Source organism: Corylus avellana, chromosome 2, assembly GCF_965113065.1.
Source record: "Corylus avellana chromosome 2, dhCorAvel1.hap1.2, whole genome shotgun sequence".
In the NCBI taxonomy this organism is placed as follows: Eukaryota; Viridiplantae; Streptophyta; class Magnoliopsida; order Fagales; family Betulaceae; genus Corylus; species Corylus avellana.
Window position 1 is genome coordinate 18,165,207 of NC_142491.1, and position 141,885 is coordinate 18,307,091.

The following is a 141,885-nucleotide window of genomic DNA, read 5'->3' on the forward strand; positions in this document are numbered from 1 at the left end:
TCGTCAGGTTATTCTTCCAAAATAGGTTGATGAAGATTCTTCCCATAAAGAATATCTTTAATTTGTACCTTCCAATACCCAAAATCTTTGCCGTCGAATTTCTCGATTCCCATATTTTCTTCTTTACCTGCCATTGCTCTCACTCGAACCAAAAGCTTTGATACCAGTTGTTAGGAAATTAATCATATTTCCCAAAACCCGTGAGATGCGAAAAATAAGAAGAATGCAGAATAACAAAGATAAGCAATCACACACGACACAAAAATTTAAGTGGTTCGGCTTAACAAGTCTACATCCACTGGCGAAGATGACCCGAAGAAAATCCACTATAAAAAAATGGAGTACAAAAATAGTAGAAAGAAAATCACTCAGATTCCAAAGCCCCAATACACCCAAATCTCACTATCACACAAGAGAGATTATTCTTAAAATAGAATACAAAAGACAGATGTACAAACTTTTCTTTTGCTGGAACAGATGGCGGCTTATCTCTATTTTCTTCTCTCACTTTGCAGCACATTTTCTTCTAATCACTCGTTTTTGGCTCCCCCAAAAACCACTAAGAAGAAAAACACCCTTGCTACCCTTGCACACACTTTGATCCCTCTCAAATTCTCTCCTATGTTGTGTCTATTGCACTTACGTTTTTCTCCCCTCTTTTGGTGCTTCACGTTTTTGGCACACTTCAAAAAACTCAAGGGCTGCTCCTTTATATAAGAGCACTAAGTCGGTTAAAGAATCCTACTACAAGTAGATCTTCTCCTCTTCAAAGTATATCACGGAAACCAAGTCCACATGGGACTTCAATAACTAAGTCGGTCAACACAAGAGTCCAACTTCCAAAAAGATTTCCGAATACCACTCATAAAAGGAGTCTCCAACACCTGAGAGGAATAAAAGACAATGGGGCCCACTACAAACTTGATTTCAAGTCACATGTCTAACAATAACTCCTGCCAATGAAGAAGATAGTTTGGAGAGGAAAAAGAAAAGGTACTGGAATCAAGCAGAAATTAAGGAGCAGTTGCGCAAAAGAAAGATACTACCATATATATGTAATATATGCATCAAGTTAGCTACAATAGATTGGTAGACTACATTCCAACCACCTATGCATGAGTACATGGCATCACTTTGCTAGTTTTGTACCAATTGAAGAACAGATCAATCACACACATCCTGGCGACTCTCCCTGCTCCAAGAAACAAGGCTATTGACATGAGGTAGAAGTGAACTTGACAATGGCACAAAACCCTTTTCTATCTCAATTTTTCTCATCACTTGGAGCTGGAAGTCATAAGCATAAAACCATTCGTCTTCGTCCCTCTTGAAAATCATATCTTTTTTAATTCTTAAGCTCAAAAGTGGAACCATATCCAATACGCAACCCATTGTGATACTATGTTGCTTTGTCCAAGATTCACCCAACCCCTCCAAGATCCAAATGTTGATTTGGTTCACTTCCCCATGAGCGACAAAACATAAAAAACCGCTCGTCTCGACAATCCGATCATGAGTTCTACTACTTTTTGGCATGGGTACTATATATATGAAACTTTTCCTTGTCCACATCCATAGACACTATGTAATCACTATGATCGATCAATATGAGGAACCCAGTGCAAAGCTCCAATTGCTGAAACAGGCATGTAACCAAACCAAATAAAGATTTCAAAAGAAGGTCCATTCACCTCTCTCCATTATCTTGTACCAAGAATTAAGACCTCACAACTGAGAAACCCCAACTCATCTCAAAACAGGTGCGCCACTTTATGTTCACCAGTAACATTGCTTAATGCAAAGCCATAAGATTCTTTATGAGGATGATATAAAGTACCCAAAGGAATTAAGTGCAATCAACTTCCTAGTCACAGGATTCATTACTATTAGTCCTCCTTTCTTCAGTTTGTTATCAAGCAAGATTAGACCATTGCAAGTAGCCCTAATATTTCCCAAGCAACTTGCATTATATTCTACAATTTTGCTTCTTCCACCTTTAATTTCCAAGTATTGGATATAAGACTTCAAAGTGGGGTCCATTTTTGGCAGCCCAAAAACATGGACACATTCTGTCTAAAGAAAGCTTCAACTGAAATGGTATTTGGTTTCTCTGGTACGATTGACGCCGAAGGAAAAGCATACAATCTTTCTCTTTCAATTAATGATAGAAAGATCAAAACACTTCCAGATCGACATAGATGGGCATCAACAAATACGGGGCTATTAATTATGGTATGCCATGGCTTACAAACAAACCTTGACCTTTGAACAGAGTCAAGAGGAAGTCGAATGAGAATGTTTGAGATGCAATCTTTAGGAAGGTAGGGGACTAGAGCCTCTTTTTGCTTCTTTTTCTCTTCCATGGATGATGCTCTCTCCTCCACTAATCTTAATAAGCTTGCAATCTTGTTGCCCATTGGTTTGGCCAACGGGCCTTCAATGGATGGGCAAAACATGAGAAAAAAATAGGGATGGGGGTTAGGGGGTCATACACTATCAGCACCTTAACCTGCAAAAAAAAAAAAAATAAATAAATAAAGGAAGAAAAAAAAATTACAATATTTACCCAATGAAGGGTGTATTAACAAGACATCTATGCATGATAATGCCATTTTAAATGAAATTATGATAAATTTTAAGGGTACCAAATTTTTTATCAAGAAAGCATTACTAAACTGATGTGTAATTTGTTCATTGGTATTAGTTACATTTATCTTAATTGGTAAAAAATTTGGTACCCCTAATATTTCTTTTAAAGTATAAGGTACCCTAGCAGCACTCAAACCAAATATTTGTGATGATATTTAAAAAAGAAAAGTAGGTGATGCATGTATTATAATTTTCAAATCTTTTATTTCGAAAATAGTAGTAACATTTTTTCATTTTTCACGTGGCAATTGCATAATAATACCCCAATAGCACTCAAGTCTCAAACCAAATAATTGTGATGACTGAAGATATCATTAAAAAACAAAACAAAACAAAACAAAACAAAAAACAAAAAACAAAAAAAAAGAGTATAAGTGGTGATACATGTATTAATATTATAAATACAGCACAATCTAGAGGGAGAGGGGAGTGGCAATAGTATTAATAGAAAAAGATCTAATTAAAGAAGAGAAGAGGGGAGAAGAATGGAGAATGAGAAGAGGAAGATTATGATATTTGGGGGACCTGGCTACGTTGGGAGCCACTTGGCCAAGGCCAGCTTGCTGTTGGGCCATCCAACTTTTGTGTATGCTCTTCCCATCACCCCACGAACCACTCCTTCCAAAGTTGAGCTCCACAAGGAGTTGCAGTCCATGGGAGCTACCTTTGTTCGGGTTCCTTTTCTTTCTCCCTATCTCTCTCTCTCTCTCTCTCTCTCTCTCTATATGTGTGTGTGTATATATATATATAGGCCTGATGAGGAGATTTTTTTGGGCTCTGCTGACGTGGCAAAGCTCCTAGCGAAATTTCAGAGGAAGTTAGGTTCTGCGTTTTCTCTGCGCCTGGTCTGTTACGCGCTTCCTTGCTCCAGCGCGTGTGGGCGCGTCACATTGTCGACGACTCCGATTCCAGTGCTGGTGCTCCGGCGTCTCTTGCTCGTTGAAGGATGTTTCAGCTAATTTGGAGGTTGCTTCGCAATCTATGGATTGTGAGGTGAATCTGAGTGATGAGGAAGAGATTTGGGATAATTTGACAGAGCTTTGTGAGGGTGGGGAGGCTTCGAAGCTTGATGCCCAGAAGCTTGATGTCTCTGTTTTGCGAGAGACGGCTGTGGCGTTTCCTTCTGGGTTACCTGAAGTTAAATCAGTGAGTGATGTTGGTGTTGAGTCTTCTGATATGGTTGCTCAGAAAAGTGCATTTTAGGATTGGAGGCAGTTGTTTCATAAGGAGAAATCTATAGGTACATTGCAGTATTTTGCTCCTTCTCTTGAAGATGGTAGAGTTGTAGTAAAGCCACCTAAGGAAGCTATTGAGGAAGGTATTTTAAAATGGTCTTCTTCTCTGGTTGGCCAGTTTCTTGATAAGCCCCTCCCCTATTATATTGTTAAACATACTGTTGAAAGTATTTGGGCTCAATATGGGAAGGTTGAAGTATATTTGTTGGAGAATGTCTTATATTTGTTTAAATTTGCTGATGAGAAGACACGAGATGAGGTGATGGAGGCAAAAGTTTGACATATGGCTAATAAACCTTTGATCTTGCGGAAATGGATTCCTGGTATGGAACTTCTTAAAATTTCTTTATCTTCTGTTCCTGTTTGGATTAAATTACATAATTTTCCTATTGAGTTTTGGAATGCTACATGTTTGAGTTATGTGGCTATTGGTGTTGGTAAACCTATTTGTGTTGATTCTGTCACTGAGGAGCAGTTGAAGTGGATATGGATTCTAGTTTTCCTAAGGAGATTGAAATTGTTGGTGTTGATGGGGGAAGGGTTGTAGTTGGCATTGAATATCCTTGGCTTCCTGTTAAATGCAAGAGGTGTAAGTCATTTGGTCATCTCTCTCATACTTGTTCTAAGGTTGAGAAGCAGGTGTGGCTTCCAAAAAAAGCTGAGCCTGTTCAGAATTTGCATGATGATTCTGTGATGGAGAAGGTTGTTGAGGTGAAGAATGTTGTTCCTAAAGAAGTGGTTAAGCCTAAATGGAATGTGGTTAGAGCTAAAAAAACCCCATTGTTTCAAAGGCTACTATAAAGGATAGCAATAGTCATTGGACTAATTCTTTCCATCTTTTGGCTAGAGCTGATGGCAATTTTAAATCAGGTGAGGTGGGGGGTGTAGATGCTTTTTCTTCTCTTCAAAATGTTATTGAATATGCTATGGTGGAGAAGAGTGCAAGAGTTTAAGGGAAAGGTAAAATGGGTGAAGAGGATGAGGTATTGATGAGAGGTTTTTCTCCTACTTTATGAATTTTCTAATTTGGAATATAAGGGGTTTGAATCACCCCTCTAAGCAGAAGGAGGTTGTGAATATGATTAAAAAACATAAGATTAGTCTTATTTGTTTGATTGAGACTAGAGTGAAGGAAAATAAGGCTGAAAATGTTAGGGCTTGTATTGTGCTAGATTGGGATTATGTTTCTAACTATGATAAACATTTTTTGGGAAGAATCTGGATTTGTTGGAAAAATTCTGATTATGACGTATCTGTTTTGGATAAAAGTGAGCAAAGTATTAATTGTTCTATTAAATCCCTTACTAGTAATTTCTGTTGGTTTCATTCTTTTGTATATGGGGTTAACTAGGGGGTGGATAAAAAGCATCTTTGGACTAATTTGTGTTCTATGAAGGCAAAAGTAAGTACTAATCCTTGGATGATTTGTGGGGATTTTAATGTGGTTCTTTCCTTGGCTGAAAAGTGGGGATCTGATAAGATCTCTTCTTATGAAGTTGAATTTGGTCAGTGTTTGAATGATATTGAAGTTTTGGATCTAAATTTTAGTGGGTGTTTTTACACTTAGACTAATAAAAGTGAGGAGCCTCGGTTTGTAGCAAGAAAACTGGATAGAGTTTTGGCTAATGTGAATTGGATGAGTCTTTTTGGGAATACAGCTGTGGAATTCCTTTCCGGGGGCATTTCTGATCATTCTCCTGTCATTATTTCAGTAGGTACTTTAAAAAATTTTGGCCCTAAACCTTTTAAGTTCTATAACTATTGGTTAGAGCATAAAGGGTTCTTGGATTGGGTTAAGGAGGGTTGGAGTATTCAGGTTAAGGGATTCCCAATGTTTCAATTGTATGTTAAGCTTAGGTCTGTGAAAGCTGTGTTAAAAGAGAAAAATCTGGTTTGTTTTGGGAATTTGAAGCAAAAAGTTATTTAGGCTCGAGAGAATCTGGATTTAGCTCAAAATGATGTTCTTGCTTCTTTTGGTAATGCTGATAGTCTACTTAAGGAGAGGAAATGCCTTCATGCTTATGTTTCTATTTCTAGAGCCGAGTAATCTTTCTTAAAGCAGATGGCAAGGAATCAATGGTTGAATTTGGGAGATCAGAATAATAAGTTTTTCTATAAATCTCTTAAGGTTCAAAATGCCAAGAAAACTATTAACTATCTGTGGGATGAAAATGGCACAAAAGTGGATGATGTTGATCAGATCAAAAGGGTGGCTGAGGACTTTTATAAGAATCTGTTAGGTACATATCAACTACAATTCACAGATGCAAAAGCAGCTAGAGTTAGGCAGCTTATTTCTGTTGCTATTTCCTCTGAACATGCAGCTACCTTGGAGAATGAGATTTCTGAAGATGAAATAAGAGATACTTTGTTTCATATGAAAGCCAATAAGGCCCCTGGTCCTGATGGGTTTTTCTGCAGATTTGTTTAAGTCTACTTGGTCTATTGTGGGTAAGGAGGTAGTGGCTGCTATTAAAGGTTTTTTACTTCTGGTTTATTGCTTAAGGAAGTGAATGCTACTATTCTTTCCATGGTTCCTAAAAAGGTTAATCCTTCGGCCATGGGAGATTTTAGACCTATTGCTTGTTGTAATGTTATATATAAATGCATTACTAAAATTTTGTCTAACAGGATGTTGCCTTTTTTGGGTGATTTGGTGAGCATGAACCAATTTGCTTTCATTCCTTCTAGGAATATTTCTGAGAATGTTCTATTGGCTCAGGAACTTGTGAGGGGTTATCATAAGGAAAAAGGGAAACCTAGGTGTACTTTGAAAATAGACCTTATGAAGGCCTATGATTCGGTGAATTGGGAATTTATGCTTCATTGCCTTCATTGTTTTGGTTTCCCTAATAGATTTTTGAGCTGGATCAGGGTGTGTATTACTTCTCCCAAATTTTTTGTTTGTATCAATGGTACTTTGGTTGGCTATTTTGAAGGTAAAATGGGGTTGAGGCAGGGTGACCCTATTTCTCCTTACTTGTTTGTCCTTGCTATGGAGGTTTTCTCTCGGATTATGGCTGCACATACTGGTGGTAATGCTGGTTTTAAATTCTATCCTAAATGTGAGAGAATGAAGCTTACTCATTTGTGTTTTGCAGATGATCTTTTGATTTTTTCAGAAGCTAGTTTGAGTTCTATTAAAGTTATCAAGGCTGCTCTTATTGAGTTTGAGAATCTGTCTGGATTAAAAGCTAATCCTTCTAGGAGTTCTCTTTATTGTTCTGGAATTTCAGATAGAATGAGGCATATTCTATTGGATGATTTGATTATGAAGGAAGGTCATTTCCTTGTGAGGTATCTTGGGGTTCCTTTTATTTCGTCCAGACTTTCTGCAGCTGACTGTGGGGCTTTACTTAGCAGAATTTCTGGCCATATAGATTCTTAGCTTTCTAAGAATCTTTCCTATGCAGATAGGCTCTAGTTGTTATCTTCTGTTCTTTACAATTTACAAGTGTATTGGATGGGCATTTTCATTCTTCCTAAAAAGATTATTAGAGCTATTGAACAAAAGTTCAATAAGTTTTTATGGAATGGGAAAGAAGAAGGTGTAGCTAAAGTAAAGGTTTCTTGGTCTGATCTCTGTTTTCCTAAGAAGGAGGGAAGTTTGGGCTTAAAGAAGCTTGAAATTTGGAATCAAACTTCTATGCTTAGGCATATCTGGAGTATTTTTTCTAGGTCTGGTTCTATTTGGGTTGCCGGGGTTAGAGAAAATCTATTAAAAAGAAGGAGTTTTTGGAGTGTAGGTATTTCTTAGAATTGTTCATGGAGTTGGAGAAAAATTTTGAAGCTGAGATCTACTGCTAAAAGGTTCTTGAAGTTTGAAGTTGGGAATGGGGATGGCATTCATATGTGGCTGGATTTGTGGCATCCTGCAGGAGTTTTGATTGAACAATATGGCTTTAGGGTTGTTTATGATGCTCAAAGTAATATTGAAGCTAAGCTGTCTTCTGTCATTTGCAATGGAGATTGGTTTTGGAGACCTGCAAGATCAGAAGCTCTAGTTGATATTCAAGCTAGGCTTTCTGAAGTTTGTTTAGGCCAATGTGATAAGCCAGTTTGGACTGTTTCTAAAAAGGGTGTCTATGTTAGTGCAAAGACTTGGGAAGCCCTTAGAAAGAAGAATGCAGAGGTTATTTGGTGGAAGTTAGTTTGGTTTTCTCATGCTATTCCTAAGCAGGCTTTTATTTTGTGGCTTGCTATGAAGGATAGGCTACTTACAGGTGAGAGGTTACTCAAATGGGGTTATAAGGGTGAGGTTCAGTGTTGTTTCTGCCATTCTCAACTAGAAACTCGTGATCATATTTTCTTTGAATGCAGCTTTAGTTTGAGAGTTTGGAAATATTGCATGATTCGTTGTAAAATTGATATGCCTCCTGTGATTTGGGATGAACTTGTGCAGCTTGGCTGCAATAAGTGGGGGAAAGAACTCTCTTAAGTGCTTGATTTGTCAATTGGTTCTTGGTTCTGTTGTTTATAATCTTTGGCGTACTAGAAATGAACTTAGACATGATGGTGTTCCAAAAACTGAAGAGCAGCTACTGAAGCAGATTTTCTGGGAAATCAGGGCTAGAATTGCTGTAAAAAGAGGTTTTCCTAGAACTAGGGAGGACCTTTTGTTGTGTTCATTGTGGAACTTGCCTTCTGACATCCTCTGTAATGTTGGCTTGTAGTTTTTTTTTTTTAATTCCCTATAAAAAAAACATTTCACAATAGATTTCCTTATTTTTCTTTATATGAATTAAATGCTGTTTTTTTTTTATCATTACAACCAATGAGAGAGGAGAGATGTGAGAGAATTGTTGGGACATGTGAAGGAGAGAGGAGAGAGAATACGTTGTTTTATAATTTAATAATGCATACGGAGTCTACAATGTTTCTCAATGCATTAGGAAACACTGTAGATGTCATTTGATGTTGGTTAGATTTGGAGCTTCTGATGTGGGTTTTTTTTGAGATTTTTCCTAAACAGTGGGAGGAGAAGGGGTTATAGGGAGTATGCTGCTAGTGCTCTTATAGTTTCTATTCCATATTGGTGTTGGACTCCTAATACAAGTGGGATTCGGTGTACATTGTCGTACTCCTAGCCAAGTTTGGCTTCTCTACAACCGACTTAATAAGCTTATAAAAGGAGCAGTCCTCTTTGAGGGACAGTACAGTGCCACTTACGACAAAGAAAAAGAGAGGAGAAATATTTGCAAGCCTTGTCTACTGCACAACTAGGTTAATTGTGCAATCTCATTAGTGCTTTCTCATTTTGGTGTGCCATAAGGCACTTGGAGAATAAGAGAGGTTTTTTCTTTTTTGTTCTCTTTTGTGTAAAAGTGAGATTTGAGTGTATTGGGGCTTTGGTCTTTGAGTGGTTTTCTCCTTACTCTTTTGTACTTCATCTTTTGTTAGTGAATTTTCTCTGGATTGTCTTCGCCAGTAAATATAGACTTGTTAAGCCAAATCACTTCAATCGTAGTGTCATGTATAATTGATCTATTTTTTATTATGCTCTTTTCTGCTTCTTTGAGATCTTGCATTTAATTCCGTGAACAACAAGCATTTTGAAAGGACTTATTTGACAACACATAGGGCTTAATTGGGCAGTGATCAGCCTACGTGGGGCAGAGGTGAAGAATGAAAGGGCCTTTTTTAACATCCTTCACATATTTGTTTTTTGTCTTATAAGACCAACGTTTATAACGTGGACCGTGGTCCCTCATTTTGGAGGTCATCCTCAGCCAATTGGAGGGGAGTGTAAAGAATTGAATAGTTCAAACTTACTCCCATTTTCGACCACTAACGAAGATAAATGTTCAACATCAACATGACATATATTATTTGTATAGCGAACAACATTCATATGTTTGGTGAAGCGAACAAAGAGAATTGTGGAGGAAAATAGTCCGGACCCAAGAAATATGTGAGAAAAATCCCTACCGGACAATAATTCAAAGGGTCCGTACAATAATGAAAGTAAAAATGAGGCCATGTTGAAAGTAATTATTAAGGGAATTTAGATATAAACTCTTTAGGTCAACGCGCTTCCATTAAAAATTTTCTAGGTATTTTTTTTCGGAAATTTAGTCTCTGAGTCAATCGAAACTACAAGAAACTCCCTACCATTAAAATTTTTTAACACCTATTAGGGCTACTCAAAACTCTCTGTTTTACCTGATTAAAATAATAATTTTTTATTAAATTAATTTTAAAAATTAATTAATTTTTTTTAAAAAAAAAAAAATTGAAGGGTGCCACCCCTCCAACCCCTATGGGTGGCCGTAAGCCACCCCAGGGGCGGTTTGCCCACCCTTGGAGTGGCTTGCGGCCACCCCCAGGTGGTTTGGGTGGTTCACCGAGTTTTGACGTAGGGAATGCTTATAATTGCGACACGTGTCCTCTTAACTCCATCTCCCACGTCTCTCTCTCTCTCTCTCTCTCTCTCTCTCTCTCCCTTTATCTCAACTTAAATGTCTTAAACTAATTCTTTGGTTTAAGACATTTAATTAATTGTGCAAACTCTCACTCTCCCATAATTTGTATTTCAACCGTTTTTTGTCTCTCTCTCTCTCTCTCCCTTTATCTCCACTTAAATGTCTTAAACTAATTCTATGATTTAAGACAATTAATTGTGCTAACTCTCACTCTCCCAGAATTTGTGTTTCAATCGTTTTTTTTTTTTTTTAATTAATTGTGCTAACTCTCTCCCATAATTTGTGTTTCAACCGTTTTTTCTCTCTCTCTCTCTCTCTCTCTCTCTCCACTTAATTGTCTTAAATCTCTCTCCCATAATTTTATATCTGAATTCCTTTTTCTTTTCTTTTTTTAAATTAATTGTGCTAACTCTCACTCTCCCATAATCTCTCTCTCTCCCATAATTTATGTTTCAACCGTTTTTTTTTTTTAATATAATTTTATGTTTGAACCTTTTCTTTTCTCTTTCTAAACTAATTATATGGTTTAAGTGTCTTAACTATTTCTCTCTCCCATAATTTTGTCTCTCTCTCTCTCCCTCTATCTCCACTTAAATGTCTTAAAATCTTTCTCCCATAATTTTGGCCCCGTTTGCCAACAGTGCGGAACGGCACTGTAGTTGGAACGGTACTGTTCCAGCTACAGTGCCATTCTTTAAAAAATGGTTTTTTTTTTCTTAAAAAAAAAAAACGAAAATGAAAAATATTAAAAAACATAAAAACATAAAAACACCCCTAGCCCAAAACGGTGTCGTTTTGAGCATTAAAATTATTATTTTTATTTTTTCTTAAAAAAAAAAAAAAAAAACGGAGACAGAGATCGGGGGTGGCTCCCACCGTTTTGGGCTGGGTGTTTTTTTTTTTTTTTTTTAATATTTTTCATTTTCTTTTTTTTTAAAGAAAAAAAAAACCATTTTTTAAAGAATGACACTGTAGCTGGAATAGTACCGTTCCTGCTACAGTGCCGTTCCGCACTGTTGGCAAACGGGACCAAAATTATGGGAGAAAGATTTAAGACATTTAAGTGGAGATAGAGGGAAAGAGAAAGAGAGACAAAATTATGGGAGAGAGAAATAGTTAAGACATTTAAACCATATAATTAGTTTAAAGAGAGAAAAAAAAAGGTTCAAACATAAAATTATATTAAAAAAAAATGGTTGAAACATAAATTATGAGAGAGAGAGAGAGAGAGATTATGGGAGAGTGAGAGTTAGCACAATTAATTAAAAAAAAAAAATTAAAATATAAAATTATGGGAGAAAGATTTAAGACAATTAAGTGGAGAGAGAGACAGAGAGAGAGGGACAAAAAACGGTTGAAACACAAATTATGGGAGAGAGTTAGCACAATTAATTAAAAAAAAAAAACGATTGAAACACAAATTATGGGAGAGTAAGAGTTAGCGCAATTAATTGTCTTAAACCATAGAATTAGTTTAAGACATTTAAGTGGAGATAGAGGGAGAGAGAGAGAGCGACAAAAAACGGTTGAAACACAAATTATGTGAGAGTGAGAGTTAGCACAATTAATTAAATGTCTTAAACCATAGAATAAGTTTTAGACATTTAAGTTGAGATAAAGGGAGAGAGAGAGAGAGAGACGTGGGAGATGGAGTTAGGAGGACACGTGTCGCAATTATAAGCATTTCCTACGTCAAAACTCGGCTTATATATATATATATATATATATATATATATATATATATATTCAATTTGAATAAATAATATATAAATTAGTAGAAAATTTAAGGGATAACAATGGAAGAACAAAAATACATTAAATAAAGATAAAATAAAAAACTAAAAAGAAAATTTTAATATAATTGAAAGAATTGCCTTTTTCTACTGTATACGTTTCCCGATTCCAATGAAACCTTAAAAACCAATGTCATCCATTAATTAAGCATGTAAACAGATAAAAAAAATTAAATTACTCAATGAACAACAACATGTACAAACTAAAAAATTATCAACAAAAAATAACAATAAGAAACTCTCTCATTATTATTTCTTGAGTTCAATGTAAAATTTACCAAAGAAAAGTAATCATTTGAATAAAAATAATATATAAATTAGAAGAAAAAAAATGGAAGAACATAAGCATCGGAAATAAAGATAAAAAAAAAGGAAAAAAAAATGAAAATACTAATTGAAAATAACTATTCTAGATGAAATAAAATAATAATTAAAAAAAAAAAAACTGTAGTATAACTTTTCATTGAGAAACAACGATTGGAAAATTGAAAAGAACTGTTCTAGAAATATATATATATATATATATATATATATATATATATATATATATATAAAAAAAACTGTAGTATAATTTTTTATTGAGAAACAGCAATGCAAATCTCTCTCTCTCTCTTGTCTTTTTCTGAATTGATTGTGAAATTTACAAATGAACATTGAGATATAAATAGAAAGTAAGAGAAGAAAAAAAAAATTAGAAAAAGATACAAGGGACAAAAACAAAAATGGAAGAACATAAGCACCGAAAATAAAGATAAAAAAAAAAAACAAATAAAATGAAAATACTAATATAATTGAAAATAACTATTCTACTCTTCATTGAGAATAGTATAATTTTTCATTGAGAAACAACAATTGGAAAATTGAAAAGAATTGTTCTTGCAAAAAAATAAAATAAAGAAAACAAATCATTGAGAAACAACGATTTGAAACTCTCTCTACCTCTCTCTTGTTGTCTTGTCTTTTTCTTGATTTGAGTGTGAAATTGACAGAGGAACATTGAGATATAAATAGAAAGCAAGAGAAGAGAAAAAGAAAATAAACAGAGAGAAAGAGAGAATTTGAGAACCTTTTGTTTTCTTCATTAAGACAATTAAATATATTACAAATAAAACTCATACATTTTAATTTCCTCATATTGAGATATAAATATAAAGCAAGAGAAGATAAAAAGAAAATTAAATAAAGAGAGAGAAATAGAGAATTTGAAAACCTTTTATTTTCTTCATTAAGACAATTCAATGCATTACAAATAAAAAATCAAAAAATCGGTTCAAACATAAATTATGGGAGAGAGAAAGATTTAAGACATTTAAGTGGAGATAGGGGGAGAGAGAGAAACCTACGGATTTATGGGAGAGAGAGTTAAGACAAAAAAAAATATAAAAAAAAGGTTCAGGACACGTGTCGCAATTCTACGCTCTTTCTGAGCCAAAACTCGGCTTTTATATATGATGATGAATATATATGATAATATATCTCACATTGAGATATAAACATAAAACACGAGAAAATAAAAAGAAAATTAAATAAAGAGGGAGAAATAGAGAATTTGAAAACTTTTTGTTTTCTTCATTAAGATAATTCAATGCATTACAAATAATAATAAAAAAAAATCAGTTCAAACATAAATTATGCGAGAGGGAGAGACCTACGGATTTATGGGAGAGAGAGTTAAGACCAAAAAAAAAAAATGGAGTTAGGAGGACACGTGTCACAATTCTAAGCACTCCCTACATCAAAACTCGACTTTTATGGGAGAGTGAGAGTTAGCACAATTAATTAAAAAAAAATGAATTCAGATATAAAATTATGGGAGAGAGAATTAAGACATTTAAGTGGAGATAGAAGGAGAAAGAGAGAGAGAGACAAAATTATGGGAGAGAGAAATAGTTAAGACACTTAAACCATATAATTAGTTTAGAGAGAGAAAAGAAAAGGTTCAAACATAAAATTATATTAAAAAAAAACGGTTGAAACATAAATTATGGGAGAGAAAGAGATTATGGGAGAGTGAGAATTAGCACAATTAATTAAAAAAAAAAATGAATTCAGATATAAAATTATGGGAGAGAGATCTAAGACAATTAAGTGGAGATAGAGGGAGAGAGAGAGAGAGAGAGAGAGAAAAGGGTTAAAACACAAATTATGGGAGAGATTTAGCACAATTAATTAAAAAAAAATGATTGAAACACAAATTATGAGAGAAAAAAACGAATTCAGATATAAAATTATGGGAGAGAGATTTAAGACATTTAAGTGGAGATAGAGGGAGAGAGAGAGAGACAAAATTATGGGAGAGAGAAATAATTAAGACACTTAAACCAAATAATTAGTTTAGAGAGAGAAAAGAAAAGGTTCAAACATAAAATTATATTAAAAAAAAAAACGGTTCACTGTGAAGATGTTTATATGGAGAGCATGCCACAATATGTTGCCAACTAAATCCAATCTGTGCAAGAAGAAAGTGCTTGATTCTCCTTCATGTCCAATATGCCATCTAGAGGAAGAGAGCACAGAGCATATTCTTTGGTCCTGCCCCTTAGCGTCGGATGTGTGGAGTTGTGGGCCCATTAAGGTACAGAAGAGTATTTGTGGTAATGGCCATTTCATACATTTGTTTGAAGACCTGATTGATAGATATGAGCAACAAGAGTTGGAGCTTTTTAAGACATTTAAGTGGAGATAGAAGGAGAGAGAGAGAGAGAGACAAAATTATGGGAGAGAGAAATAGTTAAGACACTTAAACCAAATAATTAGTTTAGAGAGAGAAAAGAAAAGGTTCAAACATAAAATTATATTAAAAAAAAAACGGTTGAAACATAAATTATGGGAGAGAGAGAGATTATGGGAGAGTGAGAATTAGCACAATTAATTAAAAAAAAAAAAATGAATTCAGATATAAAATTATGGGAGAGAGATCTAAGACAATTAAGTGGAGATAGAGGGAGAGAGAGAGAGAGAGAGAGAGAAAAAACGGTTAAAACACAAATTATGGGAGAGATTTAGCACAATTAATTAAAAAAAATGATTGAAACACAAATTATGAGAGAAAAAAACGAATTCAGATATAAAATTATGGGAGAGAGATTTAAGACATTTAAGTGGAGATAGAGGGAGAGAGAGAGAGACAAAATTATGGGAGAGAGAAATAGTTAAGACACTTAAACCAAATAATTAGTTTAGAGAGAGAAAAGAAAAGGTTCAAACATAAAATTATATTAAAAAAAAAAAACGGTTCACTGTGAAGATGTTTATATGGAGAGCATGCCACAATATGTTGCCAACTAAATCCAATCTGTGCAAGAAGAAAGTGCTTGATTCTCCTTCATGTCCAATATGCCATCTAGAGGAAGAGAGCACGGAGCATATTCTTTGGTCCTGCCCCTTAGCGTCGGATGTGTGGAGTTGTGGGCCCATTAAGGTACAGAAGAGTGTTTGTGGTAATGGCCATTTCATACATTTGTTTGAAGACCTGATTGATAGATATGAGCAACAAGAGTTGGAGCTTTTTAAGACATTTAAGTGGAGATAGAAGGAGAGAGAGAGAGAGAGAGACAAAATTATGGGAGAGAGAAATAGTTAAGACACTTAAACCAAATAATTAGTTTAGAGAGAGAAAAGAAAAGGTTCAAACATAAAATTATATTAAAAAAAAAACGGTTGAAACATAAATTATGGGAGAGAGAGAGATTATGGGAGAGTGAGAATTAGCACAATTAATTAAAAAAAAAAAATGAATTCAGATATAAAATTATGGGAGAGAGATCTAAGACAATTAAGTGGAGATAGAGGGAGAGAGAGAGAGAGAGAGAGAAAAAACGGTTAAAACACAAATTATGGGAGAGATTTAGCACAATTAATTAAAAAAAAATGATTGAAACACAAATTATGAGAGAAAAAAACGAATTCAGATATAAAATTATGGGAGAGAGATTTAAGACATTTAAGTGGAGATAGAGGGAGAGAGAGAGAGACAAAATTATGGGAGAGAGAAATAGTTAAGACACTTAAACCAAATAATTAGTTTAGAGAGAGAAAAGAAAAGGTTCAAACATAAAATTATATTAAAAAAAAAACGGTTCACTGTGAAGATGTTTATATGGAGAGCATGCCACAATATGTTGCCAACTAAATCCAATCTGTGCAAGAAGAAAGTGCTTGATTCTCCTTCATGTCCAATCTGCCATCTAGAGGAAGAGAGCACGGAGCATATTCTTTGGTCTTGCCCCTCAGCGTCGGATGTCTGGAGTTGTGGGCCCATTACGGTACAGAAGAGTATTTGTGGTAATGGCCATTTCATACATTTGTTTGAAGACCTGATTGATAGATATGAGCAACAAGAGTTGGAGCTTTTTGCAGTGGTAGCCAGATGCATCTGGATGAGACGCAATAAAGTAGTTCATGAGGGTACTTTTCTTTCTCCTCGGCAATTATTTGAGAAAGCTACTGCTGAATTAGAACACTTTTAGAGAGCTACGGCTCAACCAGAGGGGTCGGAAATTTCTATACACCACCCACAAGTGATTCGGTGGCAGCCTCCCCCGGTAAGCTCGATTAAAGTGAACTGGGATGCTGCATTAGACCAACGAAGATGCTGTGTGGGGCTGGGTGTCCTAGCCAGGGATGCAGAAGGCAGATTCTTAATGGCTTGTGGGATCAAGAAGATTATCGAAGTGGAGCCTACTACTGCAGAAGCTCTAGCTGCACTACATGCTGTGATTTTTGCAACAGAGATGGGCTATTCGAATGTTATATTTGAGGGAGATGCTTTAATGATTGTGAATGCAATAAACTCCAGGGGAATATGCGAGAGTAACTATGGGCATTTTGTGGAGGATGTGAAGCGGTTGCTGGGAGAGTTCAATTTATCAAGCTTTGTTCATGTTTCTAGGGGAGCAAACTGTGCGGCCCATAATCTAGCAAAAGAAGCTTGTACCCATGTCGCTGATAAGCATTGGTGGCATTGTATTCCATCGTGTATTGATGGTATTATTAGGAAGGAGGAGACCCCACTTCCCCTTTCTTGATTTGCTCTTTATGAGTTTCAATAAAAAGTCTATTCTTCTTCTTCAAAAAAAAAAAAAAGAACGGTTGAAACATAAATTATGGGAGAGAAAAAGATTATGGGAGAGTGAGAGTTAGCACAATTAATTAAAAAAAAATAATTCAAGTATAAAATTGTGGGAGAGAGATTTAAGACAATTAAGTGAAGATAGAGAGAGAGAGAGAGAGAGAGAGAGAGAGACAAAAAACGGTTGAAACACAAATTATGGGAAAGAGTTAGCACAATTAATTAAAAAAAAATGATTGAAACACAAATTATGGGAGAGTAAGAGTTAGCACAATTAATTGTCTTAAACCACAGAATTAGTTTAAGACATTTAGGAAGAGATAGAGGGAGATAGAGAGACAAAAAACGGTTGAAATACAAATTATGGGAGAGTGAGAGTTAGCACAACTAATTAAATGTCTTAAACCATAGAATTAGTTTAAGACATTTAAGTAGAGATAGAGGGAGAGAGAGAGAGAGAGAGAGACGTACGTGCGAGATGGAGTTAGGAGGACACGTGTCGCAATTCTAAGCATTCCCGAAGGAGAGAGAGAGAAAGACAAAAAACGGTTGAAACACAAATGGTCAAGGGGGTGGTCCGGCCACCCCCAAAAGGCCAAAAAAAAAAAAAAAAAAGGGGGGGGGGAGGGGGGGGCACCCTCAAATGCACCCGGTCCCCATTTTTTTTTTTTTTTTTGGCCAAGGGGGTCCGGCCACCCCCTTGGCCATGGGGGTGGCCGGACCACCCCCTTGGCCATGGGGGTGGTTCGAACCACCCCCATACCAGCCATGGGGGTGGCTCCAGCCACCCCCGATCTCTTTCTCCGTTTTTTTTTTTTTTTAAGAAAAAAAAAAACCATTTTTTAAAGAATGGCACTGTAGCTGGAATAGTACCGTTCCAGCTACAGTGCCATTCCGCACTGTTGGCAAATGGGGCCTTTATATCTGAATTCATTTTTTTTTAATTAATTGTGCTAACTCTCACTCTCCCATAAAAGCCGAGTTTCGACGTAGGGAGTGCTTAGAATTGCGGCACGTGTCCTCATAACTCCAATTTTTTTTTTTGTCTTAACTCTCTCTCCCATAAATCCGTAGGTCTCTCTCTCTCTCTCCCTCTATCTCCACTTAAATGTATTAAATCTCTCTTTCTCTCTCTCTCCCATAATTTATGTTTGAATCAATTTTTTTATTTTTTATTTGTAATGCATTGAATTGTCTTAATGAAGAAAACAAAATGTTTTCAAATTCTCTATTTCTCTCTCTTTATTTAATTTTCTTTTTATCTTCTCTTGCTTTATATTTATATCTCAATGTGAGATATATTATTTTATATATTCATCATCATCATATATAAAAGCCGAGTTTTGGCTCAGAGAGAGCGTAGAATTGCGACACGTGTCCTGAACTTTTTTTTTTGGTATCTTAACTCTCTCTCCCATAAATCCGTAGGTCTCTCTCTCTCTCTTCCTCTATCTCTACTTAAATGTCTTAGATCTTTCTCTCTCCCATAATTTATGTTTGAATCGATTTTTTGATTTTTTATTTGTAATCCATTGAATTGTCTTAATGAAGAAAACAAAAGGTTTTTAAATTCTCTATTTCTCTCTCTTTATTTAATTTTCTTTTTATCTTCTCTTGCTTTATGTTTATATCTCAATATGAGACAATTAAAATGTATGAGTTTTAATTTTTTAATTAATTGTGCTAACTCTCACTCTCCCATAAAAGCCGGATTTTGGCGTAGGGAGTGCTTAGAATTGCGACACGTGTCCTCCTAACTCCATTTTTTTTTTTGTCTTAACTCTCTCTCCCATAAATCCGTAGGTCTCTCTCTTTCCCTCTATCTCCACTTAAATGTCTTAAATCTCTCTCTCTCTCTCTCCCATAATTTATGTTTGAATCGATTTTTTGATTTTTTATTTGTAATGCATTGAATTGTCTTAATGAAGAAAACAAAAGGTTTTCAAATTCTCTATTTCTCTCTTTATTTAATTTTCTTTTTATCTTCTCTTGCTTTATATTTATATCTCAATGTGAGATATATTATTTTATATATTCATCATCATCATATATAAAAGCCGAGTTTTGGCTCAGAGAGAGCGTAGAATTGCAACACGTGTCCTGAACTTTTTTTTTTTTGTCTTAACTCTCTCTCCCATAAATCCGTAGGTCTCTCTCTCTCCCTCTATCTCTACTTAAATATCTTAAATCTTTCTCTCTCCCATAATTTATGTTTGAACCGATTTTTTGATTTTTTATTTGTAATGCAGTGAATTGTCTTAATTAATGAAGAAAACAAAAGGTTTTCAAATTCTCTATTTCTCTCTCTTTATTTAATTTTCTTTTTATCTTCTCTTACTTTATGTTTATATCTCAATATGAGACAATTAAAATGTATGAGTTTTATTTGTAATATATTTAATTGTCTTAATGAAGAAAACAAAAGGTTCCCAAATTCTCTCTTTCTCTCTCTGTTTATTTTTCTTTTTCTCTTCTCTTGCTTTCAATTTATATCTCAATGTTCCTTTGTCAATTTCACACTCAAATCAGGAAAAAGACCAGACTACAAGAGAGAGGTAGAGAGAGTTTCTAATCGTTGTTTCTCAATGATTTCTTTTCTTTATTTTAATTTTTTGCAGGAACAATTCTTTTCCATTTTCTAATCGTTGTTTCTCAATGAAAAATTATACTATTCTCAATGAAGAGAATAGTTATTTTCAATTATATTAGTATTTTCATTTTATTCGTTTTTTTTTTATCTTTATTTTCGGTGCTTATGTTCTTCCATTTTTGTTTTTGTCCCTTATATTTTTTCTAATTTTTTTTTTTCTTCTCTTACTTTCTATTTATATCTCAATGATCCTTTGTAAATTTCACAATCAATTCAGAAAAAGACAAGAGAGAGAGAGAGAGAGAGATTTGCATTGCAGTTTCTCAATGAAAAATTATACTGCAGTTCTTTTATATATATATATATATATATATATATATATATATATATATATTTTCTAGAACAGTTCTTTTCAATTTTCCAATCGTTGTTTCTTAATGAAAAATTATACTACAATTTTTTTAATTTTTAATTATCTAGAATAGTTATTTTCAATTAGTATTTTCATTTTTTTTTGTCCCTTATTTTTTTTTTCTAATTTATATATTATTTTTTATTCAAATGATTATTTTCTTCGGTAAATTTTACATTGAACTCAAGAAATAATAATGAGAGAGAGTTTCTTATCGTTATTTTTTGTTGATAATTTTTTAGTTTGTACATGTTGTTGTTCATTGAGTGATTTATTTATTTATTTTTATCTGTTTACATGCTTAATTAATGGGTGACATTGGTTTTTAAGGTTTCATTGGAATTGAGAAACGTATACAGTAGAAAAAGACAATTCTTTCAATTATTTTAAAATTTTATTTTTAGTTTTTTATTTTATCTTTATTTAATGTATTTATGTTCTTCCATTGTTATCCCTTAAATTTTCTACTAATTTATATATTATTTATTCAAATTGAATATTTTTCTTTTGTAAATTTCACATTGAATTAGGAAATGATAGTGAAAGAATTTCCTATCATTATTTTTGGTACGGTGTATGATGTTTTTTAAGATTATGTCAGTGTTCATTGTGTAGATTTTTTCGTCTTTGTTTTCCTGTATGTCTTAAAATTAGTTTCATTTACTTTATATATGTGAAGGATGGTTGTTAAAAAAAAAAAAAAATGGTTATGTTCTTCCATTTTTTTCCCTTAAATTTTATACTAATTTATATATTATTTATTCAAATTGATTAGTTTTCTTTTGTAAATTTCACGTTGAATTAAGGGAAATGATAGTGAAAAAGTTTCTTATCATTATTTTTGGTACGATGTATAATTAGATTATGTCAATATTCCTGCCAGTGTTTTTTATCTCTTTCATTTTTAAAAAGAAAAATTAAACTATCAACATTCTTTTGTTTACAAAATTAGTAAACATAACTGTAATCAAATATCAATATACTCATATATTTTAGAACACTTCTTTATTTTTGTCAGTGTAATAGAAATTTTTTTAAAAAAAATTGTTTATGAGGAGAAAGTTCAACTCCTGAAAGACAAAAGTTTACCATAATGGATTGTGTAGTGGAGGAAAAGTGGTGTCATTGTTGGAATATAATGATTAATCAATCATTTTATATAATTGATTAATCTATTTTTTTTATTTTGATTTTTTTTCCTTTATATTTCGTTTTAAGCTACATATATGGGAACAAATATTTAATATGTTTCAGTTTATAAAAACTAAAATTTATGAATTTTTAAATTTATTAGATATGTATTGAGTAAAACTATGATCTAAAAGGATCTTATGAACATTTGTCATTTTTGGTAGCTAATTAGTTAATTAAGAGAAAAAAATAAAAATTGTTGTTGATAATCTTTTAAAGACTTTTTGAGTAAATTACAAAATAAAAAAAAACCCGGCGCGCAGCGCGGGCTCTAAGCTAGTAATACATAAACAAGCAGTGACAATTTTGTAAATCCATGTATATTCTTCATTTTTTTTTTTATCAGAAGAAGAGATGGGGATTGAATACCTACTCTTAAGTTTTTCTAAACGGATGATTGCCGTCTCTCTTACACTCTCTCACATTCTCAGCTTAAATTGATCTTTAGATTCTGTGATATTTCAAGCCCCTTTGATTTTGTTTGATTTGGCATGTTTTTCTATGGATGATAGTCAATCTATTGTAGGCATTGGTTTTCGAGAGTCTACTTTAGTCCACAGTAACATAGTTCTTGTGAATAATTTCCTCACAAGAATATATAGCTGGGGTCCACCCTAATCTCAGAAATTGAGGTGCAATCTGTTTTGAAACACAAGTTCGATCTCCTTGAGTTATCAATGAGCTCTATAGCATTTAACAGTTACTAATCATAGTTGAGTAATCCATAAGCCTATAGTTTAGCCTTTGGATAAGCCAATAAATAGAATTTGGAAACAACTTCCTAGCACAAAAATTGATAGACACTAATTTCAAATTTGTTATGATTTGGTGTGGTGCAAACCAAAACCTGGCTCAGTTTTGATGATTTCGTCATTTCGTTATAAGAAAGCTGCATAACTTATCCTCCATGAAAAACATGCAAAATTAATCTTCGCTGCTACAACGGTGAAATCTGCTCAAGCAATCAAGGTTGTTTTGGCTTAATTTGCTGATATTTCGGGTTTGAAGGCTAACCCGAGTAAGAGTTGTGTTCTATTCTGGTCTGTTTGCTACCGAGAAGGAACTTATGCTTGATTGTCTTCAAATGAAGGAGGCAAATCTTCCTGTGCACTACCTCGGGGTCCCTCTAATATCGAAAAAATTGTCAGTAGTGGACTATGGTGTTTTCCTTGAGAAAGTTTCAGCAAACATCAACTCTTGGTTGTCCAAGAAATTAACTTTTGATGGCAGGTTATTTATTTTTATCCTCCCTAAACAGATTATCAGACTTTTGGAGCAAAAGTTCAACAGATTCCTTTGGTCAGGGATGCCAACTCTACAGAAAGGAAGTTGGAGCTTGATATGTGTACCTAAGAAGGAGGGAGGTTTGGGAATTAAAAGATTGGAGGATTGGAACAAGGCTTCCATGTTGAGGCACATTTGGAATCTTTTTGCAAGGGCTATCTCTTTGTGGGTTGCATGGGTGAAAGAGTACTCGCTAAAAGGCAAGAGCTTTTGGCAATTGAAAATCCCTCAAGTGTGCTATTGGAGTTGGAGGAAACTCTTGAAGTTGCCTGACATTGCTAGACAATTCATTTTGTTTAAGGTTGGGAATGATAGGAGTTTTACTGAGATTTGGAATTTGTTTCCTTTCCTGTGTGGTGTAATGCAGTATAGAAAAGCTGAGAAACTTTGGTTGTCTTGCATACTTATGGAGGTAAGGAATTTTCTCAATTCCTCAAGATCATTCAATTCCATAAAGGCTACTGTAACATAACCAAGATAGGTTCAATAGAAAATATTAAGGGTTCGAGATGACTGCTTTTTATAGAAAATGTCACCAATACAGAGGCTCGAAGGTATAAGAGACAGCAATAACAATGGTGGAGAGGATAATCCATGTGCTGATGAACATACTCTGAACCACCGGGAATGCTTGGATACCGATCGGATGTAGGCAATAGCTTTGCTCAATGTTATAGGGGAAATCAAAATGAAAAGAGAATGTGCTCATTCCGAGACGAGAATGCCTCATGAAAGAGCTCACGAGTGCCCATTTTTCACGAGTAATGCTAGAAATCACTTCTTTATCCTACTATGCTGACATGACAGTACCAATGCATCTTCCGATGAGTCATTGTTAACAAAAAAAAAAGGCAAACTAATACTGTCACGTCAACATAATAAAATAATGGTGAAATAGAAGTATGGTTTCTAATATTTCCTTTTTCCACATTGTGAGCGCAAAGTGAGGTGGTCCGCTTTCTCACATTATGGACGAAAAATTAAAAATAAACATCATCTCTTAGTAGGTAACAATCCCCATTGTTTTAAAGATAGAAACATATTGTGAAACTGCAATAAATCTGGTTGTAACATTTATAATGGGTAACAATCCCCATCTCTTCTGCCAAAAAGAAAGTTAGAATATATATGGATTTACAAAAATTGGCACTACTTGTTTAAGTACTACAACAACTCTTGTAATCGAGAAGTGAGATCAGTGAAGATGTCTTCACTGCAGGGGATTGTGAGGCCCCCCATTGGATGATCAAATCCAAATTCTTCCTCAGCCTTGTTTAGCAAATCTTGAAATGAAGGCTGGTTCAAGAATGATACCTGAACAACGAACCGCTTCTTTTGGCCCTCTCCAACATATATAGCAAGGTGGCCTTTTGGAACATCCATAAATTGTGAAGCTGCTTTCTTTGCAAATGAGTTTGATCGCCGCAGAATGTTCTTAGCATTTGTAACACCAGGCAAGCGAATGGCCATTGCTATCTGCCCACAAAGATGGTGAAGATCACAGATGAAATGGGTGAAGAAAGTAAAGGATTTGAAAGCAGAGGATGTGAGGACTTGGTTTGGCTATGCAATGATATGCATATGTATATATAAGCATTTGAGGTCTCTGAAATGAGGAGTGAGTGGTGCAGAGGCATTCCGGTGGGGATCATTTGTTCGAAACATAAGCATTTGAAGGATCACATGGACTTGTCTTCAAACTCATCGTCAAGGACATTAAAAGTTGGAAGACATTTTAGGCATGCTTTTCTGGGTGAACAACCTACAAGGGCCCCAATTGAAATCAAAGATATATAAGTGGATTGGAGCAACTTCTCAACGTCTGGCATGCAGAGATAAACATTTGAAGTATGTGAAATGTGAAGTGAGTGGTGTTCTGGCATACAGGTGGCAGGATATTTGAAGGATCACATGGAGCTGTCCTCCAACTCATTGCCAAGAACTTGGCAGTGGTTGAGACATATCTGTTGGAGCACATTTTGCGCAATCTTTTCTGGGAGAACAACCCACAAGGGCCCCAGTTGAAATCAAAGACATATTGGGATTGTAAAACACTTTCAACATATATGTCCAGTATCCTCTTCTAGTGAATTGTCAGCCAGTCGTACAGAGATTTATCCAATCCATATGTCTTTGATTTCAACTGGGTCCCTTGTAGGTTGTTCTCCAAGAAATATAAAGCCTCAATCACTACCATGTTGTTGAGATGGAAGACAAGTCCATGTGATCCTTCAAATGCTTATGCCCTACTCGACATTTGAGAGACTTTCACAAGCTATATATATATATATATATATATATATATGCACATAACACATCATTCCATACCCAAACACAAGTCTTCAAATCCTCTGCCATCAAATCCTTACTTTCTCTCCTCCCTTTTAGTTTCTGAGCTTCACTATCTTTCCCAGAAACAACATACATAGATAGCAATGGCCATTCGTTTGCCTGGTATTACAAATGCTAAGAACATTCTCCGCCGATCAAACTCATTTGCAAAGAAAGCAGCTCCAGCATTTATGGATGTTCCAAAAGGCCACCTTGCTATATATGTTGGAGAGAGCCAAAAGAAGCGGTTTGTTGTTCCAGTATCATTTCTTAACCACTCTTCATTCCAACAATTGCTAGGCAAGGCTGAGGAAGAATTTGGATTTGATCATCCAATGGGTGGCCTCACAATCCCCTGCAGTGAAGACATCTTCATTCATCTCACTTCTCGCTTACATGAGTTGATGTAATACATAAACAAGTAGTGCCAATTTTGTAAATCCATGTATATTCTTCATTTTTTTTAACAGAAGAAGAGATGGGGTTTGACTACCTACCCTGAGTTTTTCTAATCGAATGATTGCATTTTCTCTTACAATCTTCTCACATTCTCCTCAGTTTAAATTGATCTTTTTATTCCGTGTTATTCAAGCCCCTTTGATTTTGTTTGATTTGGCATGTTTTTCTATGGATATTTGTGAATACCAGTCAGTTTAATTGGTAAAATATTTTCATTTAATTGATAAAAAAAAAAAAATTTTGGTCTTGTTGATTGAGAAAAAAATTTCTTCACAAAAGAAAAACATTATCAAACACCAAAATATGTTTGTGAGTATACCATGACAGTTTGATAAGTGGTATACTCATTTTCATTTTTCTTGGTTTTTCTAGGATTCAGATATCATGCAGATTTAGAGTCATTTCATCAAGATTTGTCTAGTGACTTGAATCTTTCAAATTAGCAGTCATCCAAAAATTTAACTAGGTCAAAAGATTATCTGCATATCTTCTCCGTGGCTCTCGTTTATTTTTTTCTTTGATACCACACCCAATTATAACATTTGTTCAGAATCAATTGTATGAACAAGGAACATGTGCAAGAGATTTGCATAGGAGGAGTGCAAATAATATTATGTTATGAAGAAATGACCAAAGTTAAACTTTGAATGATCCTACAACATGTAGGTAAATTTCTTTGGGTTTCAAAAATGAGGTAGCATTCCCTTGCCTTCAATTCCTTATTCCTCATGTGAACAGAAACAAATCATAAATCTCTAGTATAACATAAAAAGATTTTACCAATCACGGTAACTACAGAAATCTTTAGTCTAATTTGGTCCCGGCAACATATTTCTTGTGAATAATTTCTTCAAGAATATATAACTGGTTTACAGACTAATCTCAGAAATTGAAGTGCAGTCTGTTCTGAAACACAAGTTTTCCTTGAGTTATCTTTATAGCATTTAGCAGTAACTAATCGAAGTTCAGTACTCCACGAGCCTATACAGCTTCCTAACACAAAATTGGACACTAATTTCAAATTTGTTTATGATTGATTCCGGTGCAAAGCAAAACCTTGCTCAGTTTGATGATTTCATCATTTGGTTTTAATTGAACTGTGTACAATAGAGAAACTTTCTCAGTACTTCAAAAAATGTTCTGATAAACCACTGAAGTTTGAAGATGACCCTGACATAAGAAAGCTTCATAGACTATCATCCAAAGAAAAACATGCAAAATTAAATTAAATAGAAGGGCCTAGAAATGTCTCAGAATCTTAAGAGGATCAATTCAATCTGAAAGGTAATATCAGTATTACATTTGTTAGGAGAATGCAACAGAAACTGCAAGAATTGTATTTGTAACATTTTTCGGTAATCAACCCCCCATCACTTCATCTGCCTATAATAAATAAAGAATATGCATGGATTTACAAAACTGTCTCTGCTATTTTATTTTAGTGTCGCGTATCAGAATTCATGTAAGTGAGAAGTGAGATCAATGAAGATGTCTTCACTGCAGGGAATTGTGAGACCACCCATTGGATGATGGAATCCAAATTCATCCTCAGCCTTGTTTAGCAAATCTTGAAATGAAGGCTGGTTCAAGAATGATATGGGAACTACAAATCGCTTCTTTTCACTCTCTCCAACATATACTGCTATGTACCCTTTTGGAACATCTGCAAATGTTGAAGCTGCTTGCTTTGTAAATGAGTTTGATCGGCGGAGAATGTGTTTAGCATGCATAATACCAGGTAAACGAATTGCCATTGCTATCTATCTGTATTATTGCTCAGAAAGATGGTGAAGATCACAAATGAAAACTGAAAAGGGAGAAGAAAGTAAGGACTTGATACAAGAGGATCTGAAGACTGGATCTTGCTGTGAAAGGATTTCTTCAGACTTCATATATATAATTATAGATGAGTGGTGCAGAGGGATCCAGGTGGGATTGGTGGGAGACATTAGCATTTGAAGGATCACATGGACCTGCCTTTCTACTCATCATGAAGTACTTGGTAGTGATTGAGACTTTGGAAAACTCTGAGCACAAGCATTTGCTGGGACAACAACCTACAAGGGACCCAGTTGAAAGGAAAGACATGTGGATTGGAGAAAATTTGAACTAACTGGCTGACCTCTTGCTATGGAGCCATGGAGGACAGGATTAGACATATATGTCGATCATGCAAACTTAACTCGTATCTTTACAACAAGTTTAACCTCAATGAAATCTGGATGCTAGAAACAGGAAAGTTATCTGTATCAGCAAAATACTCGAGTCTATGATATTCTCTTAATTTGCCTTAGTACAATGACTTTGAGGACAAACCCCCGTGGAGAGCACATGAAGTATGTCCTACAAGTAGTCATAGCTGGAGCAACCCTACATTTCTCAAACAAGTACTGCATTGTAAGTGATGAAATTATTGCAAGCAACTGTAACAATCATCAGAAGACATGTCAAATTTTAGGTGCCGAGTCTTGGCACAAGAAGTTTCTTCTCTTTTCTCCCCATTTTTGTTCACTTTTGTTATGATCTCATAATCTGTTAGGATTGTCGAGACTATGCGATTTAGTGAAAAATTACAGAGAAAATGAAGTGAAAACGCATGGGAATTCATGTGGTTCAGCAGTATGCCTACATCTACATAAACTAGTGGCTAATTTCACCTCTCGACTCCGCCCATGTGGCCTTTATACTAAAGATCTGTGTTACTTCAGAATATTAGCCATCATTTCTACTATAATCAATGTAAGAGATAGTAACAACCTCTGGTCATTTACAAATAAAAATAAGCCTTCCAAGGGTCTCTTCTTTAGCAAGAAAGCACATCTAAAATTAAATTATTTGTTACAACTGCATATGTTGATATTATGCTGACAGACTCCATACTAGCCAAAATCTTTTAACTAGATTAAAAATTAGAAAGTGAAAACACATAACAATGGATCAAAGACTTGGGAAAAATGCTGGTTCCTCTTAGTTAACAAACAAAGCCATTATATTCAATGGTATAAAACCATGTGGTTTTTGAAAAAAGTAAGCCTTGATTGAATTGTTTGTTTCATAATGGCAATTACACTCACAATCCCAATGGTTATTGTTAAATCACAAGTTAACCCAAAAGTCTAAGCTAATAAAAAATTTTTCGATTTAATTATTTTTCTTACCGTTATCATAGGTGGTGGTTACAGTGTGAAACAAAGGAGCTAAGGCATTAACCAATACATAAAGAAGGACTTATATGAAAAAGATTTGCATGGAATGTTTTGATCCCAAATTTTCATATAAAAGAACAAGAATTTTACAATGATTTGTGAAATAACCCAATGCTCTTATTTCAAAATTGAAAAGATTGGATTTTTGGGTCAATGGTGTTCTCAACACTACTCATTATCATGTCTTTCATTTCTCTTTTGAGCCACCCAGATTACGAGTAGATCACTGAAGGCTTCTCTGCGTCGGATTTTGTGAGATATTTCGGGTATAAAGTTGGAACCATGAAGCACCTCCTCTGAGTTTCTCCACACTGCCTTCAAATCCGTGGCCTCTTGAGCTCCCTACATCTTCTGGAAAATCTGCTTGCCCTGAGCAGTCCAAGGCGAAGGGATATGTTCTTCAGATACTGCAGTACCTTCTGCTTAGCAACATTCACAACCTTATCCTTCTCCAGAAAGAGATAAAGTGCATGAGTTTACAAATCTGTTTTGCTGATTAATCTTGCTTCCATGTATCACAATCTGTTTAAGCGAGAAGTGAGATCAATAAGGACATCTTCTCTGCAAGGAATTGTTAGACCACCCATTGGATGATCGAACCCAAATTCTTCTGCAGCCTCATTTAACAAGTTCTGAAATGAAGGCTCATTTAGGTATGATATAGGTAGAATGAACCGCTTCTTCTGGCCCTCACCAACATAGACTGCAAAGTAACCTTTCGGAACAATTTTAGTTGTGAAAGCTGCTTCTTTGCCGCTTAGAAAAGACCCGCGGAGAAGCTGCTTAACATGCATAATTGCAGGAACTCGAATAGCCATTTCTGTAAAAGCTTGACCTTCAGAAACGATTTTGGAGAAAAAGGTGGATAAATGTTTACTTGTGGAGATAAGTGGATTTGGTTTGGCTGTTGGAATAGCATGTATGTGTATATATAGATGAAAGGAGGGATAGGAAAATCTCTGAAATGTGAGTATGAGTATTGTGGGGTATTGGTGAAAGACATAGGCATTTGAAGGATCACATGCTTTTGTCTTCCAACTCATCATCAAGAACTTGGTGCTGGTTGGAATAGTACTTCAAGGACGACCTTATGTCCAAGAATTTCTGGGAGGGTAACCAACATCGGACCCCACTTGAAGTCAAGAGATGTGGCTAGGAGAAACCTCCTGTGGAGTTCTAATGTTATGTGGCCAGCATTCTCAATTGGAGTAAATCTTAAAGAGAGAACTATCTAACATTGGGGACCGTGACAAGGACATTTTCCAATAGCGATCATATGGTTTGGTCTCTATTTTCGTTAATTTTCATGCTCTAATCTATATGTTGTTATTCATTAATCATAGCCTGTCACAAACAAGTTATCACTTCATGTGAAGATGATGCTTAATACAAAATGCAGAAGAATTGGAGAGGAAATGAGCGGACCCTGAATCTGAAAGGTTGATCAAATAGGAAAACCAAACCACTCTAGAATCTCAAAGGATGAAGAAAGTTTTTAATTCTATTTGGTCAATGCAGGAGTTTCTATTGGTGGACCACAACCAGATAATCCACAATGGTCAACTATAGCAGCCTTCACCTTCAAGATATATATTGCATGCCTAAGATGTATGATTTTAATGATTGGATTGAATGCTAAGTGATGACCAATGGCTAGTGTATATGAAAAATTTCCTAGACCATCACGTGAAGGACAATATCAGGTGTGAGTCATTCATGTTTTTTCCTTCAAAACACAATGCTAATTATAAACCGCTTGGTCCAACTAAGGGGGAAAATTCAAAATGCCACAGGAAATTGGAAAGAAACTTAGAAAAGAATAATTAATGTATGTTGTCTAACTAGAAAAGAAAAATTCAAAAGTCAGATGAAGGGTATTCTGAATGCTCTAGCTTCATTCTTGTTCCAGTTATGTACTTCATGAACATGAACATTTCTAAGCTTAATCTTCTAACACCATGCTACCAAATGAGTTGTAAGAGTCAAATGTCAGTGAATAGGGACTATTTATCCTTTCCCTTCCTTATCAACTAATAACAACAGGCAATAGCATCACTTGTGACTCAAAATTTGAAATTAAGGCCATCAGGGTTATCTTTAAATTGCCTACAGAGTCTTCTCTCTTAACAGTTTCCTTTTCACTGTTAATTTTCATCCAATTTAACTTCTGGTTTCCATCCAACTACATAAAAAATATTTCTCTCACCCTCCTTTCTACAACTCGCTCAGCTGTCCAATCACATCCCACAAGCTAAGCCTAGCTTCTGAATTTGATAACATAATACATATACCAACATTCTTAGGATCCAGCTCAAGTGCTCCAAGCAGCCAATTTCTGCAACCCAAAATTCCCATAATCTGCCCATCTCCCTACATAGCATCTCATTCATTAGCTTTCATGCCTTACCAATGTCCATTTTCTTCACTTGCTGCTATATATAATAGAAAGACATCATTTTCGACTGATTGACAGATGATATAATGTAAAAAACATATGATGTTATGACTAGGCAAGCTTAGAGCTTTGTTTAATTGAAATCAAATTGTTTGGACCTCTGCTTTATGCTATGTTTAATTACCACTTATCCCAAAGCTTAAGCTAATAGGAAATTGTGTTTTAATTATTTATGTAATACTTTAACAAAAAATAAAAAATAGACACTGATTATGTAAAAGAAAAAAAGCAATGATTCTATTTAACAGTTTCTTCAAATGGAGAGATCTTTTTTTTTTTTTTTTTTTTCTGCCAAATAGCAGAAAACCAGAAAGAAAAAGAAAAAGAAAAAATTGATTTACAATGTATTGGCAAGATTCTAATTATGAACTACTCAAGCGAGAAGTGACATCAATGAAAGTATCTACTCTGCATGGAATTGTCAAACCACCAGTGGGATGATTAAACCCGAATTCTTCTTCAGCCTTTCTTAGCAAATCTTGAAATGAAGGCTGGTTTAAGTAGGACACGGGAACCACAAATCTTTGCTTCTGCTTCTCTCCAACATAAACTGCAAAGAAGCCTCTTGGTACATTTGATGATGTTGAAGCTGCTCTAGATGCAGTCGAAGCAGACCTGCGTACAATTTGCTTAGCAAGAGCAACAACCGGCAAACGAACTCCCATGCTTTTGTTTTTATATGTATTTTCAGAAAAGAATGAAGAAAGAGATCCTAGAGGATTTGTTCTTTCAAGAAAGCTATCAATAGAGAATGCGAAGGCTTGAGTTTGTTGAGACCATAGATATGTATGTTTTTATAGATGGAAGTGGTATGTGAAAAATCCTGCAAGTGGTCAAGAGGAATTTGCTGGGATATATCTCATGAGGGTATCACATGGGTTGGCCTTCCAACTAATCAGCAAAGGTTGGCATGCAAAATTTTTTGTGTTTATATGTTGATAAACACTATGCCCTACAACTTTCAAGATAAGCTAATGAAGGACCAGCCAGAGATTGGAAGAGAAGCAGGATACTCATGTTGATATCAATATGAGAGAAAAACTAAGTGACCGTTGGACAAAGGACAAGCTTAAGACATGTGGTCATTTTTTAAGGGACAATAAATAAGTAGATGGAGATGACATACTAAAGCCCAGTTACAATAGGAAGGTAAAATATTTAAAAAGGAGAAGTAAAGCTTTGAAGAGGAGTCAATGGGGGGAAGTTCAAGAAAGCCATGGGTGTTGTTGAACCACCTATACCCAATTGTAAGCTTTCCCTTACAAGATTCAGTTCACCCAATTTCAGATGATGATCTCTGTCCAAATGATCTGACTTCAACATCTCTTCCTCCTGCTTCTCATCCCTCAAACCAAATGCAGGATCTAAACTATGAAATAAGAATGCATTCTACTCAATGCCTATTTCGATCATTTAAGCAAGCTTTTTGATGTGTTGAACTCTTCCATTTTGATCATCTAAACTTTTAAATCATGTCAATAAGGGATTATTGCGAGGATTTCACTTCCCTTGTCGGATTGTAGACATCAAATTGGCACTCCAGTCGCAGATAGCCAGCCTATACACACAAGGTTGCGGATAATGTAATGCAATGGCAATCCAATTAAGTCCAATGACCCAAATATTAATGCATTAGCTCCTCTGCATTATACAATTGAAGCCATTGTGAAAGCTTGTATGACATTTTTGGTCGAAGAGAACAAATTATATATAAGAAAGATAATTATTTTATATATTTGCATGGAAAGTTTACTACTGAATTTCATTGCTGACAAATGCAAAATTTTACAACGCATAATGAAATAACTCAAATCTCTTCATTCAAAACTGAATAGACAGCTTTGGGTCAATTGTGTCAAACAGTTCATGTTTAACAGACCAGCCATTTTCATGTCCATCTCGCTTTTGAGCCCCTACCAGTGAGGTCAATCAATGCCTGAAAATAAAAGATGCTTATAAAATTGGAACTCCTCCTGGTCGGCTTCTCCAATGTGAACAGCATTGGCCTTCTGAAAGATCATGACCTTGTGTCATCTGCACTCATTGGAGATAGGCTTAACTTGAATGATCCTCGGCGAATGGATTCCCAGACCGCCATTTTCTTGAGAAACTTCAGTGATTTCTGTCATGTGAGTAGACATTTCCTGCTCTGCTCCTTCTGCCACAGAGAAGAAATGTGTCTAGTTTGATCCAGCTTAGTGCGCCCTGCACTAAAATGCATTTAAGCAAGAAGTGAGATTGATGAAGATGCTTCTCTGCAAGGAATTGTGAGACCACCCATTGGATGATCAAACCCAAATTCTTCCTCTGCCTTACTTAGCAGTTCTTGAAAGGAAGGCTCATTCAGGTATGATATGGGTACCACAAATCGCTTCTTCTGTTCCTCTCCAACATATACTGCAAAATAGCCTTTTGGAACACTTTTAGCAAGACCAGAAACAGACCTGCTTACAATCTTCTTAGCGTGCATTATACGAGGCAGAAAAGCCATTTGAGTTTATATTATGACTTTGGAAGAGGCTATAGTTCACAAATGACTTGGGAGAAGGAAGAAAATATTTGCTACAAAAGATACTGAGGATATGATTTGGCTATGGATAATGTCTAAATCGTGTTTGTATTTATAGATGGAAGGTTGTCTACGAAAATCTCTGAAATGTGTGAGTGCTGTGGAGGCAATTGTTATGCGTGCCTTGAATCTAGGGGTGGGACCCAACCAATTTTGTTGTATTATACAAGGATTGGAATTCCCTTTCATGGTTGGAGTTGGAGTTTTTTGTCCTACACAAAAGTGGGTCTCCTTGTTGGACTTTTAGTAGGAAAAAAGCACCGACTATGTGCTCCTATATAAAGACAAGTGCTGTGCAGCAATGAGGTGTGCAAAAATCAAAGTAATATTTGCTTTGGTGTGTCAAAAGCAATTGAGAGAAAGAAAAGGTGAGAGCAAGAAAAAGAGAGAGTTTGTTTTTTTCCCTTTTTGTTATTATTCTCCTTTGGGCAAAGTGAGAATTGGGTGTATTTGGGGCTTTGGGTTTGAGTGGTTTTCTCACCCTGTTACTCTCTTGTACTCATCTTTTGATAGTGAATTTTCTCTGGGTTGTCTCCGCCAGTGGATGTAGGCTTGTTAAGCCGAACCACTTAAATCTTTGTGTCGTGTGTGATTGCTTATCTTTATTATTCCGCATTCTTTTATTTTTCGCATCTCACGGGTCTTGGGAAATAGGATTAATTTCCTAACAACTGGTATCAGAGCTGTTGGTTCGAGTGGGAGCGATGGCAGGTGAAGAAGGAAAGATGGGAATCGAGAAATTCGACGGCAAAGATTTTGGCTATTGGAAGGTACTGATTGAAGACATTCTTTATGGGAAGGATCTTCATCAACCTCTTTTGGAAGAACAACCCGACGACATGTATGATAGCGAGTGGGCTTCGCTTGATCGTAAAGCCCTAGCAGTTATCAGGTTATCTCTGTCAAAATCAGTTGCACACAACTTTGTAAAGGAGAAGACCACAGCAGGTCTAATGAAGGCTTTGTCAAGCATGTATGAGAAGCCTTCGGCTAACAACAAGGTGCATCTGATGAACAAATTGTTCAACCTAAAGATGGCGGAAGGAGCTTCGGTGGCACATCATCTCAATGAGTTCAACACCATCACAAATCAATTGTCCTCAGTGAAAATTAATTTTGATGATGAGGTTCGCGCGTTGATCGTCTTGGCATCTTTGCCAAATAGCTGGGAAGCAGTGAGGATGGCTGTGAGTAACTCTATAGGAAAGAGTAAACTGAGCTATGAAGACGTCAGGGATTTGATTCTCAGTGAAGAGGTTCGCAGAAGAGATGCGGGTGAAGCCTCTTGTTCTGGTGCTGCTTTAAACCTCGAGACTCGGGGTAGAAGACAAGACAGAAACTCTGTGAGATGCAGATCTAAGTCCAGGAAGGGTAGGAGCAAATCCAGGTTTGGACGACAACCTGAGTGTTGGAACTGTGGCAAGACAGGCCACTTCAAGAAGAACTGCAGAGAGCTAAAGAAGAAGACCGAAAATGACGCCGCAAATGTCGTGGCAACAGAAGAAGTGCACGATGCCCTACTTCTATCTGTTGACAGTTCTCTTGATTCTTGGGTCTTGGACTCAGGAGCTTCTTTCAACACTACACCGATCCGTGAAGTTTTCGAAAATTATGTTGTTGGAGATTTCGGGAAGGTGTACTTGGCTAACGGAATGGCATTGGATGTTGTGGGTATAGGCAATGTTCACATTAGAGTCCACAGTGACTCGATATGGAAGCTGCAAAATGTCAGGCATATCCCAGAGCTGAAAAAGAACCTGATTTCAGTAGGACAGCTTGATGATGAAGGGCATTCAATTCATTTCCACGGTGGAAAGTGGAAGGTCAGCAAGGGAGTCAGGATTTTGGCTTGTGGTCATAAAACGGGTACTCTCTATATGACGACGAATAGCAGGGATACAATTGCTGTTGCAGATACGGGTGCTGACTCAAAATTTTGGCACCTAAGGCTTGGGCACATGAGCGAGAAAGGGATGAAGGTACTTCTGTCAAAGGGAAAATTACCGAAGCTGAAGTCAGTTAAGTCTGATTTGTGTGAAGGCTGCATCTTAGGAAAGCAAAAGAAGGTGAGTTTCGCGAAGGTTGGCAGAACACCAAAGCCGGGAAAGCTGGAGTTGGTACACACGGATTTGTGGGGTCCCGCACCAGTGGCATGTCTTGGAGGCTCGCGGTATTACATCACATTTATTGATGACTCAAGCAGGAAGGTATGGGTTTACTTTTTAAAGCTTAAATCTGATGTATTTGAAGTTTTTAAGAAGTGGAAGGTCATGGTAGAGACAAAAACTGGTCTGAAATTGAAGTGTCTAAGATCAGACAATGGGGGAGAATACGAAGACGGGGGTTTCAAATAGTTTTGTGCAGTGAATGGGATTAGAATGGAAAAGACTATCCCAGGGACACCACAATAGAATGGCGTGGCTGAGCGCATGAACAGGACCCTTAATGAGCGTGCAAGAAGTATGAGGTTGCATGCTGTACTACCGAAAACTTTCTGGGTGGATGCAGTAAGCACTGCTGCTTACTTGATAAACAGAGGACCATCAGTTCCTTTGGGCCATAGACTACCTGAAGAAGTCTGGAGTGGAAAGGAGGTAAATCTTTCTCACTTGAAAGTTTTTGGTTGTGTTTCGTATGTCTATATTGAATCTGATGCTCGTAGCAAGCTACATGCTAAGTCTAGAAAATGTTATTTCATTGGCTATGGGGATGGGGCATTCGGGTATAGGTTTTGGGATGATCAAAACCGGAAGATCATTAGAAGTAGAAATGTTACTTTTAATGAAATGGCTGTGTATAAGAATAATTTAAGTGCAGAACCAGTAAGTACAGAGTCAGAGGCTGAGAAGCCTGAATTTATCAACCTAGATGGAATTTCTACAGGTGCAGCTCAGAAAAGGAATTCAGAAGTTGATAAGGATTCAGAAACTGAAGATGGTCTAGAAGTTGAAGAAACAGTAGATCAAGAGACTGAACAGGGTACACCGACAGTGGCTGTCCGTAGATGTAACAATCTCATATCATATAGCGGAAAACTGTAATTATCAATACAAAAAAAATACTTTTCTTTATACAAAAATACCCAAAGCTATGTCGTACAAGGCATTTATACAAATCTATCCGACAGTCTAAACTCTAGACAAAACTTAACCAACTTGGAATCTCTGTACATCTCAATATGAATCTCTAATCACAACTGCATAATTACCTTGATTTTCCATTCCTGCAAGCACTACAAAAAAACTGTGAAGTAGTGAGTCAATTGATTTCCGATAATATAAATCATTGTTGAATCATATATAGCAAAATGCTAGACAAGTTATAAAACCACAAAAATCCGTATTATTGGATATCAATATCATACTCAGTAAGTAAGAATACTTACAGTGGATTACATGAATGGATCATCAAAGGTAATTACTTGAAACCCGTTCTGCTGCAGTTGGTCCATACCCATAACAATCCCTTCACTGACTTTCTCTCTCTCTCTCTCTCTCTCTCTCTCTCTCGCCTAAACTCTCTTTCTTCCTCTTCAGCTCTCTGTCTTAAATTTCCATCTCACTCTCGGTTTCTCTCCTCTCTTACTCACGTATTCTATGATTAAGCAATATGTTGAGCAGGGGAGAGGAATTAAATATACGAAATAAAGTAAGGTGGAATGAAGAAAGAAGAAGAAAGGAAAGAAAAAGGTGGAGTAGGTGAGAGTTTGTCGGCAAGGAGAAAAGAAAGAAGAAAGAAAAAATATATATAATAAGAATAAAATAATGTAAATAAGAAAGAAAGAGTGAGAGTTGTCGGGGGAGAAAAGGAGAAAAGAAAAAAATAATATAAAATAAGAATATAAAAAGGATTAAGAAAGAAGTTTAGGTGTGAACTCAAAGTTTAGGTTTGGATAAAATATGAATAAGAAAGAAAAAGTGGGATCATTGTTCGGCAAGTGGGTTGGTGAAAATGAATAAAGAAAAAACAAGCATCAGTTAATAATTCAAAGTATGAGAATAAGTGGGTGTGAGGCTGCTGTGAAGAAAAAAAATGGGGAAAAGTAGGCGTGAAAGTTAGGTTTCACTCCAATATATTAAAAACAGATCTAATAAAATATTGGATATTATTCTCACCTAATTTCCCTTAATAATCTGAATCCCACAAATTCCTTACTCATAAAATCAATCACCAATTATTACAATCATACTCCAAATTATACCAATCAATCATCAATTATCATATCTCTTAAATTTCCCAATAAAATCATCATCATGATATAATAACCTCAAATCAATATTTATTCCAATGATATTCATAAGATCTAATAAATTCCTCAAGAATAAATATTATTACCTAATATCATCAATAAATATCTCAACCTCAAAGTAAATGCCATTACCTAATATGAATATTAATATAATCATAGCATCAATTTAATATCTCTAAAATAAGACTTTAAAAATCTGGGTTGCTACAGTAGATCTACTAGAACCATTAGATCTCTACAGCGTTTTTCACCCTCCCTATTTCATATTTTGTTAACGGATGGCGGTGAGCCAGAGACGTTTGTTGAAGCCTTGAAGGTTGAAGATTCAATCAAGTGGGAGTTAGCCATGAAGGATAAGATGGACTCATTATTGACTAACCAGACCTGGGAGTTGACTGAGTTGCCAGCAGGTAAAAAGGCTTTGCACAACAAATGGGTGTTCAGAATAAAGGGTGAACATGATGGTAGCAAATGCTACAAGGCAAGATTGGTAGTAAAGGGATTCCAACAGAAAGAAGGAATTGACTACACAGACATATTCTCTCCGGTGGTGAAGATGACAACCATCAGAATTGTGCTGAGTATTGTGGCGGCGGAGGACTTACATCTAGAGCAGTTAGATGTGAAGACGGCGTTCCTTCATGGTGAGTTGGAGGAAGAAATTTATATGCAGCAACCACAGGGATTCGTAGTGCAGGAGAATGAGAGTTTAGTGTGCAAACTAAGGAAAAGCTTGTATGGGTTGAAACAAGCTCCAAGACAATGGTACAAGAAGTTTGATAGTTTCATGTGTAATACTGGGTTCACGAGATGCAATGCAGATCATTGCTGCTATGTCAAGAGTCTTAAGAACTCTTACATTATTCTACTTCTGTACGTAGATGATATGCTCATTGCAGGGGCCAGTATGGAAGACATCAACAAGTTGAAGAACCAGCTGTCAAAACAGTTTGCAATGAAGGATTTGGGTGCTGCTAAACAAATCCTTGGGATGAGAATCATTAGGGATAGGGCCAATAGTACATTGAAGATTTCACAGACAGAATATGTGAAGAAGATTCTTAGCAGATTTAGCATGAATAAAGCTAAGTCAGTGAGCACACCCTTGGGGAGTCACTTTAGACTAACCAAGGATCAGTCACCGAAGACGGATCAAGAGAAAGCATACATGAGCAAGGTACCTTATGCCTCAGCTATCGGAAGTCTGATGTATGCAATGGTCTGTACTAGACCGGATATTGCACATGCAGTGGGAGTTGTGAGCAGGTACATGAGTAATCCAGGGAAGCAGCATTGGGAGGCAGTCAAGTGGATTTTGCGATATCTGAGAGGAACTTCAGATATGTCCCTTTGCTTCACAGGTGCAGAATTGAAGCTGCAGGGCTACGTGGATGCTGATCTAGCGGGTGATGTTGATAGCAGGAAAAGTACTACAGGGTTTGTTTATATTCTAGGAGGTATTGCTGTGTGTTGGACCTCAAGGTTACAGAAAATTGTAGCCCTTTCCACTACAGAGGCGGAGTATGTGGCCGTGACAGAAGCTGGAAAGGAGATGGTTTGGCTACAAGGTTTTTTGGATGAGTTGGGAAAGAAGAATGAGAAGGGCGTTCTACACAGTGATAGTCAGAGTGCCATTTTTCTTGCGAAGAACCCAGCGTATCATTCAAGAACAAAGCATATACAGTTGAGGTATCACTTCATTCGATCTCTTCTTGAAAGTGAACAATTGCTACTTGAGAAGATTCGTGGAACTGAGAATCCGGCAGACATGCTGACAAAAGGAGTGACTATTGAGAAACTGAAGCTGTGCGCAGCTTCAGTTTGTCTTCGAGCTTGAAGATAGGCGGAGGAGACATCCGAAGGAGATTCACTATGTTGCGACTTGGTAGGATTCAAGTCAAGTGGGAGATTGTTATGCGTGCCTTGAATCTAGGGGTGGGACCCAACCAATTTTGTTGTATTATACAAGGATTGGAATTCCCTTTCATGGTTGGAGTTGGAGTTTTTTGTCCTACACAAAAGTGGGTTTCCTTGTTGGACTTTTAGTAGGAAAAAAGCACCGACTATGTGCTCCTATATAAAGACAAGTGCTGTGCAGCAATGAGGTGTGCAAAAATCAAAGTAATATTTGCTTTGGTGTGTCAAAAGCAATTGAGAGAAAGAAAAGGTGAGAGCAAGAAAAAGAGAGAGTTTGTTTTTTTCCCTTTTTGTTATTATTCTCCTTTGGGCAAAGTGAGAATTGGGTGTATTTGGGGCTTTGGGTTTGAGTGGTTTTCTCACCCTGTTACTTTCTTGTACTCATCTTTTGATAGTGAATTTTCTCTGGGTCGTCTCCGCCAGTGGATGTAGGCTTGTTAAGCCGAACCACTTAAATTTTTGTGTCGTATGTGATTGCTTATCTTTATTATTCCGCATTCTTTTATTTTTCGCATCTCATGGGTCTTGGGAAATAGGATTAATTTCCTAACAGCAATCTGGTGGAAATTTGACAGAGAAACAAGCACTCCAAGGATCACATGGTGATGTCCTCAAAATCATCATAGAGAAATTGGTAGTGAATGAGACTGTATAGTTGGTGGAGGACATTATAACCAACTATCAATTTCTTGGAGAACAAATCACATCCGACCCACTAGAAATCAAAGAGATATCAGATATGAACCAGGGAAAATTCTTGTGGACACAATTGGATATGGAAGCCTTGGAAGGACATGGTGGAGACATGTAGGTCTTTTATTTCTTGACAGAAATATACTTCATACTTTTTTGGTCTTTTATTCCTGCAAACTCAACATTACACTTCAAACTGTGAAAAAAAAAAACATAAAAAAAATCATTGGATATCTACAATTACAAACAAAACTTTGGAGGCAGAAGACAACTGCATGTAATAACATGTTGTGGGCCAAAATCCCCGGCATTGGTTGCTTTAGTACATTGGCCGCACGGAATACCCTTGTGAAGAGCATTTCATGTGTTGCTTCAGAACTACGACACACCCCTGTGAAGAGCACAAGGAGTGTGTCCTACAGGTAGTCCTCATAGAAAGCCAGACCATTCAAAATACAACCAAATTTCCATTGAAGTGGGGAAATTATTGCAAACATGATTGGCAGACATCTCAAACTTTGAAGGTGGGAAATGCCATCAGCAAAGCCAAGGCCATTGACCCCTTTCCTTTGCTTCTGATTTGAATTTATTTTAAGAAGCTGTCAATCAATCACTTATGGCTCAAACATTTGACATTTAGACCAATTTGGATAGCTTTAAGTTTGTCTTAGAATATATATTGTCCCACAAGCTAAGCCTAGCTTTTGATTTCGATGACATAATATATATATACCAACATTCTGAGGATCCAGCTCGAGTGCTCCAAGCAGTCAATTTCTCCAACCCAATATTCCCATAATCCATGCAAGCATTATCCAAATTAGCCTCCACATGGAGAGACTGCATCTGCCCATCTCCCTTACAGAGCCTCTCAATTCATTAGTTTCCATGCCTAGTGAACTCACTAAAACAGCCTCTTAGCCAAAATTTCAGCTAGCCCCTTTAAAATGACCACTACCGTGAACTCACTTTATGCTAGATCACCACCTAGAAGACCAATTGCAGCTAGTTGGAACACATAAATGTTGGTAATCATTTATCCAAAAGGCATATCATAGAAGAGCTCCACTTACATATTCTTGCCAAGAAAATAATTGACATATATGCTCAACCTGTCATAAGAGGTGAGCCAGTTGTTGAGAAGTTGCTCCAATCCACTTATCTTTGATTTCAACTGGGGCCCTTTTGTAGGCTGCTCTCCCAGAAAAGCATACCCAAAATGTTTTCCAACTTTTAATGTCTACATCACTAACATGTCCTTGACGATGAGTTGGAAGACATATCCATGTGACCCTTTAAATGCTTTTGTTTCGAACAAATTATCCCCACCCAAATGCCTCTGCACCACTCACTCCTCATTTCATTTCAGAGATTTTCACACACTAACCAATCATCTATATATACACATACACATATCATTCCATAGCCAAACCAACTCCTCAAGTCCTCTGCTCTCAAATCCTTTACTTTCTCACCCTTTTCATCTGTGATCTTCACCATCTTTCTGGGCAGATAGCAATGGCCATTCGCTTGCCTGGTATTACAAACGCTAAGAACATTCTCCGTCGATCAAACTCATTTGCAAAGAAAGCAGCTTCATCATTTGTAGATGTTCCAAAAGGCCACCTTGCAATATATGTTGGAGAGAGCCAAAAGAAGAGATTTGTAGTTCCAGTATCATTTCTGAACCACTCTTCATTTCAAGAATTGCTAGGCAAGGCTGAGGAAGAATTTGGATTTGATCATCCAATGGGTGGTCTCACAATCCCCTGCAGCGAAGACATCTTCATTCATCTCACTTCTCGCTTACATGAATTGTTGTAAACGTGCAGTGACAATTTTGTAACCATGTATATTCTTTATCTCTTTTTGGTAGATGTACGAGTGGGGATTCTACCCACAAAAAGTTTTACTACAAGAAATCAATGCAGTTTCTCTCACATTCTCTTACAATATGTAAAACAGAGGATACCTTTCGGTTTAAATTTTTCTTCGTTGGAGTGATTCTATGATATTTCATTATTTCCAGTCCCTTCTATTTCATTTAACTGTTACTTCTCAAAAAAATATTCCAAATTTTGCTTCCGAAATGATGTGTACATACTCACAAGCTTATGTAATTTATTATTTTAAGAAATGTGTCACCATTTTATGGGATTGCGACACATCATTTTGAAAAGGAAATTTGAAATTTTTTTTGGAAAGTATAGCATTACTCTTATATCACTTGTCAATACCAGGTACTATCAATACCAAACACCAAAAAAACCCAAAATAAATCAGCCTATACATTAACATATCGACTGATATTTAATAAATTGTTTTAATTAAGAAAAACTACACTTAACTCCATGAATTGTCACAACTTTTACAATGTCTTTTCTAAAGTTCAATTTCTAGTGTATTCATCTTTTGCAATGTCCCCTTCCGTTAGAATTTTCTATTAAATCCTAAAAGAGGAGTTTGAGATATTGTTTTTTGCACAACTGTTTTTCATCTTTTTCTTTGCACTCTCTAAACCAATCTTGTGTTTTTATGTGGATTTGCTTACATCTACATTTTAATGGCTGTAATTTGACATTGTAAGTTGAAGTCCTTAGGTGGGTTGGTTGAAAATCTGAGTCTGCAGCTCAATAGGCTTGTGCAAGGAACAAGTATACAAGTATAGCTTAGAGAGGGAATCTCGAACGAGAAGTTTGTCATGTGTTGATAAAAAGCAAATCCTAGGAATAAAGTCACCTCAGACCATAGGCAGGAGTGTGGATATAAATTACTTGGCTTAAAAGATGTTGTTGATGCACCCAACAGTACTCTATTGAACAGGATACTGTCTAGATCAAGCAGTGTAAATGGTTAAAAGATCAATTTTTTGGAAAAGACGTGTATGCCTTTCACCACACCATGATGCAGTCACTCTCAACTTTTAGCCAGAAGATGTCTTTGAATCCATTTAGTGAGCTGATTTTATTTGGTATATTTGTATGTGGCTGTGGGTTCTCTTGATCTTTCGGTGTGTTATGCATCTGTCCAATTACTGTTTTTTTTTTTTTTTTTTTTTTTAATAGGTGATACTGTTGTGGAGTAAGAAGTAGTATTGGAAGTAAGTAAAAGATGCTGCATAGGAGATGATCATGGTGACAAATACCAGTTCATATATATAATATCCGCTATGCTTGATTTTTATATAGATATTGAAGAAGGCCGTATTTGAGGTGAATCCACATGATGAAGAAGGCGAGCAAAAGGTCATGGAAGCTGTTTCTACTTTTCCGGTTACAATAGGAAGGTTGGTGTTGTTGAACCACCTATACCCAATTGTTCTGTATAACGAGATAAAGCTTTCCCTTACAAGATTCACTTCACGCAATTTCAGATGATGATCTCTGTCTAAACATCTCTTCCTGCTGCTTCTCATCCCACAAACCAAACCTAGGATGTAAACTAAGAAATAAGAATGCAATCAACTCGAGGCCTATTTCGATCATATAAACCAGCGACAATGTCAGTTAACAATATCTCCTATCCTTGTTCAACCACAAAATTCTATGTTAGAATATTAGTTAAATGATAAAAATTTACCATTTCTTATCCATTGAAACTATTGGAATAAGTGATGATATAACATAATATCAAAGTAAAGGTCCCGACTTAACACTCTTCCATTCTCAACCACACTCTTTGTTCATGTCAATTAAGGGACTATGCAAGGATTCCACATCCCTTGTCAGATGGTAGACATCAAATTGGCACTCCAGTCGCTGATAGCCAGCCTATGCACATGATAATGTAATGAAATCGCAATCCAATTATGTCCAATGTCCAAATATAATGCATTAGCTCCTAGAATTATACAACCAAAGACATTGTGGAAGCTTGTATGACATTTTCCATCGAAGAGAAGAAATTATATATAAGAAAGAAAGATTCTATTTCATATAATTTGCATAGAGAGTTTAGTCCTAAATTTCATTGCAGACAAATGCAAAATTTTACAATGAATAATGGAATAACTCAAATCTCCTAATTCAAAACTGAAGAGATGGCTTTTGGTCAATGTCATCAGACAATTCATGTTTAACAGACCAACAATTTTCATGTCCATCTTGCTTGCAAGCCACTACCAGTGAGTCCAATCAATGCCTATAGAATTGGAACTCCTCCTGATGGGCTTCTCTAATGTGAACAGCATTGGCCTACTGACAGATTGTGACCTTGAGTCATCTGCATTCATTGACCTGAATGGTCCTGGGCGAATGGATTCCCAGAAAGCTATTTTCTTGAGAAACTTCAATGATTTCTCTCATGTGGGTAGACATTTCCTGCTCTGCCTCCTCTGCCATAGAGAAGAAATGTGTCTAGTTTGATCAAGGTTAGTGCACCCTGCACTAAAATGCATTCAAGCGAGAAGTGAGATTGATGAAGATGTCTTCTCTGCAGGGAATTGTGAGACCACCCATCGGATGATTAAACCCAAATTCTTCCTCAGCCTTACTTAGCAGTTCTCGAAATGAAGGTTCATTCAGGTATGATATGGGTACTACAAATCGCTTCTTCTGATCCTCTCCAACATATACTGCAAAGTAGCCTTTTGGAACACTTTTAGAAAGACCAGAAACAGACCTGCAGACAATCTTCTTAGCGTGCATTAGAAGAGCCATTTGTGTTTATATTATGACTTTGGAAGAGACTCTAGTTCACAAATGACTTGGGAGAAGGGAGAAAATATTTGCTGCAAGAGATACTGAGGATATGATTTGGCTGTGGAATATGTCTAAATCGTGTATATATTTATAGATGGAAGGTTGTCTAAGAAAATCTCTGAAATGTGTGTGAGTGGTGTGGAGGCAATCTGGTGGGAATTTGTCAGAGAAACAAGCACTCCAAGGATCACATGGTGATGTTCTCAAAATCATCATAGAGAAATTGGTAGTGAATGAGACTGTATATTTGGTGGAGGACATTATGACCAACCATCATTTTCTTGGAGAACAAACAACAACGTAACGGACCCACTTGAAATCAAAGAGATATCAGATATGAACCATGGAAAATTCTTGTGGACACAATTGGATATAGAAGCCTTGGAAGGACATGGTTGAGACATGTTGGTCTTTTGTTTCTTGACAGAAATATACTTCAGACTTTCTTCACCATGTTAGAATGAACATAAACCTTGGAACTATAAACTCAACATTACATTTCAAGCTGTAAAAAACATAAAAAAAAAAATATATATATATATATATATATATATATATATATATATATATATATATATATATATATATCAGTGGATATATACAATTACAATTACAAACAAAACTTTGAAGGCAGAAGACAACTGCATTTAATATCATGTCGTGGGCCAAAAACACCGGCATTGGTTGCTTTAGTACATTGGCTGCACGGGATACCGTTGTGAAGAGCGTGCATATGTTGCTACAGTACTACGACAGACCCCTGTGAAGAGCACAAGGAGTGTGTCCTCAAAGAAAGCCAAACCATTCAAAATACACAACCAAATTCCCATGTGAATTTATGATAAGAAGCTGTCAATTATGGCTCAGACATTTGAGATTAGTCCCATTTGGATAGTTATCCTGAATCTTTTTCTCTTCCAGTGAAATGTTGCATGTAAATTTGATAACATAACATATATATATCCAAACATGGCAGGAGCTATCTAATCCTTCAAAGTCACTACACAGTTCATCTCCAATGACCCAATATCAATTCTTGAGTCTACAAGTTCAGCCTCTGCATTATGCAATAAAAGTAAAATTGGAAAATGCCTCCAATGCACAATTGACGACAAATTCAAGTAAAAAAATAATAATTTTGTGGAGTTTTAAAAAAAAAGAAAAAAAGAAAAAAGAAGATGGTTCATGCGAATTATTTGAGGTAAGTGCTGCAACAACAACTTAATGAGCAAAACAGAGGAATCTCTTTGCGTGGAAAGTATGAAAACACAATTGTCATCACAGAAACAATAAAGGAATCTCATTACTACCCATAGGATTTTTGAAGCCGATAACGAAATGCCTTCTTTTGGTTTCTTGAATGTGAACAGAAAAGCGGGCTTTCGGTACATCTGTGGCCTCAGGAGCCATCTCCTTAGCCTGACCAATCCCGGACAAAAAGGAAGAGAAACCAGAGAGTTAACGAACGCCCGCGTCATTTCTTTTGATTATGGCAAACGTGAGCCATTGTTTCCTTCGTACGTTGGTTGGTAATTGGTATGCCACTTCTCATAGTTTTTGGGACAAAAATTTCCTCTCAACTCGGTATTTGAAAAGTGTCACGTGTTTCTTATCATATGAAGAATACATTTTTTTTTTAAGAGCACGTTAAAATAGCATTAATAAAAAAAATATGAGTTGCTCAAGTGAGAAATATTATATACTAGACAAGTATTTGTAATATTTTATCCATCAAAACTGATGTGGCGTGATCTTTCATAATATTTGGTCAATGAAAATTGATTATTTGGCTTGGGGGATCACGTCACACCACCTTTGTTGGAAATTGCCTTGAATTAATCGAGCCATGAATCCCACATGGGTCAAATGGTTGGTGGAGTTCACCAACCAAGCCGTCAAAGCAATAGTGAAAGGTTGTTGTACCAACCAAGCCGTCGGAGGAATAGTGCATGGTTGTTGCACCAACCATTCTCACCAACCCTTCTACACCTATATAAGGAGCATCAAGCTTCAATGTTTCACGTGTGCTAAGACAAGAAAAGTATAGAGAGAAAAAGAAGGAAAGGTTGAGAGAAAAAGGTATAAAGAGATAAGTCTAGTGTTAGGCATATAAGAATTGCAGATCACAACATAGAAGAGTTATGTGCAATCTCTCTCTAAAATATCTCTTGTAAAGTCTCCCTGTTATTTTCTACCAAAGTAGTGAAATCTCTGCAACTTGGTGGATGTAGGCAGTATTGGCCGAACCACGTATAAATTTCTTGTCTTGTGTATGTTTGTGCGTGTTTATAGTACTAATAAAAAATACACGTGTATGTTCTGTTTAGGAAATATTGGATTTTAAGTGAGACCGGTGTGACTCCTCCAATCTTACCTGGGAACGTATTGAGCTGTATCTTTGGTAAAAATACTATTTACCGTACTTGTGTGTTGTTGTCTTCTTAACAGATTGGATCCCAAGATCCTGAAGAAGAATTAGTGGCGCCTAATTTCCTAACAACCTTTAGTGGAAAGAATGCAGATACTTGTCCAGTATATAACACTATTCTTCTCATATATATTCAAGAAATACATGACACTTTTAGAAATTGGGTTGAAGTCCTCCAACCAATTTGGAGGAAATATCTGTTCTAATTATAGGTGCTTCAATATGCCATTTATCACAATTTTAAGCAGTTTAGGGGTACATTCTCTAGGTTTCTGATACATACAGATATTTCCATTTTTAAAGGGTTTTCCATTGTGGTGTGTAAATTTCACCTAATCATAAGACTTGAATCTATAAGACTTGAGAAAATGACAGAAGTAATGGCACTAAGTGGCTATCCTTTGAATAGCTAGCTCTTCATAAGTTCATGGATTTAGTAGTGAAGAGTAAAGCGCAATGAGGCTTCTTTGAAGACATGTGTCATGAGGAATCACATGGCTCTGCCTCCCAACTAATCCTGAGATGTGATAGAAATCATACTTTATATTTTTTGTTACTATTCATACTGCCTCCCAACTATTGTGGACCAATTGAAGTTATTATCAATGGATCATGGTCTGCTGCTGAATGTGTAGCCAAAAAACCTATTTGGATGAAAGACAAGTTGATAGCTAGAGTCTAATATGTGGATCATATTTTTGGATATTAATTTGATAAACCATCTGTCACCATATTACATGTTTGTTGAAGAATTTGATAGCATTTAGACAATGGCATGCATGTTGTAAGTTGTAACCCTACCAATGCTAATGAGAATTAACAAGTTAGCAGTTCATATGATGGTGTTTTGAGAAACAAACAAGTGGGAGTTGGTGATCATGTGGTCTAGAGCCTGGTTTTGAAGGGATGCTAGGTTGAATGGAAGCACCAAACAACCAAGTAGATAAAATCTTATTCCTTGCTATTTGTATAGACCTCTAGTTTACCCAAGTCACCTAACCAGCAAGAGCAAGCCATGATTTGTTTGGAGGAATATTCTTCATGTCTGTGGGGTAATTCTAGCATTTCAATTGATAGGCCATAGCTAGAAAATCATGCCGATCAACCATCACAAACAGGAACTTTGAGTCTAGATACTAGGCATCGGTAAAGCAACTGCACTGTTTCGTAATTGGAATGCATCAGATGTCCTCAAAGGCCCCCCTACCTATTGGTCATCCTCATAATTTCACATCATTCTTCTCTCTCAACACAACATATGGAACATGAGCATTTCAAAAGGGCTAGAGCAGTAAAATCTAAAATGTCTCAAAAGTTTAGAGCAGTAAAATCTAAAATGTCTCAAAGGTCTAGAGCAGTAAAATCTTTCACTTGTCCATCTGTGTATAGTTTTCAATCACTATGTACTGTAGTACTTTAAAGAAGAAGAAGATAGAAATGAGAAATATATACTTTTTTATGGAAGCTCTTTCTTTTTTTTTTTTCTTCCCTTTCTGCTGCCCTGGTTAAAAGCTTCTTGAACCTTGTTTAAACTCATCAAGTTAGTTGTTCATGATGAGTCTAAGAGAATGAGTCATGGGCAACTTGCTCATGATTTAGCTGAACTAAAACAGGCATTTCGCAAGTTGAGACCTTGTTTTGGATAAATTTTGCGGGCCTGAACTCATCAGAGTGACCCCAGAGGTTGGTTGGCTAGTTGGCACAAAAAAGTCCCTGAAAGACACAAGACTAAGTTCAATGCTTATGTGAACATGCAAAATAAATCTCAAGATCCTCTCTGATCAAGACAAGTCCTTGATGCCAAAAGTAAATGTCTCGCACCAAAAACTAGTGCTTAAACTTAGCCCATAGACCATGTATAATATGATTTCACAAGTTGAAACTCTCTTTTTCTTTTTCCCCATTCAAAATGGTAGGGCATGATCTCTTGCAAGAGACAAGGCAAACCATGTGAACATTCAACAATAACTTCACCTGACATGTCTCTCAACATTCTTCAATCAAGCTCCCACTATTGAAGCCAGTTTAAGGCTTGACCTCTCTGCCTATATATAAGTTCAGGTACTAAGATGCCATCTCAACTCAAAGACTTAAGCATTCAATTACTAAAGCTTTTCTGTCATCCAATCAACCTCTCAAGGTGCATTTTTTTTTCTTCTCTTTTCCATTCCAAACATGGGGATCCGATTGATGGGGATAGCACATGCAAAGCAAAAGCTGCGGAGAACTCTTTCAGCAAGAATCAGAATGATCTCAGCCACAAGCATTGATGTCCCAAAAGGCCACTTTGCAGTTTATGTTGGAGAATTCAAGAAGAGGTTTGTGATTCCAATTGCTTACCTGAACTATCCTTTATTCCAAGACTTGCTAAACCTGGCTGAAGAAGAATTTGGATATGACCATCCCATGGGCGGTCTCACTATTCCATGCAGTGAAGAATACTTCATCAGTTTAACTTCAGCTCTAAACTGCTCATAAATATGTGGCCCTACACAAATTATTGCAGAGAGAGAGAGAGAGAGAGAGAGAGCCAAGCCAGTCACCTGTATTTTGGGACAGAGATTCCCAACAATTTTATTGTTCGTTTGGACAACAAATGTTATAGAGTTCATATTGGGCTCACCTACGAAAACACATGGGTGGGAAATCCAAGACTTATTAGGGCAAGCGAGACCTATAGGGGCTCTTCTATTTGCTAAACGGATTACTAGCAATTCAAACAGTAAATTGCTAGAGATTCGAATCCTGAATTTTGTATTGTGGGTTCTAACCAGTACCATTTGTACGATGTCATGCAATTGTAAGTATATTGTTCACATTAGATTTCTACTCTATTATGGTCCTTTGAAGTAGATTTCTAGAGCTCTGTGGGTGCTAAGAATTCCAATGTTTATAAAAGCGCAAAGACAATGTGGCAAAACCTGCCACCAGCGAAGAGAAAAGGAAAATACATTCCAATAAGTTACTTAGAGAGAAACCACATAAGCTTGTGAGAGATATAGCAGGTAATTAATTAGCAGAAAAACACCTCCAATCCCAACTGCATAAATTATGCATAACTAGCAAGAACTTACATAGGCTACAGGATATAACTCACCGATAGAATCATAACAAAATATCGGTAACTAAACATGACAAGCAACTTCTTAATATATATATATATATATATATATATTAGGAATTACAGTACAATTCGGGCAGCACAGAGAGAGGGGTTATAGGACTCACATGCTTCGGGTAGACAAGGAAGCATGACCCACTTGCTCAGAATAAGTGGACCCCACAACCCCCATTACGTGAAATGACCGAATTGCAGTCAACCCAATTATAGAAGATCCCGATATATATATATTGTTGGGAATTGGGCTTATAAGACCACATATCCCCACAATGCAAAAATACACTCCGAAAATAAAAAAATGTGTAGTTATATCAAGCTCCGAGCTCCGGTAAGGTAAAAAGGACTTTTGGCCAAGCTCAAAACTCAGATTTAGTGCGTTCCGCTCTTTCTCAAACACGATACTAATTTGAATATCGGATTAACAAATAATTCAAACACAAAACACTCCACCCAAAAAAGAAAAAAAATCACTTTTATGTTACATCATAACACTTCTCAAACTACACACAAAAAGCACTCCTTAAAATACACTAACAAACTGTGATTACTTGCCAATTTTCTGGTACTTTTTCCTAATTAGTTGTTGATCTTTTTCATTGTCAAACTCTGGAATGAGCCGAAAATTGGTATGATAACTAGCATGTTGGCCAAAGTCTATGGACAAGTTTATCGGAACATCGGCTACAATGACGATCAACCCGGTTATCAAAACGACTATGTAGCAAATGGGATGTCTCCCAAAAGCTATTAAATTAATTCTAAAACTCTATAATTCTAGCAGTTGCAGGACTTACTGCTGCCCCTTATTGTTGCACTGCCACTATCAGTCTCCCACCATCATTACAACAGGGGTGGCCGACCACCCCTAAATCTCCAATAGTTGATTTGTAGGAGGCTGAGCCACTATGGCCAAATGGGTGGTTAGGCCACCTCTGATGGCTACCCCGGTGACTTGCACACCCAACCCTACTTTTTCTTTCCTATGTGTTGTTGCGATCTTAACCATTTATTTTAAATGAAAGGCTCAAATAAAAATTATTACACTTAATGGCCTATATTGTTTTACTTTTACAATTCAATGAAGCAAAGCAGTTTCTGAAAGATAAAAAAAAACTAATTTACAAACTAGTTACATCTCTATTTCTCTATCTTTTATTACTAAAGGACATAGAACAAAATTAGACTAGAGGAGAGTGGAGGAATTCTTCTTCATATTTTCACTTGTATGAAAATACATCTTACGAAGCCTATAAATAGAGGCATTCAAAGACTAACTTACAAGGCTTTTACTTCTCCATATTTATTGTGATAAATAACTAAACTCATCTCTAAGTTAAGACTTTAGTTGAGAATTGAATAAACACATGAGTTTAGAAAACTAAAGTCCATTATTAATTAAAAGAACTTATAACTTCTACCACTTAGAAAAACTCTCTTACATTTTTGATTTGTTAAGCTTCCAACACGCCCCCCCAAATCAAAACCGTCCTCATGCCAAGCATGTCTCTTAGCCTCATGAAAATTGCAACTGATAATGGCTTAGTAAATATATTTGCTACTTGCTCAATGGTGTGGCAATATTGAAGCTCTATTGTCTTCCAATTGACATGGTCTAAAAGAAAGTGGAACCTAGTGTTAATGTGTTAACTCCTCCCATGTTGCACTGGATTCTTTGCTAACTTTATAGTTGATTGGCTATCTTCATAAATCACAGTCAGTTCTTCTTGTGGATGTTCCAATTCCTTCAAGAGATTCCTTAGCCATATAGCTTCACAAACAGTAGACGAAACCGCCACATACTCCGCCTCACAGGTAAACAAGGCTACAATTCCTTGTTTCTTGGATGTCCAAGAAAATGCTGTAGAACTAAGATAGAACATATACCCAGTAGTACTTTTCCTCTCATCTTGGTCACATCCCCAATCACTATCTGAATAACCAACTAATTTCGCTTCATCACCATAGGCATAGAATAAACTAAGATTTAGAGTACCTTTGATGTACCTTAGGATCCTTTTTGCAGCTAAGCAATGAGTCTTCATGTATCGACTCACAAGTCCAACTCCATAGACAATATTTGGCCTTGTGATCGTCAAGTACCTCACACTTCCAACCAAACTCTTGTAAAGAGTTGGTTCAATAACTCGATCATCTCCTTCTTTTGACAACTTTATGCTTGTTTCAACTAGGGTATTCACAGAGTTGCAGCTATCCATCTTGAATTTCTCTAAAATCTCCCCCATGTACTTCTTTTGGGATATGAAAATTCCATCATGTTGTTGCTTCACTTCAATACCAAGGAAGTAGGACATCAGCCCGTTGTCTGTCATCTCAAACTCCTTAAACATTGATTGCTTGAATTCCTTGAACATTTCACTACTATTTCCTGTATATAACAGATCATCAACATATAGGCAAATGATTAGAAATTCACCAAGATGGTTTTTCTTCATATAAAGAACATGCTCATATAGACATTTGGTGAAGCCATTATGATGAAGGTAACTATCGATGCGTGCGTTCCAAGCTCTTGGTACCTGCTTTAAGCCATATAACACCTTCTTAAGGCGGTACAACTTGCTTTCTTCTCCTTCCATTATAAAGCCTTCCGGTTGTTGTACGTATACCTCTTCTTCAAGGATGCCATTGAGAAAGGCTGGCTTGACATCAAGTTGGTATATCTTCCAATTGTGATGAGCAGCAAGTGCGATCAACAATCTCACTATGTCAAGTCTCGCAACTAGTGCAAAGACCTCTTCATAGTCAATGTCGTACTTTTGTTTGTACCCTTTAGCTACTAGTCTTGCCTTGTATAAAGAAACTTCACCTTCTGCAATGCGTTTGATCTTGTACACCCACTTGAAACCAATAGCCTTTTGGTTTGATGGGAATGTTGTCAACTTCCACGTGTCATTCTTTTGAATAGCATGTATCTCCTCCTCCATTGCGGATCTCCAACAATCTTCTTCAACTGCTTCTTGAAAGGTAAGAGGCTCATGATCAGCATATAGGCAAAAAAGATTAGTCTCTCCATCCTTTGTTTGCTCATAGATTTTCCTGAGACTTATCATCTTACTTTGATTTGTGGAGGATCTGCTGCTGCTACCTCCCATAGAAGGTGTAGAGTCTCTATGTGCAGTGAATGGTGTAAAAGGCTAAGAAGATGGTGGTGTACTTGGTGGAGCTTCTGTTGAGAGCTCTTCAGGCTCCTCCAATAGTTATTGTTCTTTGGCCTTCTCTTCATCACTCCAGCTCCATACTCTTTCTTCATCAAGGATAATGTCTCTGCTAACCACTAATTTTTTTGTTAGCGGATTGTAGAGCTTGTATGCTTTCGACTCTTCACTATATCCGAGAAAGATACATTTTTCACCATGATCATCAAGCTTCTTCCTCTTGGATTTTGGAACTTGAGAATATGCAACACACCCAAAGATTCTTAGGTGTGCAACACTTTGACTTAGCCGCTCCACGCCTCTTGAGGTGTCATATTCTTGACACTTTTGGTAGGACATCGGTTGAGTAGATAAGATGAGCACGCCACAGCTTCTGCCCAAAATTGTTTTGGCAACCCTTTCTCCTTGAGCATTGTTCTGGTCATATTAAGAATGGTACGGTTCTTTCTTTTAGCGATCCCGTTTTGCTGTGGTGTGTAAGAAGCAGTCAAGTGATGCTTTATGTCTTGTTCCCTGCAATACTTATCAAATTCTTTTGAGGTGTATTCTCCACCTTGGTCAAAACAGAGAGTTACAAGCTTATGACCACTTGATTTTCAACAATAGCTTTAAAGTTCTTGAATATAATAAAGGCAACTAATTTTTCTTTAAGAAAATAAACCCAAAGTTTTTTGCTAAAGTCATCGATGAAGGTAATAAAGTATCTATTACCTCCCAAGGACATGGGCTCTATTGGTCCATATATGTCGGTGTGAACCAATTGCAATGGTGATGTTGCTCTCCAAGATTAGCCGCTGGGAAAAAAAAAGTGTGCCTGCTTGCCAAGTATGCATCCTTCACAAACGTTGCTTGGTGGCTTGATCATTGGTAACCCATGCACCATGCCAGCTGAAGATAGTAGCTTTAGGCCACTGAAATGTAGATGACCAAACCAAAGATGCCACTTCCATGACTCACTTTCCTTTAGTCCAGAGAAGCACTTCTCAGACTTTATGTTAAGATGTAATGGGAACATGCGATTATTGGTCATTGGAATATGAGCCACAATTCCTCCACGTGTATCTTTCAAAATGAGAGAGTAGTTCTCCATATGTATGGTGTACCTTGCAGCTGCCCAATGTTAAGAATATTGCTTTTCATGTTAGGCACATAATAAACATCATAAATGTACCATTTCTTACCATCATTTTGACATATTTTTATCTTCCCTTTTCCTTCAACTCGGAGTTTGGAAGAGTCCCCCAAGTTCACATTTCCGTGAACTCCTTTTGTGAGTTCTACAAACAAATCTTTCTTCCCACACATGTGATCGCTTATGCCAGAATCGAGGTACCAAACCTCATTTTGTGAATCTGAATTATCATGAGCGAGAAGTAAAATAGAATCACTACGAACCTCATTTGTTGCTTCTGCAACATTGGCTTGTTCATCATCTTGGTGCCAACAATCCGAGGTATAGTGTCCAAACTTCTTGCAATTGTAGCATTGGATATTCTTGGAGTTTCCACGTCCATATGTGGATCTTCCTCTTCCTCGGTAGCCTCCTCGTCCTCGACCTCTGAAGCTTTGAGTCTCCTACTGACTTTGACGTGGTTGTTGGAAAACACCACGCCCCCGGGTGTAACGCTCTAAATAATTATTAAGTTTATTATTAATATGATAAAATTGCACATGAGATGATTTAGAATAATAGATTAACTAATAATAATGTTAGTGTGATAATAAGTCTTAGTGTGGTAAATAATTATATGTAAGTGTAAATTGTAGTTGAAATAAATGGTAAGGGTGAAATATGAATTATAGGTAGTGGGGTGTAAATTTTGCAATTCTAAATAGTTGGGGCTTTAAAAATAGAAAGAGATTTTTTTTTTAAAAAAAAAAAAAAAAAAAAAAAAAAAAAGAGAAGAATTGCAAAAGGCAAGCTTTATGTTGTGGGTCCCACGTGCAGCCCCCCCCCCCCCCCCAATCCTTTCTTTCTTTCTCCCTCACCCCCCTTCTAAATAGTTGGGGCTTTAAAAATAGAAAGAGAGTTTTTAAAAAAAAAAGAGAAAAATTGCAAAAGGCAAGCTTTATGTTGTGGGTCCCACGTGCAGCCCACTCCCCCCCCCCCCCCCCCCCCATTCTGGGGCTTTAAAAATAGAAAGAGAGTTTTAAAAAAAAAAAAAAAAAAAAAAAAAAAAAAAAAAGGAGAGAAATTGCAAAAGGCAAGCTTTATGTTGTGGGTCCCCCCCCCCCCCCCCCCCCCCAAAAAAAAAAATTATGTGGCTTTAAAAATAGAAAGAGAGTTTTTTTTTTAAAAAAAAAAAAAAAAAAAAAAAACAAAAGAGAAAAATTGCAAAAGGGAAGCTTTATGTTGTGGGGGCAGCCCCCCCCCCCCCCCCCCCCCTTCCTTTTTCCCCATTCTCCCTCACTCTTTCTCCTTCGACACACCCACACACACGGCCTAGATTGGGAGAGAAAGAGCTGCAGATTGAGAGAGAGAGGGGAACTGCTGGCTGGGAGAAAGAAAGAGAAAGAAGAAGGAGAAGAAGAAAGAAAAAAAAGAAAAGAAAATGAAAGTGACGAATTTGAAGGGGGTTTCGGCTATGGGTGCTTGAGAGGTAAAATCTTTAGTCTTTCCTTGTAATTTTCGTGTTACCCATGAGATTAGAAGCTAGAAATTGTGTGGATTTGTGAGGCTTTGATTTGAGTCCGAAAATTAGGGTTCTTGAAAGGAATTTTGGTGATTTTGTTATATGGTTGAATCTTTAGTTTCTCTTTTAAGGTTTTGTTCTACCCATTGAATATCAAGCTTGAAAGCATGTTTATTGGGAAATTTCTAATTAGGTCCAAAAATTGGGAAATTTTAATTAGAAGCCTAATTCCTAAAATTAGCTTGGGGTTTTTGTGTGTAGTGGATTGCTATGCATTATTCAAATTTTGAGTTATTTAATTAATGGGTTAAAATTCCAATTTTTACTTATTGGTAAAGTATGGACATAAACTATAATTTTATATAGTTTGAATTAAATTGGGGCTTTTGGTATGTAAACGCTAGGAATGCTATTTACATGGGTTAATTACATTTAAAGTGTTAATAAACCCTAGGCTTTCATGGGTTTAATAGAAATTGATGAATATGAGTTTAGGTTCTAATGTCATATTAGAATCATGGTAATTATTGTAAGTGTTTATGAGTATTATAAATTTGGGTAAACGACATGAGAATGGATATATACATCTTAGGTATGATAAGGGAGTAAATAAGTATTTAATATGATAAGTAGTAAATAGATAAGTATGATAGGGTCGTAGAATAATAATTATTGGGTTAACTAATGGAGCGTGATACTTGTAGTGTTCAAGTATCTTTATAGAGTATGAGTTGTTAAGCTAAGAATAAAGCTCAATTATGTGTTTATGTTGTAAATGCTTAGGCGTATCGCAATTGAGTCAAGAGTTCACCGGAGGGTACTCAAGCGAACAAGGTAAGTATTTTACTTACTGGGCAAAAATATACTATTTTTAAAGTATAAAAGATGTTTTGGTTGAACGATTGATGAATGTTGTTTAAGATACTATGACTATTGATGATGTTCTATGAGATATGTTGGTTGAATGTTTGATGAAATGTTTCTATGAGCTTTATGGGTTTGCAAAATAATGAGATGATTATGTTGTTAGGAGCATTGGTTGGTTTACATGATTTATGACATGATTCTATGATTTTATGATATGAGTTATGATAGCACATGAGCTCAATGATTCGTCAACATAAGCATGATCATGGCATGAGCAATGTAACAGAAACGGGGTTCAACTCTGGTGGTAATTGAGTATAGTCTCACTATCGTAGAGCTGGCCCATGCATAACAAAAACGGGGTTCAACTCTAGTGGTGATTGAGTGTGGTCTCACTACCGTAGAGCTGGCTCCATCCATAATGGAAAACGGAGTGACAACTCCGGTGGTGATTGAGTGTGGTCGCACTACCGTGAAGTTGGCCCAATGCATAATGGAAATCGGGGTGACAACTCCGGTGGTGATTGAGTGTGGTCTCACTACCGTGAAGTTGGCCCAATGCATAATGAAAATCGGGGTGACAACTCCGGTGGTGATTGAGTGTAGTCTCACTACCGTGAAGTTGGCCCAATGCGTAATGAAAAACGGGGTGACATCTTCGGTGGTGATTGAGTATTGTCTCACTACCGAGAGTTGGCCTCATGTATAACTCTGGTGGTGATTAAGTATGGTCTCACTACCGGTGAGTTGGCCACATGTATGACTCCGGTGGTGATTGAGTATGGTCTCACTACCGTTGAGTGGGCCTCATGTATGACTCTGGTGGTGATTGAGTATTGTCTCACTACTGAGAGTTGGCCTCACAATGGAACTAGTATAAGATGATGAGCATGAGTATAAGCATGCATAGCATATGATTGTATGATGATGATGATTGGATTTGTATAATTTTTACACTAGACGTATCAATATGCATATGTGACTAGTATGGGACGGAACATATATGTATATTGTTATGGCTAGACATTGCATGATGATTTACTTAAATTTTATCGTTGAACTATGTATCTTGTAAGTGTGAACAAAGTTCAATTGTTATTTTTGATAAAACTAGTAAGTTTTATACTGCTGAGCGTCTCTATTTTATGGAGACGGCGGGCTCATAATTTCGCCTATATCATGGGTAGTGGTGATTCCCATGGTGCAGACGATGTTGTTGATGCAGGTGCAGAGACAATAGATGATGATCCTGTGGCCATGTATCTAGGCTACCACGGTGTCTGAGGCCTGGATACATTGGGCATTTATTTTGTTAGACTAGTTGATAGTCCACTTTTGTAGAGCATTCATGTATATGCTTAGGCATTGTTATTTTGTATATGGCTCGTGTCGTATGTGACACTTTTGTAAAGCCATTATTTTGTATGTAAGCTTTAATCACTTAGATGTATTAATCAGCTCTAATGTGATACATATGTCTAACGCTATTTATTTTCCGCTGCAAAGATATGAACTCTGACAAATCTTTAATGATGCATGTAGCTCTGTGTGGCATATTATACTGTCAATCAGGTTAATGCATGTGTTCATAGCATACTGTGGTATCGCCATGCCACTGTGACAATTCGCTTCGTTGTGGGTAATGCTTTTGAAAAAAAAAAAAAATTAGTCATGTTTTATCAAGCGGGTCGTCACACCGGGCCTCTACCACGACCACGGTTGGACATGAATTTGCCTTGATCATTTAGAGTCAGTTTTGACTCTAGTGCTTAATCTAATACACCAGAATTAGCATTCTTCTGCATCCTTTGCTCATGTACTTGTAATGAACCCAACAACTCCTCAATTGTTAGCTTCTCCAAGTCCTTAGACTCTTCAATAGCTACAGCCACATGTTCAAATTTAGAGGAAAGGGATCGAAGTACTTTTTCGATGACTCAGATGTCATCGACCTTCTCATTATTTCATTTTAAACCATTCACGATTACCAGCAATCATGAGAAATAATCAGACACCGATTCTCCATCATTCATGTGAAGAGTCTCAAACTCACCCTATAATGATTGGAGACAGACTTGTTTCACCCATTCGTCTCCTTTGAAGATGGAAGCTAGAATCTCCCATGCTTGTTTACTTGTCAATGCTTCAGCAACTTTCTCAAAGGTAGACTCGTGCTTGATAGAGTAGAAACATGGCCTTTTTGTCCTTCTTCCTTTGCTCCTTAAGAGTCTTCTTCTCATCTTCTGTGTATTCAGCTTCCTCCTCCTCAATTGGTTTTGCAAATCTGTCGGTAATGACTTCCCACAGATCTTGAAACCCAGACAAGTCTCTCATTTGGATAGACCATGACCCATATTTATCTTTTGATAATCTAGGAATTTGTTGCTGGACTATGTTGGAACCCATTTCTAGAAGGGACAAAAATGGGAATTGGCACAACTGAGCTATGATACCAATTTGAAAGATAAAACAACTAGTTTACAAACTAGTTACCTCTCTATTTGTCTCTTTTATTACAAAAGACAAATAACAAAATTAGACTAGAGGAGAGTGGAGGAATTCTTCATATTTCACTTGTATGAAAATAAATCTTACGACGAAGCCTATAAATAGAGGCATTCAAAGACTAACTTACAAGGCTTTTACTTTTCCATATTTATTGTAATAAATAACAAAAACTTATTTCTAAGTTAAGACTTCAGTTGAGAATTGAATAAATACATGAGTTTAGAAAACTAACGTCGGTTATTAATTAAAAGAACTTACAACTTCTACCATTTAGAAAAACTCTCTTACGTTTTTTATTTGTTGAGCTTCCAACAGTTTCTACTTTTACCAAATGCAATAGTTAGACTTTTTTTCAGCAGTCGTTTTGCTCTCAAAGTTTCAATTTTTTTTTCAATTCGACCAATATTATCCCAAAATTTTCATATTGCCCCTAATTTTTATTTTTAATAATAAAAAAAATAAAAAAAAAATTTGGGGGGTGCAAAAATGGCCAAATGGCTAGCCACCCCGAATTTTTTTTTTTTAATGTTTTATAAAAAATAAAAAATTAAAAATTATAGGCAATATGAGAAGTTTTGAATACAATTAGTCAAATTGCAAAAATTTGAAACTGAGGGGGTGAATTACAAAAATTGAAACTTTAGTGTTCGAATTAAAAAACGCTGTCAACTTTAGAAGGGGTAAACTGTAATTTTTCCCTTTTTTTTTAATTTTTTTTTTTAAAAAAACTTTCTGCTGCCCTCAGTTTAAAAGCTTCTTGAAACTTCTTTAAATTCATCAAGTTAGTTGTTCATGACGAGTCTAAGAGAATGAGTGGCTAGTTGTTCAAGATTAGCTTATCTAAAACAGGCAATTCGCAAGTTGATCGAGACATTGTTTTGGATAAATGTTGGGGGGGCTGAATTCATCAAAGTGACCCCTGAGGTTGGTTGGCTAGTTGGCACAAAAAAGTCACTGAAAGACACAAGACTAAGTTCAATGCTTATTTGAACATGCGAAATGAATCTCAAGATCCTCTCTAATCAAGACAAGTCCTTTACGCCAAAAGTAGTCCCCAAATGTAAAACTAGTGCTTTGTTCATTCAAATTAAACTTAGCCCATAGACCATGTATAATATGACTTCACAAGTTGAAACTCTCCTTTTCTTCTCCCCACTCAAAATGGTAGGTCATGATCTCTTGCATGAGACAAGGCAAGCCATGTGAACATTCAACAATAACTTCACCTGACATGTCTCTCAACATCCTTCAATCAAGCTCTCTCACTATTTCAATTTTCAGCCAGTTTAAGGCTTGACCAGTACCCTGCCTATATATAAGTTCAATTTCAGGTACTAAGAAGCCATCTCAACTCAAAGACTTAAGCTTTCCTGTCATCCAATCAACCTTTCTAGGTGCATTTTTGTTAATTCTTCTCTTTTCCATTCAAAACATGGGGATCCGATTGATGGGGATAGCACATGCAAAGCAAAAGCTGCAGAGAACTCTGTCAGCAAGAATCAGAATGGTCTCAGCCACAATCATTGATGTCCCAAAAGGCCACTTTGTAGTTTATGTTGGAGAATTCAAGAAGAGGTTTGTGATTCCTATTGCTTACTTGAACTATCCTTTATTCCAAGACTTGCTAAACCTGGCTGAGGAAGAATTTGGGTATGACCATCCCATGGGTGGTCTCACTATTCCATGCAGTGAAGAATACTTCATCAGTTTAACTTCAGCTCTAAATTCCTCATCATAAATACAGATTATTGGAGAGAGAGAGAGACAGCCAAGCCAGTCTCATGAATTTTGTATTGTGGGTTCTTACCAAAACCATTTGTACAATGTCATGTAATTGTTACTTGAAAATATATTATTCACATTAGATTTCTACTCCATTATGGTTCTTTTAACTAAATTTCTAGATCTCTGTGGGTGCAAACACAATGTGGCAACACCTGCCAGGCTGCCACTAGCCAAGAGAAAAGGAAATGAATTCCAATAAGTTATTTAGAGAGAAACCACAGAAGCTTGTGAGACATATAGCAGGTAATTAATTAGCAGGAAAAACACCTCCAAATCCCAATTGCAAAAATTTTGCATTACTAGGAAAAAATGGTGAGAACTTACAAAGATTCTCGTCATTTTAAATGGGAAAATGCTAGGCTTACAAACTCATTTTGTAAAAAAACTTTTTACAAACTGGCGTGGCACAACATGATTAAGTTTCTCAAAATTTGAATTTATCTCATATCTAATCATGTTGTGCCACATCAATTTGTAATTTTTTTTTTTTTTTAAAAAAAAAAAATGTGTTTGTAAGCCTAGTATTCCTCTTTTCCTAATTGACTATTGATTCTGTTCATCATCAAACTTGGGATTGGGCCGAAAATTGTTACGACAAGTAGCCTGTTGGGCAAAGTCTATGGATAGGCCCAATGATCAAAACGACCTCGTAGCAAATGGGATGTCTTATTATTACAGTGAGTTTTATTATTATTTTTTTTCTGAGCTATAATTAACGGTCATTTGCATCATTTGATCGACAGCTGGTTGATGTGTTCACCAAGAGTCTCCTGGATGCATTTGTATTCCCATTACAAAACTCAAACTAGCACCTTAAATTTGAGGGAATGTAGAATATAGAATATTATTATAATATTATAAAATTATTATGATAATTTTTGAGAATATTATGCAATATTTCCTTTTCATACCCGACTCCCCATAATTGTTGTAAATCAATTATAATTATTTCTCGATTTTATACCTACTATATTTTTATTTTTCGGTTTCACGTATCTCATTCAACTATAAAATAAGCCTGACCATTATACAAGTTTTACTCACTTAAAAATAACAAAGAAAAAAATGAAAAAAAAAAACAAAAACAAAAAGTATCCTGGCCTATGCGTACAATAAGGATATTTTTGTGTGGTCCATTACTAAAACAATATATGATACAAATTAAGTTGGCATGCATAAAATGCAAATAGATCCTCGCGGAAATAAAGTAAGGTGTTGTCCATCACAAAATCTGTGTCACCTATGCATTATATATATGCATATGCTTCCATCATTTAGAGTGTTGGTAGAGACAGGATACATACCCAAGACGATCTCCTATAATTTTTTGGCACTACGATTTTGTAAATAAAAAGTGTGATTGTAAATCAAATTGTAAAAAAGGGTTAGAGTTGTTTTGTAATTTAATAGTGGGCTTGGCCTAAAAGTCAATCAATTTAGGATTATGATTTCTGTCAGAATCAACTTAAGCCGTCTTTTGTAACCTAGAGCAAATTATGATTAATGATAAACAGATGTTTTGTTGGAGGAATGATTCATCTCTCCTTGGTTGTAAGACTCTACCAAAACCCCATTGTTAATTAGTGGACTCTAATCAACATGGCTTTATTGATGTATTTTTTGTTGTTCTCCTCCCGTCCTTTGTCACGAACATTTAACTGTGTTTTTAAAAATCACACGTTTTAAAATCGTTATTTTTAAAAATCATAAATTTTGAAATCGGAAACCCCAATAGATCCCATTACTATTTGGAACCTTAAACGACAGCGTAATTTGCTTACACAATGAGCGATCGAGCATGATCACACTTATTACCAAATAATGCTTAGGATTGAATTTTTCTTTAGATACTACAAAAATTTGGAAAAAAAAAAAAAAAAACCTTTTGCTCTTATCCAACTAGAGACAGAAATAAGAACAAGAATTTGAGTTCATAATGATTCAATGAAGGGGCAGTATATCCTTACACTCAAATTCTTGTTCTCATTTCTGTCTCTAGTTGGATTAGAGCAAAAGTTTTTTTTTTTAATTTTTAATTTTTATTTTTAGATGTAGTGACAGACTCGCCTTCCCTGACAGTAGTTATGGCTCAAACCGAACATTCCACAGAGGGTGGGAACCCCGATGGTCACGCCCAAGGAAAAAAATTACACTGATCGCCCCTTCCCGCCTTTCCATCTGGATAAGAGCAAAAGTCAAAAGAACTAAAAGAAGTCTCCTTTCCTTTTATTGCTCAGAAGAAGAAAAGAAGAAAAAAGAAAAAGAAAGAAGTGATAAATGCCAAATAATGCATATTAATTTGGACCCTTTTATTTATATTAGTTAATCATTTAGTTGTGTCGTTATTTAATGTTTTGTGTTAGTTTGGTATTTTTAGAGTTTTGTAAGTTGTTGAAGAAAAACTGCAGCTTTAAAGAGAAAAATACAAAGTTTGGAAGAAATCACACTTTGAGAAGACCTAGATGATGTGGTTAAGTTTAACCCAATCAAGAAGATAATTAAATCGAAATTTCTTTAATCGGAGTCAAAATCGGATTGGATTCAAAATCAGATTTTGTACACATATCAGTATTTTGACAATAACTTTCCGTTAAAATATCGGATTGAAGTGATTTAAGCGGCATTGGAAAGCTAACTCAAAATACTACAATTAGTTATGAAATAGGATTTTCCTAATTCGGATGGTTAGTATGCCAAAATTGCCTCACAATAAAAGGACACAAATTTGGACGAATCATATTCCGATTTCATACTTCAATTAGGACTGGGAGACATACCTCCGAATTATCTAGGTTTATTAGGGCTTCTAGGACTTCTCTAAGCTTATAAATAGACCTCTTTGCATTCAAGAAAATAGACAATTGCAGAGAACAAAATTCTACAGTTTTTCTCTTTAGTTTAGTTTAGATTTTAGTTTTATTTATGTGGAGTTAAATTCCCAACTAAGGTTGGGGATGAAACCTCACCAATGAATAGCAACATTACTTTTATGTAAGTTTTTATTATTCAGATTTTATTGAGCTTAATTTCAATTGTTTTACTTCTTTTCAATGTGTGGAATAATTCTTGGATATCTTGTTGTGATTCAAGGATATATTTGATGATTTAAGATAACTTTACATAATTGACTGCTTGGTTTTATTTGTTTAAAAATTGGATATCCCTTGTAATTTGTTCTTCGGATACATCTGATGTTTCAATTAAATTTGGATTCCTTTTGTGATTTGTGCAATGAATAGATACATTGGATGGTTTTGATTAATCTTTTGAAGCATTGTAAAACATACATAAGATTTAATTTGTGAGAACTTCGGATTAATATTAATGAACATGAAGTATGTTGTTATGATTCGGTAAGTGTGAATTCTCAAACCTTAATACCTTTATTTTTTGTTTTACTTTATTTAGTTTATGTTGTCGTTTAGTTTTAAAAACCCAAAATCAAAAACCTTTTGGAACTATTTTAGGATAAAATTAGTTTAGATAAAAGTTGTTCTTTCAAAAATACAATTCTCTATAGGGTCAACCTCGCACTTGCAATCTATTAAACTACAAACAATTCATGCACTTGCGAATATATTAAAATTTGCACAACATACCACAAACTCCAAAACAAATTCAACGAGCAAATGTGACAGATCATCTCAAATATAGTACCACAATTGTCATGTGCTTGTGATTAATGATGCAAATTCATTTTGTTCCATATACTGTCTTAAAATGCCCAATAAAAAATCACAACCACCTTGCCCAAATCAATATAACAAAAATTGAAAGAGAAAAAAAAAACACACACACATTCTTCTCGGATAGGTTGAGACTTGCTCAGTAGGCCGTAGGCCTTATAAGGGGCCTTCACTCTCTCTCAAATTCTCAATTGACAGCCTAAGGGTGTAGGAAAGTGGTAGGTGTTGGGGAAAAAATATCTCACTATGGGCTTCACCTTCTTACACTTATTTACAATATGCCATCACCCATTTATCATGATGTAACATGTGTTCACCATTTTTTGCACTTAAGAATAAAAAGAGAAAGGGGACCTTTTCTAACGGTCCTCTTCCTCCTCTCTTACAAGCCCTTCCCCAGGGACTACGGAAGACCTCTCCATTTTTTGCACTTAGGAATATTTGATGAGTGCCAAATATTGCATATTTGGACCCCTTTATTTACATTAGTTAATTATTTAGATGTGTCGTTATTTAATGTTTTGTGTTAGTTTTGTGTTTTTAGTATTTTGTAGGTCGTTGAAGAAAAACTACAACTTTAAATGAAAAAATGCAAAGTTTAGAAGAGAGCATACTTTAAAAAGACCTAGATTTTGTGGTTAAGTTTAACCATATCCAAGAAAAGGTTAAATCAGATTAAAGATCAGATTGGATTAAATTTCAGATTTGATAAAATTTCGGAATGGATTCAAATTCAAATTCTGCACATGTCTCAGTATTTTGACCATAACTTTTCACTCAAGTATCGGATGGAGATGATTCAAGTGGAATTGGAAAGCTAACTCAAAATACTACAGTTAATTGTGAAATACGATTTTCCTAGTTCGAACGGTTACTATGCCAAAATCGCCCCTCAATAAAAGGACACAAATCTGGACGAATCCTATTCCGATTTCAGACTTCTATTTTGACTAGGAGACAGACCTCCGAATTATCTAGGTTTACTAGGGCTTCTAGGACTTCCCTAAGCCTATAAATAGACCTCTTTGCATTCAAGAAAAAATACACAAGTCCATAGAACAAAATTCTACATCTTTTCTCTTTAGTTTAGTTTTTCTTTAGGTTTAGGTTTAGGTTTAGATTTTATTTTTATGTGGAGCTAAATTTCCAACTAAGGTTGGAGATGAAGCTTCATCGATGAAGAACGACATCACTTTGAACAACATCACTTTTATGTAAGTCTTTATTTATCTGATTTTATTGAGTTTTATATTTCAACTGTTTTACTTCTTTTCAATTGCATTGAATGATTCTTGGATATCTTTTGTGATTCAAGGATACACTTGATGATTTGAGATAATTCAGTACAATTGATTGCTTGATTTTATTTGCCTAAAAATTAGATATCCCTTGTGATTTGTTCTACAGATACATTAGGTGTTTCAATTACAATTGGATATCTTTTGTGATTTACGGATACATCTGATGATTTAATTAATATTGGATTCCTTTTGTGATTTGTGCAATGAATGGATACATGAGATGGTTTTGATTAACTATTGAAGCTAGTAAAACGTATCTAAGATTTTAATTGTGAGAACTTCGGATAAATATTGATGAACATGGAGTATGTTGTTATGATTCGGTGAGTGTGGATTCCTAAACCTTAGTCTTTATCTTTTGTTTTATTTTATTTAGTTTATGTTTATCCTTTAATTTTCAAAAATCAAAATTCAAACTTTTTTTTTGGAATTAGGTTAGGATAAAATTAGTTTAGTTATAATTTGTTCTTTAAAAACACAATTTCCTGTAAGTTCGACCTCGCACTTGCAAAACATTATATTGCGAACGATTCGTGCACTTGCGAGTATATTAAAATTTGCACAACAAGAAGAAGCAAAGATTTTAATTATCACTCGTGCTTCATCAGATATGTAATATACACTTACATAATGGATCAAATGTGCAAGACATAACTGTGTATGTTATCTAAAGATAAAATTGACATAGTAATAACCACTATTAGTATGCTTACTTCCTTCAGAAAAGTGAAACTAATGGACTGCGGCAATAGCATGCGTGATCATCAATTTGTACAGCTAACTATAATAAGGCTCCGTTTACTTCGACGTAAAATGGTTTCTAGAAAATGATTTATGCATTTTTCAGTGTTTACTTCAGCGTAAAATATTGGTCAACGGAAATATTTTCTTTTTAACCAAAAATTCTTCTTTAATTTTCGGAAAATGGTTTACGATTTTGAAAACCGTAAACCATTTTCCGACTATGAGCATCTCATTCTTAAATTGATGGACCTTGCCAAGACCCACCCAGAACCTCACCGGGACTTGACCGGGACCCGCTCGGGACCTGACCAAGATCCACCCAGGACCTGATCGGGACTTGCCTGGGACGTGACCGGGACTCGCCCAGGATTTGACCGTGACCCAACCGGGAACTGATCGGGACCCGACCAGGACTTGACTGGGAACCGCCTGGGACCTGACCGGGACCCACTCGTGACTTGCCCGGGACCTCGGCGGGACTTGACCGGCACCTGACCGAGACCCGCCCGGGGCCCGCTTGGACTTGACCTGGCCCCACCCAAGACTTGACCAGGACTTGCCCTGGACCCGCCCGAGACTTGCCCGAGACCTGCCCTGGACCTGACCGGGACCCTCCTGGGACTTGACCGGGACCCGCCCAAGACCCTATCGGGACCTACCCGAGACTTGACTGGGACCCCCCCGGAACTTGACCAAGACCCGCCCGGAAACTGAACGGGACCCACCCAGGACCTGACCAGGACCTGCTCGAGACCCTGGTGGGACCTGCCTGGGACCTGACCGGGACCCCGGCTGGACCCGCCAGGGACTTGCCCTGGACTTGACCGAAACTTGCTCAGGACTTGACCGGACCTAATCGGGACCTGCCCGGGACCCGCTCAAACTTGATCGAGACCCACCGTGACTTGCCTGGGACCCCGCTGGGACCCACCCTAGATTTGACCGAACCTGCCCAAGACCCTCCCAGAACTTGCCCGGTCGGGTCCTGGGCGGGTCTTGGTCAAGTCCCGTCGGGGTCCCGGTCAAGTCCTAGGCAGGTCCCGGCGGGATCCCGAGCAAGTCTCAGGCGAGTTCTAGTCAAGTCCTAGCGGGATCCCGGGTAAGTCCCGGGAGGATCTCGGGCAAGTCCTAGAAGGGTCCCGATCAAGTCCTAGCGGGGTCCCAGTCAACTCCCGGGCAGGCCTAGAGCAAATCCCAATCAGGTCCCAGTCAAGTCCCAGTCAAGTCCTGGGCAGGTCCCGGGCAAGTCCCAGGTGGGTCCCAGGCAAGTCCCGGCGAGGTCTCGGTTAAATCCCGGTGGGGTCCCGGGCAGGTCCCTGCGAGGTCTTGAACAAATCCCGTGCAAGTCCCAGTAGGAACTTTATTAGAAAAAAAATATATAAAAAAAGATATTAAAAAAAAAAATTATTTTATGTGTGCAAGGTAAACGCCGTAAAATGTTTTCAACAGAAAATATTTTCAGGGAAAATGATTTTCCTGAAAATATTTTCCAACATAAACTATTATACGTCGAAGTAAACGGAGCCTAAGTCATATTAGCTCTATTCAAGATGAGTGCCACAGCTAAATAATGTTCCTTAGGGGAAGAAACTTAAAGATTACTTAAAATGCATATGATATCTAATATGTACTAGTGAATATAAGATATCATATGTACCTTTTATTTTTTTTTTCTTTTTTTTTTTTTTTCCAAAGCATATGAAATTTAATTGTTTGTAATTGCAGAGATGGCATTGGTTTTGATTTCTTGATTATACAAAACAAATTTAATCCAAGCCTCAAAACAGTAAAAATTTACATAATTAGCTGCTAGTGGAATCTCCTATTAGGATTATCTCCAAGCATTGGAGTTAGGTTAATGTCCACTGAATTCCTGTTACAAGAGTAAAATGCATATATATTAGCATATGAAAATAAGTAATAGTAGAACATCAAACACTAGAGTTTCATGCATACCTTGGTCCATCCATATCAAGGATAAGATATGGCCTCCCAATCGTTCTCAGTGCGTCCATCAGGGTGAGCGAACATGCCGGTGGTGCTAGTATTGGGGACGGTGGGGGTGGGAGTGGTGTTGTGCCACCACTTTGTTCTGGCACTATTACTTCGTCTTGATGGCAGCAGTGACGTTCTTCATTCTCACCTAGGCTTCTTCATCAAGCTCTTCAGCAAGCTGAAAATATCAGGACATGAAATGCAATTGGATTACTTAATTTGCAACAAGCACAGACTACACAGTTGCAGCACTCTTATCATATCATATGATTCAATATTAATATTCCACTTCTGGAGATTTACTCAAGAAACAAGATTTTGAAAAACCCCATCTCGAGATTTTATCAACTTCCACTACATGATCATGCATTAGCCTTCCAATAGAAATTCAACAACCTAGAAAGAAAGAAATGAAGTCGGCCTTTAAATAATACGTTTTCAAAACATATTCGTGATTTGAAAATGTGAAAAAGCCCCGCCATTTCTTAAATTCTTCCAATTTTTTTTTTTTTTTTACAAATTCAATAAATTAATCATTAGATTGGTGAGGTTCACCATTGACGGCGCCAAGCTGTTGATTCACAGTTTTCCTGCTAGAGACGTGGCACACCTAAGTCCGAGTCGGATGACAAGAAAGAACTTTGATTGCACAATAAAGAAAAAACAAAGGGATCGAAGAGACAGAGGGTGAGTCGGCGGAGACACTCCGATGTCTAAGTTAGAATTTGAGAGAGAGATAATAAGCAACAAAGAAAAGCTTAAGAGCCAAAGTTGCGCTTACCTAAATGTGAGGAAATAATCTGTCTTTTATAGGCATGAAGTAGTAGAAGTCCCCTAACCAATGACTTACTCTTTCCTAAGTTTCTATTGTGTAGTTGCTAACAAGGGATTTGAGCTGTTATCCTTTCCGAGATCTTAGGAGACTAAGATCATAGGATTTGGTGGTTGTGGGTATCACCCAATTTGAATATTTGTATGCGATCTGCGAATGACATATCTGATTCGCATTTTAAATAGATTTAATAGCTTTTTGAATGTTGGGATATGATCACTTATCTATTAAGAGCTGTATTTCCCAAGATATCTGAGTTGTCCTTGGTATCGAGACCTGTGTGCCCCAAGATACTAATCTCGGACTTAAAGGTCTCAGCTCCATAGGTCTCGGATTTTATGGGTCTCGGGCCTAATTGCCCGAGACCTCTCTGGGCTTTGATCTTTCCATGCTTAGTTTGGGCCCAAGGCTTGCTGGGGATTTAAGATGTTGATCCATGACCCAACAAGTATGATTAACAATTTTTGACCGTTTATAAATCCGATATGAATCCAACATGAAAGTAGCAAATTATGGTTGAGGTGTCTACTTTTTTTTTTTTGATAAAAACATAACATTTCATTCAATAATACCACGAGCATAAAGCTCTTACATCAGAGAGCAAAGCTCTGAAGCAACCATAGCATAAAGCTACAAGATTACCAGGTTTAGTACAAGATTCGAGACCAATCCGCTAACCCATGACTAAAATCAGATTTAATACTAGATCTGTGATAGACAGACTAAACCAATTGCATGGATAGCAATTATTCCCCGACCCTGAGAGCGGAAAGACTCTCATGCCGAAACTCTTCCTTCTTAACCCGAAGGCCAGGATAATGATCACATCCACAACCCAAAGGTCTGGACCAAAACTAATTAACCCGAAGGCGACATAGATCGAGTGAGAGAGGAAAGAGCCTTATTACAAGCCGAACAAAACAGAGAAATTAAACAATACAGGGAAAAAACTCATGCCGAAACACAAATACATCTAAAAGAAGCAACATAACAGGGAAATAAAACAAGAAAAGAAACATAACACTCCGATCACGCACACGCCGAGAACCGAAAACCGAAGGGGCGTTGGAAGCTCATCGCGGTGGGGATGCGTCGAAAGGCCCAACAGTGGACGGTGGGCGGCGAACAGGCGCGGAGAAGACCGGCAAAGCAGGACATGAAAACAACCACAAACAAGAAAAAAAGGGAAAAAAAAAAAACAACAAAGAACCACCAAAACAGGGAAAATGAGCACAAAGTGGGAAGATGGTAGCCGGAAGGGACCCGGACCCTTGCAGGCCAGAAACCGCCGCGTAAGGGGCGTGGGAGCTCGACGCGGTGGGGACGCATGAAAGAAAACCCTAATAGCGGGCAGCGAAGTGGCAACACAGGTCGGCGGCGACAACTGACAAAATCCGAACTCACAAAGAGCCAAAACAAGGCCAATGAGCGCACTGCAAAAAATGAAGGCGGGGGAAGAAAAGCGGCAGGGATGGGGTAAAAACGGAGAAAAATAGAGGGGGAAAGGAGCGGCAAGGAAGGGGAAGAGAGGAGGCACCGGGGCTAAGGCATCAGGTAAATAACTAGTACCGGAGCGAGGAGGACGAGGGGAGGAGGGAGGCAGCTAAATGGCCAACCCTCCTCCCCTGTGTGGCTGAAGGGTTTCGCTTATCTCTCTGGCGGCTAGAGAGAAAAGAGACGGCTAGGGTTTTTTCAGTGTAGTACTACATGTTGAGGTGTCTACTTGGTTTAATTAAATGGATCGAATTATGGTTGACTTATATAGGATTGTAATAATGTCTCAATATAACTCAAACCCAACATGAGAAATAAGGGCCGAAAATTTTTTACACGATCCATGAACCTTACACGAACTCTATAAAATTAACAGGTTAAGATTGCGAGATCTAATTTGAAATAAGTATGATAATAAATATAAAGAATAGCATTATACTTTGCTCTAGATTGCTTGCAAAGCAACCCATCCAAGGCTGTGTTAGATCTAGTTGTTAACTCATCCATTCCCTTCCATGAACAGAAAATAAGATTAAAAAAAAATGTTGAAGAAATAGACATCGGAAACTTCCTTTTTTTTTTTTTGGGGGCAATACAAAGGAAAGGGTAAAGAGGATATCAGAAACATCTCTAATCAAAAAAGTTGATTACATTTACAATCAACATGTCAATTTCTTCAAATGCCAGGAAAAAATAAAAAATAAAAATATAAAATATAAAATAAGATTTAAAGTTTAGGACTAATATTTAGAAGAAGGTTTACCTGATGCAATTTCAAAATATATTGCTCACTGATGATCATAGAATTTCTTCAGTGCAAATAAATATAAAAGGCTTGCTTCTTGTGAAAGAAACCAACAACTTTTTCAAATCGTGGGAATCTTTAGTTGGAAGCCAGCCGTTAATGTTCTTTGTTATACTTCTTTTTCTTACTTTCCTTTCTTCTTTTCTTTTTCTTTTTCTGTCTTTTTCCCCCACATAAGCAATCGGTTTTTTTTGGGTTGAAAAGAAAGAGAGATACATTATGGAGATGAATCTTTTCCATAGATGGGGTCGATGCTCAATTGAGAAAGCATTCAAACTCTATTTGTTTGGACATTTGAGCTCTTTATTTATCTGGGTGAGATTCTAATTCTCTTCTAACATAAACTGCTAGATACCGATGTAGACCTTTTTTGTCCTACTTAACCCAATTTCCAACCCAGCAAGTAGATTCAAGAAATAAGTGTTATGTGGTAGCCTATATTTTAATATCTAGTACTGTGATAACTATCACGTAAAATGCTATGTCAATTTGTAAATGTAGTGAGTTCCAAGTGAACTATCATGTAACAGTCTACAATTTAATGGCCAATTTAGTAACTGTCACATGATAAGAAATTTATAATAAAAATTATAAGAGTAATGCTATACCTACAACTCTTTTACAACTTGATAATAAGTCAACAAATGATTAGAGCTACATCAACCACTAAAAAATGTTTAACGTCTTAATTCATATTTTGACATGTGTCAACAAATCGTAAATAATTATAAATTTAACTATTTTTTGAGTTGTAAAAATTATTAGAGGTGATTAAAGCTTTTAACTTTGTATATTAGTTAAAGAAGAAAAAATAAACGTGGCGTTGCACCATTGGTCAAGTATATGTACCTTCGCTTTAGAGAGATGCTATAGTGCAATAAAAAAATTTATTTTTGGCTCATAAAAGTCTTAGGTGACAAGAGGTCATAGGTCCATTAGTGAGTGGAGCCACAGCAACTATGGATGGAGCCTATAACCTCTTGCCACCTAAGACTTTTATGGGCAAAAAATAGTCTTTTTATTGCACTATATAATTTCTCTTCGCTTTATGAGGTAGTGACACATCGTTAATAACTTGCAGACCAAGTCGTGACCCAAATAAATAGAAGAAGAAACGCAAGCAAACAGAACAAACAAGGGGGATAAATTTGTGTTAATATGTATTGTGTATTGGAAATTATGTAATACTTGTTTTGATGGATGGTTCATTTTTTATGGATGATTAATGTCGTTTCATGAATAAATAGTTCGTTAAATGTGTATTAGGTCAACTCCAAAATGTCCTATAAATTGGCCTTTCAAACAAATGTGAAAGGCCTTTCAAAGTTGGCCTTTCAAACAAAAAATCAATCGTAAATTCAACAAACAAATGAAAAAAAAAAAAAAAAAAAAGACTTAATTTTCTAACGTGGGATTTCTTCCACATCGGAATAATTTTTATGACGTGGGAGAAGTCCCACGCCAGAAAAGTTTCTGACGTGGAAAAAGTCCCACGTCATAATTTTTTTTTTTTTTTTTTGACGTGCTAAGTAGTAACACATCAGTAAAAAAAATTTACTGACTCCTATGTTTCTGACATTCAACACATGTCAGAAATACCACGTCAAAAAAGTTTTCTTACGTGTCAAACACCATGACACGTCAGAAAACTCTAGTAAGGAAAAAATTATTTTTTTGTAGTGATATATAGTGCTATATTATTTAAAAAATTTAAATGGCGTGGTAAAGTAGACAACACATACACCGTTACATGCTGTGAAATCTAATCTGCATTATAAAATTGTTCATCTCCGTCTAATACAAAAAATTTTTACGAACTAGGTTGTAGGAATTCCTACAATCCAACTTCCTACAATAGCATATGCTTCTCACATGTTTAAAAAAACGTGTGTCATTTTAGGTCACGTGCATCGATTGCACATGACCCATTTTCCGCTGAATTTAGCAAAAAAATCATAATTAAAAGAGTTAAGTAAAGGGATTAGATAGTTTAAAGAGTGTCGTTTCTCCTTAATTTCTTTTATTTTGGTTTGGCCATGAATAAAGAAGACTTTTAGGCATACGAACTATTGAGTGTCACAGACCAATTGGCAGGAACTAGGAAGCATTTGGTAGTTGCCGTGTATCTGGGCAATAATTTCAGAGGCAAATGTACACCAACTGACTAATCTTATTTATATGAGTTTTAAAATACAGGAGATATAATTTCACACGTATATGCTTTGATTCTAGAGTAATGCAATTTTCACTAGTTCAAGTAAAAAATGAAAATTATTAAGGAGTGATGTTATAAGATTACTCTAGTTTTTACTATAAAAAAATGTTAGATCGAGATACTATTCATTTCATTAGAGTAATGTACTCTTTACACTCATTTATCACATCCATATCATAAACGACACAAACTAATTTATGACGTTTACACTAAAAGGACGAGATTCGGCATTGGTTCCCTTCCCTCATAAGCGATATAGCGAAATTGAATTCTCGACCCCATGTTTAAGGTCTTGTTCTCATCACTTATCTGTCGTTCTGTGTTGTTTAAAAGACGAAGCAAAATGCCTGTTTTTTGTAGTGATACCAATTGACATGATGTGTTTAAAGAAATTTTTCATATTAGCCACATAAGAAAATAAAAAAAAAAACCACTTAAAACATACAGTGTTAGTTGGTGTTACATTGTGGCCACGTAAGTGTTAAGTTGCTAACATGAGAAAATTCATGTAAGTGTCACATTTGTTTGTAAAGAGAAAGTTGGAAAATTTTGTTGTGTATGTGTAACAATGTTTTTTTTATTATAATTTTCTTACAAAATGATACGATATATAGTACATATGATAATTACCATGTCAATCATTAAACAATTAAATTTGATTGTAACTTATGTAATAGTCAGATAGTCCAATTTAATTTTATCTCACGGGACAACGCAACGTAATATACTTTGTCGGCTCGTAAGTCTACATGACACTTTTCAAACCAAATACTAATCAATTAAATGTGAACAAAATTGTAGTCAAAAATGAAATGTGTGTAAGGTAGAGAGGAGAAGAAAAAAAAAACAATTGGATGAATTCTTGGATCTAGAGCTAAGTACTCATTGAACGACTGACGTTTTGTGTGTGGAAAACGGTGGGTAAATTTGCTATTTTCGACTCAGATGTGGACCCTTCAGAACCAAGTTGGGTTTCTGACATAATCACACTCCTAAATCCCACCACGGAAGTACATTGTACATTGTACATCTTCATCCTCCATGCAACCAAACCACCATCTCCTATAAATACCCACCAATCACTCTTAAAGAAACATCATTTTTCAACAACAACAGAAATTCTCTGCAAAAATTCTGTGTCTTTGCTGCAATGGGTGTTCTTCAGATCTCGATGGTTCTTCATGCTAAGCAAGTTATCCGAAGGCGGCCGCCGCCGTCTAAAAGGTCGACGGTGGCAGATGTTCCAAAAGGGCATTTTGCAGTTTATGTGGGAGAGGAGGGGAGGAAGAAGCGGTTTGTGGTTCCAATATCCTACTTGAAGAATCCTCTGTTTCAGGACTTGTTGAGTAAGGCAGCGGAGGAGTTTGGTTTTGATCATCAAATGGGAGGGCTTATAATTCCATGTGCAGAGGAAGATTTTATTCATCTTGCTTCTCGTTTGAATAGCTCCAGAAGCTAATGGCCTTAATATTGTATTTCTGAGCTTTTTTTTTCTTCTTATAGATATGTAAATGAGTAAAGGATCATTAATTGTCTTTTGTGATTCGAGGGTTCCTTAAAACCAGAAATAATGTTAATAGAATATTGATAAGAGCAAGAATTTTGATTTGTCTTGAATGATTGTGAATATATATATATATATAAGGACCCTTTTAAAGTAAGGCTAGTTTGTGATCCATTTCTATTAAGTAAACGCCGGATGCACAACTCTGTTTACACGAACTGTGCATTGGTCGAGTGAAGACTCGAAATCTCGTGGTATTAACCAAGTGAGTCAACCATTCGAACCGAACTTCGCAAGCATATTGATGTAGGATGTGCGACATGCCACTCAATGCTAAATTAAAGAAGAAAAATGAAAAAAGAGTTTTATTTTATTTTATAATCATTTCCCTACTATAAGTATATTTACTTTCTTTACTGAGATTATATTTACTTTCTTTACTAGAACTGGGTTTTCTTTATTACAAGTATTTCTTTTCTATAAAACTCACTCTTGAGTTATTGTCAAATCAGAGTATTTTTTCTTAAATACTTTGTAGAGTTTTATCTTTTTTAAGAGGCTTGTTTTATTTTTTGGTCAGAAGACGTAGACGCTTCTGATTGTGGTTACTTAGTCTTCTGCTTATACCTCACATATATAAGGCATATTGTACTTAACAGTAATCATAATTGGCCAAATTAACAATATTTAGTGAAGATTATGCACTCATGATCATAATTTAAAATATGATTTTCCATTGCCATAGACATATTCTCTATGACTGCTCTGCTCGATATATAAATAATTTGTCTTTGTTTCTCTATATAATGCTGAATTATCTGCTCTTTCCAGCTAATTTTCTGGGATACAATGTCTATTTACGTGTATATATATATATATAAAATGAATTTAGTAAAAGAGCGGATAGGCCGCCGTCAATGTTGATTATATGAGTCGACCACATGCGGTGTATAACTATGGTCTTGTTAGTCAAATCTATGGCAGAACTTGGGGATGCTCATAGTCATCATATATATCTGCTTGCAGATCATTAACTATGGGACTAGCTGAAAACAAATCAGTGCTGAGATTGCATACAAGTGTAAGTTCGTCTTCACATGTCGGGTTTGACCATGTTAAGACATAAGTATAACTTAAGACGATATAAGAGTCAACCTTAACCTTACCTATTTAACTAATTTTGTATTTGGTTCGTATCAAGTTTGTAATTCGTGTAAAAAATTGTCAATCTTAAATGTAGCGTATTAGATTCGGATTGTGTCAAAATATGTGTATAGAACTATATAGGCTAAAAGCATGTTTGAGATTTTGTGTTTGAGAAATGCAGTTTTTATGTTAAAAAGTACTTTTTGGCAAAAACTTCATTTTTAAACTTTTGCCAAAAGTACGTTTTTGCAATTTTTTGACTTTTTTTACTCTTAAAAATGTTTTTTAATTTTTTTTATCAAACGGGTATTTTTTTCTTTTTCAAACCGACTTAGAGTACCCCTCAATCGCACACCCAAACAGGCCCTAACTCATCGGTTCATTACAAGTACACTTACTAAGACTCTAGACCCAGTGGCGGACCCAAAGGGGAGTGGCGCAGGGGCACACGCCCCCCCAAAAGAAAATTTTAAGGTAATTTTTTTCAGTTTTTTTATCCTAACCCATACTCCTCATTCTCCCACCCCTCCTAATACGAATTTCTCCTTCTCCTCCTACCCCTCTTAATACGAATTTCTATATCCGCCACTGTCTAGACCTTCAAACTTCCCCGTTACACGTTACAAACTCTTTTATTTTAAGCGATTTATATCTCACGTAACTCTTCATTATTGCTATATAACTCCAATTAACTTTGGTTTTAATCTTCTTTATCCTCATTCACAGCTGCCGGGTCCTGAAGTTCTTGTGGTCAGTGACAGATGCAATTAGACCACGACAGTTGAAGTACTATTGAAGATAAGTGCTAGTAGCGTGGTCAGTTGCAGGTGGAAATCAAGAGTAGAAAAGTACAAGATGCTAATGAATTTCCGTAATCCGCACGACAGTTGTGTCAGATTAGGCGGCACATAACTGTCGCAACCCTATCGGGAAGCCCTTACTTGTAGAAAACGCCAAACAGTTGATTGCATAGTGCATGGAATATGTTGTTGTATATATACCATATATACCACTCATACGTACACCAACTGTACCAGAAAATGTGCGGTTTCTTATTGCAGAAGAAAATTAGTGTGTGGAGCCTGTGGAGTAAAGATATTAAGTTATTAACAAGTGATATGGATGTTTTCCCTCCTCAAATGTCGGTTTAGATCATGTTGAAGTATAGACATAAAATTATATATATAGGTCGATTTTTTATTAGATTGTGTCAAAAATTATCAACCATAAATATCGCATGTTGGGTTTAGATAAATCGTGTCGAGACATGAGTACATATAAGACTATATAGGTCAACTTTAACCCGACCCATGATTATACCTTAACCTGTTAATTTCGTGTTCGACTCGCGAGTCGTGACAAAAACTGTCTTGAATTAGTAGATTATGAATTAGTAGATTATAAAGGTATTCTTTGGTACTAAATCAAACATTGGTTATGAGTTTGTAAATAATTATAAAAAAATTTAATTGTAGCTCGATTAGTTGTTTTAAAGTGATATAAGTCGATATCTTGATGAATGATGGGCCCCTAGTATATTTAATAATCTGAAGTTGGCACTAGTATTGGGTCCATCGCCCATGTCATTCTCTTCCTCTGTGCTGCATGTGATAGCTTTTTTGTTGTACAAAAGTATAATCACATGGGTGTGTTGCCGTTTGTTTCCAATGTACGGCCATCTGTTTTGAAGCAGAAAGCCTCAGAAAAACAGTGAAACCAGCCTGGGGTTTTGGTTGGCCTGTCAATTCCAACACACAAGTGGGTCTTCTGCACCATAAAAGTTGGTGGATAAATACCATGAGGCAGAGAGAGAGAGTTGCAGCTATAAGTATAACTGAGACTGAGCAAAGCCATGTGAGAGTTTCATAAGGTAGGCCCTCTCAGCAACCCCAACGGCCATTTTCCTGAAATCACTCCCACCAGTTTCTGATATCTCTATAAATACAAACACCAGAGAAGCCTTCAAACTCCAAAGAAGTCAGTCAAAAACTTGAACAAAATCCTGCTCCTACACCTTCCAATCATACAATTAAGCTCTAGTACTATATCAGTCATGGGTATTACACGTATGCCATCATCCATGATTGCCAATGCCAAGCAACTTCTCAGACTGCAGAATACCAGAAACCAGTCGGATGTTCCCAGAGGCCACATTGCAGTCTATGTGGGAGAGGCCCAAAGAAAGAGGTTTGTGGTTCCAATATCTTTCTTGAACCACCCTTCATTCCAACACTTGCTTAGCCGAGCTGAGGAAGAGTTCGGGTTCAATCATCCAATGGGTGGTCTAACAATTCCCTGCAGAGAAGACGCCTTCATTGATCTCACTTCTCAGCTGCATGCCTCATGAGAAATGGAGAACACACAGCAGTTTTCTTCACAATTTTGAACCTTTTTTTTTTCCCCTAGTAATGTAAATGAGTGGGCAGGGCAAGAGTAAATTGCTCTCCCAGGACAACGTCATCCAGAAATTAATGAAGTTCTTGAATTTGAAATCTTCTATAACTCCTCACCAACAGATTCTATAGCTTTTTTGAGATAGTTTTGCATTGAATTGCACTCCAACTTCAAGGGATTGTTTTACATATGTTGGAACAGCACTAATCCATCCAAAAGCTTAAACTTGTGAGTTTGAATCTAAATACGCTATATTAATCACTCACACTTGTGAGAGTTTTTCAAGGTAAAACTCAATATTTACATCATCTAGAAATGTAGAGGTTTTTTTTTTTTTTTTTTTTTTTTTTTTTTTTTTTCCAAGAAATGTAGAGACTTATGTGGTAAATTTTGAAAAAAAGAGGCAAGAGTAAAATATCATATTGTGTTCCTTGGTAATTTTCAAGATAGCATTCAACGTGTGCACGCTACTTCACTATAATTGGAATATGAGAAAGTACTTCCATATTAAAATTCTGGGAAGAAACAGAGAAGTGCAGAGGATTAACTCATGTATTCCAACTTGGAAAAATGCTTAGGATACTATCGAATTTACTATAATTTCTTTACAAATTAGCTTAAGAGTCTATAATTGGTGAAACAATTAAAAGTTTATAGTTGACAATAACTCAACCACTAATTAATTATATTGACAAGTCAAATTTAATTTCACTAATTATAAACTGCCACGTCAAATTTTAAAAGGGCTTGTAATTAAATTTGTAGTAACCCAGATTCTAATTTATCATTATATTGAACAGGAGAAAAAAAAACAATAAAAAAAACAATAAAACATAGAATGAAAAATCTGTTCTCAATCATGTATAGCAGCTCATATAACATTGATATCTCATTTGCAGACAACTTCACATGGATTTTTTTTTTTTTTTTTTTTTCTCTTACGAGGTCTAGGGTGTCATCAGGTATCATGTCAAGTTCTGGCACAAAAGCAACCTGACTTTTTTCACTGATAATGACTTTAATGTAACATGTGAGGCTGATGCACCATAGGTCAGGATTGGTGTGGATAAGGCCGGCGGATATTGATCCCCTGCAATACTTTTAGTGCAATTCTTAAAATCTGCTCCCAAGTCCTCCACCACCGCTCCCCTCCGCCCCGATTCCTGCATCCACCACCATCCTCCACCCGCCACCCATCAACAATCACTAGATAATTCAAAAGAAAGAATTTAAGAATTACCAGAGCTCTGTTTTAGAATACACTAGTCTTTCTGAGAACTTTTCTTTCAATTCCTCTTCCAGTTTGTTAGTTTAGGTTTTGGCACATTCGGTTTGCATGTAAGTTGTTAAAAATGAGCACCTCAGCATGTCCAGAAAGCAGGATTCTAGAAGGCCCTATCCGAACCGCCAGAAGCCAGGTCCAGACCCAATTTCTAGACAACACATTTTGAAAGGCCTGTCCGGACCGTTAGAAGCCGGGTCCGAACACAATATCCAACAAGTCAAATGTGAAGGGCCTGTCTGGACCGTCAGAAGTTGGGTCCGAACACTACATCCAGCAAGCTGTTTTTTAAGGGGAGGTTCGGATCGCCAGAAGCTGAGTCCGAACCCAATTTCCAGCAAGCTACATTTGAGAGGTAGGTCCAGACTGTCAGAAGCTAGGTCCGGACCCAATTTTCAGCAAGCTACATTTGAGAGGTAGGTCCGGACTGTCAGAAGCTAGGTCCGGACCCAATTTCTAGCAAGACCATTTTGCATGGCATGTCCGGACACATGACTTGGGTGTCCGGACACCACGTGGTTACGCATATGTAACCCTAGCCATGTCCGAACACCCACTTATCCCTGTCCAGACATGGCTGCTGAATTATTGTTTTATTCTCTATTTAAACAAACTGTTTTGCCTATTATACGTATGTATTTTGAGAGCTAAAACAAAGAGCTTAGAAAGAGATATTGTTCTAGTTTATGTGAGTGAAGATTAAATACGTGAAGCCAATCGAAATTCCGGTGAAAGGAAATCTTATAGAATAATTGTGCAAGATGTTCTGGAAAGGACTACTACGGTAGAAGTTAAGTGGGTCGCTTGTCATGTGCAAGGGAGAGTAAATTGCAAAGATTTTGTAATTCTTTTTGTATTCCTTATTCTTCTTATAGTGGATTGATTTCCTAGGTTTAGCTGTCCCGGAGAAGTTTTGCATTTAGAGAGTTCTCTAAATGGTTTCCTCTTCGTAACCAAATATCTGTGTTCTTAAATTTCATTACATATCTGTATTTGGTTGATTGTTAACTGTTAAGTGAGATCTTATTCTGTTGCTTCTAAGTGATACATCTAGGCAGTTGAATAGGTGTACTTTGGAGTCGTATATAAGTTTTTCACAGTTGAAAACCTCAATGGCTCCCTAATTAATATGCCTCAGGACTAGATAATGATGTAGGGAAAGGTGGGTCAATATACTCACCTAGCGAAATGAAAATGTTGCATAATCGACTTTGCATCCCGAAACAACATGACAATGGTTTCCTCTAAACTCGGTTAGAAGAATTTAACAAATAGAATTTCAGAAATTTTTTCCAACTTAGTTTAGAGGAAAATTTTGTCTAAAACAAAATTTAGCACCCCAATTTGAAATTGATAGAGAGCAGTGCCGACAAAGATAGATCTTCCAAATAACAAGGCTTTTTTCAACAGCCTATAATAGGTGCAGACAAATTACATCTGCTTTAGACAATTATAACATTATAATGTAACAGCTCTTTAGTTTCAAAATGAACAAGCATGCTAAAGAGAGCTCCACACCTGTCCCTTCTCCTTCCATGAATTGGTTTTGAAATCAGAGATCACGACCTTGTAATGCAATGCATCTCAAAATGGACAACATGCTCACAGTGCGCCACCTTGCTCTTCATTTTGCATGAATTGCTTGAAATCAAAGGCTATCTCTTCACTTTGCATGAATTGATCGAACCAAAGAAGGTATATTCACTTTATTTTCCTCCGCTCACATTCTTCCCTAGTCTGTGGACAGAAGGTGCTTACAGCTATTGACGTGTCTATCTTCAAAGAATGGAGTGGTAAGTAAGGGTTAGGAGAGTCATTACAAAACTGTTAAAGAGCATCAGCTTCTGGCAGTGTAGTTGCACAAGATACTGTGAAGCTGTCACCTGATAGGAATGAGTACATATTGCCTCCTTAATCCATAGACAGATTTCCAGTTCGAATGTCGCGCTGCTGATGGATGATCCCTTTTCCTAGTCGTGACTGGGATGAGCTCCCATCTCCTGGTTTCCCACTGAATGGAGAAGTGAGCTTTGGCTGAAACCATCTTCTCAGGGTTAGCCCATTAATTCTAATTTTTCCGTATGATTCATTCCCTTGGTACTCTAATCCAAGTCTTCTAAGTAATGCTGTAACTGCCTGGCTAGCCCTGCCATGGTAATAATACAAAGACAAGTCAATCAAGACAAATAGCAGTTCCGATAGCAAGGAGCACAAAGAAAAACACTAGTATTTTGGATAAAGTAATGTATTTAAAAAGTGCAACTTGGATGCAACCCAAGTGTGAGGGAAGGATGCAAAAGACAAAAATCACTAAAGCACTAATGATCACATAAGCCTACAGAGGAAAAACCACATTTGCACTTCACATACCATCAAATTAAGGGACCTAGATCATATTGAAAGATCACTAATAATCTTTATATTTAGGCTGTAATAAAGAAAGTATGGCATGAACAGGGTCCTAAAGAGCTACCAACTACCATTGTCTTTGGAGAATAGGATCAGTATAATTTGTGTTCCAAGGTGATGGCAAGTGACTCCTTTGTGATCTACATTTTCTAAAATGATACTTTTCAGATGTGGCATTGACAACTCGCTCCACAATAGCAAGTGAAATACAAACTATTCTGCAAAAGTGAGGATGAGCACCATTTGGGCGTTATCATAACACCATGTGGCAGTCAGAACATCATGTGATGATATCCAAGATAGGGATGGCAATTTGAGCTAGTTAAAAACCCCGTGATCTTTATTACAGACAAATAAGAGATTTATTACAAATTCTTTGCTAAGTGACATGTTCTGCTTAATTTTTTATTTAAAAAATAAAGAAAATGTCAACTATCCAAATATATCCTGTTAACCACAATTTGCACCATAAGCTTTAGATAATTGTCACACATAACTTCTTTTGCTCTGAGATTATTTGTCTCTTCAAACATATGTAACAATTCCCATGAATTTGCGCTTATTCTCTAAAATACCTAGAAGATGTCGCCAATTTTTTAGGAGTGACCAAATAAAGTAGATGTGGAACTGAGCACTTTGGATTTAGAATAGATAATTGAATCTGATTATTTATTTAAAATGTAACAGTTAATAAGTGTAGAGTGCTATGATGGCTATTATTTGGTTTTTCAAACCCAATAGCTATATTGCTCAATGCTGGGTTTAGTTATTTGTAGCACAAGTTATGCTATCTTGGCTATAACCTCATACTTTTCTGCACAAATCCAATTTAACAAATCACATATGTCAAAAGATGCTTAACCTAGATACAAGATACTTAAGTCAAAACGAAAATAATTGTAATTACTAACAAGCTCTTCTCACCTTCCTGCAAGATTGATTGTCCTCTCCCCCTTTGGAGACATAAAATTTGTCTTATCCACAGACAGCAAAACGTTTAAGTTCGGTAACTTTGCACCTGCAAAATTTTGGGGCAAGAACAATAAATTTTATGGCTATGTATGATAAGATGTTATTTCAATGTTCAACATCCAAATTGTTCATAGGATTAGAGAGATGAAATATTTTAGCATATTTCTTCAAACAGAAAACAATAAAGGGGAACTACCAAGATAACATTAGAATAAAAAGGTAGCCGCTCCCCACTTTGAGATGTTTGTATGGGACACCAAACACAACATTGTAAAGTCATAGTTAGTTTATCTTGGCCAAGTTTGCAACTTAACACAACAACGTCATGATCCAACTCAAGTTTCATGTAAACTTGACAAAGCAATATCGGTCATTTGCTGATATGGAAACAAATCTGACACACCAAGGTGCATAGCATATTTCAGTGAAGTACTTAACTTATTTTCTTTACCTATAATGTATATCACTGCAAGTTCAATTGTCTCATATTAACTCAAATTACAAATATTTCAATGGAAATAAATGTATTGCTATGATGTTTGAGAAAATGAAATGGTGAACTACTTGCAGAATAATTAACAAAAGGCATAAAGAAAAGCTGACATTCACAAAAACTTCTCTACTCATAACAATTTAATTTTTAATTTCTGATACTTTTCACAAATTCATTCGGTTAGATTACCTTCTGGACTACAACCATCTCATAGGTCAAATCTGGAAAAGGAAAGTAAAAAAGTTTAGATGTTATTACCAGCAGCAAGCCGATGCTTGAGACCTTTCAAAACAGTCAAGAGGTAGATCTGGCAAATTTTTAAAAGAATTTCAGTAATTCAAATTCATGAACTATCATAGCACATGTATCTTGCTTATAATTTGTGTGTGCATGAGAGAGAGAGAGAGAGAGAGAGAGAGAGAGAGAGAGAGATGCAGTATAGATGTTAAGATTCAGTGCTAACATATTCAAGGTCAGTATCACATGTTATGTAGCACGAAAGGAAGGCATAAATAAGTAAGAAGCAATAGACACATGAATAGACAATTGTAACCATTAATAAAAAGAAAAAAAGAAAGTATCTAAAAGGCAGGTCTCGTTGCTCAAAGTGAAAGGTTTCCCACCAAAATATAATAAACCAAAAAGTTTCAATGGTTCATAGAGTCACAGTATTCCCTCACTCATTAAGAAGTGTCAATGAACATCATACTTCTCTAATGATGATTCAGAACTTGTGTAGCAGAAATGATCACCATAAATATATTTTCTGCAATGTTAGAGAGACAAGCTCACCTCAGCAGTATGAGTCTGCAAGTTTCTTACATCAACAATAATAGGACTTCCTTTAAAGGATACACATGGAACAATTCCAAGTGAAGCAGCTTCCTATAATTTGATAACAATGTCAGATGGTCTCTTAGGAAGTTTTCATAATAAGCACGAGTTTGGTATAAGCATAGAATCAATAACAGCTACTACTCACCTCAATTAATGAAAAAGCACGAGGGTCATATTCTCCAAACCCATCTATTAATGAACAGAGGTTTGAGCATCTTGAAGTGTCACCACTCACTCCCAGATTCTCAATGAGTTTATCTTTCAAGGACGCATCACAGGGGAGTTGCAGGCATCCCAGAACTTGTGATAAAACTTCAATTGTAGGCATTACACCAGCTTCAATTGTTTCACGGTACACCATTAAGGCCACCGAAGTCCTGAAGAAAGAGGAGGAAAAGGTGCAGTATAATAGAAATTACTCAGGCACTGCATTAGTGTTAAAGCAACAGTTCCATGATAGGCACAAGCATTATAGATAACTACTACAATTACAACTTGGATGAAATTGAAAATGCAGAAAGACAATGAAGAGCATTTCTTATATGTTCACCTCATGATCACTCACTACAGTTTATACCATATATATGTTGCTTTTTGATTGCCCGTGATTCAAGCACTTGCTAACAGAATATTTGCAGTAGTAAAAAAGACTCGCATACCATTTATTGTCAACATGTGGTTGTCCTGAGTCAAAAGACAAAACAGGTTCACCAAGTGTACAAGCCTTCTCAAATCCCCGTAAGCACATACCTTTGAAGAGATGAAATTTAAATGATTATTAAAATTAATCGACCAGAAGACAGACTGTACTTCAAAAATTAAATTTTTTTAATCATTGAAAATACGAATAAGATTGAGCCAGAAATAACTGGAATCTGTGACCTCTTCCATTAGAGCTCAAAGTCATTTGAAAGAAGCTACAAACAATATTATGGCTTATATGTCACAAATATTAACTGAACTCATGACGAGTTGGTTAACCCACATTCTCTTCAAGGGTATCTAAAAAGAGCACAACTCCAAATCCAGATTCTGGAACCAATACTGGAAAACCTATATCCTTATTTTCAGAAAATATATGGTTCTACACATCCTAAGGAATCATTCTGCTCAATCTTTTGGCAATCAATCTGGAACAATACTTTCAAGTTGTAAATTACACCCCCTTTAAATCAAATGGAAGATCCTGCACAGTCAGTACTTATGGCTCTATGAAGTCAGCATCTCATTGTTCTATTTACTCCATGAAAATGCTCCAAGAAATGATTAGGTGGACTGCTAAATGATGTCAACAATAACCAGGAAAGAGCTAATGAGAGGAAGCCATAATACAACAGAATATCCAAACTTTACCATACATACTATCTTTTGCCAATACCTTCAACATTATTTTAATTATTTGGAGAGCTTTTGACATCAAGAAGAAACACCCAATTTGTTTTGCATCAAATTTGAAGATATATGAACATTTTAAGAATGAAGCAGTAAGATTAGAAAAGGACTCCTTGCAAACAATTGAAATAGTAAGCAAAGCTATTGCCTCATACCAAATTCCTAAAATTTATCGAAGCAGATAAGATCACTTCAAATTCCATTTCAAAAAAAAATTAAAACAAAAGAATCTACATATTTCAAATGAGATGTAAAAATAACGTAAAGATTTAATTAAGGGGAAACAACATAGGACCAAGAAAATAGCAAACCCTGTGAACTTACCAACTATGCATCCCCTCATAACGAGGTTATGGATTATCCCATCCTTTTTGGCTTGAGAAAGGAGCATGAGGCCTGCTTCTAGATCATCCTTTCTATAAAAAAGGTTGCAACATAACAAATGTTAACAATTGAAGAGCTTTCAGATCATCAACAAAATGTAAATGTAAAATGGGGGATTGTCAGATAAATTTAAGAAACTCTAGAACACTTACTTTTCACTCGCCACTAGAAGTATGGAATATGTGATGCTGTTAGGGGACAATCCAAGTTCCTTCATCTCAGATAGAACTTCCATAGCCTTTGGTAGTTGATCCCCATCACCTGCAATGAAGTTTCATTAGGCAATTTCTAGAAAAATCCTCATCATGCTTATAATCAGATTATCTTGAAAAAAAAACAATAGATATAGACATACACAGGGCCGTGATCAAAGCATTCACTGTTGAAATAGTTTGCTTCGTTTTCATAGATTTGAGATCCTCATATAGCTCCAATGCTTTCTGCCAGTTTTTGGCCTGAATCAAGGATTGGGAAATTTTTTTACTGTCACTTTATAAATGTTATAGCAGAACTACTAGAAGAGACATACATTGCTACATGCTCCCATCAAAGAGCTATATGATACAATTCCAATCTGTATTCCTTGAGCCCTGACTTTTTGTAAGATTTCAAAGGCAGCATCCAGCCTTCCAGCATGGCCTGCAGCATCTATTAATGCACTGAGAAACATCTGCATGAAAGGACCAAAAAATGAGTAAGCAGTCTCCACATTTTGAATGCAAAGCAGTTTTGTGAACAACAGAGAAATGCAAACACCAAATGGCAAATTGAGATATACATTGCTCTGCCCTCTTCTACAATCTAAAAAGAAAAGGAGGGAACTCTGCTGTATAGTTTCTTTCCTTTCTTCTCCAGACCCTAAATCAAACAGAGTAACTAAATTTGAAGAAGTTACTGATGTTGTAATCACTTCACCACTGTTAACAGATTACAATCTCAACACAAAACAGCAGTGCACATGTATACATGTCAGATTGTCAGGTGAAAAAAGTAACACAAACAAAGTACCTCATCAGGGACTACACCATTCCTAGTCATGTCATCGTACACACTGCAAGCAAATTCCCAATCACCAGTTTGGCTGCAACAATTAACAGCAATGGTGTAAACATCTGGAGTGCCCTTAATGTTATATTGATGAATCATCTTATATACTTCTCGTGCCCGATCAACCTATAATAGAAAAGGATTACTAAATGTTAATTAAAAAAATGATGGAAGGTGACACACATGCCTAATAACTGCAAAGAGAATGACCAAATGGTTCTTGTAATTAAAAATAAAAGTAAAAAAGAACAAACAATCGCACCTGACCAGCATTTGCACATGCCTTTATTAAAGCACCTATAGTGACATGATCAGGATCTATTGGCTGTGTCTCAGCCCCCATTTCTGCTAACACATCAAAAGCACGATCCACTGCCCCTGATTGACCGCATGCAGTAATAAGCGCATTGAATACTACTCGGTCTGGCTTCACATTCTACTGCATACAAGATTCATTTAGCATGAAATAAACAAGAACATGCCACCACATCCTTTCAAATAACTACTGAGAAGTAACAACAACTTAATAGACTCACATCAGCAATAATGAAAACAGATAAACTATTTCTACAATCTTACCTTAGATCTCAATATCCCATAAGCACCAAATGCCTTAGCCACTTGTCCAGCTCTGGCACAACCATCAATAAGGGCTCCATATGTGTGAACATTTGGTTCTACTCCCGCATTAACCATTTTGTGAAACACCTAGGTAGAAAACTTGGATGAATTTAATGAATGTGGCAAGCCTAGAATAAGAAATATGATAACATTTTATTCAAAAACAATATCTAAACCAGAGGATATTTCCCTGCATACTTTCCTTACTTCTTAACAGGAAAAGGCATACAAAAGATTTTGGGAAAGACACATTGAAATGGAAGATAGGGCGGAGTAGCATTCCTTTGTTCAGGCCAGTCAAATATCTCGACTTCTCTCACCTGCTCTCTAACACTTTTCACACTCATTCCGAGTTTAGAAAAAATTTAATTACTGACAGTAGGATTTCAGCTTCAAGTTTCACAAGTAGCAAAGACAAATAGGCAAATAGTTTTTCCTTTTAGATAGTGATTGCCAGCCCTAGCTGGTGATAAGCACGAATATCATATGACTAAGATGAAGATAACAGTTTATTGTATTCACAGCAGCTTCTTAAAAATGACAAAAGGTGAGGTAGGAAATCCAATGAGGCAACCCTAGTTAAAGATCCTATGTATTGATAGTAGTCTGAGCTAAAAGAAACCAAGAGGGAAGATACCATACTTCAAACATTGCATCAACTTTCCCACTTTTAGCACAAGTTGATATCAGAGTAGTGTAAAGTTTGCAATCAGCTTTCAGTCCAGCCTCCTGGACAAGTCGCAGAACTCGGAAAGCTCCTAAATGCATAAAACACACATCATGAATTCAAAGCATTTGGATAAGAAACAATGAACGACTACAGTGCAAAATAAAGGATGATAATAAAGAAAATTACCCTCTGAATCTTGAGAACTCCCACACACTGACATAAGCATATTAAACGTACTCAACGTTGGATTTGGAATCAGCTTTGTGTAACGAAAAGCTTCCGAAACAGCCTTTTGACTTTTGCACTTCTCAAAAAACTTTACATGATAAACCTGAAACCAAAGAATTCAATGAATTAGAGACATTCAAAATTCAATAACTGAATATTAAGAAACGGTTAAGTTGCTAAGAGGATACAGCTACCAGTTTACCTTGTTCATATCCAACAAACCACTTCTTTCCATATCCTCAAGCAATTCTACACACTCAGTTAACCTATTAGACCCATATAAAAGACGATAGCACTTAGATTTTAAAAATGACTAACGAACAGAGAAAAGCTGGTATAGACACTATCCTTGTTTATACATTTCAAATCAAACTTGTGATTAGAAAATAGTATTCCAAGAAGTTTCTTTGTCAATGACAAGTAAAAAATGTAGAACAGAATATTTGGTTACCTCCCCACTTTTAGCAGTCGATTGTAAGCACTAAGTTGTTCTGAAGGATGCTTTTTGTCAGTGATTTGCATCCTGCTTGAGTGGGGGAACTGAGGAAAATTTTTATAATTTTTTTGAGGCATATGTCTAATCTCCCTGTCTCCTGGAAATCCATTGCCTTTTCCAGAATCTCTTCTCCTGTGGGGAAGGCCTTCTTTATGACTTGCAATTGGTACTTTTCCTTGCACATATTCTGAATCAACAAACATCCTTTATATAAAGTTAGCATACTGAGGAAAGTAATAAATCCTGGACTATCTACGACATGGAAGAAAGCGAAACAGAGAAGAAACTTAATGCTCAAAGAAAAACCATTCACAGAAATGACAAACTTTTGTATATTATCTATGGCATTACCTGCAGTCTGAAGAGAAACCTGTGCTGATAATTCTGCTCCTCTTAGTGCAGAGCTCCTCATTAATGAAGAATATTTATTGCTATTCAGAACAGAGGCATGATGAGAAAACGATTTTAAAGTGCTTGAACTTTCCGTAGATTTTGCCACTGACTCATTTGCCTCATAAAACATGTAAAGCTCTTCTCTAACTGATTCTCCAATAAAGACACTATCGCTGATGGTTTTGCCCTCTTCACCATGTTCATCATTTGCTTTGTCATATGCATTCACTTCTGCAGGTGAATTATTTATGTTAACAGAAGAACCATTAAGCTCAATATTATCCATCAGTGTGGGCAACTCTAAATCAGAAGCAATTTCCTCTTCAGGCCCTTCCACTTGTAATGCAGTCATTTCTTTAGCAAAAGTAAAAGGTTGTACCGCACAAGAGTCAAAAACAGGTCCATTTGTATTCGAAGAATCACTAATACTAGATGTGAGAACATCAGAACCAGGTAGTGGTAATGTTTTAGTGACAAGAGCCTCTTCATCAATCAAAGCAGAGTTCTGAAACAGCAATGGAGCCTCTTCATCTTCAGAAGCATGGCTGCTGTCTCCGATTTTATCCCTTAACCTGTTTCTTTCTTTCCCCTTATGAAGACCTCCAAAGACCCAGTTCATAACATCTTGTCCTAGTTCCAATAACGCAAAATTTGGAGGCCCCGACACCTGTAATCAGCATAAAATGAGCACAGGCCAGGCCATTTAGCTAATGATTTTTTTTTTTTTTTTATAACTCACCCAAATAATAAAATCCTAACTATATTCAGATGCTCAATCAATTAATTTCCATAATTACTCGATCCAATAAAATCTTCTTCAAAACCCAACAAAAAAATACACTTTTGGACAAAGGGATGTGATGGAAAAATAGTTAAAAAATTCTACGCTACAGATGATCATATATAGCAACAAATAACTAATAGACTAGTACACTATCCAGATAAGTAAAAAAGGCAATTAAGGTAATTTTCATTTCAAAAACTATAGATTATTAGATTTCTGTCTCTTTTTTTGGGTAATCATTGATTTATATCCTTAATATTCAAAGTTCCTTTTGTGGTAAGTACTACTTAAAGTTCCAGCTCTTCTAATAAACTATTGCACACATTTTCCCATACTTAACAGAGAGACTAGATAAATTTGTCATCGACAAGGATTATAAGGCAAAGAATTCAAAGAATTGAGTCCTCGAAATGTACAATTCTCAGTTCACCGACCTCTCCATCGTTCTTCTTTCTTCTATAGCGATTGAAGAGGACGACAGAGACGGCAGAGAAGGTGACTACGGCGACGACGACGATGAGGACCGAGGAGTGAGACTCCAGAGAAGCTCTGAAGATAAAGCGCGGGGAGTGGACGCGAAGGCCTAGCTTACGTTGTTTCCTCCGGGAACGAAGAGTGCCGGCCGGCGGCCTGAGAGCGCGGGAGCAGCCAAGGAAGTCTCGGCGGATGAGATTGGAAGAGAAAGAAGAAGTGAGTGGAGTGCATGGGATTAGGAGTAGCGCTTGGGGCTTCGAAGAGAGAGTCACGTCCATGGATTCACGTACATAGGATTTGGATAGGGGAAGAAGAGGAAGAAGAGCGTGAGTAAGCGAGTGAGTGAGGCTTCGGTTCGATTTGTTCTTTTTGCTGATCCAAATGTTGCTGACGCGGCATGGTTCTTGGCCATCCTAACGGTCTTTGTTTCATCCTTAAGCCCCATTGTTTTTTTATTATTATTATTATTTTATTATTTGTACATACTATTAGGGGGTGTTTGACAAATGGGATGGCCTAAATACTGTAGTTGATATATATTGATGTGAAAAAAAATAAGAATGTTTGGTATAAAAAAAATGAAAAAGTAGTATAGAAAAGTGAAAAAGTTTTGTTCTGTAGTGATTTTTTTATTTGAATAATAATAAAAAGTGAATGATTTGATATTAAAAGTAAAAAAGTTAGAATGTTTTGATGTTGATTTTTTTGGAAAATGGTGATGAACAGTATTTGGCCCATCCCCATCCCCATTACCAAACAAACCCTTAAAGTCTAATTCATGTTCACCTGTCAAATTTTCGTGGTGTTTTTTGTTTTTTTAAACGTCTACACAAGGATAGGAAAACAGAGAAACAGATCCGATCTAATGACTTCTGCTTCATAAGACGCAGTATTTAACTGATTAAGCTACTTATTTAGGACAATTTAAGCAGTGTTAAGGTATGTGTATAAGACTATATGAGTTACTTCTAAATTTTTTTACTGGCTTATTTAATAAAATGAGTTGAATCTTTTAACCTTATCCTGTTAATTTTGTATTGAGTTCATATAAAAAATTAACATTCATAAATGTCGCATTGCGAATGCAAGTCGTGTCAATACACTTTATTTAATTAAACAGGTTAAACCCTTCAACTTTAACTCGTTAATTTTATATTTAATTCATGTTAAGCTTGCGGGTCATGAAAAACGTTACTTTTATGTGATTGCACTTTAGATTGTAATATATATACTTTAATATTTATAATCGCTTAACTGAAAATATTATGTAGGGGTCACATATAATTCTAATAACTCTCTCGTTTCGATTCGTAGCAAGAATCCATTCGATTTAAAACAAATTGAGCTCTATTGGACAAGAATAAATTAATGTGAATAAGTTAAACAAACTCAGGGACAGACCTTGTGGGCCAGAACCCGACCCAGGCCCGTCCCTAATTTTGTAGTGATTGATTTTCGATGTTCAACCTTTTTGTTCTTAGGGATTTTTATTTATTTTCATTCAACCAAATATATATATTCCACACAATATTTTTTTTTTTTTTTTTACCAAAAGCTAAAAAAGTAGAACATCTTTTATCATAAACTCCACCTCTCAAGATTCTTTTTCAACGTATTTTTATATTTTTATAAGAGAAATGTCAGAGTATCTGGTTTAGTTGATCTCAATGCAATCTTTTTTATCATGACAATTAAAATTCCTCGTTGCCACCGCATGGGTGCCTATGACAAATTGTGTGTTTTGGCGGTCCGATTTTGGGTCGATGGGTAAAAAAGCTATTGAGCCGGATTATTTATTTAGTCCATTTTCGGTTTATTATTGTTCTTACTTAGCATTGTATCAACTGTGTTGGAGAGCTTGTTGGGGTCCTCCACCACTCTATGTCTATCTTGTTTGTAATCTTACCCATTAAAAAAAGAGAATATAAGTTCCATTTTTTTTTTTTTTTTTTTTTTTTTGGCTACACTGCTTATATATAGAAGTTGATCTTATAAGGACAATAATCTAGTATTTAGTCTTAGTGATCCCTTAAGCTGTTTTTGAAGTCTGACTCTTAACATTTTGCTTCTGATAATGTTATGGATTAACCTTTGTCACAAGCCTCTCTATGATCACTTCTGCAGCAATCAAAAAGAGAAACATGGACAAACCCACAAGACAATTACTGTAAATGCAACCAAGAGAAGTTTAGGAGCTGAAGAATGGGTGTTTGGTGTCTCAATAAGATAGATGGAAATGAAGATAGCATGCCCCAATAAGTTCTCCCGACATCAACCGTAACGCCCCGACCAATTTATACAAGGGTTGATGGACAGAATACTCACATATTCTACGTGGTCCTACCATTTACATCAATTATAATGCATATAAAAATAAAGGTATGGAAGATCTTTAGCTATGGTAACACCAATGAGCTCGCATTCTCGACCTGTGTTGGCCGAGTGAGTATAATGTATATCATATTTTATAACAATAACATAGGTAGTGTTTGCCAATGGCCTGGGCTGATATTGTAACAGGCCCTTCCTCAATCCCAAAAAAAAATCATTTTACCTCAAAATTAATCACAACATTCTTACTTTTGATACCACATCAATCATTTTTATTATTATTATTCAAATAAAAAAATCACTACAAAACAAATTTTTTACATTTTTTCATATAAAATTTTTTTTTTTTTTAACTTTTTCCCACAAAACATTTTCACTAAAACCAATCAAACACATATTCCTAAAAAAGTGCTACAGTATTGGCCCTGGTACAATACTAGCTCAAGCCATTGGCAAAAACTGCCATAGATTTTTCAGAAGATGAATATGGGGTTGTTAATGTCTTAATTTTTTTTTTTTTTTTTTTTTTTTACATGTCCACATAAGAGGAGGGAGAGGGATTCGAACTAGTGACCTCCACTTCATTAAGTGTGGTTCCAGCCGATTGAGCTACCTCTTGGGGACTGTTAATGTCTTAATTAGTTGAAGTATATAAATGATAACTACCAATTATTTTAGAGTTTTTTTTTTTTTTTTTCCAAGTATGTGTCTTTCTAATTCATAGATTTATGATTAATCAAGTGTTCATGAGAGGACCAAATTTGTCATTGTTGATGTGATTGCCTTGCTAATGACACATCTAGTTAGCTTTTGGGAAATTTGCCAACAAACATAATGACACGATTTTCTAAACAAATCAACTTTAGTTTGCTTTACCCATTTGGCCGGAGCTAGATTCAATCAAAACTTTTGAAATGGTCGACAGAATTATTGTGAATCACTCCAAGAAATATTTCAAAATCATGTGTTTCAATTTATGGTCAAGACAAATGATTTGGTAAATGTAAACACCAAAAACAGTTTTTACAGGTACATGATGCGATTGTGGGGTCTAAATCTTTTTTTTTTTTAATTCAAAAACTTAATTAAAAAATATTTGAAATATTACAGTTTTTACTATAATATGATTAACCAGTGTATAATTGAAAAATTGTAGTACTCATAGCAAGCTGCAATAGTTAACTAAATTTATAATAAAAACTTGAGAACTATCATTTATCCTTTCCGATACAATTTTTTAAAAAGAAAAAATGCTAGGTTTATAAACAAATTTTACAAAACAAAAAAAAAAAATTACAACATGATGTGATACAATATAAGTCCTATAGATCCGATGATTAAGAAAGTTGTTTGAGAGAAAAATAGAAAATTGACATTTAGACTTTTTCTAAAAGTTTTATGAAACTTTAAGGAGATTTTTTTTTTTTTTTTTTTTGGCAAAAGAAGCAAGGCTTAGGGAATATGGTACTTTTAAGAGTAACCAAAGAGGAAGTGATCAACCATAAAGAGTGGTGGTTCAATGGTCCAAGAAAATCCTCAAAGTGGTTGGACATGCACTAGGGCGTGGGTTTGAATTTCAATAATGGAGAATCTCCACATATGCCTAATTAGTATTAGTCACTTTGGTTCCCAATGATGCCTCACGGTTCCCATTGTCTAGGCCCCTCATGTACGGCTCCTAGCGGGTAGGTGCTACTATGATCACGCCCAAAAATTCAATAGAAGTACAAACTTTTGTACCCACACAGCAACATATTAGATCGCGACTAGATTTTTTTCCTACAAATTCTCTTTGGATTTGGTTTGTTGATCTTTAGGCCTTTTTAGCTTTCTTGTTATGTGTTCTATGTACTTACAATAATTAAAAAAGAAAAAGAAAAGGGAAGTGAGGATTGCTAATTCTGATTGGATGGCCAGCAAAAGTAATTAAAATGATTTATTAGGCAGTCCAGCCAAACAAATTAGGTGAAGTATAAAGCATGAATAAATTAAATAAACAATATATTTTCAAGTGTTTAATATTAAATGGAGTAGGTTATGAGAGACCTAGCATTTTTTTTAGTATTATTATTATTAATTAGTACGAATAAATCTTTTAGGAAATCTCAAAACTTGTCCTAGGAAGGTTTAACAAATCCGTCAAGCCAATCCTACTAACATCCCTATTTAATATCATCATCCAATCATTTCTATTGGCGGAAAATCAAAGCTAGCTTCACTAAATCCAAGGGCGCAAAACTACTTGAGGTTCATCACGGTGACGGGAAATGTTCCCATGTGGGCGTCCTTTTGATGAGCCTGGGTCCCTTTGCCAGGATCGAGCCCACCTTCAGGCCCATAAGCCTTTTGGGCTGGGCTCGTTAGACCTTATCCTATATTCTCCTTGGTTCTCTTCAAAGATAATTTTTCTATACTCTTTCATCTGTTAGATTTCTTTCCTATTTTCTTTTCACATAAAACTTTTTACTTGTAATAATATTAATTAAACAATTGAATTCATTATTTTTAACATATTATGGGGTGATTTAAAATAATATGAGAGTCTTGAATTTAAATTCTACCTCTATAATTCACTTCTAATTTTAATTAAAATATTATGCTAAAAGGGTCTCACTATTTTTTATCTCCTTAAACTTAAAAAGTATATAAATGAAGACAACAACCCAATGATATGAAAATAGATAAAATGATAAAAAAAATCATTCTCTATCTTATTCTTTATATGAATAACTTCAATTAGGTCGTGATGTAAACTAAGTATTTTACGTCTTCCAATAAGAAGTAGACATCTCAGCTTGAAACACCAAAAAATAACATAACTCTTCATACCAAATAATTTTTCTTCTTTTAACAAAATATTCATTGATAAAGCCATCGGATTCACCGTTTTGATTGGTTTTGAAGATTTCGGTGTTTAGGGTTCGATGATGAGTGGCGAGCAGTGAGCGTTGGATTAGAATTAGTGAAAAAGTTCATGTGATTTATTTAAATTAAATATATGGTATTTTCATTTTTATTATATTTGATGTTTTTACCTGATATGTCAAATTTCTATTGATTGTAGTAAAAATGAATTTTACACCACATCTCAATAGGAGAGGCTATAATTTTTTATATATATTTGTACCGTTGATGAATAATTTTTTTTTTTTTTTTTAATTTGTTGATGAGTGAATTTATCATTAAATTTATGAGACTTACGTGTAGATTTTACAAATTTAATAGTAAATTTGCCAAAAAGAATGATTGAGAGATGAGGGATGGAAAATGATGTATAACTTATTTTCTTTTGAAAATAAACTTTTTAATTTTTATTTATTAGTAATTCCTATATGTTGACAAAAAGAAAAAGGCCTCTTGGCGGGTGGAACAGTTACAACCATACGATCGCAAAGAAGATTTGAAGTGGACAATACCTAAATGACAGGCGAACAGCAACCTTTATTACCGCTGAAGCCAACGTCTTATCCAATCAAGTCGTCCCTAATTTATTGGCCGAGGGCCACGTAGCCAAAAAAACGTACGGGGATAGTCTCTCTGGCAGCCCACGTGTCGCGCACATACGAGCCGACAGTAGTAAAGGAAAGTTGGACTCTGGTGATCGTAGCAAAACTTTTTTCTCGTGTTTCCCACACCGCCCCACGTGTCCCAAAAACACACACCTCACTGGCCACCACTCTGTCGCTCTAAGGCCGCGTTTGCTTCGACCATTTGGCTGGGGTTTGTTTTTCGATGGAAATAGGAAATAACGTGGAAAACATGTTTTGGAAGAATTGTTTTTTTTTTTCGAACTGTTATTTTTGCGGTATTATAATATAATAGCCTCTTTAACTTATGTTTAGCTTCACACAGGCGCAAAGGTATATATAAAGCAATTTAATTAGTAATTTAAAAAAATTGTTCTTTTTAAACAAATAACGCAATTTTGACTGTTACTTTTTATAAATCATTACGAATAGTATCAGAGTAATTTAATAACCACTTTGTGACACTAAAGTACCGCATAACACGGACGGTGACTTTGAGTTGGGAAGATCGTGGCATCCCGTAAAATCAGTCTCAAATTAGTTCTTTTGTCGGTAAGATTGAGTTTTATAAATAATTTTAGGGAGTTAAAATTGCAATTTAATTAATCTTTTTAGAGTAATAAAGCTTGTATTATTTAATTCACATCACATCAAAATACATATTTAAATAAATAAAAAAAGAAATACATTAACAAGCTAGCACTTTTCACCTTTTATGAATAATGACATATTGTCAACATTTACATTTTCATAACACTTTTTAAAAAAATAATAGGAAATAACATAGGAATTTAGAGTTTGTTTGGAATTACATTTGAAAAATAGAACTTTTAAGTCAAAAAACGCTTTTAAACAAAAACCTCATTTTTAAGCATTTATTAAAAGTCTTTTTTTAGCCATTTTTAAACTTTTTAAACCCTTAAAAACACTTTTAATTTTTTTACAAACGAATTTTTTTTTTTCAAACATTTTTTGAGTGTTAAATACATTTTTAGACATATCAAAAGCAATCCTAAACAGGCCTTTTAGTCCCAAATTTTATAAATCAAGCTTCTTTAATTGCACATATTAATAAAAAAAAAGACTCTTTAATTTAATTTTATCCCATGAGAAAATGACTCATGATTACGAAGAAAATAAATGTATTTCATTTTATCTTATTCAACTTTTTTACAAAGGTCAAAAGTACTGTTTGAAAAGGAAATCAAACATGCCTTACGTTTCCCACACTGCATAAAAACACCCCCCATCGATCTCTCTCTCTCTCTCTCATAGTTATTAAGGCCAATATTGAAGATCAAGCAAAGGCCGCCTCTTATCATTATCATCATCATCATCATCCAAAGGCCAAAGCAAATCTTTGGTGATCACTTTAACTCGTGTCGGGCTCACGAGACGCAGAGACAAAGCTCACAAGACTCACAAGAAGCTGAGAAAAAAGAAGGAAGGAAGAATGGAGAGTAGTAATTCAAAGAAGAAAAGCGTAGAACACGGACAGGTTATGGACGGTTCGGATATAATGGAGTTGGTTGGGAACGAGGAGGTGTTTAGCAACTTCGTGGACCATAAGTTCCAGGAGCTGGACAGGGATAGAGATGGCAAGCTCTCTGTGAACGAACTTAAGCCTGCTGTTGCTGATATTGGTGCTGCTTTGGGTTTGCCTGCTCAGGGCTCTTCTTCTGATTCCGATCACATTTATTCAGAGGTTTCTCTCTCTTTTCTCTTCCTCCTCCCAATCTTTCCCGATTTGGAAAATTCTGACGTAATAGTCGTATAGCAATTTACTAAATATAGTTTGGTCTCATTTCTCTTATTATTATTTTTTTCGTTGATGATGTGACAGTAAAAGTTAAGATTTATTGTAAGCATATATCAGTGGTATAGCAGTTTGATGGTTTAATCTTTTCGAGAAAAGAAAAGAAATGGTTCCTCAGACCTTATAGAGTTAGGTATTAATGGTAAATAATATTTATCCCAAAATATCTCGAAATAAGAAAAAAAAATTGATGATAAATCACTTATTCTAAAAACGTAAAATAGTTGATTAATTATAATCAATATTCTAATGGGTGTGATTTTATATATGTTTAAAATTTTATTTAAAGGTAGATATATTAATGTTATTTGATGCTATTATGTATACGGTTAATGAGGTGATCATTGTATATAAACTATATTATATATTCACAATGTCACGACATTATGTATATTTTGATTATAAAAATGACTCTGATCTCTCTCCTATTCCTTCGAAATTAGCAGAGATAATAAACAACATTTATTATCACTAGCTAGCTCGTTTATCTACAAGCAGGCGGTGAGATTTGTCAGCTTTTTCTGTGATAAAGCTACTGCCTTTTGTTTTTAGTCTTATTTTCTGAGAGACCATTTTTAAATAGTAATTAAAGTTCTTGTTATCTGTGGAATTAAAGAAAGGGAGCTCCAATTAAACCAGCTTGCGCAGAAGATAAGATTGCAAGAATATTGCTTTGACTTTTAGAGCTAGGTAGTTGGCTAGCTCTTGATCATCACGTTTCTGTAGTATTCTAAAGTTGTACCAATCCATTATCCTCAGTAAATTAAGATCTTAATATATATATATATATATATGTTTGTTTTCATCATCCTTCAATGTCTGTCTTTTGTGTTCATCTAGGTATGTAATATTAATCTTTGTGTTTTGGACCAGCAAGTTGCACCCACTCCTATGTCTCTGGCCGCCACCTCCACCACCACAGAAAAGAATATATATGACTAATAATTAACCTTAATTTATGTTTTGATTATATATGTTTTTATACGAGTATTAATATTAATTTGTTTATTGGTGATGGAAGTTTCAAGAGGGTGATGGATGAACTTGCCTTCTAGGGGTTATCTATATATAGAGAAAAACATTAATTTCAACGTTTCCAAATCTAGATAGCTCGGGAAACATCCAACCTATGATTCAACTTTGTCGGTCATGTGGGACTTTACTTTCAGTTGAGCTTCTCTTTTCCAACCTACTTTTGTTCCTTTTCTATCCTTTTCTGTGAGGAATCTTGTGACGAATGCTGTGGAAATTAACTATACCCTTTCTTAGACTTTACTCTAACATGATTAATTAATTAATGATTATTAATCATTTTAGTTTTAGACGGTATTTTTTGTCTTTTTCTTTTATTTGAAAAAGTATTCTAATACGACCTAAAACTGAAAATAACTTTGTGTTTTTGATCTGGGTAAATACTAGGAACCTAGAAAGATCTGTCTTTAATTTACCTGTCTTTTGATCTAATTATTGTCATGTTCTCTGCCAATGTATTCCAGTGTGGACTAGCATTTATATGGTGGGCTCTAGCCACATGGAGGGCATTAATAACATTCAATCTAAATTGTACTACAACTTTTGTTACAAGTTTCTTACAAACTGACGTGACAGTTTATGTGATACTTATCACGTCAACCCCTAAACAATTAAATTTACTTTTCACTATTAGGAAATTGGCACATTAGTTTGTAAGTGACTTGTGGTAAAAGCTGTAGTACCCTATATATGCATTTTCCTTGCCGATCAAGTGCTCAAATTCGATTAGAATTACCATTAAACTTCTTCCAACAGTAACAGTTGAAACCTAGTAAGATCAAAGTATTCAAAATAGAGCTTATGTTATTCAGGTCTTGAATGAATTCACACATGGCAAACAAGAAACAGTGAGCAAGACCGAGTTCAAAGAGGTTCTTTCGGACATTCTGTTAGGCATGGCTGCCGGATTGAAGCGAGATCCTGTTGTGATTCTCCGGATTGATGGGGAAGATCTGCTTGAATTCATCATGGGACCAAGTTTTGAAGCAGAGATGGTGTCGCTATTTTCGCAGATAGACTCGAATGATGGATCATCCGTCCGTGACCATATAATCAAGGCTTTGGAAAAACTTAGTGTGGATCAAGGGATGCCCCCTTCTTCGGATTCTTGGGTAATTGATTCTTTTGCAATCGCACATTTTGGGCTGACGTGGCATGCCGTTAATTAATTATGCTGGCCATGAACCGATTTCTTCTTTTCCATTTTCTGTTTTCTTTTTCTTGTGTAGGTTATGGAAAACATTGTGCAGCCAGCATTGCAATCCTGTGCTGGCCATGATTTGGACAAGCCAGTCTCCCAAGAAACATTCTTGGTGGAGTTTAAGAAAGTAGCTGAGTTTGTGGCTCAACATCTCAAAGAGCAGCCTGTGATTGTTGCCCATAGTGAAAATACCTTTGATGGAAGTGGCGTTAAGAGATTATTATCCAACAAGTTTGAATTAGACAAGGTTTTTTTTTTTTTTTTATACCATAAACATTCCCTCTTTTCTTCTACTATATATGAAAACAATTTTCCAATATTTTTTGACATAAGATTCCTAATGGGAACTGCATAATACAATCTACTGTGCAATGCAGCTATTGAATGCAGCTCTAGAGACTGTGCCAAAGGATCGTACAGGAAAATTGCCTAAGGAGTATCTGCGAGTGGCTCTGGATGTTGTTGCCCCATCGGCTGGTCTACCTCCAATTGGTGCAGTTGAAGAGGTATGCTGCTATCTCACAGCTAACACTTATCTTCAGTCTCCAAATTCAGCAGAATTTACTTGAATCAAAATTTATTATGCATAAACATCAAAATTTCATATGTTCATTGATTCCTTGAATAAAGTACTTTGAAGGATTAATGTATGTGTAAAAAGGGCAGGCAAAACGGGTTGGCAAGTCGGGTTCAGGGTGGCCCGCTTGTCCTTGCCAGCCCGATAAGTGTAAACCCAAACCCAACCTGTTTAGCTAAACAAGTCAGATCCTTAAACCCAAACACGACCCATGATTGACCTGACGAAACCCACTTGACTCATTTGACCCGTTTAAACCTGAACGCGATTTGTTTAACCTATTTGACCTAACCCGACACAATCTGCTTGGCCCGTTTCAACTTGAATACGACCCATTTGATCTATTTCAACATATATTGTATAAAATATATAATTTGATAAATGGGTGAAGCGGGTTACCACGTTTATAACCCGAACTCGTTAATAAAAAACCCTAACCTTATAATTTTGTGTCGGGTTTACGAGTTATGTAAAAAATTGTTAGTTCTAGTAATATATATAGTTGATTTGTTAGAATCTTAACTAAATGATTAAATCAAATTTTCTACCGGCTTAAGTTTTTGAGACAATCGGTGCTTTAATATGATATTAGAGCAAATGTTCTGCATTTGAATTTTATCTCACCTCTCAATTCAATTAAATATTTGATGTATTTGGTGTTAAAATAACAGATGGACAAGGTGGTTGGCGATGTGTTTAAGATGATGGATGCGGATGCGGGGAAGATGGTTAAAGAAGATGAGTTCAAGAAAGTATTGACTGAAATCCTGGGGAGCATCATGTTGCAACTAGAGGGCAACCCCATTTCAGTTTCTACAAATTCAGTGGTGCACGAGCCCCTTGCCTCTGCTTCTACACTTTTGCAGCCATCTTCCTAGCTGTCTAAATAAATATATCAAGGGTCAAAAAAATAACAATAGAATTTTGTTAGGGTATGATTAGTAGCATAATTAAGTTGTGTATCGTGCCGTTTAATGGAGTCTTTAAGTTGTGTAATGATTACTAGTTGTCAATGGATATCCATCCCTACTTTCATTGTGCTAATCCGTTTATCTCAGCTTTACATATAATAGATGTGGAATATTAATTAACTTTTTGGGATAAGTAAGCATTTTTTTTATTCCACAACTATTTCAATCAACTTTTAATTAATTTATTTTTAATAATGTTACATAGTACTACACCTTCATTTTATTGGGCAAATATAGCGTTACTCGTTAGTTCAGTTCAACACATCAAACGAAAACCACATAATTAAGTAATTAACCATCACTGAAATGATCAACCCCCCGGCTTGGGCAAGGTAGCAGAGAAACCATGATAAAGAATGCAAGCAAAAAAGGGTCCAAGCCAGAACACCCAATGCCCATACCACAACTCTCCATGCTGCAGCAGCGCCGGCCCCAAACACCTTGCGGGGTTCAGTCCGGCACCGGCGTAGCACGGCTTTCCGGTGACCACAATGGACACATAAACAGCTATTGCCCTGGACGCTGCTATGACAGCACAAATCATGGGCATTCCAAGCTCCTTGTGCCTTTTAGAGTCGAACACCACCGTCATGGCAAGCAAGAGGAACAAAAAAGTGCACACAAATTCCAACATTAGCGCTGTTCCCAGGCTTATCCCATCCCCGTTTGCATTGATTCTGCAGCCGCCTAACGAATACTTGGCTACTGCATCAGGGCTCATCACGCTCTTGATCAACAGAAATCCTATTATGGAGCCGACGCATTGCCCCAACATATATACGCACGCACGCACGCACGCACGGGGGCTATCACACCTTTGAGCGCCGCAATGAAGGAGATTAATGGGTTCACATGGCAGCTGGATAGAGGTAATATTGCCAGGAGGAAGAAGAAGGCAATGAGGAAGACGACACCAGGGATGAGCAGCTGGGGATCGGGATGGTGAGATTCTGTGCATGAGACGATGGAAACAACCAGTGTGAACATGAGGAAGGCAGTTGTCACTGTCTCTGTTACTGCTGCCCTCCACAGCTGAAACATGCAACAACTTAGATTCATTAACTAACCAAAACAGGACATATATATATATATATATATATATGCAGCATTAAAAAAAAACATAACACTACGCGTTTTGATAAGACTCCTCAAATTTCAAAAATTTGTTATTTCACCCCCTCCAACTATCAATTTGATGTAATTTACCCACTCCGTCAATTTAACGGTAACCCTTAAAAAGATCAAATCACCCTTCAATTTTCGTAATTAAAAAAAAAAGGAAAAAATAAATAATTTGAAATTAAGCGTAAATTTAGAATTTTATAAAAAGATCAAGAGTATAATGGTCATTTTATCACTTTTAACGTTTAAAAATTGATGGAGGGGGGTACATTGCATCAAATTGAAAGTTCATGAGGTGAAATTGAAAGTTTTTAAAATTTAGAGAGGCCTTCTCAAAACACGTGGTAGTTTAGGAGTTTAAAGTGAAGTTTTCCTAAAAACATATGACAAAGGAGTCTTAAGGTTTGTCTGGGTGAAATGGATAATATTCATGTTACGGTGATCAGGATTTAAAGTTATAGTGTATCTAACGATGTATACGAAGTCAATGTTAGTATGTCTTTTTTAAAAAGTTTAAATAATGTGAAATCATGTATACCGTTAGATACGTCGACTTTTGATAACTAAATCAAGCTTACCTCGGATGAGTTAATTTCATGGGCACTAATGGAGGCAAGAAAAGCTGTCCATATGGAGTTTTGTCCTACTTTCTTACATGATCTTGAGAAATCTGAGTCACCTTCATGGCCATTAAGGGATAAATCAATATCCATGGCTGGAATAGTCCTAGACAAGGAAAAGGTAAGAAAGTTTTCCTTTCGAAAAAAGGAAAAAAATAAAAATAAAAATAAAATTATTCAAGTGTACAAAAGAGGAATTTAGATATTGTGTAATAGGGTTGTCCTGTTGCAGTCCAGACCTCACATACTCGAGTTGCCCAAATACCTGCACGAGAATATAGAGCCCGAGCATGCTCTCACATGAAGCAACCCTACTACATGAGATAATCCCAGCAAAAATACCAATTGTGTTAATAAATGTGATAAAAAAAATATGAAGAAATGTAATATGTTGGTAAAGGAAAAATTGGGTGTGAAACAAAAAAAAAAATTATGAAAAAAATTCACTGAAAAAAAAAAAAAGAAGAAAAGAGAAAAAAAAAATAATAATAAAAAAAAAAAGGAAAATGGAAACCTAAAAGGCTTACAGTGTATAGGAAGCAATATCTTTACTAGCTTGCTTGGAACTAAGTGGTAAGATCAAAGCTACATTTATAGTCTTCAATTATAATCTAGAAGAATCTTTCTGCCCTAGAGAGAGGAATCTATCTCATTGAAATTTTTTGAATTTTGTTACATTTCTCTTCGTACAAATAAATTAAATTCAGTTTAATTTGCCTTGCTAGCTATTGCATAAATTAAATTCAGTTTTTTTTTTTTTTTTTTTTTCATTTCTTTCTTTTTCTTTTTCACCCTTTTGAGCATTTTTATATATATATATATATATATATATATATATATATATATATATTTTGATATGTCCATTTATATAAGAGGGTGAAGGAGATTCGAATTAGTAACTTTCGCTTCATTAGACGTGGTCCTATCTCGATTGAACTACCTCTTGAGGACTACCTTTTCGAGCTTATGTTCTATATATATACCCCTTCAATTGTTTAATGTGACTTTTTCGGCCGCTCAGCTAATTGATTGTTATAAAGATCACATCATAATTTTCATTTTCTTGAGCAAAGGATCAATATGTACATGAAAATTCTCCAAAAGCCACCAAAATTTGTCAAGAGTCACCATAACCAGTTTTTTCATATTCAATTCAAATTAAAGCTCCTTGTCAGAAGAACATCATAATTTTCAAAGTATATATAAATATATTATCATTAATTAATTGAATAATTAGTGAGTAATTGCTGTAAAGGTATAGTAACCTAAAGAATAAAATAAAATTGAGAGAAAATAGTGGAGAAATAAAAGAGATAACTAATGCAGGATATTGAGATGGTTTGGTCATAGAAATTAACCTACATGCATCCGGCCACCTTGTATAAAGCCCAAGGGACAATATTTTTACTTAATAATTTAGTAATTAACGTATACATAAAGTGAGAGGAAGACATCTTGGCAATTAGATTAGCTCAAGAAAATGACCAAAAAAAAAAAAAAAAACTATATATATATATATATATATATATATATATATTACTCCCATGGTGGCCTTTACCAAAGGCCACTAAATGAATAAATGGCAGCTCGGGTGTGGTTTTAGCCAAAGTGTAATGCTAGTAGCTAGGGGTGAAAAGGCAGGCAGTTATTAACCATTCACTAACCGCTAATTACATTAACCGTTAACCGCTTTTGAAGACAGTTAAGAAAAAACACTAACCGTTAACTACTAACCGCCAACTGCTTATATATATGTGTACATATACATGAGATGACGTCGTTTTTATGTTTAAATATATATAAAAATCTATAAACGATGTCGTATGTAGTAGGGTAGTTTCGGTTTTTTTTTTTTTTTTTTTAATTTTTAATTTTTTTAACATTTATTTAAAATTTTTTCTTTTAAAAAATGGTTAGCAATTATTATGGTTATTTACCGCTAACTACCAATTAACCGCTTACGCGGTTAGCGGAGACTGTTAATGAATTTTACTAACTACTTAGGCAGTTATAGTTAGCGATTTTAGTCAATAACCACGAACCACAATCGCCTTTTTACCCCTAAATGCTAGGCATACTCTTATTTTACGCTATTTCCTTATGTCTAGATGTGAGGGTGTCACCTCAGCTAAAAAATTTGCACATCGTCTCTTGATTGGCATCACCCCCAATCATCACGTGGGGTGGTGGCAACACCCGATTTGGTGGTCACGACAAGTGATGGAATTTGAAATTTTGGTTTACATAAGGGCAAGGTTAAAAAATTAGGTTAAACAAAATTTGATTAAAAATATTAGAAAATATAACTAACAAAATTTAATAAAATTTATCTATTGTTTAAAACATATAAATGTGACTTGCATAGCTTTAATTTATTTAGTTATTTTGAAATCGTTGTATACTTTCTTTATTGTTTGTAGCCTTTATTTTTTATTTTTTATGACAAAGGCAAGCTAGGTAGACTTTTGCTTTTGACAAGTATTGAAAGTAATTTTAATTTTCCAACACCTTTTCTACTCACGTCAGGTTTTACTTTTGACAATTGACACGTTTTTATTTTGTCATGGTTTTTATTTTATTTTATTTTCTTTACTTTTTTGTTTTTATATAAAAATAGGTCATTTGAATTACTTACGTCAAGGTCCATAAGCTAAGGCCTAAGGCATTTAAATATATGATGTCAGCACTCAAATCACATGAGCAATTTTTGTTCGAGAGTGGGGAAGACAGCTTTGTGTGTATGGTGTATGTACAATACTTGGGTGGATAGGGGATACTTTACCCCTTATCGACCCATTCTCTTTGTCACCGTTGCGAGATTGGAGGTTGCAACCACCACCAACATGGACATCAAGGGTAGTCGCAACCACCCTAATAACTTTAGAAGTAGTGTAATTATCTTAAAAAATTTGATTTAAAGATTGGCGGTGGCCAATGACAGAACTAGGGGGGACCCGCATAGGCCAAACTCCCCCAAAAATAAGGAAAAAAAAATGTATAATTTAAAAAATAAAAAAAATAATAATAAGGCCAGATTTGGCTCAATTTGGTCATATTTTTAAATTTTCTGACCTTATCCAATAAAAAATTTTGGCCTTATTTTTAATTTTTTTTGGCCATACTCATTAAGTTTTTTTTTTTTTTTGGTCATTGCTTTCAAATGCTCACTTTTTTAGCCCTTACTGTCTTTGGTTCATAAAAAACAACCAATATATATATATATATATATATATATATAATTTGGCTAGCCCCTCCCATAAAATTTTCTAGTTTCGTATCCGAGGATGGCTGACCCCCCTTACCATGCATATATAGGAATGTCGCGTTAATAAATCTTTTTGAGATATTGACGTACTTGCAATGCCATTTTCCTCACCCAAAAAAGCCACTTAACCAAAAAGTCCTCGTTTTCAAACGAATTTCTGTTAAAATATAGAATTCATATAGATAAAAATACTCAGTAAGATTTTGGCAGTTTTAGAACCATCATCATTCAACAGTATTTTTATGTGCCCATTATTATTATTATGATAATAGGTGCACGAACCCCAAACTCCTAACATCATTATTTTACAAGTTACATGAAGATTGAAATTCCCAACAATTGGCTACACTCCCAACAGGAGGAGAGCTGTCTCAGCCGGACAAGTGGACTTCTCTCAGCCATTCGAATTACATACGATTGGAGCAACCAATTGTAAGAGATTCTTATTCACTCCACCACCCTATTGAAATTACATTACCTAAAGTTTTCCTTAGAAGATAATCAAGTAGGATTGCCATCTTCCCCAAAACAAGCCCCAACTAACCTAGCCCCAAATGTCATACCAAATCCTCCTTACTACTCCTTAGGCAAATTTATAGAGTAACCCTTATAAACAATGCAAGCCAAAAAGGGGCCAACCCAGAAAACCCAATGCCCATGCCACAATATCCCTCCTTCCAACAATGCAGGCCCCAAGCACTTTGCAGGGTTCAGGCCAACACCTCCATAGCCTGCATGCCCAGTAACTGTAATGGACACAAACACAGCCAATGCCATGGCCCCTGCCACCACACCACACACCATTGCTAACCCAAGCTCCTTGCACCTTTTCTTGTCAAAAGCCACTGTCACACCAACAAACAGCAGCAAAAATGTGCAAGAAAACTCCAAAATCAACGCACCCTTTCGGCTTATTGCAGATGCAGCTCCATTGCTATCAATCGTGCACCCACCTAAGAAATACTTGCTTGCTGTTTGGTGGTCCATCACATTTCTCATTATAAGAAAACCCATTATTGAGCCAAGACACTGCGCTATGACATAGATGGAGGCTCGAGCAAAAGTTGCATGACCCTCGAGCCAGGCTATGAATGATAAGATTGGGTTCATGTGGCCGCCAGAAATGGGAATTGTCATAATGAGGAAGAGGAAGAATATAATGAAGACAACAAATGGGACAAGAAGCTTGGGATCAACCTCCTGTGAGTCCAAGCATGCGATGACAGAAGTGGTTAGGGTGAACACAAGGAAGGCAGTTGCTATTAATTCTGTGAGGGCTCCCCTCCACATCTGAAATAAAATGTATATATATATATATATCAAGCAATTAAATATTGGCATAACATATATAAATGAAACAATTTAGAGATAAGGTCTATAATTGGAGATCATATTTTATCTTATAATTATCTTGTAACCAAGAAATAGCAATTCCAACTAACCGTTTTACTAGTTCTTGTTAAAAAAAACAAAAAAATTAAGAGTTCGTTGAGAGTGTTTACATCAACATTATGAAATAATTGTGGTATAAACATGTAAATGAATGATCTTCGGGCCAATAGTAAAGTCTATCTCCATTTCACATGATTACATATAGAAAATTAAAGGCTTAGAAAAATGTAACGTTATATTGTTAAATCGTCACTTATCTCGAATGCTCTCCCGGCTCTCGCATACATGTAGGTGGGTTTAATTAATATTTTTAACATTCCCGTGTGAATTCAAACTTTCTCTTAACAAATAAGACCTAACACGTATAATATTTAGCTGAAATAAGGGTAAACTGTAGAATTAGGGTTTGAACTCAAAAACCCTCTTACTCTGATACCATATTAAATCATTATTTATCTCAAAAACTTAAATTGATGAAAAATGATGAATTTAATTATTTAACTACTACATGCAAACACAAAAACAAAAAAGAAGGTTACCTTTGGGGACAAATATTCATGGGCACCAATGGAAGCAAGAAATTTTGTTCCTATGGAATTCCTTGGTTCTTCAAATTTCTCAAAACTTCGTGCCTCACATTTCTCAAATGATCTTGCAAATTCCTGGCCAGGTTGGCCGGGGAAAACCAAATAAAAAACAAATGATTTGGGTAATTCCTGATCGGCTTGTCCTGCCGGAATATTAACCATATGATCCATGACCTTTAATTATATTAATTAGTTGTAGATCGAGGAAGAAGTGGTGAAAAGATAGAGCTATCAATTAAAAAATCTTTCATGGAAACTTATAGAAGAGAATGGGAGAATACTACCAACGACAAAACTTGGCTGCTTCCACCCATGGTTTTTGGAAGTGACCACATGATGTTTGTGGTTTTGCCTAAACGACAGTGTGAAAGCATATGTAGATAGAGTTATACGCTTTATCCAAAATGAGGCGAGGAAGCCGAAATGAAATGAAGGGTAACACTAAGCTTTTGCTTGCAAGCATCGTACAAATTAACAAGCTTAGGATGTCTGTCTTTGAATGCTTCATAGACCATAGTATGATCAAACAAATTGATTAATCACCTGGCACTCAGCTCACCGAAACTGATCAGGCCAATCTTTACACTGCTGCTGCAACTTGATACCATAAACATTACAACAATGTTAAAAAGGGGAAATTATTATAATTGATCTTTGAGGTTTATGCTTGTATATATCAAATCAGATTTTAGGGTATAAAAATTACCTTAAAAGCTATTTGTGGTAACCTCTTGCATCAAACTCATCACCCTGTTCATTACCTTCTCTCTTTTTTTTGGAAACTATGTACACTTGGGTGTAGCAAGGTATATACGAAGGTGGCAAAGAGGGGAGACTTGTTCCCTCTCCACCAGCTAGGGAGAGAGAGATGGCGGGTTGCCGGCAACCACCCCTTACATTGGAGATAGTTATGAACAACTTTTAATGGGGTGATAGTTTGAGGGGTATCTGTTGGGCTATATGTAGAGTCTGTTTTGTATTCAACCCGGTTCGATGTCAGAAGCCTTTTGGTTAAATGAGATTTTTTTAGGCTTAATTAGTCCATCGAGCGGAGGCTTGTGATTTTTGGCCTATTTTAGTGTTTTGACCTAGTTGGGGGTTGTATTTATAGTCGCTTCTGATAATAGAGTTTTGTACGTATGTATTAATTAAATTGCCGCCTCATATATGTATTGTTTATCTCGAAAATAGTAAAACATCACTTAAAATCTATGGACGTAGCCTTTATGTTGAACCACGTAAATCTCTGTATTTATAATTTTCTTTTTTTTTTCTTTTTTTTTTGGCTTCTCACCGTGATAGATTTCCTATGTCTTGTATCAAAGTTATTTGCTTTTGGAAGCTGCTATGATGTTTCTAGTGTTACTTAGAAGACAGTGTGAAAGCATATATTCTGACACACACACACACAATATATATATATATATATCTCATTCTTTCAGAAGCAGTGAGATGGGTAGAAGTGTCTAATTTAACACGTTGCAACAGTTCAGAGAGTCTCGATGTTGCTTTTTAAAGTTTGAAAGCGTAAATGAAAATGCGGTGATAGTTTAGTTAGGGGCTGTCATATATTTTCTCCATGAGATAATAAAGTATTGGCATAACACATATAAGTGAAATAATTAGAGATGATGAATGTAATTGGAGATCATATTTGGATGACTGATCCTTGGGCCAATAGTAATACTAGGGGGATTCCAAATAAAAAATTCAAAAAAAAAAAAAAGAAACTCGAGTTATTAATTTTTTTTTTTTCTAATTAAAATAGGAATTAAGGATAGGCTACCATAATAACTACTCTACGCCTCTACCTGAGTGTGATCATAGTAATACATGATCGCTGAGTATCACTAAAGAGGGGCATAGATAATGAGAATCGTAGCTATTCTCTCAAGACCGATCGAGTCATAACTTAATATCAACCCCATCAACGACTCTAGCAGCACCCAAACCAATAGATAAGCCAATAATCCCAAGTGCTTCCCATGGTGGGATTTGGCTTTGGGATTTAGCCCCCACTGATACAACCTGAATGCCACTAGACCATACCAGTGGCGGAGCCAACTATTTTATATTGGGGGTACTGCTAAAATTTTTTTTGCGTCCTAAAAATTTTCTTCACCCTAAAAATTTGGTAATTCACACAATATATACATCACACAAAATATCTATAAAAGTTCATAAATATGTGCTGAAATTGATATATTAGAAATGTAACATGTCGACACTATATCAAAAAGATAAAAATAAAAAAAAAGGTGTCTAGAACTGCACTTTACAGTCTCTAGCCATAATCACTCCAAGAAAAACAAAGAAAATTTGACCAACTACACATCATTGAGATATTACATCAAACATGTGATGTGTGTTAAGTTTGAGGGTGCTATGGGTTTAAAAATAAAAAAAAAAATTAAAATCCTTGGGGGTGTCGTGGCACCCCCAAGGTACCATGTGGCCACCACTGGACCACACCCTAAGTGGTTCTTGAGTTATTAATTGGTAGTATACATTGCAAATTTTTGAAGTTTGGAGGAACATTGCAAATTAGATGGAATACTACGTACATAGTTTAAGAGGTAAGTTTAGTTTCCCCTAAAGTCTATCTCTATTCCACATAAAATATATAAAATTAAGGGATGTAAATCATGTTTAACAACTTTATTACCATTTTTTTTCACAACCCGGTAGCCCTTGAGAAATTTAACAGGAATTAATTAAGGACCAAACAACTATATATTTCTGAACACAAAAACAACAACAAAAGAAGCTTACTTCAGGGGAGAAATATTCATGGGCACCCATGGAAACAAGAAACTTTGTTCTGAAAGAGTTCCTTGTAACATTTTGTGCTTCACATTTCTCGAATGATGTTGGAAATTCCTGATCGTGATCAGCTTGTCCATTGACAACCATATCCATGACTTGTAGAGAAAGTGAAGAGATGATCACTTCTTTGTCTTTTTCTTTTTCTTTCGTTTTTTGAAGTGATGGGGTGAAGAGATAGAACTACGTACGTAAGTACCAATTCAAAGAATCTTTCATGGAAACTTATAGAGAATGGGAGACTAATGCCAACGCCAAACTTGGCTGCTTCCACCCATGTTTTTGTAAGTGGCCATGATGACAAAACCAGCTTAAATTTTGCAAGAATATTAGAATAATATTCTAATACATATTAGAATAAATTAAAAGTTTAGTCAATTATCGAACAAGCTGGAACATCGATCCACATGTTTTTGCATGGAAGTGGCCGATCGATGCCTGTCTTAGAATAATATTTTATACTATGATCAATTAAGGATATTCATTTTACATTAACAAGGATGCCTGTTGCCAAACTCTACACTGATGCTCCTTGATATCGTAAATATTATACCAATATGAAGGCATATATAATTATCAAACTAATCTTTGAGGTTTATCTTTATATTAAAAAATTATCTTGAAACTTCTTGTGATAACCTCTTTCTGCTTACTTTCTATTATTAGTACGTATTTGAGTAGTGATTTTTGGCACACCGGCCTGCTTGAACAGTAAGCACGCCGGTATTAAAATATTATAAAATATTATTAAAATAATATTTAAACAGTAAATAAAATAAAATACTATTTTAACACCAGCATGCTTACTGTTCAAACACGCCGGTGTGCCAAAAATCACCACAACACCAGCATGCTTACTGTTCAAGCATGCCGGTGTGCCAAAAATCACCACTCTTAGTATTTTTTTAATGCAAACCAACAGGGTACGTGTGGATGTCACCAGCAGCGTGGTTAAAAAAAAAAAAAAAAAAGGTCTACGTATTTGGCTCAAACTGCTACCACTCAAACTATTACGTAATTAACATTGTTTTCCATAAATTTTTAATTGAAGCAATTTTCTCAAAAAAATAAGAGAGAGAGAAAAGAGGAGAAAAAATAGATCAAATGCTATGACGAATTGAAGTTCTTGTTTGGTGGCATGCCCTGCCATGCACCCTTGGTATTTTTCGTTTTTCGTTTTTTTTTTTTTCAGAAATTTTAGAATTTCTTTGTTTTTCTTGTTAAGAGTATTTTTGTTATTAAGGCATTCATTTTTTTTTTTTTTTTAGTAATTTAAAGGATATATATTATCTTAATTATTAAAAGTTTGAAAAGAGGATTGTCAGTATTTGTCAATTTGTAGTAGTTTATGATACATTGACTTTTCCAAAAACAAAACATAAAACAAGAAACAAAACATTAAAAGATAAATGGCTATCATCAGGTCAAACACTACTTCAGGAGTTTGAGCCACCGAGGGGGCGACTCGGGCAGCCTATGAATTGGATTCAAATACTAATAGGTGAGTAGAGCCACAAAAAGAGAAATGACTATCATCAGGTCAATATTGTCGATAGAGTGAGCCGCGATGGACATCGATTGCAGAAGCATGGTAGTATGTTACGATCCTTGTGTCCCACATAGATTTAACCATATGTACATATATAAACTCTTGGACACCCTCCTCTTGCAAACCGGTTTTCAAATATGAGTTCTACCCAAAATTTGTATCACCTGGCAACTAAACCTACGAGCCATGACCTAAGTTCTAGAGGAAGTGAAGAGATCTATCAAGTCAAAAAATTTTCATCCAAAACTTATAGTAGAATAGGAAAATACTGCCAACGCAAAACTTGGCTGCTTCCACCCATGTTTTTTGGAAGTGACCATGATGCATGTTTCTGGCGTTACCCAGAAGACAATGAGAGCATATAATTTATCCAACTGATTTTCTCATGATTGAGGGCGTGGAAGTCGAAATGAAGGATAACTCTAAAACAAGGATGCCTGTCTTAGAATAACTCATACTATATGATCAAATAAGCTTTGCTTGCAAGAATATTCATTATACATAAACAAGGATGCCTGTCTTAGAATACTTCATTCTATGATTACATAAAGGGTTAATTACATTTAATCCCCCCTCAACTACCACTTATTTACACATTGCTCTAACGAACTATCACATTTCATACTCAACCCCCTCCAACTATCAATTATTGGCACACACACAAGAACTCGAGATTGTTAAACTAGCCCGAAAAGTGCACACGTGACGCGCACATTTGTTTTTTTGTAATAATAAGGCTTTTTGCTAACAATTGATAATTAATTAAAAAGGGTTGAGTATGACAAATGGTAGTTCATGAGAGCAATATGTAAATGAGTGATAGTTGAGGGGATTAAAGGTAATAAACTCTAAAATAAATTAATATAATTATTAATAATCACCTTGTACCCATCAAAACTAGAGTCAATATGTACACTGCTGCACCTTGGTATCGTAAATTATTACAACAACATGAAGGGAAAATTATTAAATTAATCTATGAGGTTTATGTTTATATCAAATGATACTTGGAATAGATAAGTTAACTTAAATCTCCTTGTAATAACCTCTTGTATCAAATTGATCCCTCTGTTCATTTTCTATTACTTTTTCTAATGGAAACCGTGACACGTGGGTGAACATCAACATCACCGCCAATATCTTCTTGCCATATAGGCTAATCTGAGTTAGCTTGACACGGGGCCAAAAAAAAACCAAAAAACAAGAAAATAAATGATATGGGTCAATAAGTTCTTCTCTCACATGAAGCAACCCGACTACATGAGATAATCCCAGCAGAAATACCAATTGTGTTAATAAATGTGATAATTTGGCTAAAAAAATATGAACAAATGTAATATGTTGGTAAAGGAAAAATTGGGTGTGAAACAAAAAATTATGAAAAAAATTCACTAAAAAAAAAAAAAAAAAAAAAGAAGAAGAAAAGAGATAAAAGAAAAAAAGAAAAAAAAAATGGAAACCTAAAAGGCTTACAGTGTATATAGGAAGCAATATCTTTACTAGCTTGCTTGGAACTAAGTGGTAAGATCAAAGCAACATTTATAGTCTTCAATTATAATCTAGAAGAATCTTTCTTCCCTAGAGAGAGGAATCTATCTCATTGAAATTTTTTGAATTTTGTTACATTTCTTCGTACAAATAAATTAAATTCAGTTTAATTTGCCTAGCTAGCTATTGGATAAATTAAATTCAGTTTTTTCTTTCTTTCTTTCTTTTTCTTTTTCACCCTTTCGAGCTTTTACTTTTTATTTTTTATATGTCCATATAAGAGGGGGAGAGAGATTCGAACTAGTAATTTTCGCTTCATTAAGCGTAGTCCCATTTCGATTGAGCTACTTCTTGAGGACCACCCTTTCGAGCTTGTGTTCTATATATATACCCCTTCAATTGTTTAATGTGACTTTTCCGGCCGCTCAGCTAAGTGATTGTTATAAAGATCACATCATAATTTTCATTTTCTTGAGCAAAGGATCAATATGTACATGAAAATTCTCTGAAAGCCACCAACATTTGTCAAGAGTCACCATAACCAGTTTTTTCATATTCAATTCAAATTAAAGTTCCTTGTCAGAAGAACATCATAATTTTCAAAGTATATATAAATATATTATCATTAATTAATGGAATAATTAGTGAGTAATTGTTGTACATGTATAGTAACCTAAAGAATAAAATAAAATAGAGAGAAAATAGTGGAGAAATAATAGAGATAAATAATGCAGGATGTTGAGATGGTTTGGTCATAGAAATTAACCTACATTCATCCGGCCACCTTGTATAAAGCCCAAGGGACAATATTTTTACTTAATAATTTAGTAATTAACGTATACATAAATTGAGAGGAAGACATCTTGGCAATTAGATTAGCTCAAGAAAATGACCCAAAAAAAAAAAAAAAAAAACTATATCAGGTATATATATATATATATATATATATATATATATATATATTACTCCCATGGAGTATATTGGCCTTTACCAAAGGCCACTAAATGAATAAATGGCAACTCGGATGTGGCTTTAGCCAAAGAGTAATGTTAGTAGCTAGGGGTGAAAAGGCGGGCGGTTATTAACCGTCCACTAATCACTAATCGCATTAACTGTTAACTGCTTTTGAAGGCGGTCAGAAAAAACCGCTAATCGTTAACTGCTAACCGCCAATTGCTTATATGTGTGTGTACATGTATGTTTTTATGTTTAAATATATATAAAATATATATAAAAATCTAGAAACAACATAGCTTTGGTTTTTTTCTTTTAATTTTTAATTTTTTTAACATTTAATTTAAATTTTTTCTTTTAAAAAACGGTTAGCGGTTATTAGGATTATTAACCGCTAACTACAAATTAACCGCTTAGGCGGTTAGCAGAAGCTGTTAGTGAATTTTACTAACCACCTAGGCAGTTATAGTTAACAGTTTTAGCCAATAACCACTAACTATAACCGCTTTTTCACTTCCAAATGCTAGGCATACTCTTAGTTTACGCTATTTCCTTATGTCTAGATGTGAGGGTGTCACCTCAGCTAAAAAATTTGCACATCGTCTCTTGATTGGCATCACCCCCAATCATCACGTGGGGTGGTGGCAACACCCGATTTGGTGGTCACGACAAGTGATGGAATTTGAAATTTTGGTTTACATAAGGGCAAGGTTAAAAAATTAGGTTAAACAAAATTTGATTAAAAATATTAGAAAATATAACTAACAAAATTTAATAAAATTTATCTATTGTTTAAAACATATAAATGTGACTTGCATAGCTTTAATTTATTTAGTTATTTTGAAATCGTTGTATACTTTCTTTATTGTTTGTAGCCTTTATTTTTTATTTTTTATGACAAAGGCAAGCTAGGTAGACTTTTGCTTTTGACAAGTATTGAAAGTAATTTTAATTTTCCAACACCTTTTCTACTCACGTCAGGTTTTACTTTTGACAATTGACACGTTTTTATTTTGTCATGGTTTTTATTTTTATTTTTTTCTTTTCTTTTCTTTTTTGTTTTTATATAAAAATAGGTCATTTGAATTACTTACGTCAAGGTCCATAAGCTAAGGCCTAAGGCATTTAAATATATGATGTCAGCACTCAAATCACATGAGCAAGTTTTGTTCGAGAGTGGGCAAGACAGCTTTGTATGTATGGTGTATATATAATATTTGGGTGGATACAGGATAGGGGATACTTTACCCCTTCTCGAACCATTCTCTTTGTCACCCGTTGTGAGATTGGAGGTTGCAACCATCAAAACCAACGTCGAGGGCGGTTGCAACCACTTCTAATAACTTTAGAAGTAGTGCAATTATCCTAAGAAATATGATTAGAGTGGCCAATGACGGAACAAGGGGACCAGCATAGGCCACCCCCCCCCAAAAAAAAAAAAAAGGAAAAAATATTTATAAGTTAATAAAAATAAATAAATAAAAAAAGTAAAATAGGGCCAAATTTGGCCCTATTTGGTCCTATTTTTTAATTTTTCGGCCCTATTCAATAAAAAGTTTTGGTCCTATTTTTAAATTTTTTTGAGCCATACCCATTAAGTTTTTTTATTTTTGGCTCTTACTTTCAAATGCCCACTTTTTTAGACTTTACGATAGTCTTTAGTTCATAAAAAACAACCAAAATAGTTTTTTTTTTTTTTTTTTAATAAAAAATTTTTAAAGAACCGAGAAAAAAAAAAATGGAATAAAATTTTCTTGTTCCGTCCCTGAGGGCGGCCGACCACCCCCCTTACATGCAAAGGAATGTCGCGTTAATAAATTTTTTGAGGTATTGACTACTTGCAATGCTATTTTACTCACCCAAAAAAGCCACTTAACCAATTCAAACGAATCTGTTAAAATATAGAAATTCATATAGCTAAAAATACCTGGTAAGAATTTGGCAGTTTTAGAACCATCATCATTCAACGGTATTTTTATGTGCCCATTATTATTATTATGATAATAGGTGCACGACCCCGAACCCCTAACATCATTATTTTACAAGTTACATAAAGATTAAATTTTCAACAATTGGCTACACTCCCAAAAGGAGGAGAGTTGCCTCAGCCGGACAAGTGGACTCCTCTTCTGTATAACAGCCGTTCGAATTACATACAATTCAGGCAACCAATTGTAAGAGATTCTTATTCACTCCACGACCCTACTGAAATTACATTACCTAAAGTTTTCCCTAGAAAATAATTAAGTAGGATTGCCATCTTCCCCAAAACAAGCCCCAACTAACCTAGCTCCAAATGTCATACCAAATCCTCCTTACTACTCCTTAGGCAAGTTTGTAGAGTAACCCTTGTAAACAATGCAAGCCAAAAAGGGGCCAACCCAGAAAACCCAATGCCCATGCCACAATATCCCTCCTTCCAACAATGCAGGGCCCAAGCACTTTGCAGGGTTCAGGCCAACACGTCCATAGCCTGCATACCCAGTAACTGTAATGGACACAAACACAGCCGATGCCATGGCCCCTGCCACCACAACACACACCATTGCTAACCCAAGTTCCTTGCACCTTTTCTTGTCAAAAGCAACTGTCACACCAACAAACAGCACCAAAAATGTGCAAGAAAACTCCAAAATCAACGCACCCTTTCGGCTTATTGCAGATGCTGCTCCATTGCTATCAATCGCGCACCCACCTAAGAAATACTTCTGTGATGTTTGGAGGTCCATCACATTTCTGATTATAAGAAAACCCATTATTGAGCCAAGACATTGGGCCATGACATAGAGGGAGGCTCGAGCAAAAGTTACATGACCCTCGAGCCAGGCTACGAATGATAAGATTGGGCTCATGTGGCCGCCAGAAATGGGACTTGTCATAATGAGGAAGAGGAAGAGTATAATGAAGACAACAAATGGGACAAGAAGCTTGGGATCAACCTCCTGTGAGTCCAAGCATGCGATGACAGAAGAGGTGATGGTGAACACAAGGAAGGCAGTTGCTATTAATTCTGTGAGGGCTCCCCTCCACATCTGAAATAAAGTGAATATATATATCAAGCAATTAAATATTGGCATAACATATATAAATGAAACAATTTAGAGATATGGTATATAATTGGAGATCATATTTTATCTTATAATTATCTCGTAACCAAGAAATATCAGTTCCAACTAACCGTTTCAACATTGTGGGATAATTGTAGTATAAAAATGTAAATGAATGATCTTCGGGCCAATAGTAAAGTCTATCTCCATTTCACATGATTACATATAGAAAATTAAAGGCTTAGAAAAATGTAACGTTATATTGTTAAATCGCCACTTATCTCAAATGCTCTCCCGGCCCTCGCGTACATGTAGGTGGGTTTAATTAATATTTTTAACATTCACGTGTAAATTCAAACTCTCTCTTAACAAATAATACCTAACACGTATAATATTTAGCTAAAATAAAGGTAAACTACTGTAGAATTAGGGTTTGAACTCAAAAATCCTCTTATTCTGATACCATATTAAATCATTACTTATCTAAAAAACTTAAGTCGATGAAAAATGATGAGCTTAATTATTTAACTACTACAAGCGAACACAAAAACAAAAAATAAGGTTACCTTTGGGGACAAATATTCATGGGCACCAATGGAAGCAAGAAATTTTGTTCCTATGGAATTCCCTGGTTCTTCAAATTTCTCAAAACTTCGTGCCTCACATTTCTCAAATGATCTTGCAAATTCCTGGCCTGGTTGGCCGGGGAAAACCAAATCAAAAACAAATGATTTGGATAATTCCTGATCGGCTTGTCCTGCCGGAATATTAACCATATGATCCATGACCTTTAATTATATTAATTAGTTGTAGATCGAGGAAGAAGTGGTGAAAAAATAGAGCTATCAATCCAAAAATCTTTCATGGAAACTTATAGAAGAGAATGGGAGAATACTGCCAACGACAAAACTTGGCTGCTTCCACCCATGGTTTTTGGAAGTGACCACAGGATGTTTGTGGTTTTGCCTAAGCGACAGTGTGAAAGCATATGTAGATAGAGTTATACGCTTTATACAAAATGAGGCGAGGAAGCCGAAATGAAATGAAGGGTAACACTAAGCTTTTGGTTGCAAGCATATTAATTATACGTACAAATTAACAAGCTTAGGATGTCTGTCTTTGAATGCTTCATAGTATGATCAAACAAATTGATTAATCACCTGGCACTCACCGAAACTGATCAGGCCAATCTTTACACTGCTGCTGCAACTTGATAGCATAAACATTACAACAATGTTAAAAAGGGGAAATTATTATAATTGATCTTTGAGGTTTATGCTTGTATATATCAAATCGGATTTTAGGGTATAAAAATTACCTTAAAAGCTATTTGTGGTAACCTCTTGCATCAAACTGATCCATCATCACCCTGTTCATTACTTTTTTTTTTTTTTTTTTTTGGAAACTATGTACACTTGGATGTAGCAAGGTATATACGAAGGTGGCAAAGAGGGGAGACTTGTTCCCTCTCCACCACCTAGGGAGAGAGATCGAGATGGTGGGTTGCGGGCAGCCACCCCTTTCATTGGAGATAGTTGTGAACAACTTTTAATGAGGTGATAGTTTGATGGGTCTCTGTTAAACTATATGTAGAGTCTGTTTTGTATTCAACCCGGTTCGATGTTGGAAGCCTTTTGGTTAAATGAGATTTTTTTATGCTTAGTCAATCGAGCGGAAGCTTGTGATTTTTGGCCTATTTTGGTATTTTGACCTAGTTGGTGTTTGTATTTATAGTCGCTTCGGATCATAGAGTTTTGTACGTATGTATTAATTAAATTGCCGCCTCATGTATTGTTTATCTTGAAAATAGTAAAACATCACTTAAAATCTATGAACGTAGCCTTTATGGTGAACCACGTAAATCTCTGTATTTATAATTTTCTTATTTTTTTTTCGCTTCTCACCGTGACAGATTTCCTACGTCTTGTATCAAAGTTATTTGCTTTTGGAAGCAGCTATGATGTTTCTAGTGTTACTTAGAAGACAGTGTGAAAGCATATATTCTGACACACACACACGCATATATATATATATATATATATATAGAGAGAGAGAGAGAGAGAGAGAGAGAGAGAGTTATAATGCGTTCACTAAGCTTAATTTGCTAGCAAGCATATTCATATTCTACATAAACAAGGATGTCTGTCTTTGAATACTTCATAATATGATCAAACAAATTAATCACCTGGGACTCACCGAAACTGAGACCAATCTATACAGTACTGCTGCTGCAACTTGATACCCTAAACATTACAATTAACAATGCTAAAAGGGAAAATTATTAAATTGATCTTTGAGGTTTTGCTTCTATCAAATCGATTTTTAGGATATAAAAATTACCTTAAAGCTTCTTGTGATAACCTCTTGTATATATCAAATTGATCTGTTTGTTTGTTTACTTTGTTAGTTTCTTTTAACAGAAACTGTGTCACATGGGTGTACGTCTTGTGCAAAAGTCATTGCGCTAGCACGCATATGCTTTCTTGTTGGATAATAAATAAAAATAAAAATCAGGAACATATATAGCTAGAATGGGGGCCACCCACTTTAATTAAAGAGATGGTTGCGAGCCATCACCTACCTCTTCTACCGTCCTTCCCAAGTGAAGAAGACGGGAGAGGTCGATCTCCCTTCTCCGCCATCTGCATACTCCAATTTGATTCAAGTCTAAACCCTACGATCGATTTAGTAATTTTTTCTAATATTAAGCTCTCAATGTATTTTCCATGCAAGTCAAACCCTGAATGTTAATTTATCTTGATTTTAGTTTATATATGCATTGGTTACAATCAAACTACATGATTAATACATCTTTTACAACTTGATAACACGTGATTAAAAGGTTTTAAAAAACAATAATAGGTGACGCGATTTCTGGCTTGGCCATAATCAAAAGCTATCCATATTGAAGAACAAAGATGCAACAAATGAACATATTAACTCCAGCCGAAGGGCTTGGCTTGTCCAATGGAAATTGGCCCTTTTTGGTCCCGGTGCAATGACAATATATGAGAGTACTGCAGCCTCCAATGGAACCTCCTTTTTTTTTTTTCTTTTTTTTCTTTTTTTTAATGTGCTGACGTGGTTTTGGATTGATTTAAGAGTTGGTTGAGACTACCACATCAATATTAATAATTATGGGATAAAAATATGGTAAGTACGTAGTATTACCCGAGAAAGTAAATTAACCTTAATGTATTGACATTTACATTCTCATGAATGTGCTATTTGGGATCTGGATTTTCAGAAATGTGATTATTTTCTTGTTTGAGAATGATTTGGAATCTTATAGGATTTATGCGAATATATATGAGATTCACATGTTTGATTTGCTCTTAGTCTTAGGCATCCGGTAAGAATTATCTATTCTTTCCAAAATATCCTTAGGTACGTTTTGCCCATATTCTCCATATAATTCACACATTTTACTACCAACAAAAAAAATAAAAATAAATGTCTAGACCATGAATATAGTCTTATTGCTCGCAATATAGAGAGAAATAGAACCTACCGACAACATCAAGCACTTATGTATGGTAGAGCCCATTGAAAATGAATTCACCCATCCAAACGCCCCATAAATGGAAGAGATGTGAAAAGACATTTAGCTGAATTCCACGGTATTATTTAAACAAAAAAGAAAAAAAAAATCGAAAAAAAGTTACAATTAGAGGCCAATCCCATGTGCACGAGCCCCTAACATCATCATTAATTCCACACTTTTGCAATCATTTCACATGGTAATTAACTAGCTAGATGAATCAGAACAAGGTGTTGAACGTTCCTAGAGTTGATCGATTCTCGTAAATTCCAGCTTCATGCGGCTATCACCTTGGACCACATCTGGTTTGTTAGGATCAACTAGTTCATAATGAGGTTCAGCCTTTGATACCACAGTCCATTCAGAAAATTTCAAGCACAATAAGAGCTCACGCTCTTGTTTGGGAAGACGCCACTTCTCGCTCGCTTTGGTCCCCTCCCTTGCTTGGTAGCTTTAAAGCTAATTTTGATGTGGCAGTGAGAGCTGAATTTGTTGTTGCTGCTGTGGTGATCAGCGATCATACTGGTGATATTATCCATGCTGCTACAAAAAGGATTTTCACACATGATGCTGCTGTTGGTGAGGCTCTAGCTGCTCTTTTGGCAACTCATGCTGCCAGTTTATATGGGGTTGATATTCTAATCCTTGAAGGGGATGCCATTAACATTATCCTGACTATCTATAATCCAAGTATGTTTAAGGATTGGAATTTTGCTAATGTAGTAGCTGATATTAGACTTAATTTGCCTGTTTTTCCTGTTTGGAAAGCTGTAAAAATTTTAAGATGCGCCAATTTTCGTGCACATTAATTCTTTAGCTAGATGGGCCATTTCCCACCTTATATTTGGAAGCATTCCCAATTTGTCTCTCATTCTTAATTCAATTTGGATCAAGAATGGGAAAGACCCTCCTTTGTAATTTCTTTCCTCATTTGAAAAAAAAAAAAAAAAAAAAAAAAAAAAAAAAGCAACGATGATCATATTGAAAATGGATTTGGCTTGAGTTCAATTCCAGTTAGAATTGAACTTATCGGGATTTAGACACGTGTCTCATTATTTTCAAGTGCAATTGGACCAAATCAAACATGTTACCTAAAGTTTTCCTTGAAAATAAGTAGGATTGCTATTTTCTCGAAAGAGAAATGCTACACATACTCCTAAGTATTTTCTCAAGTACTCACTTCTTGATGTGAAGTAAAAATCACCATTGGATTAAATAACAAATGAAAGTACATGTAGTATTTAATGGTAATTTTCAAGAAGTAGACACTTTTTTTTATTATTATTATTCAAAGTGGGGGATGGGTTATTTTTGAGAAAAATAGGTTGCGCCAAGGTCCAAAATCAAGAAGGAAAGTCCGAGCAAGAGACAAATGCTTATGTTATCTGGGGAACAAAGGGGAAAAACAAGAACACAAATAAAAACGACAGAAATATTCTAGTAACAGTCGAAAATTTGTCAAATAAATGACCCGACTCATCTAGCAAACCAAAACAGTCAAAATAAACTATTATATATGGAAACGTTCTGTAAATGGAACAAAACCCTTTTCAAGAAGTAAACGTTTGAACATGAGTACTTGGGAGTATATGTGACACCTCTTTTCCCGAAAAGAAGCCCCAACTAACCTGGAAATGTCATACTTCCCCTCTACCCATGCAAACCCTCATTTGGCATGTTGATAGAGTAAGCATAATAAACAATGCAAGCCAAAAAGGGGCCAACCCAGAAAACCCAATGCCCATCCCACAACACCCCTCCTTCCAACAATGCAGGGCCCAAGCACCTTGCAGGGTTCAACCCAACACCTGCATAACCAGCCTGCCCAGTAACTGTAATGGACACAAACACAGCCAATGCCATGGCCCCTGCCACCACACCACACACCACTGCTAACCCAAGTTCCTTGCACCTTTTCTTGTCAAATCCCACAGTCACACCAACAAAGAGCACCACAAATGTGCAAGAAAATTCCAAAATCAATGCAGTATCACTTCTTACTGCAGATGTTGCTCCATTGGCATCAATTGTGCATCCGCCTAAGTAGTACTTGTGTGCTGTTTGGTGGTTCATCACTCCTCTAATTAAAAGAAAACCCATTATTGAGCCAACACACTGCGCCAAGACATAGATGGAAGCACGAGCAAGAGTTATAACACCCTTGAGGCAAGCTATGAATGTCAAGACAGGGCTCATGTGGCCACCAGATAAAGGAACTGTCGCCATGAGGAAAAGGAAGGCTATAATGAAGACAGCAAGGGCGACAAGAAGCTTGGGATCAACCTCCTGTGAGTCCAAGCATGCGATGATGGAAGAGGTGAGGGTGAACATAAGGAATGCAGTTGCTACCAACTCTGTCAGGGCTGCTCTCCACATCTGAAACAAAGAATCAACATGAAAACATGAGTATATATATATATATATATATATATATATATATATATATATATATATATCCCATTCTTTCCGAAGCAGTGAAATGGGTAGAAGTGTCTAATTTAACACGTTGCAACAGTTCAAAGCCTCGATGTTACTTGTTAAAGTTAGAAAGCGTAAATGAAAATGTGGTGGTAGTTTAATTAAGGGCTGTCATATATTTTCTCCATGAGATAATAAAGTATTGGCATAACACATATAAGTGAAATAATTAGAGATGATGAATGTAATTGGAGATCATATTTGGATGGCTGATCCTTGGGCCAATAGTAATGCTAGGGGAATTCCAAATAAAAAATTCAAAAAAAAAAAACTCGAGTTATTAATTTTTTTTTTTCTAATTAAAATAGGAATTAAGGATGGGCTACCATAATAACTATTCTACGCCTCAACCTGAGTGTGATCATACACTACAAAAAAAAAAAATAGCATTTTCTAGCGTGGCTACAGACTACAGTACATATTTTGTTGTCACGTCAGAAAAATTATTTTCTGACTTGTGAATAGTACCACGTCAGAAAGTTATTACAGATTTAGCAATTTTAAAAAATTATATATTTTCTGACGTGGCTACATTTACCATGTCAGAATTTTTCTGACGTGGGAATGTGCCACATCAGAATTTTTCTGACGTGGCACTGTAGCACGTCAGAAAATTCCTGACGTGCAATGTCAGAATTTTCTGACATGGTAGTTTGCCCCGTCAAAAAATTATATATATAGATCATTTTTTTTTCCTAAGTAGATTCCACATGGCACGTCTAAAATTCCTGACGTGCGACACCTGGCACGTCAGGAAATCAACTCGAGTGGCCCTCCCAATTTCAAAAAATGGGTGGGATTTTGAACTTTTTTTCCTCTTTTTATTTCCCTCCTCAACTTTTTCCCTCTTCTTATTCTTTACCTTTTCATTTATTTTCCCCACACATTCTCTCTCCTGTCTCAATCTCCCTGCTTCTCTGCGGTTTGCACGGCACCTCTAGAGGAAGAAGAAAAACAGAAGGTGAAGAGAAAAAAATTGAGAAGCATACAGCAAATCAAAGAAAGCAGAAGAAGAAGAAAAAGAAAAGGAAAAGGAGAAGAGAAGAAGAAAAAGAAAAGGAGAAGAGAAGAAGATTTTTTGGGTTTTTGTTTTTTCAGATTGATTTTTTGATTTCTTGATGGTTGGTTTTAATTTTTTGAAGATTTTTTCGGTTTGAGTTTTTGAAAATATTTTCAAAAACTCAAACCATGGTGCAGATCTGCACCATGGAGATCGAAAAGAAGAGGGAAAGAGTGAGAAAATAGAGAAAAGGGAGAGCTGGAGAAAAGAAGAGAGAGAGAGAGAGAAAATTGAGAAAAGAGAGGGAGTGGCCATGGTGCAGAGAAACACATTTCTCTGCACGGTAGCTCCCTCACGCGTGAGGGAGCTGCCGTGCAGAGGAATTCCCAAAAAAAAAAAAAAAATTTAATTGAAAATTAATTTAAATTAATAAATTTTTTAATTGAAAAAAAAAATTCCAGGAAAAATTTTAAAAAAGAAAAATTAATTTTTTATTTAATTATTCAATTTTTTGACGTGGGAGTTTTACCACATTATAAAATTTTCTGACATGGCATCTCTACCACGTCAGAAATTTTTTTTTACGTGTGAGACAGTAGAACGTTAGAAAATTTTGACGTTCTACCCACTAGCACGTCAAGAAAATTTTTTTCCTGACACCTATGCTTCTGACAATCAACGCGCATCAGAAGCGCCACGTCAAAAAACTCCAGTGAGAAAAAAATTGTGTTTTTTTGTAGTGATAGTAGTACATAATTGCTGAGTATCACTAAAGAGGCGCATAGATAATGAGAATCGTAGTCATTCTCTCATGACTGATCGAGTCATAACTTAATACTAACCCCATCAACGACTCTAGCAGCACCCAAACCAATAGATAAGCCAATAATCCCAAGTGCTTCCCATGGTGGGATTTGACTTTGGGATTTAGCCCCCACTGATACAACTTGAATGCCACTAGACCACACACTAAGTGGTTCTTGAGTTATTAATTGGTAGTATACATTGCAAATTTTTTAAGTTTGGAGGAACATTGCAAATTGAATGATATACTACGTACGTAGTTTAAGAGGTAAGTTAGTTTCCCCTAAAGTCTATATCTATTCCACATAAAATATATAAAATTAAGGGATGTAAATCATGTTTAACAACTTTATTACCATTCTTTTCACAACCCGGCCGGTAAACCTTGAGACAATTGGAATATTACTATTTGTGAGAAATTCAACAGGAATTAATTAAGGACCTAACAACTAAATCTGAACACAAAAACAACAACAAAAGAAGCTTACTTCAGGGGAGAAATATTCATGGGCACCTATGGAAACAAGAAACTTTGTTCTGAAAGAGGTCCTTGTAACATTTTGTGCTTCACATTTCTCGAATGATGTTGGAAATTCCTGATCATGATCAGCTTGTCCATTGACAACCATATCCATGACTTGTAGAGAAAGTGAAGAGATGATCACTTCTTTTTCTTTCTTTTTTTGAAGTGATGGGGTGAAGAGACAGAACTACGTACGTACGTACCAATTCAAAGAATCTTTCATGGAAACTTATAGAGAATGGGAGACTAATGCCAACGCCAAACTTGGCTGCTTCCACCCATGTTTTTCTAAGTGGCCATGATGACAAAACCAGCTTAAATTTTACAAGAATATTAGAATAGTATTCTAATAATATTCTAATATTAGAATAAATTAAAAGTTTAGTCAATTATCGAACAAGCTGGAACATCGATCCACATGTTTTTGTAAGTGGCCATGATGACAAAACCAGCTTAAATTTTGCAAGAATATTAGAATAAATTAAAAGTTTAGTCAATTATCGAACAAGGAACATCGATCCACATGTTTTTGCATGGAAGTAGCCGATCGATGCCTGTCTTACAGTCTTAGAATAATATTTTATTCTATGATCAACATTGGCTCAAATTGCTACCGCTCAAACTATTACGTAATTAACATTGTTTTCCATAAATTTTTAATTGAAGCAATTTTCTCAAAAAAATAAATAAAGAGAAGAGAGAGAGAGGAGAAAGAATAGATCAAATGCTACTGTTGGAATATTTTATATTTTCTAAATTAGGTTTATTAATATTTTCATTAATAAGTTATTTCTCTTTATGTTAGAATATTTTTATTCTCCATTATTATATTTCATTGTAAGATTTATTCTCTTTCTTAATTAGTTTAGGTCTACTTTAGGGTTTCTTGATCACTACTCATTGTCTCTCTATAAATAGAGAGTTATGTAATATTATTTGATATAGTAAATATACAAGATGTAGCCCATACATCTTTCTCCACTCCCGCTCTCTTTTCTTTCTCTTTTATATTTTAATATTTTATATATATTTCAACAGCTATGACAAGGTTGTTGTTTGGTGGCATGCCCTGCCACCCTTAAAATATATTTTATAACACCGGCGTGCACACTGTTCATGCATGCCGTTGTTCACTAAATCACTACTATTTTTTTAGATGTTGGAAAAAAAGAGTTCGAACTAATGATCTTTACTTCTTGAAGTATGCTTCCTAACTGATTGAACTAACTCTTAGAAACATAATACATGGCCACATGGGTGAATGTTGACGTCATTAGCGTGGCAAAAAAAAAAAAAAAAAAAAGAGCGGCGCACGCAAGTGTCCATAAAAGGAGACATCTTCTTTCTTCAGCACCCTAGCGGGAGAGGATGGCTCGCTGCAACCCCAACATAGGAACCGCTCCCTATTAGAACTAGGGGCGGCCACAAGCCATACACCTTTTCTCTGATGTCTATAGAGACGGTGGCCCCTTTCCCATCCTCTTTAGGGATGGCCGCATGCAAGCTATCTACTCAAGTCCTCCACCTTCCTTTTCAAGTGGCGAGAAGGGGATGGGAGTGCTCTTCCTTATGTGCTACGTGCATACCCTACTTCTTTTTTTTATTTCTTTTTTTTTTCTTTTTTTTTTCTACATGTCAAGTTAACGGTGTGTTAGCCTACAGAGTACATAGTAAGAGGATATTGTAGGTTTCATTGCTAGTGAGCCTGGTGTTACGATTCTTGTGCCCCACATAGGCTTAACCATGTCTATATAAACTCTTGAACATCCTCTCCTTGCAAGTTAGTTTTCTTAAAGTTTGTATCATTTGGTATCAAAGTCAAACACTACTTCAGGAATTTGAGTCACCAAGGGGGCGAATTTGGCGGCCTATGAAATTGGTTTCAAATACTGATAGGTGAGTAGAGCTGCCAAAAGATAAATGGCTATCATCATGACAGTACTGTCGATAAAGTGAGTCGTGCTGGACATCGACTGCAGAAGCATGGTAGTATATGTTACGATCCTTGTGTCCTACATAGATTTAACCGTATGTATATAAGTTCTTGGATACTCTCCTCTTGCAAACCGGTTTTCAAATATGAGTTCTACTCAAAATTTGTATGATCACCTGGCAACTAAACCTACAAGCCATGACCTAATAAGTTCTAGAGGAAGTGAAGAGATCTATCCATTGAAAAATCTTTCATCCAAAACTTTTAGTAGAGAATGGGAAAATACTGCCAACGCAAAACTTGGCTGCTTCCACCCATGTTTTTCGGAAGTGACCATGCATGATGCATGTTTCTGGCGTTACCCAGAAGACAATGAGAGCATATAATTTATCCAACTGATTTTCTCATGATTGAGGGCGTGGAAGTCGAAATGAAGGATAACACTAAAACAAGGATGCCTGTCTTAGAATAACTCATACTATATCATCAAATAAGCTTTGCTTGCAAGAATATTCATTATACATAAACAAGGATGCCTGTCTTAGAATACTTCATTAATATATTCTATGATTAAATAAAGGGTTAATTACATTTAATTCCCCCTCAACTGCCACTTATTTACACATTGCTCTCACGAACTATCACACTTCATACTCAACCCCTTCCAACTATCAATTATTGGCGCACACACAAAAACTCGAGATTGTTAAACTAGCCCGAAAAGCGCACATGTGACACACACTTTTTTTTTTTTTTTTTTTTGTAATAATAAGGCTTTTTGCTAACGATTGATAATTAAAAATGGGTTGAGTATGACAAATGATAGTTCACGAGAGCATGTAAATGAGTGATAGTTGAGGGGATTAAAGGTAATAAACTCTTAAATAAATTAATATAGTTATTAATAATCCCCTTGTACCCATCAAAACTAGAGTCAATATGTACACTGCTGCACCTTGGTATCGTAAATTATTACAACAACATGAAGGGAAAATTATTAAATTAATCTATGAGGTATATGTTTATATCAAATGATACTTGGAATAGAAAAGTTACCTTAAAACTCCTTGTAATAACCTCTTGTATCAAATTGATCACTCTGTTCACTTTCTATTACTTTTTCTAATGGAAACCGTGACACGTGGGTGAACATCAACATCACCGCCAATATCATCTTGCCATATAGACTAAATCTGAGTTAGCTTGACACGTGGCAAAAAAAAATGATATAAATCAATAAGTTCTTCATATTTGTTTTATATTCTCCTACAAATTTAATAAATTAATCATTAGATTTGTGAGGTCCACTATTAACTTATGTGAAGTCTGCATATAAGTCCACAAATCTAATGGTTGATGAAATAGACAAAATACTAACCGCTAACATTTCTTAAAAAAAAAAAAAAAAAAAAAAAAAAAAAAAATAGGTGAGGTACACAAGTGGTAAAGAAGCAAGACTTCTTCTCGCTTTGCGATGGGGAGATGGCCCGCGACAACATACGGGGCATTTGTGAACCGGCTCCTATTAGGACTAAGGGTGACTGCATGTCATACGCCTCTTTTTCAGTGTTTCCATCGTACGTAGAGGGGTGGCCCCCTTTCTCACCCTTTGTGGGGATGGCCGCAAGCCATCTACCTACTCGGCTTTCGTTATGCGCCACCTAAATGACTCTTTTTCTTTCTTTCTTTCTTTCTTTTTATTTCCCTTCTTTTTTTTACGTGTCAAGTTAAGCAAGTGTTTGGCCTTGGAGACAAGATATTGGTGGTGACGTGGACATAATTAAGCGAGGAATGCTTCTATGCATTCTCCAGACCATCTCTCCTCTTAAATTTTTTTATTTTTTTATTTTGAAAAAATCAAGATGCACTTGAAAGAGATGGTGGGGAGATGGTATTGAGAATGAAAAGAAGAATATCTCTAATTAAGCTTATATATTAGTACCATTAAAAAAGCTTACAGAAAGTGAATGGCAGGATCGATTTGATACGAGAGTAAGAAGTTATGAGATAACTTTTGTAACCCATCAACCAATTGATTCAAGTCTAAACCCTAGAAATCAATTTAGTAATTTCTCCTAATATTTTCCACGCAAGTCAAAACTGATATGGGGTAATTGATTTTTCATTAGAAAACGTAAAAACACATCGTAATCAGAGACTGATGCTGAGTTATTGCACCATGGCAAAAGAGTTACAGAACTTTTGCTATAACTTTTCCTACCTTAGCTTGTAACAGAGTCCGATGCAAAGACAGCCTTCAAAATGTTCAGGAAATCGTGTTTATACCCATGGGCATGGAAATGCTGACGTGGGATAATCTTAGTGTAGAGATAAAATGCCACGCAGGCAATTGTGGGCCCAGCCCAAAAAACCCAGTGCCCATTCCAGAGGTGGCCCCCTCTAACAATTGCAGGGCCCAAACACCTTGCTGGGTTCATTCCAGCACCGGCGTAGCCCTTGGCTCCCGTCACAGTCGTTGACACAAACACAAGAAGGCCCACTACTATTCCAATGATGGAGAAAATGATAACTCGGCCCAAAACCCTGGCTTGGCGATGATCAAAAGCTATCCATATTGAAGCAAAAAGAAGCGCAAATGTACATATTATCTCCAGCCAGAGGGCTTGGCTTGTCCCAAGCCCAATGGAAATCGGCCCTTTCGGTCCCGGCGCAACGACGGTGAGAGTGCAGCCGCCAAGGGAGAATGTGTCTTCAATGGTGCTGTTGACCACGGCCTTGAGTGCTAGTGCACCCAGCACAGAACCAGCACATTGTGCCAAAATGTATATCGCCGCCCGCGAAAGGGAAATGAGGCCGACAAGCGCCGCCGCTAAGGTGATGGCAGGGTTGATGTGGCCGCCGGAAACCGGATTGACCGCGAGGAGGAGAATTGCGATGATGATGGAAATAAGGAGTGACATCAAAAGTTTTGGTGATTCTGTTTTGGTTTCATAGGAGGATATGACTACTGTGTCAATTGCAAAAACAAAGATTGCCGTGCCAATTAGCTCTGCCAAAGATGCTCTCCACACCTGTGATTCAACAATATTAAAGTGGTAAGGTAAGATTATCACTTTTGTCACATTAATACCGTTGAAAAAATGGACAAAATTTATTTATTATAAGGTCAAACTATAGGGACCAATTTAACAATGCTTCTCTGAAAATAATGTAAAATGCCTAGCTTAACCCTAATTATATTATTATAAGATTTTTATAAACATTTTCTTTGATCCAAAAGTCTCAAACTTGTACCTTCTATTTTCTATGTTATGTTGAAAAAAAAATTTCAAACATTGACTGAAGTGTAATGTTAAAGAACATAAGGAAGATTTATGTATTTTTTACCTAAATGTAATTAAATATGAGTATTTTACTATTGGGTATATGATGTTAATGTTAATACGTCTTTTAAAATTTTAAATAATATGGCATCATGTATACCGTTAGATGTACTAACTTTAAATCTTGACCATGAAATATGTACTATATATTTCAAACGAAATGGAGATGACCCTTATCCTCTTTTATGAGTTACTAAAACGATCTTCAATCAATAAATGTAAGGGGCTATTTTAATTGTGACAATTTCCCTTTCTCCCTTCCCGAGATTAAGATTCGTCTAATTTCGTAGTTCAAATTTTGTTTTGTTGCATCTAACGGTATACATGAAGCGAATTTTAAATAACGTGGCAACATATACATCATTAGATTTATGAAATTTAATATGAACCATAAAACGGCTCTTCTCCCATTTGAGTTAATTTCCCAAGACAAAAGAAAAAATTGCATTTCTTAAGAGCAAGTAATATAGCATACTAACATTCAAGGAGAAGAACTCCTCCAAGCCCAACATCTCACTCAAATTACAAGTATTGCTCTTCCCATCCTCAAATCTACTTTGATCTGGCCTGCAAAATGATTAAAATAAGATTAAAAAATGGGTTGGATAATTAATTAATTAAGCTCAAAAGAAGTTTAAGAGAAAATGTGGGCAACTTGCTTTGGCGTTGAGGGCACGGGTTGGACTCTACTTCCAATGTAGAAGCTTTCTTCATCCTCGACCATTGGCACATTCTGAGCCATCTCTGAGCTGAGCAGCTGCCAAATACTTCTCTTTTGCCTCTCTTGCTTGCACTTTGTGTTGTATTGTATATATATATAATAAGCTTTGAAATATTGTAGGGGTTGGTGGGTATATGGAGGGTATCTATCACAATAGTCAACCTTATTTATTTCTATCTGCTTTTCTTGAACTATATTATCGGCTACTGCTTCCTACAGAGACCAATTCTTACACTTTTCAAAAATTAAAGACCAATTTGATAAAAGATATGGCCCAAACATTTTACAAATATTTTATAAAGCTGAAGTGACGTGAAAAAGTTAAGTAAGTTAATTTTTTTTTTTTTTAGTAATACTCCAAACCATATTTTTATTTTATAATTATTTTACAATATTGATGAGACGGTTTCAACTAACTTTTAAGAACATATTTGAAATTGCGTTTGAAAAATAGAGTTTTTAAGTCAAAAAGTGTTTTTGGGTAAAAGCTTCATTTTTAAGCTTTTGTCAAAAGTGTGTTTTTGCTATTTTTACGCTTTTTAGACCCTTAAAAATGCTTTTAATTTTTTTACCAAATGAGTACTTTTTTTTTTTCAAACAAGCTTTTTGAGTATTAAAAGCACTTTTAAGTGCCTTAAACGTAATCTCAAACAGGCCCTAAATCAATCTTTTATAAAATAAAAAAATAAAAATAAAAATAAAAGAGAGAAATACTACACACTACACCTTCATCTATCTCCCATCCCACTAGAGCTTTTTAACAAACTGCTCATTTTCAAGCTTTTCCAAAACGTAGTTTTGAGCTTTTATAAAGCAAAAAAAAAAACAAAAAAAAAAAATTTATTTTATTTTTACCAAATAGAAAGCACTTTTTAAACTCTTTAATACAATCTCAAATATGCTATAAATCTTGTCGCAATATAACGTTTGTAAAGTATGTAGCATTATTCTCAATAAAAACCAAAAAATATTTAACCATTTTTTTACTTTTGTGCCATCTATGTTATCAAGCAAAACATGTTCTTAATTCTAATGTTTTAAAATCCTATACTAAGAGGTCATTTGAATTTATGGTTTTAAAACGTGCAATTTAAAATATAATAATTTTTTAAAAAGCAGTTAAAGGCTTGGTAAAATTGCAATTCGGTCATTAAAATTACAATCTCGCCTTTAAAATCATGTGTTTTAAAAAACACATCCTCTTACCGTCTTACTTGCGATTTGAATATGCGATTACATTTTCAAACCATAATTTTTTAAAAACGTATTTTCAAACCACGCTTTTAACTTGCAAATTCGCGAGAAATAACCAACTCCACACACCAAAATTATGGTTGGTATGATGTTACAGTACACTCCAAATTAAATGTGTACACAAAGTGTAGTATTCAATGTCAATTGTGAATACAAGTATGCTCGTGCCCCTCGATCAAAGTAGTGAAATACACAATCTAGATGACTTATTTGGCCCGAGAGGTTGGGAAGTATAATAAATAGGTGGGTAGTCCATCAATGTCAAGCATTTAGTTTATACATAATATATGCTCAGAAAAAAAAAAAAAAAATTAATTAATTATCTGAGACAGGATATGGGGGTACATGAAAGAGTGGTATCCAATGGACCACAAGGGTAAAATCTTAAATAGGGGCATGTTGTGATGTTGCGATCATCGTGACCCAATTATTGTAGATGGCTTAATTAGGGCATGTTGCGAAAGCTGCCTCATCATGCACTAGATTTTTCTCCAAGCTTATTTTTAGATTATAATTATAGGGACCTTTTTCAAATTTGCAACAATCCAGACAAAAATTATTGAAAATCCGGATCGAGACTTTCTGGTGCGACAGGGTCAACACCATCCACACTGCACAAATAACAAATCCAAATTTAAGTTATAGATTATAACTCATTGGTTATCATGTTGAGTATACACGTATGATTCAATAAAAATTAAATCAAATCTCATATAGAAAGACTTCTTAAGATGTCAATCTTTTTAACAAGTGGTATCAGAAAATGTTGACCCATAAGTCTTGATGTTGTTTTATGATGGATTTAACGATGGGTTAGATACTTGATGAAGATGGTTAACTTTAACATGTATGGAGGTTGATTTATGCTTAGGACAATATTAGAGGTTATATTAGGGCTTTAGATTGTTATAGAATGGGTGTAGTTAGGACTCTTAAGAAAAATGGGTATTATGTCAAACCATCAAATTGTCAATGAATATGGGCTTGCCGTTATATTGATTGACCCTATGGTCCATATATTTATGTTTGTTGTTTGGCCTTGGATTTAATGATTTTATAGATGATCGTCACAACCATGTATAGGATGGTGGTCACAATGACAGCATCGTTAGTGGTGTGGATCACTTGAGGTTTAAATCCTGTCAAACCACTAGCAATGATGGTATGCATGCTTCAACGAGTCATTAGTATTGTACTACAAGTCTCTCGAGATAGTGCCAACTTACTAAGAAGGGGTTAAGGGCATGTGTATACCATATGAAATTAAACTATGATATGTTCACTCTAAATATTATATATTATCATGATATTCTTGTCATTTAAGAGAGGGCCTCATTTCATACTGCTTGTGATTTATAAATCTTTTATTAAACAATTGAATTTACCATATGACAAATGTTCTCCATCCATATGTATTCATACTCACTAAGTCGTAGACTTATACATTGATTTGTCTTTCTTCTTTAAAACATTCGTGTTTTATATAGGCTGATTCTATAGAAGATGGATATTGGGAACCGAGGCACGAAGCTGGCTGTGGACAACCTCTCTAGATTATTGGAGTTAGACCATCGTCACAATCATGTATAGGTGGTGGTCACAATGACTAGGGGTGGGCAAAAACCTGCCCGACCCGCAAAACCGATCCACCCCGAAAAAGCCGGATTTTAAGTTATTTTTTGCGGGTACGGGTGGTTTTTTCCCAAACCCGGGCGGGGCGGAGCGGGTTACGGGTTATAACAAATTTTTTCCCCTAATACCCGACCCGCCCCGCATTAATCAAATAAAATTAAAAACCCTACCTTTCTCCAGCCGCCTCCCCCTTGCCTCTTTTTTTTTTTTTTTTTTTTTTTTTTCCTTCTCCTCTCTTCTCTCAGTCTCACCTCTCTCTCTGCTGTCTCGCCTCTCTCCCTCTCTCTGGTCTCTCTTCCTCTCCCTCGTATGACTCTTCTCTCATCTGCGCCTCCGCTCAACCTCCGCCGATCCAGGTTTTTTTCTTCTCTAGACCTCTTTCATGAATGGGGATCCAAGAGATCTCTTCGTTCATTATCTTAATCTAAAGATGTTGGGTTAATCTCGGGGTTTAGCAACTTCTGATTGTTGGGTTGTTTGTTTAGAAGGAAAATAGATGATAAATCTGCAGAAGAAATGAAAATGGAGGAGAAGAAAGAAACCTGCACAACCCGCCCACCCCACCCCGATCTACCCCAACCCGCGCGGATTTTGTTCCTTGTGCCAGACACCCGAGTTGAAATTTTCCAACCAACAGGGTGCGGGTTCAGGTAGGAAAACTGCAGAAATCCGCCCCGAACCGACCCGTGCCCACCCCTAACAATGACGGCTAAATAGGTTATGACAGCTAGGGTTTATGTTTCTTTTCTTTTAATTCTAGGTCCCCTCTCTGTTAGGGTTTCATCTCTAGCAGCCGCCGGAGGGGGAAAACAAAGGTTCTCCCCCTCCGGCCCTCCTCCCCTCTCCCTCTTTTGCCTCCCCCCTCTCCTCCTATCGCCCTCTTTCGCTTAACGAGCTAGCCTATTTACCTGATGCCCTTAGCTCTTTGGACGATTTTTTTTTTCTTTCCCTTCCTCTACGCCTCTTCCCCCTCCTTCAGTCCCTAGTTGTTTTTGTTTCTTTGTGTATTTGCTTTTGTTGCTTTTTCTACTTGTTTAGGTACACTTTGTGGGTGATGCTCTTGGGGTTTCACTCAAACTTCCCCCTCCTTTTGAGTGCGCTGCCGATCTCCTCTGCATGCTCTGCCGTCCACCATCCTCTGTTGGGCCTTTTCTCGTGCCCCCACTGCGATGAGCTTCCAACGCCCCTTCCGTTTTCGGTATCCAACGAGCGCGCGATCGGCTCTTCTTTCCGGTTGCTGTCATCCTCTTGGTGTGCTTTTTATGTTGTTTATTTCCTTGTAATTTTGTCTGGCTTTCCATTTTTTGTTCTTTCTATCTTATTTTGTTTCCCTGTAATCATTTTTGTTTTTGCTTGTAATAATGCTCGGTCCTCTCTCTCTCGATCTGCCCGCCTGATGCCATTCAGGTTTGTTGCTTTGGTCCAAACCTTTGGGTTGTGGATGTGAACGTTATCCTGACTTTCGGGTTTAGGAGGATGAGCTTTGGCTTGGGGTTCTCTACCCTCAGTGTCGAGGAATAAAAGCTACCTTTGCATTGGTTTGAGTTTGTTTTGCGCAGATATGCTGTTTAATTTAAAAATTAATCATAAGTTAGCAGATTTTGTTTGAGTCTGAAATGTAATACGTTATTTTTTACGCTTGTAAACTCATAGCTTCGGCTATGGTTGCTTCAGAGCTTTTGCTTTGTGTTATTTGAGCTTTATGCTCGTTTATCAATGAATGAGACTGAGCTGATTCCTTTCCAAAAAAAAATTCTAGGGCTAGGGGTTATGGAAAGAAAAAATGTTTTTAATTAAAAAAAAAAAAACAAAAATTGTAAGAGATTGTAGAGTATCCACATCAACATGTGTCTATTTGAAAAATTCATGTCGATCGAAAATTTAATTCGATATGATGCATTTGGAAAATCTTGCAAGAATGAATGATTTTGTCTTAAATCTTTCCATGCAATTTTCCAAAACGGGTTGCATGCATTAATGCTATCCCATTTTGTTTCATTTGAATGAGGATGCATTGTAGGATTAAACTTAAACATGAGCTGCTAGTCCTATAAAAACCAAATGAAAGAATTAGGGCTATATAACCGCCCTGTTAACCGCTAACCGCCTAGGACGATTGTGGTTAGTGGTTTTAGGGGTAAGGAAAAGCAGTTAATAGCTGCTAACCGCCTACCCTTATATATAATAATATAAATATATATTTTATATTAATAATAATTATAATATAACATCCAAAACAATGTCGTTTTGGCCGTGTATGATTGTATGTATGTGAAATATAATATGATATGTGAATTATAATATGGTATGTGATGTTTTGGGCCAAGCCATATTCAAAAACGTTGTCTGGCCCAAAAAACAACATGTTCTTTTCATCTTTTTGGAAACACTTTGGCCCAAAACGTTTAAAATTAGCCTTAAAAATAGGCTCATGATGGCCCAAAACACTTAAAAAGTCTAAAAGCCCATTAAAAATAATAATTAAAGAAAAAAAAAAAAAGAAGTTATAAAACCGCCGGTCATTGGTTTGAATAACCGCTAACCACCTAAGCGGTTGCGGTTATTAAAAATCATTAAAAATTATTCTAACTTCTTCTATTTTCAATAAAAACTTCTTTTTTTTTTTTAACGAAATAGTCATTCCGCATACCAAACTTAACCTTAATTTTGATTTACCTTACTAAGATAAACTAATCGCACTTACGAGTCTGCACATCTCTAAACTCGTCTAATTAAATAGGCCTACGGATCACTCTAGCTTCTGATTGGGGCCGATACAATATGCTTCCTTGAGTACAGGTATGTCGTAAGGCCTAATTTTTGAAACACTAGACACGAGAAGACATGGATGATAAGTTCCAAACAAACAACCTTGGAATACCTGAAATACAGGTAATAGCAGCTACAATCTCACGTTGATCTTTTGAGCTTATAAATTATGTTCTTTTTGTCATTTGGCTTAACAAAAAATGTACGAGCCGTCCTTTTACATCCTGTGCTTATTCAAAGGAGATGTTGAATAAAACAACAAACGGCCATGCATCCAAATTTCTTCTGTTGCTTAGCATGCAGGAGCCATCGTACAATCTTCTTACTGCTGCCTTCCATTTGTTCTATTTCTCAGCACATGCAGGGGTCATCATAGAATTATTGTTGAAGGGTTAATCCGTTTGATTAAGTCATGTCTTGACACGCTAAATAAAAATTATCAATTTTTGACACGAACCCAACATGAATTTAGCGGTTAAGGTTGAAGGGTTTGACCCTTTAATTGAATATCTATATAGCCTTATATACATACTTCAACACGACAACCCGACATGTGAAATGTGAATGCCAATTACTACGCCTACCATAAACCTAGTCATTTTGATTTGTATGTTCATATCCAGTTGATATTTTCAATGATTCTTTGTTTGGTCCGTACGTGGGTGGTAAGATAGATTAGCTGCCATTCGGTTTCTATAGATTAATACAGAATATTTCTTCTTGTTAATAATAAAGTCAAATGAAGACCTTGCTTGTTTCATCCTACTATAAGAACTTTTGTCCATCTCTACCAGCTTATCTCCAAAGAAATATGGCACCAATTCCTTCCCATGTATTGACTTTTGCACTGCCGTCAATAATATTAGTTGCTCTATGCAGTTTATCAGGCACCCTATACTTTTCCTCTGTTGCTTCTGTGATTTCAGTTTCTTGGAGATCAATTGGTTCTTGCTAAATCGGATGGTGTTTTTCTCTGCTTTGCAGATTGCTATGATCTGTTGGATCCAAATGGAAACATTACCGTTACTTTCGACATTCATCTATACACAAGTGATGGCTATGTGGTTAGTACTTTGTTTCTGCTAAAAATAGCAAATTAGTTGCATTCTAGACATAAATACTATGCTTCATGTGGTGATTTAACTGTATATTTATGTGGTGATTTAACTGTCTATTTCAAAACTTAGCCAACTAATTCGACTTTAGCCGGTGGTCATATCGCTGCTTGTCCTCTTGAGAGGC

General features: G+C 35.8%; 18 protein-coding genes and 5 pseudogenes across 20 annotated transcripts in view; 10 read left to right on the top strand and 13 right to left on the bottom strand.

The window, feature by feature from the left end:
- Positions 1–1,164: 1,164 nt before the first annotated feature.
- Positions 1,165–2,423, bottom strand: LOC132170192 (F-box protein At3g07870-like; annotated as a pseudogene).
- Positions 2,424–6,828: 4,405 nt separating this feature from the next.
- On the top strand, positions 6,829–8,557 carry LOC148587439 (uncharacterized). Its single transcript, XM_088512604.1, has 3 exons — positions 6,829–7,181; positions 7,656–8,114; positions 8,287–8,557. The coding sequence occupies exons 1-3, from the start codon at positions 6,829–6,831 to the stop codon at positions 8,555–8,557; spliced, it is 1,083 nt and encodes a 360-aa protein (XP_088368730.1).
- A 7,633-nt stretch (positions 8,558–16,190) lies between these two features.
- Positions 16,191–17,126, top strand: LOC132170184 (uncharacterized). Its single transcript, XM_059581076.2, has 2 exons — positions 16,191–16,460; positions 16,569–17,126. Exons 1-2 carry the CDS (start codon positions 16,191–16,193, stop codon positions 17,124–17,126), a joined length of 828 nt encoding a protein of 275 aa, XP_059437059.2.
- A 6,685-nt stretch (positions 17,127–23,811) lies between these two features.
- Positions 23,812–24,167, bottom strand: LOC132181966 (auxin-induced protein 15A-like). The gene has a single exon (XM_059595183.2). The coding sequence runs from the start codon at positions 24,115–24,117 to the stop codon at positions 23,812–23,814; it is 306 nt and encodes a 101-aa protein (XP_059451166.2). The 5' UTR covers positions 24,118–24,167.
- Positions 24,168–24,988: 821 nt separating this feature from the next.
- LOC132181927 (auxin-responsive protein SAUR23 pseudogene) lies at positions 24,989–25,407 on the top strand (annotated as a pseudogene).
- Positions 25,408–26,771: 1,364 nt separating this feature from the next.
- LOC132181973 (auxin-induced protein 15A-like) lies at positions 26,772–27,274 on the bottom strand. Its single transcript, XM_059595191.2, has one exon. It carries the CDS (start codon positions 27,189–27,191, stop codon positions 26,889–26,891), a length of 303 nt encoding a protein of 100 aa, XP_059451174.1. The 5' UTR covers positions 27,192–27,274; the 3' UTR covers positions 26,772–26,888.
- A 1,536-nt stretch (positions 27,275–28,810) lies between these two features.
- Positions 28,811–29,689, bottom strand: LOC132181987 (auxin-responsive protein SAUR20-like). The gene has a single exon (XM_059595203.2). It carries the CDS (start codon positions 29,687–29,689, stop codon positions 29,159–29,161), a length of 531 nt encoding a protein of 176 aa, XP_059451186.2. The 3' UTR covers positions 28,811–29,158.
- Positions 29,690–31,460: 1,771 nt separating this feature from the next.
- Positions 31,461–31,763, bottom strand: LOC132181996 (auxin-responsive protein SAUR21 pseudogene; annotated as a pseudogene).
- Positions 31,764–33,319: 1,556 nt separating this feature from the next.
- Positions 33,320–33,574, bottom strand: LOC132182024 (auxin-responsive protein SAUR24 pseudogene; annotated as a pseudogene).
- An 8,379-nt stretch (positions 33,575–41,953) lies between these two features.
- On the top strand, positions 41,954–42,425 carry LOC132181942 (auxin-responsive protein SAUR23-like). The gene has a single exon (XM_059595166.2). It carries the CDS (start codon positions 42,045–42,047, stop codon positions 42,348–42,350), a length of 306 nt encoding a protein of 101 aa, XP_059451149.1. The 5' UTR covers positions 41,954–42,044; the 3' UTR covers positions 42,351–42,425.
- Positions 42,426–44,911: 2,486 nt separating this feature from the next.
- Positions 44,912–45,190, bottom strand: LOC132164234 (auxin-responsive protein SAUR22-like). The gene has a single exon (XM_059574704.2). The coding sequence runs from the start codon at positions 45,182–45,184 to the stop codon at positions 44,912–44,914; it is 273 nt and encodes a 90-aa protein (XP_059430687.2). The 5' UTR covers positions 45,185–45,190.
- A 4,633-nt stretch (positions 45,191–49,823) lies between these two features.
- LOC132170166 (auxin-induced protein 15A-like) lies at positions 49,824–50,132 on the top strand. The gene has a single exon (XM_059581062.2). The coding sequence runs from the start codon at positions 49,830–49,832 to the stop codon at positions 50,130–50,132; it is 303 nt and encodes a 100-aa protein (XP_059437045.2). The 5' UTR covers positions 49,824–49,829.
- Positions 50,133–61,391: 11,259 nt separating this feature from the next.
- On the top strand, positions 61,392–61,697 carry LOC132170131 (indole-3-acetic acid-induced protein ARG7-like). Its single transcript, XM_059581035.1, has one exon. It carries the CDS (start codon positions 61,392–61,394, stop codon positions 61,695–61,697), a length of 306 nt encoding a protein of 101 aa, XP_059437018.1.
- Positions 61,698–75,841: 14,144 nt separating this feature from the next.
- Positions 75,842–76,408, top strand: LOC132181923 (auxin-induced protein 15A). Its single transcript, XM_059595148.2, has one exon. The coding sequence runs from the start codon at positions 75,967–75,969 to the stop codon at positions 76,273–76,275; it is 309 nt and encodes a 102-aa protein (XP_059451131.1). The 5' UTR covers positions 75,842–75,966; the 3' UTR covers positions 76,276–76,408.
- A 2,850-nt stretch (positions 76,409–79,258) lies between these two features.
- On the top strand, positions 79,259–79,961 carry LOC132182017 (auxin-responsive protein SAUR23 pseudogene; annotated as a pseudogene).
- A 2,561-nt stretch (positions 79,962–82,522) lies between these two features.
- MRL1 (Pentatricopeptide repeat (PPR) superfamily protein) lies at positions 82,523–92,691 on the bottom strand. Of its 3 annotated transcripts, none has more exons than XM_059601023.2 (19): positions 92,285–92,689; positions 91,043–91,751; positions 90,647–90,878; positions 90,398–90,461; positions 90,154–90,298; positions 89,940–90,055; positions 89,256–89,384; positions 88,939–89,112; positions 88,638–88,802; positions 88,159–88,299; positions 87,985–88,084; positions 87,782–87,890; positions 87,570–87,661; positions 86,513–86,603; positions 85,999–86,230; positions 85,809–85,901; positions 85,275–85,323; positions 84,476–84,569; positions 82,523–83,288 (listed from the first exon to the last, which is right to left on the bottom strand). In XM_059601023.2, exons 1-19 carry the CDS (start codon positions 92,618–92,620, stop codon positions 83,054–83,056), a joined length of 3,306 nt encoding a protein of 1,101 aa, XP_059457006.2. In that variant the 5' UTR covers positions 92,621–92,689; the 3' UTR covers positions 82,523–83,053. The 3 variants fall into 3 exon arrangements, 2 of the variants coding, with proteins under 2 accessions (XP_059457006.2, XP_059457013.2); XM_059601030.2 differs by having other exon boundaries at positions 92,303–92,656; XR_009440778.2 differs by lacking the exon at positions 85,275–85,323 and having other exon boundaries at positions 83,200–83,288; positions 92,285–92,691.
- A 6,780-nt stretch (positions 92,692–99,471) lies between these two features.
- On the top strand, positions 99,472–103,870 carry LOC132167315 (Calcium-binding EF-hand family protein). Its single transcript, XM_059578239.2, has 5 exons — positions 99,472–99,905; positions 101,861–102,160; positions 102,278–102,496; positions 102,627–102,755; positions 103,498–103,870. Exons 1-5 carry the CDS (start codon positions 99,654–99,656, stop codon positions 103,702–103,704), a joined length of 1,107 nt encoding a protein of 368 aa, XP_059434222.2. The 5' UTR covers positions 99,472–99,653; the 3' UTR covers positions 103,705–103,870.
- A 237-nt stretch (positions 103,871–104,107) lies between these two features.
- Positions 104,108–109,322, bottom strand: LOC132170122 (uncharacterized). The gene is given in 5 exon segments (XM_059581027.2): positions 104,108–104,590; positions 104,593–104,829; positions 105,498–105,645; positions 106,067–106,124; positions 109,283–109,322. Coding segments are annotated over 5 exon segments (966 nt in total).
- A 58-nt stretch (positions 109,323–109,380) lies between these two features.
- On the bottom strand, positions 109,381–113,699 carry LOC132177460 (aquaporin TIP1-2-like). The gene is made up of 2 exons (XM_059589796.2): positions 113,556–113,699; positions 109,381–110,094 (listed from the first exon to the last, which is right to left on the bottom strand). The coding sequence occupies exons 1-2, from the start codon at positions 113,694–113,696 to the stop codon at positions 109,381–109,383; spliced, it is 855 nt and encodes a 284-aa protein (XP_059445779.2). The 5' UTR covers positions 113,697–113,699.
- A 6,216-nt stretch (positions 113,700–119,915) lies between these two features.
- Positions 119,916–123,286, bottom strand: LOC132170111 (aquaporin TIP1-2-like). The gene is made up of 3 exons (XM_059581018.2): positions 123,226–123,286; positions 121,211–121,401; positions 119,916–120,629 (listed from the first exon to the last, which is right to left on the bottom strand). Exons 1-3 carry the CDS (start codon positions 123,284–123,286, stop codon positions 119,916–119,918), a joined length of 966 nt encoding a protein of 321 aa, XP_059437001.2.
- A 2,549-nt stretch (positions 123,287–125,835) lies between these two features.
- Positions 125,836–129,099, bottom strand: LOC132170105 (aquaporin TIP1-2-like). The gene is made up of 2 exons (XM_088514002.1): positions 128,956–129,099; positions 125,836–126,561 (listed from the first exon to the last, which is right to left on the bottom strand). The coding sequence occupies exons 1-2, from the start codon at positions 129,094–129,096 to the stop codon at positions 125,836–125,838; spliced, it is 867 nt and encodes a 288-aa protein (XP_088370128.1). The 5' UTR covers positions 129,097–129,099.
- Positions 129,100–133,024: 3,925 nt separating this feature from the next.
- Positions 133,025–135,032, bottom strand: LOC132167227 (aquaporin TIP4-4). The gene is made up of 3 exons (XM_059578133.2): positions 134,927–135,032; positions 134,747–134,834; positions 133,025–133,955 (listed from the first exon to the last, which is right to left on the bottom strand). Exons 1-3 carry the CDS (start codon positions 135,007–135,009, stop codon positions 133,146–133,148), a joined length of 981 nt encoding a protein of 326 aa, XP_059434116.2. The 5' UTR covers positions 135,010–135,032; the 3' UTR covers positions 133,025–133,145.
- A 6,422-nt stretch (positions 135,033–141,454) lies between these two features.
- The window catches only part of LOC132170095 (COBRA-like protein 1), a 3,258-nt gene continuing 2,827 nt past the window's right edge, over positions 141,455–141,885 (top strand). The window contains exons 1-2 of the mRNA XM_059581005.2: positions 141,455–141,530; positions 141,628–141,707. Of these exons, the coding sequence (XP_059436988.2) occupies positions 141,455–141,530; positions 141,628–141,707 (156 nt within the window). The remainder of the gene's footprint in view (positions 141,531–141,627; positions 141,708–141,885) is intronic.

What these genes read in the sequence shown, in the direction of transcription:
- LOC148587439 (XM_088512604.1), top strand. Translation starts at nt 6,829, where the DNA reads ATGGGGTTGAGGCAGGGTGACCCTATTTCTCCTTACTTGTTTGTCCTT. An exon ending in GAAGGTCATTTCCTTGTGAG is followed by an intron (nt 7,182 to 7,655) that starts GTATCTTGGGGT and finishes TTGTTCATGGAG; the next exon opens with TTGGAGAAAAATTTTGAAGC. An exon ending in AGGCTACTTACAGGTGAGAG is followed by an intron (nt 8,115 to 8,286) that starts GTTACTCAAATG and finishes GAACTTGTGCAG; the next exon opens with CTTGGCTGCAATAAGTGGGG.
- LOC132170184 (XM_059581076.2), top strand. Translation starts at nt 16,191, where the DNA reads ATGTTTATATGGAGAGCATGCCACAATATGTTGCCAACTAAATCCAAT. An exon ending in AGTTGGAGCTTTTTGCAGTG is followed by an intron (nt 16,461 to 16,568) that starts GTAGCCAGATGC and finishes GAACACTTTTAG; the next exon opens with AGAGCTACGGCTCAACCAGA.
- LOC132181966 (XM_059595183.2), bottom strand. Translation starts at nt 24,117, where the DNA reads ATGGCCATTCGCTTGCCTGGTGTTACAAATGCTAAGAACATTCTGCGG.
- LOC132181973 (XM_059595191.2), bottom strand. Translation starts at nt 27,191, where the DNA reads ATGGCAATTCGTTTACCTGGTATTATGCATGCTAAACACATTCTCCGC.
- LOC132181987 (XM_059595203.2), bottom strand. Translation starts at nt 29,689, where the DNA reads ATGATGAGTTGGAAGACAAAAGCATGTGATCCTTCAAATGCCTATGTC.
- LOC132181942 (XM_059595166.2), top strand. Translation starts at nt 42,045, where the DNA reads ATGGCCATTCGCTTGCCTGGTATTACAAACGCTAAGAACATTCTCCGT.
- LOC132164234 (XM_059574704.2), bottom strand. Translation starts at nt 45,184, where the DNA reads ATGGCTCTTCTAATGCACGCTAAGAAGATTGTCTGCAGGTCTGTTTCT.
- LOC132170166 (XM_059581062.2), top strand. Translation starts at nt 49,830, where the DNA reads ATGGGGATCCGATTGATGGGGATAGCACATGCAAAGCAAAAGCTGCGG.
- LOC132170131 (XM_059581035.1), top strand. Translation starts at nt 61,392, where the DNA reads ATGGGGATCCGATTGATGGGGATAGCACATGCAAAGCAAAAGCTGCAG.
- LOC132181923 (XM_059595148.2), top strand. Translation starts at nt 75,967, where the DNA reads ATGGGTGTTCTTCAGATCTCGATGGTTCTTCATGCTAAGCAAGTTATC.
- MRL1 (XM_059601023.2), bottom strand. Translation starts at nt 92,620, where the DNA reads ATGGACGTGACTCTCTCTTCGAAGCCCCAAGCGCTACTCCTAATCCCA. An exon ending in AGGTCGGTGAACTGAGAATT is followed by an intron (nt 91,752 to 92,284) that starts GTACATTTCGAG and finishes TGCTGATTACAG; the next exon opens with GTGTCGGGGCCTCCAAATTT. An exon ending in AAGTTGATGCAATGTTTGAA is followed by an intron (nt 89,385 to 89,939) that starts GTATGGTATCTT and finishes TTTTCTACCTAG; the next exon opens with GTGTTTCACAAAATGGTTAA.
- LOC132167315 (XM_059578239.2), top strand. Translation starts at nt 99,654, where the DNA reads ATGGAGAGTAGTAATTCAAAGAAGAAAAGCGTAGAACACGGACAGGTT. An exon ending in CCGATCACATTTATTCAGAG is followed by an intron (nt 99,906 to 101,860) that starts GTTTCTCTCTCT and finishes TATGTTATTCAG; the next exon opens with GTCTTGAATGAATTCACACA. An exon ending in CCCCTTCTTCGGATTCTTGG is followed by an intron (nt 102,161 to 102,277) that starts GTAATTGATTCT and finishes TTTCTTGTGTAG; the next exon opens with GTTATGGAAAACATTGTGCA.
- LOC132177460 (XM_059589796.2), bottom strand. Translation starts at nt 113,696, where the DNA reads ATGGTTGTCAATGGACAAGCTGATCACGATCAGGAATTTCCAACATCA. An exon ending in ATGAATATTTCTCCCCTGAA is followed by an intron (nt 110,095 to 113,555) that starts GTAAGCTTCTTT and finishes ATTTTATTTCAG; the next exon opens with ATGTGGAGGGGAGCCCTCAC.
- LOC132170111 (XM_059581018.2), bottom strand. Translation starts at nt 123,286, where the DNA reads ATGGCGGAGAAGGGAGATCGACCTCTCCCGTCTTCTTCACTTGGGAAG. An exon ending in TGGGAAGGACGGTAGAAGAG is followed by an intron (nt 121,402 to 123,225) that starts GTAGGTGATGGC and finishes ATATTCCGGCAG; the next exon opens with GACAAGCCGATCAGGAATTA. An exon ending in ATGAATATTTGTCCCCAAAG is followed by an intron (nt 120,630 to 121,210) that starts GTAACCTTATTT and finishes ACTTTATTTCAG; the next exon opens with ATGTGGAGGGGAGCCCTCAC.
- LOC132170105 (XM_088514002.1), bottom strand. Translation starts at nt 129,096, where the DNA reads ATGGTTGTCAATGGACAAGCTGATCATGATCAGGAATTTCCAACATCA. An exon ending in ATGAATATTTCTCCCCTGAA is followed by an intron (nt 126,562 to 128,955) that starts GTAAGCTTCTTT and finishes TCTTTGTTTCAG; the next exon opens with ATGTGGAGAGCAGCCCTGAC.
- LOC132167227 (XM_059578133.2), bottom strand. Translation starts at nt 135,009, where the DNA reads ATGGCTCAGAATGTGCCAATGGTCGAGGATGAAGAAAGCTTCTACATT. An exon ending in CCCGTGCCCTCAACGCCAAA is followed by an intron (nt 134,835 to 134,926) that starts GCAAGTTGCCCA and finishes ATCATTTTGCAG; the next exon opens with GCCAGATCAAAGTAGATTTG. An exon ending in AGGAGTTCTTCTCCTTGAAT is followed by an intron (nt 133,956 to 134,746) that starts GTTAGTATGCTA and finishes GTTGAATCACAG; the next exon opens with GTGTGGAGAGCATCTTTGGC.